The following is a 107,854-nucleotide window of genomic DNA, read 5'->3' as shown; positions in this document are numbered from 1 at the left end:
CAGAGCCGACAGCGAGCCTGCCAAGGAGAAATTTCCATCCGTGGCCGCTTCCAGCGCGCCGAGCGCCAGTGTACAGCAGCTTGGAGACTCGAGTCAGGCCACGACTTCCGGGATCCCCGCCGATAATTACTTCGAGGCTCGTCGACACGAACGTTTAAATAGTCAGCAGCAGCATCAGACTCGTGGACGCAATCACGAGGAAAATCGACGACCCTTGACGTATCGCAGGAGACCGATCCACGGCCTGGACAATGTGCCGAGGGGATTTTCCAAGGATCACGCCGAGAAACAGGCTTTGGCCAAAGGGTATAGAATATAGATGATTCGATTTCCCCCGATGCGTATCGCACGCTTACCTAATACAAGGAATTTCTTTTGTAGGAGCAATCAGGGCGCAGGATCTTTTGTGAACAACGGATTAGCCGACGAGAGCGAGAGGAATAAAAATTTTCCCTTGCCTAGAGAGAATAATAATTACGTGGACAGCAACACCTACAACAACAGACTGAATGCAGCTGACAACGACAACCAAAATAGGAATATCAACGATTTTAACGGTAACAACAACAATAACAGATTCGAAAATTATTACCAGAGTACGGAGCGCTACCCGCTTGTGCCACAAAACAGTAATCGCGTGAACAAAAATTACACCGCCAACAACAACAATAACAATAATAATAATAATAATGCAAACAACAACTACTACAACGGAAATAATGTTAATAACGATGTTCAAAGTAATAATTACTACAATCAGAATAATTTTAATGATAACGATCAAAATAGCAATAATAACTATTACAACAAAAATAACATGAACAGCAACGAATATTATAATCCGGGCAACAATAATATCAAGTACGACAACTACAATCGGAAAGCAGAGAGCGTCGAATCGAGCACTGTTCACAGTTATAGCACCAACTACGATTTCCCCAAAGACCATCAGGCTCAGACCTCCGAACTGTCTACCTCGAGACCTCGCTCGATAAACTCCAGCCCCACAGAGGACGACGTAGATCGCGAACGACAGCGCGAAGTAGACAGCGCTGACCTAAAACGCAAACGTCCTCAGCCTCACCATCAGCAGTCTTATGACAATCAATCCCCGGCGTTTCTCATTCGAGAGGAATTCACACCGAACATCTGGAGGGATGATTTGTCCACGAGCAGTACAGCGTCCCAGAGCCCACCCTACCCTCCAGACAGAGGCTATCTCAGCCCGGGTTCCGATACTTCGACGCTGTCAAGGCCCGTGGAAGTGACGACTCCAGTGGCTTCCACTACTGTAAGCTACCCGAAACCGAAACCGCAAGAGAGGCCGAAGTTCCTAGGCAGGAGGCCAGCCGGCGGGCTGCCGAGCGGAGCGGGTAACGGGCTACCAGGCGCCAACAAAGTTCTCATTGGCTCTGATGCTATCACCAACACTCCGGGAGAAGAGTCGGCTGGTGCCGGTGACAATTCTGAATCCGGTGTAACTGCGAGTGGTGTCAATGGAAATGGGAATGGAGTGAACGGGTGGGGTGACCAGAGTAGCACGTACCTACCCCCACAGACTTACAACGAGTTTGGAGGAGATGGACAGAACAATAACTGGAATAATGCCGGACAGACATGGAATAACGGTAGGCATTACGATGGAAGATATTAAAGTTGGACTACTTCTTGAGATTTTTGACAGTTTTTACGAAGGTATATTAAGTACTACAACTTTTATGTATGAAACATTTCGACTGTTTTACGCACTTATTTAGAGGCTTTCGTATTGTTGTCTTAACTATTGCTATTTTTAACATACCTAATGTAATACCCTGGTAGAAACGTTAACGTCTAATAAGCTAAGTTTTGCGCCACTTAGCTAAGTTGTGGTTAACAATTTAAATAAATAAGAGTTTAAACATTATAAATGCAGAGATATACACATTAACTCAAGATAAAACAGAACATTTGCTTCAAATTTGTCAAATGACTGTTACAATCCAGAAATTATAGAAAAATATCTTGCAATCGTAAAAAATCCAAATATTTGTAATAAAACATGCAAATGTTTTAATGCAAGAAAAAAAGGAAAAAACAATTTTTAACTTAAAAATAATACTGTGTTGGTATAATAGACACGCATCACTAAAATATTAGCAACATTTTGCTTTATTTTTTTACATTCAAATTTGATAATAATGGTCAACTAAACTTAACTTGTTAACGGTTTTCACTCGTTAATTTTCTACTAGGGTAGATGTATAATAATTTTATTCCGAGTTTAAAGGATAATCTGTAATAAGGCTGTACATAATAAGAAGATTAATGCGAAAAATTAATTTCTGCACGATGCCATATAAGGTGTCCGGTACTACTTGAGTGTATTATAGTTTAACTTTAAAGTACTTATATGTTACATAAGTTATAAAACTGCGTAGACAATGTAGTGCTCTACGAATATTCATACTCGTATTTTATAAGTGAGATAAATAGTATTTTTCTTAACACGTGCATGAAAATGACCCGTTTCCATGCCTCTAAAGTGAATGGCAAGCTGCTCATTTCGAGCGTATGGGAGGGAATCATTCCCTCCCGCTACTCATAAACACTCAAAATCACTCAAAAATAATCAAATTTTTGAAAATTTTTGAAAAATATTGATATTTTTTGAAGGAGAGTGGTTTACGACTCAAAATGCGCAACATACCATTCACTTTATATGCATGAAAACGGGTCTTCACAGGCACTTGTCAAAAAAAGAACAGTGTGCAACAAGGGGGGCGGGGAGGGCAATTTCTACCGAAATCGCCCTCCCCCCCCCTAGTTGCACAATATACTATTATTATTATGAGATATATCAAAAAGATGTATGAGAAATTGTTGAATTCAGTATATAGGAATAACGATATAACAAGATAATAATTTTCATAAGTTAAAGCAGTTTGTATGAAATATTTTCGTAGTTATTTACTAAGAGCAGGTAAATGTCATCTAATCTTTTATGTTAAGTTTAGTTAAGTGTTTTTTTTAATTTATTAATAATCCTATTGAAAAATCAATTAAGGTAAAACAATACAAGACAGTTGGAAAATAAAATTATTTTAAATTATTCATTAAATACACCTTCTAAAATGGTGCAAGCAAATAGCCGTAAGTATACAAACTGCGAAGAATAAGGTTCCGAGGAAAATGCAAAGCAATTTGGCTATCCTTTTATACCCTTTATAAATAAATTACCTTTTATTTACACGTTGCGTGATTGATTGCACACCCCAAGTGTCGCTCCTCTTCTGCGAAGGCCAATAAAATCCATGAAAACGCTGTAGCAAGCAATGCAGTCCGAGCCTATCATCGTCGTCGTTTATTATTACGAACGATAACTCCTCGGATAATTGCGCGGTTTATTTTATCCGCGCGAGTAATAAGCACGTTCGGCGTCGAGTCTGGAGCGAAGCGCCAGATCCGATAAATATTCTCGCGGGATTGGCATAGGTATCTTTTTTGTTGTGCGCTAAGTCGATGATTGGAGGAAAATAAACGACGAATCACTGATTAAGCTCGCGGCTCGGAAAAGAAGGCAGAGTCACGAGTGCTGGCGAATGTTAGAATTTTCAGAGACTTTGCTTTGTTTATTGTCGCGGAAATTAACGAGAATCTGGCAAGCAATAATAGAACAATTAGAAAGCTACCTTTAACTTTATGTCGTTTCGTGTTTAGCCGTGCTGGGTGTATAATTCATATCAGAGTACAAAAATTAATCGATAAGTGTAATTTGATTACCGCATCGATGCTTGCTAGAATAAGAATCGCAATTATCTAATAAGAGATTTTTTGAACAGAGACTATGATTTCATGAAATTGTTTAATATTTACGATTGTCACCAATGAAGTTTCAACTGACAAACGGTGTCTAGGTCAAAAGAGTTAACTTTATATAGACAAACGTGATGAATCGTTATCATTCAGGCTTGCCCTTGTGTATACTCGCAATATTGCATTTCGCATTGCGGAGTAACGAAGCCGTCATGTAATTCCACCGCGATCCACATTTTTAAAATTAGTTGGACAACACAATTCTCATATCGTCATAAGAAAATTTAAAGTCAACGTACGATATGGATTCCGGTAACATTCCTTCTAGGAAATCACTCGACTTTTCTATTTTAATTTTAATCATCGATTGCAACGAGCGAAGTCGTTGATCTATTAAGCTAACAGAAGGTCACGTTTTAGAACGTTACAACTGTAAGATCGGCAATTATCAGTCATTGACTTTGTTTCCTTGCACTTGTGTTCCGACGCGAATTGCAAAAAAATGGGAAGCTCGATAAGAAATGCGCGACTAGAAAAGTTCATTGCCAAGCGTTAGTTAAACACTTTAGTTTTTGCATATTTTATCTTTCACTACTCGACTTGTTGATTCGGTTTCTCGTTCGTTAGAAGAGTAATCGCTTGCGCGTTAGATTTTTAGTACGATTATGAAATAGGTAATCCACGTACCTATCCGAATAATAAATCGTATAATTTTTTAGACATTCCAGAATAACGTCGAAGATTTTGATAAAGATCTGATCTTGCCAGTCAAAATATTTTGAATTAGCTCAAAAGAATAAAACCCTGACTCCAGCTACCATGAAACGCTCTCGTATACCGCATTACGTAATGATCTCGCTCTGTCTCTCGAGCAACTAGCCATTCCCCTTACATTCGTCCATACGTTCTTCCGCGCAAAAACATAAGGATGCTACCGTCTTGCATTAGCGATTGCAAGCGTATATATATATATATATAAAGATCGGAACAATGCTCGCCGCTTTTACCTTAAGCAGATATGTCGAAAGCGGATACGTGGCTCTTCTCTCCTGTGTTCTTTGGCTGCAGAGGAGGGAGGCAATACACCGTGCACACGTACACGCGTCTCTGTGTGCACACACAAACGGCTATTAAACGAGAGTTAAATCGTGCATTCTCCTCTCACTCGATCGTCGCTCAAGCGATTCAAGCGGCCGGCCCAGCAGATGTGTATTCTATACACCTTGAGACGAATGAAGAAACGCCGCGCGTAGAAGAAGAGAAGTTTGATTGATGGATAGCCGAGAAAGTTATGGGATATTGGCTGTATCGACGCGAATAATGGACGAGGACTTTGAGATAATGAGCGGGGGAGTGATTTAAGGAGTTGGAAATTTTATGTTTGCCCGGATCGATCTTTCTAATGTCCAGACGTGGATTTATGCGCGAACTCGTGGAAATTGTCTTATGAAGCTAAAATTTATGTTTATGTTTTTACTAGAATGCTACAACTCTGCATACTCGGCATGCAATCGTTAATAAGCGTGAAAATATTCATATGCAAATGACGATTGAAGAAGTGACAATTCAAGTATCATGATTTCCATTACTGATACTGTGTTTATGGACTCCGCGCGGCTACTACCTTGGATAATTGTAAACACTCGAAACATAAATTCATGCCGCTCGAGTATAGTATTGATTTCTCAGAAGCGATGTGCAGTATTTTTAGAATCTGCTCGAAACGCATTTGAAATCGATCTAACTACGAATAAAACACCAATATGCCAGCTCGCGGGTTAATCAATTTCTAATCAGAAAGACAATTTTTGAGCTCCAGGTGTTATCGCGCACGTCGCTGAGGAGGAAGCGGAGACTCAGTTCGCTATAACTGCAGAGCGCAGAGGAAAAATGCATTGGCTAGAAAACTACGATTATCAATATTGACATTGAAGATTACGAGAGTCCTTGCCTCGGACATATGTCTAGTGGATTGCACACGGCCACGTGTCTCTCTCTCTCTCTCTCTCTCTCTCTCTCTCTCTCTCTCGAGCCAATATTGATTAGCGGAAAAATGGTCGGCTCTATCTATGCTTGGTCATTACGTTGACGAATCATTGCATAACTTCCTATTCCTTGAAGCGAGCTGATTGATTCTAACGAAACCAAAACTAGCAAGAGTAATAAAATTCGTCGCCGTCAAAGTCAAAGCATCTCAAATAATTTTCTAACGATGAGTGCTGCGCAAAAGCATTAGTGCGCGAAATGAGTCACGTGAGGCTCCTTATCGCGGCTCGCGATCTGCATAACATTTTGAAAATTGCGTTATCAGCAACTTCATCGTTGTAGTTGTGAGTACGTGCGAAGTTCAACGATCGGCAGACTTGACATTAGACTTATAGTTCAGTCGCTAGTAAGTTCAATGCACCGCGGTAGGCCGATACGTCAGAGGATTTTTAAAGCTCGAATTGCGCAACGGCACGGGTAAATTCCTGCATGCTCGAGAGTCCTCCGAGTTGAGGTGCAGGACGGGGTGGATGAGAGGTGCCGAGGAAAGAGCCAACGCCGCTGACCAGCGTCATCCTCTTCCTGCCACGTGCATGCAGCTAATCGCTCGTCATCGCGGAAAGAAAAAATGTTAGAAGTAGCAGCAGCAGCTGCAGTGGTAGGAGAGATTCATAGTAGAGTAGGAGGACGGAAGCGCAGCAGCGGCGCAATAAAATGTAGCTACTCGCCCAACTCGCGGCAAGATATCGAACTGACGCGTAGTAGGTGCGGCGCGCGGGCTACACAATCGGATGGATTTGCTTGCGGAGCGGCTGCAGCAGCAGCAGCAGCAGCAACGTCGTCGTCGGAATTAATTGTCGCCCCCCTGTGACGCGAGGCGGCATAAAGCGCGGAGCGCCGGTCGCCGGTCGGTCGTCTAGTAGTAGAGCCGCAGCGCCACAGCCGCCGCGAGCAACTATCTCTAGCGACGCGCCGCAGAAAATATGGAGCGACGAAGTGTGTCAGGTACGCGCCAGAGCCTCGACTACTAGCCTGCAGCCGTTCGTTCGTCCGTTCACGTATTTATATATACTCCTCTCTGTCTCTCACTCACTTACTCACTCTCTCTCTCTCTCTCTCTCTCTCTCTCTCTCTCTCTCTCTCTCTCTCTCTCGCTCTCTCTCACTCACTCACTTCTCTTTCAGCTCGCTTTCAGCCAGTTTGCCAGTGTGTGCGACCGCGTAGTACGGCTACACCAAGAGTGAGTCTGCTTGCTTATACACTCGCCGCCGCCGCCGCCGTCGCCGCCGCCGGTGGCCATGCACTTGTCTTCTATTTCTGTTTGCTTGCACTTGCGCTACTTTTTTCCTTCCCGCGTTCAGCTGCTTTATTTGGACTAGCTCAACAAGTTTCAATTAGTCGAGCTGCTTTGGAGAGCCAGTCGAGCCGCGAGTCCTCGCTTTGTCTCGCTTTTCATTTAAATTTTTCAATTTACCTCAATTTTCCGAAATTAATCCGCATGCATAATTAACGCCGCCTCTGCGCGGCAAAAGTCGCTCTCGCTATCTCCTATCCTCATTATCCTAATGCAGTTCGTCACTTCCGTGCAAATCCATATTAGGCGAGCGCTTTCAAAGGATCGCGGCTCATTGAGAAATACGCCAACAATCGCACCGCTTTCATCGTTTTCGAAATTGATATTGCACTCGCTGTAATAAGAAACGCATCAGGGACCCACATCACGCTGCATCGTCAATGCAAGCGCCGAGGATATGAATCATATTTTATTTTCGAATTTATTATTATTGCAGCCCATCTGAATGGAGATAGATCCTTATCGGACGCGTCAAGTGCGCCGGGGTTTCGTAGAAAAAGCCATTGTTCTGCGCGCCGCGGAGCTGAGCAATATTTTATTTTTACGATTGAAACGTCGGTGCGGAGTATCTCAATCAATACGTCGCATTGTGCCGGCCCGTCGAATGCCACCTATCTCGTTGCACTGTGAGCCGCGTAAATTAAATCATAATACCGATTCATTAGTTCGCTGTGTCTAGCATGAAATTTCTACTCAATCATCGGCTTTCATTCACGGTCTCAGTTCGAGATGAAATATGCACAGCATCTTTGTCACCGCGAGCTGACGTTGCGAGCGTTATGTCATCCCGTAATTACTCTAGCTTATTTTCAATGCCTCTTTTTCCTCTAGCGAATTCGCGTCGAAAATCCAATCACACCTTTCTCGCGCCCTTCCATCACCAGCGCGCACATGCTAATCAGCGACACGAGAAGCGCGGAGAGTAATTTTCCTCGATCGATCAAACGAGACGATCTCCGCATCATGATTACGGACACGTGTCGCGAGTCGCGAGGCTGCGCGCACGTGTCTCTCTCTCTCTCTCTCTCTCTTACTCACTCCGCGCGCCATTGTCTCTCGGCGTCGCGCGATCATTTTTGCGGCGCCTCTTGCGCTGATAGTTCGCGGCAAACTAGTGCAGCGCGTCTACGACTAGGCGAGTGCGTTCAATGTCGCGGTGCTCCCGCTATAAATACAGCGAGATACGCGCGCAACCGAGCCGCGGATAACGAATGGCCGAGCGCGAGCGGGCTCGACCTTGCGCGAAACTACCTTCGTTAATGCGCCTCGCGATGCGTCGGAATGGGCTTTTTTCTGGACCTGCGCTGCTGCTGTTTTTGGATCTTTTTTTCTCATCGATTTCCAATGTCGCGCTGGTAATTTAATTCTAGTAGAATCGCCGAGTGAGTAATGTCCATCGTATTTTAGAAAATGACACGTCTCTCAGCGCTCGAATGAACGTTATTGCTCTTGGGCTATATCCGACTGCTTGAAACCCCGCATTTCGCAAATAATTTGAACGCGGCTGCATCCAGTTCGGCACAGAGATGTTTCATTTCAATAGGGTCCGCTACGTTTCGGAACGCGAAAAGTCGGCGATCCTCACTCGACATCTCGAAGCTCCAGCGGCAGTTCCTCCTCATTATAGCGTATCGAGCCGCGTGCATCCACACGTGCGGCACGCGTTACAGTTGGCGCTCTCAAGAGTGGAGGAGGGAGAGTCGCGCGCTCGGAGAGGAGGCCTTGGGCCAGCCGCGCAGTACACTATGTCACTGGGTATTACGGCCATTGCCGGCGGACGCTACGCAGACGCGCGAGCCTCCGCGCGCGCTTATCATACACACCACCTCCTACTATTTTCTTCTCCTCCATTACGCTTGTTAGCTATATACACGTATGCGCCGAGCTGTGTGCTTTGTGCGAAGTGCGTGAGCCGAACGCGGCGATGATGTGAGCTTGTTTGAATTTGCAAACGTATATTTTTAGACCCAAGTGACTTTTTCATTACGAGCGCTTGACGATCTTGCGGATCGTTCTAACGAATTCTGCAACAGGCTTCTTCAATCGGACTGCTGTTATTTTGAGTAGGCATACCAAAGCTGCCACAGTCCAAGCGGCAAACAAAAGCCACGCTTCGATCATCAGATCGTTTATGCTTTGGGAATCCTCCTTCCGCTATGTTCGACAAGATCTGTTTGATTTTGGGCATCAATTCTGATCTGCGATACGTAGATGCGGTTGTTTTTTCTGATCGAATATCTCAAGTAACTCTTCGCTACAATGCATACGACTTTTGGTTCTCTCATAAGCAAGCTAATGCATTTATTGTTATCACTCAGAGTGGTATAATGCTCACGAATATCGTCCGAGCGAAGCATGCTTTTGTAAGTTGAAAGTCCGAAAATTTGTATGTATTTCAATTTTGTCAAATCCTCAAGAGTCTCTATGGATTTTTTTTTCTGTGAGAAACAATGAAAATTGATGTTAAAGTGCTTTGTACGAAAATGCTGATTCCAAAAATTATTAATATTAGAACAAGTATTGCAGTGCTAGTGAACATCCTCAAAAAGTCTAAGGTTGCTTTTGTCGCTGATTGTTTTAACAAGTATTTCAAACAGATGACTGTTAGGAGGGTATTGATGACGAAAACTATCAAACCCTTCAAGGTGAAAAAACCAAGGAATTTGTGTTTCTATTTTGCTGAATCCTTTAACGACACGATGTGTACTGCTTCCGTATAGAAGAGGTACGCTTGGATATTCCAGTAATTACGTATCATGTACAGCACCATGGCAAAGTCAGTCTATCGTACTTGATAGCACGTCTTCGACGAGTCCTAATTCCTGTCCGTAGTCGTCTATGTCGGTGTAAACATCGGCTCGTTTAACGATCGCAGTTGCGTTTAAATGATTGAGAATTATGCGAATCAAACTCGCGGAAATACCAACGAATCTGTCAAACTTATTAATAATATTCGTTCATTAGAGTTGGTTTATATACAGTTTTTATATCATGGCTATTTAAATTTTACATTTTATTGAAGAATAGGTTGGATAAAAGTTCACTATTCATATCATTTGTGGTAATATTCATTGGCCTGTACAGGTGTTGCAATAGTGTCCAGTGTTTTTCTATAGTTTGATTAAGGTAGTTCACCGGAATATTTATTTTCTTAGGATAAACTTCCTCAACAAATCCTCAAACTTTGTTTACATATTCAATTAAGTGTCCTCTATAACGTGGTATTTTTTTACCCCTCAAGCGACATTATTTTTAGAGATATTGAACCTTGAAATTTTGTATTTTAACATGGGAAGCCTATACCGAGTCCGATTTTTGAGGACGTTTAGTTGAATTGAGAAGCAAGTTTTCTTAGAATATTTAAAAAACTAGCTTATGGTGTAAAATAGCAATACAAATCATCGAGAAAAAGTTGGATAAGGCAAACGAGGCTTTTTTTAAGATGCAATTCAAAGTTTTCATCCCATGCTATCAGTATATCTATATAGGTGTGCAGCGTTCCACCTTCTTACAAGTTTTGAGAGTATTTTATACTCTAAACAATTTATATCGCCATTCTAATGTTTGATACTGTGAATTGTAAGGTTTTGACATTAGATAACACTGTATATTATCTTAAGAAAGGAATTTTCTAATAAAAATCCTAATTGAGCACCACTGCAGCTGGTGAACTACCTTAACTTCTAACGCCGTTCAAAAACTTGGAGCTAACTTTGAATATAGAAAAAAGGTGTATACGATGGTATGGTCGGGTGATCTGCTAAACAGATAAATCGCTTAAACGATACTGAAATTCCAAGTTACGTCGAGAATAGAGAGAGAGAGAGAGCTGACTGACAATCTTCATCTTCATTTTGGTTGATTATCACATATCGAGCTGCATGATTCCACCACATTAAATCCTTTAAATCTGCTAACATTGTTTTGTACATTGTGATGAATGAAACTATCATTGCCACGCTTGCTACTGAAATGCTTTTCTTCTCAATGTAAGTTTCATTTGAATTGTCTATCATTGATATAACAAAGTTATGGGTGTCAAAGTTAAAAAAATAATTTTTATGTACGAAATCTCACATTGGCCCACTTCGCACAGCACGATCGGGAGTTCATTTTTACTATCAAGGCATTCTTTCATAATTTCTTTCTGTGAACGTATTATATTAACAAACGTATTCAACCACATACGTTACGATTAAAAGGACATTAAATCCAAAATTATGAAAACTTACGGTGGACGTGAAATCACGAATGGACCCCGATTATTTTGTGAAGTAATAGAGGCACCGATGCAATTTGTTTGCTTAGAAGACAAAATAAAAGCTTTCAAAACAAAGCCGTAAACAAAAAGATTTACTTTGTTTTTCTTAATCTCGATTCAAATGGTTGCACCAAATAGTTGCAGAAATTGCTCAAATTTTTGCATTAAAATCTTCTTGCTTGCAGAATTTCACTTTTATAAATGGTGGGCTGGTATACTGCGACTTGCGTTGAAAAAATTAATTTTTGTTCTGTTTGTTTTTCTTCGAGTGTTAGCCTATACAATTTGCTTGGTATATTTTTCCAATGCTTCATAGACTTTTTTAATTATTATTAAAAGCTTAAAAAAATCAATAAGACAATATCTCCAGTATTATGTATATTAAGTGCAGTTATGACCGCGGCTCTTTTTTGCAGAAATTATCGAACAGTATCAGCCGCTGATAAGGAAGTATGAAAACGACGAAAATCTGGTCATTCTGGATGCTAGAGAGGAACCTGGGACTAAAGCAGGAGAGAACTATATGTCGATAGTACTTAGAACAAAAATCATAGGAAGACGAGGAAATGGAAGTCGTTAGTATCGAAAGATCAGACGTGTTATGTGAATCAGTGAGGCTTTATTTTGCACTATATCTAAGTTTATGGTTGAAATTCTGTTCTTTACAGCTTACAAAAAGTCCTTTATGCGAAAAATGCTGTTGTGCAACATGCAGCTGGCCAAGATCACCCGCAACAGCAACCTTTTTCGCATCGAGTCGTATTTCTATGAAAAGCTCCTTCCGCTACTTGGGCCCTTCGGTCCAGACTGCATTCTAGCACAACCACGCGAGATAATCATGGAGGACTTGGGAGACCGGGATTTCTCCATCTGCGAAAGGCGCAAGCTCCTCGACTTGGAGCACTGTTCAGCAGTCGTACAGGTATAAAAAATGATCTCAGAGAAAATACCAGTTTGTAACGTCGAAGTCAGCCGTGCTCGAATGCCGTAAAAAACTCGAGAGCAAATTTGAATTTCATAGCGAGATTTTCTTTAACGAGAAGTTTAGCCGCGCAAAAGCGTTGGAAATAAATCACGAGATAAAAGCACTAGCGCTGACGCGTCAGTGCATAGGATTTCTAAAAATAAACGTTTATCGTTGTGCCGGGAATGAGGATTTTTGCTCAGTCAGTAGAAATAGACGAACTATGTCAGACGTGTTCGATGAAACTTGCAGACGTTAGCATCGATGCACGCCTCGTCGCTCCACCTAAAGCTCAGCTCGCCGGATCGTTTCGCAGAGCTGGTGGCGCCGCTCTGCGAGAACATCTTCCCCACGGACACCGAGGAGTCGATCGGCTCGTTCTTCGAGAGCGGCGTGGATTTCGCTCTCAAGAGCTTGGAGTCAATCGAACCTCGCACCGGAAGGGTGGAACGCGCCATCGAGTTCCTCCGGAGCTACCAAGACAAGGTGGCCGAGAGTATGAGGCAGCTGCTCAGGCCGAGGCCGGAGGACGAGCAGCGCTTTTGGGTCATCACGCACGGCGACACCTGGAACAATAACATCATGTTTTTGCACGATGCCGAGGGCAAGGTCGTGCGCGTCAAATTCGTCGACTTTCAGGTGGGTGAGCGTTTTGTAAGAGATCGTTAGATACACTTACGATCGAGAAATCGATATTCACTCGATTTAATAGCGGTCCAAAACCCCAAGGTGTTCCCATGTCATGTACTCCTCCGATCAGTCTACCGAAAAAAGTAGGTCAACGAGGATTTAAGTACCCTCCGCAATTACGCTGAAAATCCATAACTCCTTGTCCATTTCGCAACCCATCCGCATACATGGCAGTAACGAAGTATCTCACAGGCATCTATAATTATGAGTGAAAAGAACAAAGACGATTGGCAATAAAACCCGAATGTACGTACACAGGTGGCGAGGCACTCGTCACCGGCGTTCGACTTCACTTACTTCCTGTACTCGTCGGCGAGGTCGGAGGTCCTCGAGCGCGACACGGACGAGCTCATCGGCACGTACGAGCGCTTTCTGCTGCACGACCTTCGCAGGCTCGACGCTCCCGAGCGCGACCTCGGGGCCCTCGCTCGGCCGGGCTGGTTCAAGGACGAGCTCCGACGAAACGGCCTTTTCGGCCTCTTCGGCGCGCTCATGGTGCTGCAGGTCATCTTCATCGACGAGGGTCGAGCCGTCGAGTTGGGTAGGTGCACGGCTTTTACGAGCCATTCTCTCGGTATCCTCTTCTAGCGTAACAACATTTCTCATTCGTTTCCTTTTAATTAGAGATGAACAAAACGAAGGACGAATTCAACACGGAGAAGCTGTACGACTTGACGCCGGAGAAGACAGAGAGGCTATTCACCGTCGTTGACCATTACGTGCGACACTTCAAGAACGACGCTTCTAGCTGAATTCATTATCGCTTTCGTGGATCGAGTGGTGTGGCGTTAGACAAATTTCACTGTCCGACAGTGTGTATTATTTGTTTTTCCCGCGTCTTATATGCCAAAGGAACTCTAGTGCCGATCGATATGCCGATTGCAAAGCCGGTTGCATGTTTTTATAATAAACACGCCGTTATTTTTCTACGCGCGATCGCGAGCGACGCGCATATATGAGATGCGAATATTTTTGTGTGTCGCGATCGATATTGCACATTAGGTACCGAGCTGTAAATATTTTTCTACTGCGAAATTGCACTGCGAAATCGCAGGAGCCCGATTGTGATTACGGTGTGCTTTAAAAGTGTAAACACGCAGTAGTAGATTAGTACAAATTACATTGTAAACTATGATATTTTTCTAAAAAACAAATCGATTTGTCGAGTGAATGTATATTTTTCGAGACATGTAGACACGCAGAGTCGCGACTGGAGCGCGCCTGCGGCGATTCTTTGGAGAGAACCTTCCGCCGTTCACCGTCGGAGTGCGCACGGGTTACCTTTTTCGCTCTCGTGCGAGTATGGATTTCTCAGTGCGTTGGAGAGTAAAACTTCGTACCCGCTGTGAGTCAATTGTTGAAGCGAAATTTTACGCAAAATGTTGTAATAAATTTTGGACGACTGTTCGCCAGCAGCTGCTGTTATTCTCCAGTTGTGGAACCTTTCAATTGCGCCTGACTTTTATTGATTTATTTGTTGACGTTTTGCACGACTCGCTGGAATTATGAATTATGAATATTAGAAATGGACGTTGAAGTCTTCATGAAACTGTTCGCGTGATTGAAACCTATTGTTCTCGATAATGCATGCACGAGTATTTTGTTTACAGGATTTTTAATTTTTCAGCGGATAATTTATAAGTTGTAAATTAATCGAGCGAAGTATTGAACAACGATCTCGGAACCTTTTATTACGCGAGAGAAAGTGTTTGGGATCCAAGCACCGCAGAGCTTGTCGAAAGTAGACAATGTCCAAGTCTCTTGTGCGCTTGTCAGCAATGATAAACGCAAAGAATTGCAAAACTACGATAGCCGTCTGCCAAAATACTGATGTATGCTACTAATTTCTCTCGGAGGAACTTTTAATTTCTTCTCTCTTAGTGAAGCAGAAACCACGCAATCAAGCGCGGAATTGTTTATAATCACAGAGCAATAGTACTCTTCATAGCGCGCATTGAAAATCCCGCATACGGAATTACGCAAACTCGTCGCGCGCGCGGCAAACGAGACACAATTCCATATCGTAAATTATTTAGCGCTAATCTCGTATCTCCAATTGGCCATAAACAGCAGCGAGAGAGGAGAGAGAAAGCCCCAAGGGTAAGTCTCCGCTGCAAGGAATAACACCTGAACTACATAAAGCAGATTTATCATTCCGCGGGAGACTTCTGTATAATTCGTTTCTTTCAGCGACTCATCCTGCACCAGATTTAACGATGAAAATTCTTGTAAAAGGCCTTGCGGACACTCGAGGGTGCAACATCAGCAAAATCCGCGTCGCGCACGTACGGACAATCGAGCGATTAAAACGGCGGCTTTAATGCGCCTGCGTTTCCGCGACTCCCCGAGGGTCCCAAGGAGCAGGCGATTATGGTCGTCCTAATGATCGCCGCCAGGTGCAGATACGAATCAGCGCGCCGCGTGCATACGCTCGATTGTGTCACCGCGAGTCTCTCCACTGCAATAGTTCGCGGGTATTTTTCGGAAAAATAGCATTATTTAATCGCGCGCGTGCATTGTGTGTACGTGACTGGATGAGCTGCGAGCCGTAGATAGCCTGGGACGAAGCTGTTTTAGTTAATGCGTATAGAGCCACGTGCTATGGCGGATTTATCCTCGGAGTGTATACGCTGTCGTGTCGCCCCCGGGTTGATGGGGGGTGTTATGCAAGGATTTTCGGATTTGATCCGCTGGATTTAGAACGACACAATCTCGACGCATCTTGATAAAGTTTCCACGAGTGTGTTAAACGCGTGAGAAAATCCTATATCGAGCTAAGTGGTAACTGGCGAGTACGGCAAGACCGACCGCTTTTCTCTCCCGTAGGTCTGAGAGAATGCATTATATTGTAGCACAAAATAACTACCCGTATTATATACGAGGGCACTTCCGCATCTTCCCCCGTCGCAGCTCCTCATCAGCATCTGCTCTTCTCCTCCGGCGCATCGTAGCAGCAGCGGCGGCAGTAGGAGCGCTTTCACAATCGCATCGCGATAAATCGCGGCTGCAGCCACGCGCCCCTCGGTTGCACGTAACAGTTCGCGCGCGCTCGGCGAAATCTAAATCCTTGGACGGCGCCGGCGCAGCGCACCTGTCGACCGGCCGCCGAGATAACGCTCGTATTTGCCGACGAAGATAGACGGGGCTCGGGGATAACGAGCAGGAGCAAAAATTCTTCGCCGAAGAAGCTTCGGCTTCGTCGTCGCGGCGCGATTTCCGGCAACTGCAGCTCCCCAATGCAGCTCGATCTGGGGAAAGGTTGCCTCTGCGCGACGAAGGGACGATTCGAGGATTCAATTAAGGCTACTTGCTGTCTCTATTTGCATTAGTATGCGAGACCGCCGATCCGTTTCTTCTATTCTCGCGGGCTTAATAGCTGATCACTTTTCACTCGACTGCACAAACTGAAGGGGCAAACAATGGAATTCAAGAAAAAATCAAACGCCACTCGGTTGTCTACACGAAACAATAAGTCGCGCATCGGCTCGGCTCACAACATTACTCATAACATCGCGTCTCCGCAAAACTGTCAACCGTCTCTCCTGTGCGATTCTCACGGTGCGCCGCGCGTGTACGATAGCGTCTTCTTCCCCCGAGCTCGATGAAAATTTCAAATTCAAATGAGCTGCGGCTCGGTAAATCTCGTAACGCCATCGTTGCCACCAACGCCACTCGAGTTTGCCAATATTCGTGCGAATGGCGAACGACCGTCGTGTCCGGCGGAGATGAGGATGATAAGTCTTTTATACGATTTCGATATTAAGACAAGGATACCGCGGGGAAGGTGCTGTCATTCGCCGCTGCAGGTGTCGTTGAGGTATCATGCTCGCTGATGGATTTGCATTTGAGTTAATGTGTCGTGCGTCGCGGCGCTGCAAAAATGATTGATTTATAGTTGTCAGAATCTCGCAGTATACACATCCGTTCATTCGCTCAATCAACTCGATTTTCTTCTAATTTTATAAAGCGCCTGGTGTTGCAAGCTCTCTGCTCTCAATCAGCCTTCTCATTAATAGTAAAATCTCTCCACTGCAGCCTCGCGACTCTGCGCAAGGTAAATAAAAAATCCCTCGACTCATCCTCGATTGGCTGAAATTTATAGCAGGCCTAGATATATCAACCTCCCCCCGCGCGTGCACAGCAGAGCCATTATACGCACTCGATAAATCCTCCGCCAGCAAAAACAATTCAATCAGCCAATCGCTCGCGTCCTTACCACACACCTATCACCTCCGTCTCTCGTCGCGGCAGCTTATAGAAAATAACCCTTAGTCAATTATCGGTGAACGCACTTTGTGAGCGAACGCGGAGCCGCGCGATTATTAACGGCCGCGAGTAATTTATTCTAATGGCTCATTAAGCGACGACTTCCATTATGCACCGCCCGCGCGTATAGCGTCGCGGTTTATGGATGTGTGCAAGAGAGAAGAGGTTTGCGAGCGCGACGCGCGGATTCCAACGGCGATTAATGAAGCCGGCGTTTGCGACGTTTGTCATTCTTGAGTTATACATATTGTGTGGATATTTCTGCAGGGGCGGGAGGAGGCGCGCGAGTCGTGGTCTTTGTCGAGCCGACTAACCCCTTGAGAAATACCGCGAGCGCGGTGATGGAATGAAAATTTATAGAGTTTTTTTCGGAGTGACCGAAATTTTCGCTTTACGGATCGATGTGATTCAGGATAGACGAAGCCACCTTCCATTGGTAGCGGTGGCCCGTTGCGTAAACCATTTTTCAATTATCCACACTTTCTTCTCCCTGTTCTCTCCTTTATTTGCATCGAGACAGACGTCTGTAATATCTGCAAGATTTACCAGCGCATCCATCCGATCCTAATCCAACATGAGAACGATTTTGCCGCACTACACTGCACGAGCAATCCGATCTCGGTTGCACGCATCGACCGCCGGGGTGAGTGCGAGCTTCGCGAATCGATCGCCGGCATGAATGAGGCTCTGCGTAGATGAAGACGATAGCTGCGTCGCGGATAATCTCTTGCGTGCGTTTATGTAATTTCGTTGAGAGATGTTACCGTTATTACGCCGCAGAGAGCTGGGACTTTATGTTTGCAGTCGGCCGTCCTTTGTGACGCCGATTTTTCCGATCTTCCTATCGATATCTAGAGAAAGAGGCACTTTGTTAATTACCGATCTTTGTGTGCGCGAAGATCGACGATAAGATTAGGTCACCGTTTTCGACGATAAATGTGAAAAAAGTCTCTTCTATTTTCAGCGACAACGTTGCAATGCAAGGTATGCTTAATAAGAGATGAGCCGAAGTTAGGGTGGTGCATTCCGGTCTGGCGAGGCAGGACCATATTCTCCGGGACTAATCGGTATCCTTATAACGGATACAGCTGCTAATCCGATCGTCCCGCTTAACTGCAGATTGCGATCTTCCCCTTTGGAATTGTTAGGGCAATTAAGCCGATGAACCGAAATAATTGCCGCGACGGGACTCCATGTAAGCTTAATCACTGGGTGCTAGAGTCGGCATTATCTTGGAATTAATCATGGGCATCGCGTTTTAGGCGACCGTTCGATCCGAACAAGACTTTTCCTCGAAATTCATTTGAAAATTAAATACGCCAAATGCTTTAAAAGAGATCGTGCCGCGCATTCCACCGAACGATGTACATGAGTCATGCTTGAGAAAAACACGTTTATCTTTATGACAGTCCGAGTGAAAAACAAATTTATGGTTTTAACAAATTCGTCGATTTTTCTTTGCGCATACTTGAGCGTTTCTCCCGCGTGATTCACGAGATAAAATAAAACGCATCGAGTCGGCGCATTTCTCTATGCAAATAAATAGGAAATAATTCATCGCAATTGAAAACGATGATCGCATAACGCTCGAATCGGTAAAGATGAATAGTCGCACGCAAATATTTACGGCGCCGGCGATACTTACGCCGCGCAGCGCATCTTCATATACAGCCATAACGATCTCGCGCGAGAGCGCGTATCAGGAAAGGAAAGTGATCCCGCGATCCAATGTCATAAGCACGCGATGATCGGTTGTGCAACGGCCTGTGCTGTACGTTGCGGAATAGCGAAAATTACCGGGGATTTTTTCCCTTTTGTTTTCGAGCTTTTTCTGGTCGCGCGCGCGCTCTAATCGTTTTGACAAGATTGTGCGATGTGCGCGCGATGATTTTTCGGTGCGAATATAATGGAGATAATGAATTTCGAAAAGCGATAGTTGTTAAATTGTTTTGGTTTTTAGCGCGATCGATGATTCAGAGAGCCGAATCAGCCTCGTGTCATTATAATAATTCGAAGTAAATTTTATCATTACAACAGTTGTGTGAATTGCGAAACGTGTGGTCTATCTAGAATTTCTCCCGTTGCGATTTTACCTACACCCAGATAGAAATAGCGATGAACTCGATACCCGACGCTTGTTATTATATAATTTGCTAAAAAAGTTATAGTTTACGGCTAATGTTCGCCGGGCAAACATTAGCATATTGTAATAAACCTGTTATATCGCTCTACGGCTGCGCAATATCAATTTCAGGAGATTTTTTCAGCAAGGGAAGCCGCCTTATCGCAATAGCTGCGTGGATTAAGGATGCATTAGCCGAACCACTGTATCGATCGGAACTTGATTGAGGGCTGGTTGACGTCGCGTTATCCTTAGCTGGAGACTAATTGTCTCGACTGTAGCAACATATTGCCGCGGAATAAGGGAAACTGGTTCGAGCAGCTCTTTGTTGGAAAATTCATGAGCGAGCTTCCGACTCAATTTTCCAGATGTTTGTTTTTTTTTACAGACCTGACATCGATTTGTCGCGCTGCACCTTACGCGCTAATGCAATCGCGTCTTTGGTACCACGCGTCGTAGTGTTATTAACGTTGGGTTGTGCAAAACGCGCAAACAATGGCTCGAATTCAGAGAAATCGCTAATTACCGAGGATGATATCGAAATATCATATTTTTCTGAAAGTCGAGCTCGCGTTATGAGCTCCTTGAGCCAGATACCAAGAGAGAGAGAGAGAGAGAGAGAGAGAGAGAGAGAGAGAGAGAGAGAGAGAGAGAGAGAGAGAGAGAGAGAGAGAGAGAGAGAGAGAGAGAGATGCCTGAGAACGCGTCCCACTAATCCGTTTCCAAAAACCTCGAAAAGCGCGCGCTTGAAGCTATAACAGCATTGACTAACCCACACCCCGTAAAATTACTCGATATTAAAGAACATACGGCGGAAAAAATAACGGCACACCGCCGCAATACAAACAAGCGAGACAAAAGGACCCACGTTACGTCAGAGCAGACATCACTTAGCGAAAGCGTTTTAGGAAGCAGCAGTGACGAATTTAATGCCTCGCGCACGCTTTTACCGACGGGAGCCGGCCAATTAAGGACGATCGGAGTCGCACGCGTGCGGCCACGAGCGTATAAGGAAGTCGTATTTTACGCAAGATGCGTCGCTCCCGCGGAGTGCAAAGTATACATTAGCCGGCGCGGAGGTGACAAATGCCGCGGCCGACGATTGAGCGGTCTAATAAATGGCCGTATTATACAAGTGGCTCACGAGGGATTGGGCTTTTAAGGATATGCCGATGCCGAGGTCGTAGCGCTGTTTATGACGATTGGTTTATTTGGAGCAAAGTGAGCTTGGATTTTATCATTTGTAGTGCTGATGAAATTTTGGCGATCTTTATGTGTAATTCGGTATATTTAATCGTTTCAAACGATTTTACGAGGAAAACCTTTCTTCGCGAAGATGTTGTTAAATTTATATCCCTGCACTTGCTTTACATTTTAATGCTGTACATGTGCAAGACTACTCGATTTTAGTCCAAATTCTGAGTTTTCGGGAGTTTAAAAGGTTGATTTAGATGGTTGGCTGAGAATTAACTTGTTGAAAAAGCAATTTTCCCTATTCAAACCCCATATTGATTTTACGATTCTTTTAGTACGATTCAGTCCATTATTACAATTTTTATCCTCCAGATAGTATAGATTTTCATAACCGCGATAAATTTCTTTTACAAGATGATAACGGGTCATAAATATGCGGGACATCGTTTCGGAATTTTCATGGATGGCGTCAGAATGAATGAAAAAATTTACGACCTCGTAGCCGAGCGTAAAATATTATTAATACACTATTTGACTATACATATATCATGAATAAATAACGTATTTATTAATTTTGTTGAGAAAAATTAAACGCGCGTCTACATTAAGAAGACTTGTTTACGACGAGCTGTAAAACATACGCATAATACAAGTATCGTGCGTCTTATGATAATATATAGGTTCCCGCGGCGAAGAGCGATTGAAATGCCGATTCTTTATCCTAGTTTCCAGTTCTTATCACGTCATCAGACGAGTCCAACAGCTTGACGAGCCTCCTTTTTGAACCAATAACTCCATCAGGAGTACTTATCCCGTATAATCACAACATTAAAAAATCTCCCATTCCAATTCCCGATCAAAGTATGTCCTAAAGCTCAAATTCAAAGGACGCAGCGCTCGCAAAAAACCTTTTCCATTCCCATAGTCGCAATTCGCAGCCAGCGATTTCTCACAAGCTCCATACTCGACCACAAAACGCACACGGAGCGAGTCCAGCAGCAGCAGCAACACCGCGTACAGATCTCCCTCACTAGCGATTATTCGCGCGGCCGGCTATGAAAATGACGCTCTCTCGCAGCTACTCCGCGCGCGGCATCGATTACAAAAGCCAAACGGCCATACGCGCAAGCACAAAAGGAATTAATTTTCCTCTTTAAAGCGGCCGGCTGAATAATATATTCACTCTCCTGGACGATAAACAAGCGCTGCGTGATATTTTCCGTCGTTATTGTGCGTTAGAATTATCGTAGAAGCCATATGTGTATTGCAATACAGCGATTGTGGGAGAATCGCTGTGCGTTGCGCAATCGATAACGCAGCCGATTTGTTTTAGCACCGTACGTACACGCGCTTTTCTGGCTATAATGAAGCTGCGGCTATACGCGCGCGATTGAATAATCGGATGCGCGCAGGGAGTTTATTTAGCTAATTATTTATTCCAATTATAGACTGAACGAGTTCGAGCTGTAATGCGCGTGCGCGAACGGTCTGTTTTCCTATATCAAATAAACACGGGATTTTTTTACCCGCATTCGTTCCTCTCGGTCCACGCAGGAGATTCGAGTGAACAAACACACTCATGCTATCTATCCAACTCATCGCAGCGCCGAAATAATTAATAAGCCGCAATGAGTCGTGTCGAGCGCAACATTTGTTTGCATACATTACGCCGACAAATTCGCAATACTCGCGCGCTGTATTCGCGGCGGAGTTTCCCAACTCGAGCGTCATATGCTGCAGCTGCTCCGGCATTTTCCACAATACACGCGGACATTCTTGCCAAATCGATCGCAACGCTCGAGAAGATGATGTTTCCATCTGCGAGCGAGCGAGCGAACGCGCGACTTTTTTTGTCCGGATCCCTCGCTCTCCGCTCTGAAGAAAAATGCCGCAATAATATACAGCGTTTTCGACACACAGTTTATGACGAGGAATCGGAGAAAAAGCGGCGAAATAAAAACACGAGCGCCAAGCGGATCCGGCGAGCGAAACGGCCGCGGCGGTGGCGGCGGCGCATGCATTAACATGGCATAAATAATTCAGGAACGCGATGATGATGGCAGTGTAAGGTGTATTTACGCAGAGAGAAGCGATGTTCGCCGCAGAGAAAGGGGCAAGAGTGAGCGGGAGAGAGAGAAAGAGAGAGAGAGAGAGAGAGAGAGAGAGAGAGAAAGCGTATGAGACTCGAGCGGATTAAAGAGGATGATTACGAGTGCGATAATGAATTATTGTGTGTTTTTCGTTGCGTTGGAAATCGGGCTCCGATAGATGCAGTGGGAAAACAATTCCTTCAAAATTTCGTTGAACTTGGTATGTGAATTGAAAAGAGGAGTAAATATCTTGCTTGTTTGTTATGCAACTTGTTTAAACCTTTTAATGTTTTATTGTTGAAAAAAAAACAAGATAGTAGTGCTTTTGGAATTCTTGCTTTTTGTGTCACATAGTAGCTATGCAAAACATTAGGTGTTGTTCATATGTTTGTCATCGGAGTGTTGATTTCAGTCGTCATATCGACTGTTCTAGCCGATCACAGAACTGTAACTATTTAAAACTTATCATACACATATAATAATCGAAATCGTTTAAAAACGTTACTAATTATAATATTCTGTTATTTTGTTTAGAGTGCGGATCTTATCGTAAATAGAACCTGATAGTACTCAAGAGTAAGTATATTACAAATTATAATAATACGTGTGTACATTTTAAATGTGTGGTTTCAGGATAAGGAACTCCGCAAGATAAGAATGCAATTCAATCACATCATCAGGCTGTTATATTTTATAAGTACTTTTATCAACATATTTCCAATATATACGTACATTATAACATAATGACGCGCGAAAATTATGAACAAAAGTGCCCCACTATACTACCTCGAAAAAAGGGTATTTTTTGCAAAGTGCGTATATTTTGAATAAACTCACTATACCTCATATCTAGAAGTAAATGTTTCATTCAATTAAAGCATAAAACTTACGGTCTTTGTCTTCAGCAATTCAGCAAGTCGTACGTCTGCAAAAAGCACACTCTCAGAAACGTCAGAAAAGCGGTGACAGCTCTAGAAAAAGACAGTCCAAGTTTTGTCGACGACTGGATTAAAAATCAGGGTACGGATAAAGTTGATGGCGGATAACATTCCACATGTATAATACAGAAACAGAATAAACTTTAATAAAATATATTAAATTAAACTATACTAATAACAAAAGTGTACTTCGCACTGGCTTATACACTTATCTCTGCACACGAGTAGGTGATGCAGCGGCCGTTTGCGTAAAGCGCGTTGCGCCAACTCCGTATAACGAGGCTCCAAAGACAGAGAGCCACGGCGAAGACGCTCAAGTGTAATAATAACGCCGGCATTCTCTATAATAGTTATGAGAATATTATCGCGCGGCACGCAACGGTACTGCACACATCTACACATCACACCGCGAGACGTGTGGTAGATTCCGTATTCCACAGTTATATATACACGACGGCTGACCCTTGAAATATGATACGACATTTTTCATCGCGTACACGGCTCCTTTCTTGACTTATAATCACGTATAGCCGGCAAAAGTTTAGCGAAAAATAAAAACGTTACGGATTATGGCAAAGTAATCGCTCGTAACGACGCGCAGCGTCATAATGATCGTGGAATCGCGCATTACAATATCTCGGGCACTAAACCGAATTTATCGCCGGCGCGCGTTTTCGAGAAAGAGTATAAAGCCAAGTGAGAGACTTTAATGACAGACGAGTGCGATTGCGGCAGCGCGAATTCGCGCGTTAATCCGTGGAAAATCGCGCGCATCAGTCAGCTCGTTAACGACTACCCTAGTACGTAAAAAGTCTTCGTCCTCCCCACTCGATTCACTCGTCCGCCGAGCTCTTATACGTGCGCTAACGTCGCGACCGGAGGATAAGAGTCTGAGAGACTGGGTTTCCTCTCGCATAGTTGACACTAAGCGATACACGTGGGCAATTTATAGTTTCAAAACAAAAGAGTCGCGGCGTCGGTGGCGGCAGTCCGGTGATTGATGGAAAGCCAAAACGTGACGCGAGGTCGCAATGCCGATAATTGCGGAATGCGGCTGATGCGCGCGAGAGGCTCATCGCCGATGTGTATATGTATATGAATGTATATGATCGATGTCGTCGCGAGCTCGGTCTGTCCGCGCGCGACCTATCGCCGACGCCGGTATATTTGATAAATTGGAAAATTCCTCAGACGTAGCTGTTGTCCTGCGCTTTGTGCGACTGCCATGAAGAAGAAAAATCGCGCGACGAGCGCCGAGAAATATCGTTTATTGTTCGCCGCCGCCTCGTTATAATACAGCCTGTAAACAATTGCGAAAGCTCCCACTAACTCACTCGCTGTTCTGCTAATGGGCTAATTTGTTGCAGAGGCTTCGGATTCTGGGTAGACGACGAGTGAGCAATTTCTGGGCCTATGTAGGTCGGGACGACGAGAAGCTTCAGGCAAAAAAAAAAAAAAATAGAGTGTCAAGTTCGTCCGGGGGATTAGTCACGAGCTATTGCTCTTGCGGTACTGCTCGAAGACAAAAAGAGCTGTAAAATCTTTATAGTTGCATAGCCACATCGATTTACGACCATGCGCGTAATCGGGGATCACCGAAAAGGCTGTGTGTGTGGTGCAAAATGGAAATCAATATAAATCAATTAAAATTTTTATTGGCGCTATATATAGGTCATTACGATAATTACTTTTTTCACAAAATTTAATTAAACCGTGCGAAAGTCTGCCTAATATACCCGCTGCTAATAAAAATATTGCCAAACCGCTACCTGCGCGTATTTCGCAGCTTTACAGCGCTTTTTCTGGTCCTATAAATGAAAAAAAACCTGCGCGTGCCTGATTGTATGCAAAACTTTCGATCCGTAATTCACAAATTAATAATACGCTTTACGCGTGTACGTAATCGCTTGGAAAGAGGAGTTCTCGGCCGAAATCGTTGCTGCATATGCGCCGCGCCAATATACGAGTACACGCAATAAATCGTAAATGGCTAATAACGATGAGTTTGAAATCGTTGTTCTGAGAGCTGGTCGACGATGCTTAATTTATTCTTACCAATGGGGCTATGCACTTCCCGATACTGCGAAATAACGTTGCGAAAAAAAACCGCTGGCAATTCATTGGCACTTAGCTTCCTCCAACTAAATTCGTAGTTCCAATAAATAAGATATTGTTTAAATATACACTATGTTAATGATTTTATTATTGTTTTCAAATAAATAATCTACACACGCAAAAACGCTAAAATACAAGTCGAGACGCACAAGGGCAATCGTATGCTCTGCTGTCGCATTCTTCTCTTAAAAAAATGATGGCCTTTGTTGTGAAGCATTTAATAAGTGATTCTGATTGGTTGCTGGTTGGTTGCCTAGGCAACAAGATCAGAACAGCGCTTTAAATTCATAACCCTCAAAACAGTCATAACTCATAATCCTGGTAGAAATGTTTGAGGTGTTTAAAATGAAATGTGGAAACCTTGATAACAGATAAAATATATGTAATATAACTAGCAAGAAATTTTAGTAAAAATTAATCATTACCAAGAGTGTGTAGATGTACAACATGTCTATTGAAAAGTGGCACCCTAACCCTATTTGAAGTAGTAATAAAGTGTGTGAATATTATTTAGTTTTTTTTTTAAATGTCAGTGAGAAGTTCAATTAAAAGAATAAAGAGTTTGAAGATATATAACTGTGTCTCTGTGCCCAAAGTCGCCCTCGGTGAGGTTTGAGAGGTGAATTTAAAGAAAAGTTCAGTATCCGAGCCAGTAAGTTTAGGTCTATCATTATACAATGCTCTTTGAATTGTAAAAAGGCTACTAGACAACTAAAATATGACACTGTCACTTCCTATGCTACCTAGAAAATATGTTTCCTAGAAAACAAAAGATGATTCTGATTTAACTGTTTTCGTTCATATTTTCACATTCAGGGTAATGCGAATTTTTTAATTGAGCAGGTCAAATTTTGCTTGTAGACAGACACAGAAACTACCATCTCTAACACACTGTATTTCTGGTTTCCAGTGTATTTTTACATGAAGAAAGTGATAAGTATTTTAGCATTTTGTCAAGGCATTAATTAGAATTTTGACTTTTAACAGTTGTAAAAGATTTTGAGACCGATACCTATTCTCCATTTTTGCATTTTTTCTCATTCGAAAACTAACAGGTCTAGAAAGCTCATATTTTGCATATAGATTTCTTTTGTGATTGTAGAAAGATATTTAAAGTTGAATCAACGTTAACTGAAATACTTTTGTGTTCGACTACAACACCCATAATAATTATTTAGTCGTATAGCATGAGTTTGCATTCACATCAGTGTCGGAGTCGAAATCAGAAGTTTTTCAGTTAAGGTCGATTCAACTTTAAATATGCTGACATGACAATATATGCTGACAAATTATAGAAAATTAGGACATCTAGATAGTAATGTATGCTGTGCACAAACTTATTAAAAATAATAATTTTTGAATAATTATAAACAATTTATATATAATGTGTATATTAGCATGACAACTGTGCAAAATATCTTGTCCAGCAAAACTGAGCTCAAAATATACTTTTTTTAAATCATTATGACTTGTCGGTAAGATAGAAATTTTGCATTTTGCTTGACATCAGCGATTATGGCCAAAATTAAAGTAAATAAAAATTAAAATATTAGCAGATGTTAGTGTGCCGCCCAACACTTATGGTAGATTTTCTACCAGTGTTATTAGAGAGAGATAGAATCAAGAGCACACGAAGCGCGCCTTTATTCCTAGTATATTATAATAGCGAGGAATAAGCTCAGTGCTCCCCATAGCTATAGATATAGTAGCTGATGTTAAATTCGTCGTTGATTCTTGTTATTCCTCTGAATCTTCCGTTTGTATATACATACATGTAGCTCTTTATTCCCGACTCGCCGGGGATAAGGTACTAACTTTATGCTGGGGTGTGTTAAAAAAGAAGTTTATTCACGGCTTAACTATATAATAGCCATTTTATTCTCTGAAAAGCGGGACTGAAGTAGCTTTTTATTCCCACGTGTATTTTTTGTCCCTCATTTGCGGGAATTAAGTAACTTTATTCTCTCATTTGTGGGAGTAAAATGTTTAATTTTCTGAAAAATTGAAAAAAAAAATTAATTTTAGAAACTTGAAAATTTTTGAAAATTTCATTTGCATTGACTTAAGTCTCATTTTGCAAGGGAATTGTTCGGGTTAGGAGCGGAAGGATGATGTGTGTGTGTGTAGTTTGGCTTAAACTTGGAGTCCGTATATATATAATTTATTTCGGTATATAATAAGTCTCGATACAAGTTTACAACGTTGTCTTCGCAGTGTCGCCTTAACCTAGGTTATCTCTCTACTACTATTGACGAGAGCTGCGAATGAAGTGTCCGTCCGTTAGAATTTTCCGCCGAGCTGGGCCCTGCTCTTCTCCCTCTACAGGGTCGTTTCTCCCTCCTTGTCCTGCTTGGAGGACTGCGCGGGGGTGGTCGTAGCTTCGTGCTAAGAATCTCGTTGCTTGCTCCCCCCCTCTCGCTCCCTAGTCAACGCCGCCCTCCCTACGACCTCCGGACACCACCGGAGCAACGGCACGCCATCTTCGAACTCGCGGCCTATCGCGACGCCATCAGGTGACCTACATTTGGCACCGGGAGCCTTTGCTCCCTCATGAGGTCTAAAGCCTCGTCGGACTCCCGAGCATTAGGCGGACCTGCATTGGGCACCGGGAGCTTAGCTCCCTCGTGAGGTCAACAAGCCTCGTGGAGTTGCCGACGAGCTATTCGGCGCCGCGTCCGCGAGTCAATCGGCTTGCGTCCGTGCTATGTGATAGGGCGCGCTCCGGGGAGAACAGGCTTCTACCTCAGCATTCAATTCTGCAGGCCGACTTATTCATGCGTACATCCATACACGCACGCATAGCCCACACATCCTACGCTTACAAAATTTCCGTAGGTCCTATTCGCTGGCGCGCTACACGTAACATACCTCGTGTAGCACGCAAATCTAAGGCTCTGTCTTCATTGGGATCTCATACACGCGCCCTGACCCCTCGTGGCAAGCCGTTGAAGTACTGTATCCCACAGCTTTGCATTAGCAGCATAGCGATTTGCAAGTTATTTGCATGTTTTTATTAAAAAACTAATTACAATGGAAGTCGGAGAGTTCGCACCACGTCCAAAAAGTTGTAACCGGGATTATTGTGCAGTGAAAGGTTGTGAGAGTAATGCAGCAAAAAATTCAAGTCTTAGTTTTCATCGCTTCCCGAGGCCAAACGGACGCTTCGTAAGCAGCCAGAATATTTTCAACAACTCCGAAAAAATTGATTTGTTCCAAGCCTGGAAAATCATTTTGAAAATTACAAACATAACTGAGAGGAAAACAGTATGTTCAAGGCATTTTCTAAAAAGTGATTACTTTTTCCCAGGTAAGGTATTCTTCTATATCAAAAAGTGAGGTTATCGTCTGCTATCGACATAAATGAGTGTGTACATTTTTTGTTACAGATGCTCACTCATGCAGAAGACGCTTGAAAAAGGACGCAGTCCCTTCTTGTTATTTACCTGGTGATAACAGAAAGAAAGTGAATGAAATAAGAAATAAAGCTAGATGGCAAAGACGAATGCAACGGAGCAATATGAATAAAAATGTAACTACTTCAATCAAGAAATCAGCAAAAGCAAGTGCCTCCATAGCAGCAGTTTTGAAATTCTTGGGTGCAAACGTACTCTGGAATTTTTTCTTCCATTCAACTTCACTTCTCCTTGACTTTGTATATGTAAACAGTCCGTAACATATAGATCCTGTTATCCGGTACTGCCTTTCACGTATCCAATGGGCATAATGATCTTTTGTATTTTCAGATATTGTTTGCAGATTGTGTGAAAGATGATCAATGGTATTCAGGCAACAGTCTTGTAGAACTGGCACTTCAAATTTCTGTATATATTTGCATAGTGTCACTGTCTTGAGCTTCCAAAATTATCTTGATGACTTCTTTTTCAGCTTGGCTGACTTTGCTTTTTTCTTTCAAAACAATTGGATCGTGTCTTACTAATCTACAATTTCAAATAATATTAAAATATGTATGCATCAATAAAGCAATATAATAGAGAAATTACAGTAACTTACTCATGCTTAGCTAAGGCAGACATTGGCAGTTGATTGCGAATGATACATGCAATTTCACTCAGTTTTGACTCCGATACTTCTACTTCTGGTACAGGTTTTCTTTTCTTTTTAACTACAACTGCCTGATCTTGTGACCCAGAAGAACTTTGATTGGATTGTAGAGTATCAATTTCTCCAAGTTCGTTCTCAGCAATCACCTCATATTGTTCAGGTTCTAAGCAACGTTGGATCGAGGATGCATTGACAATTTTCTTTGTTTTTACAGCAGGCTCCGCAAAACAAGAATGTTGCATTAATGGAGCTGCATCATACTCTTCCAAGGCCTTGCTGTGATCTTGATTCCAACCACATTTTTTGTCTGTACAAGACAAAACTTTCAAGTCATCACCTTTTCTGCACAAAATATTTTCTACTTATAAAAATCACATAAACATGAATTTTGGTTAGGTATGTACAAATTACAAACTTACTGGTAAATATACAAAAGAGTGGCTACGATGTGCTTGCATTTTTCGCCTAGACCAGCTTTACAAGTGCATTTGAAATGCAGAATATCGCCGTTTCTTGATATCTCCCCATTTATCTCATGAGGACTTTTACCTTTAACAGCAGTCGTCTGCAAGCAGACAGCTGAGATGCTGGTCGTGCCACTGTCTTCTGATACTGTAGTTTTACCGCATTTTATAATAAATTTTGACTTATAAACCCTTTCACCTTTATAAATTTACGCTGTTCGGGATTAGTTCCAGCGTAATCGTAAATATTCTTCATGCTTATCATTTTTAAGCTTAAGTACTAGCTTCGCGCTATCTAAACACAGCATAACATGTGGGACACTCCCGCCATGTTGGCATACTATATATATTAATCCCACCCATGTGTGAGATCCCAATACTTGTGTCGCGTGTCGCGTGCCGCGTAATACAGTATTTAAAAGTTAATTATCAAGTTTAAATATCAAGTTTAAATATAAAGTTTACAGTATTTAAAAGTTAATTATCAAGTTTAAATATATTTAATTAGCATTTCAAAAAAGTAAAGTGAAATAACAGACTTAAGAACAACTGTAGAAAAACTCCGTAACAGTTTTGTTGTTATAATTCTAACCTATAGGTTACAATCATCAAAGCAAGTTCGATTGACGATATAGAGCAGAAGCGAAATTGCGACGTTGCCAAAATATTCCAGAATACCGAAACGAGTGAACTGACGGCACGCGGCACGCGATACGCAACACGGGTATACCGTGAAGACAGAGCCTAACACGCAAACCCGCACATTGCATATCGCACTTTTGAGCCGCTATGCTCATCGCCATTTTCGGGGTAGCAAGTTTCTGGAAAGATGCTTCGATCTGTTAATACCGTCGTCGTGCGTTGCCGCACGTTCGCATCGAGCGATTTTACTAGCTATCGTCCGAGCGGTCCCGACCAAAAAACCCCAGCGCTGTCTGCGTCGTTTACGCACCATGCTTTCCGAGCGGCTTTTCTTTCGGGACGCGTTTTATGACCGGTCCCTTTTCAATTGCGGGCCTCTGGGTTTTTCCCGGCCCGGACCTTCCATACGGCCGGCCATTAGCGCGCCTCGCCCAGTCGGACAGCCACGCTTAGCGTCACACGCCTCGATCGCCGTATAGCGCTTGGCCCTCATAAAGGCTCCCTTTTTAATCCGGAACATCTTGGCCCTCATAAAAACCCCTTTTTAATCCGAAACATCTCGGCCCTCATAAAAGCCCGTTTTTAACCCGGAACAGGAATGAAGTGGCTACGCAGTTAAGTCGTGAATAAAGTTCTATATGCAACACGGGACTAAAGTCGATTATTCCCTCGGGTGATTTACTGATCGCGGGAATAATCATCGACTTTAGTCCCTTATTGTATAATGTACTATTACGCACGCTCCGCGTGAGTTTAACTACATTTTCCGCCCCCCTGTCTCAAAAAATATCGCTCGATACGCGTGCTTTTTTTTTATTCTATACTCGCGTGATTGTTACCCTCGCTGCGTGTAGAATTAAATTTTGCGCACTAGTATCGAAATAAACTATTGAAGCCTTTGACTACATTTTTTTAGAGATATAAGGAATAAAAAAATTTTCAAAAAAAATTGAAACCTTGATATCTTAAGAAAAAAAGCTGTTCAATGAACTTAGCCAAACCACATAAAATATCTCATTTTTCCCAAAATCTCAAGTGCAATAAGGACTTTTTATGTCCGTAATCGAGGCACAAAAAACTCATTTTTTTTCAGTTTTCCGTTTATTACTGAAAAAATAAGTGGTCAAATCACTTAAAATTAATGGGATATAGTTTGACACGTGACCCATCGACATAATTTTTTTCGTGAGGTTATGATGCTTAGTTTCAGAGATATGGATTTAAAAAAAAATTACCTTTTCCATTTTATCTGAATTGTTTGTAACAATGGGAAGATTGATAAACAACGCAAAATAGTGTTTTTCAAAAATCAAAAAATGGCCATAAAAAAAGTAGTTGAGAAAATAAAAATTAACTATTTTTCCCGAATTTAGAATTTAGAAATAGATATGCATGTCAAATTTTATTGACATTGACGGAGTAGTGCCAGAAATATTACGGTATACATACACACACACACACACCTCCATACGGACATTTTCTAAAAATATTTGATTTTAACCTGTTACAATGCCGCTACCCTAAGCGGGTCTTGGGCGTTGTCGTCCAGATCGGACGGGTGGGTGCCTATCACCACTACACAGCGCGTCCTTAGGTTGCGGATAGAGGAACAGCCCCTGAGAAAGAGGTTAGCTGCGAATAAATTGAATAAGCAGCCGCGGACAGCCGATAGGAACAGGCGTGGGTGTGATGAGCCCACACTGTCGAACGCATTCATCTAGAAACACTACGCAAGCACCACAACAACAAAAACACTTCACATTATCTCTTATCTCTCAATCTATCTCTTTCATCACACATTACAAAAATGGGCCAAAATCCTGCTGCCGAGGAGGATGCGGGAGCGATGACAACTGCCCCGAAAGGGGATGTGTAGAATGATTCGTCACCTGGTCTTACGCGGTAACGATGCCAGCGAAGGCGCGCTGCCTTGCAGGGGGGCGTTAGGATGTGAGAATGAAACCGTAGTGTGTCTGACGACGAATTGACACTGTCCTCGTCAAAGTCGGAAAGCTCTCATACTTAGTTCTAGAGAGGTATGGGGGTTATCACCTCTAGAACGGTGGACTTACCTGCGATCGGAACAGGATCCGAAGCGCGCGGGTTTAACATAACATCATGGCTCAAAAAAATCAAATCCGAACCAAAAGGGACTTAAGGGTCGGAACTTGGAATGTTCGCAGTCTATACAGAGCAGGTGCGTTTAAAGAACTCGTAAAGGAAGCTGATAGGTACAATCTAGATTTGGTAGCAATACAGGAATCGCGGTGGCCAGATGGCGGAGTACTAGCATCGGGTAACTTCACGTACCTGTATGGGGCCGGGAGTGGGGGATCTCTAGGCACCGGATTTCTCGTAAGCAAAAGCATCATACATTCGGTTAAAAGTTTCAAATCCGTCAATGATAGGCTCTCGTACATCATTATCGAAGGTGAATGGTATAGATATGTATTTATTAATGTACACTGTCCTACGGAGGACAAAGAAGAAGCTAAGGATCTCTATTACGAAACTTTAGAGCAGGTAATCGACCAGTTCGCGTCTTACGACACAAGAATAGTATTAGGCGATTTCAATGCTAAAATAGGTAGGGAGGAAATGTTTAGGCCTACTATAGGTAAGGAAAGCCTGCACGAAGCCAGCAATGATAACGGTATTAGGGTCATAAATTTCGCGGCGGCAAAAGATCTTATAATCAAAACTACGTGTTTTAAGCACAAGAACATACACAAGGCAACGTGGACATCGCCGGACGGGGCCACACAGAACCAAATTGATCATTTCCTCATTGAAAAAAGACGTCATACTAATGTTCTTGACGTAAGGGCTTACAGAGGGGCAGATAGCGACTCGGACCACTTCCTAGTAGTAGCCAAATTAAGAGCTAGACTAGTAGCGAATCAAAATAGTAAGCGAGCAAACAAGGTAGAAAGCTTCGATATTGAGAAACTACGAGATAGAACAGAGCGAATTAGGTACCAGATTGAAATTAATAACAGGTTTTAGGCACTTGAAGAAGCAAACACATCGCCGGAGGGGAATGACGAACCGAATAGCTTTTGGGGGGACATCGAAAAAACGGTAAAAGAGGCCGCGAACAAAGTACTGGGTAAAAAGAAAAAGCCAAAGAGCAAACCATGGTTTGACGAAGAGTGCGAACTCTGGGTTGAAAGGCGCAAAAAGGCTAAATTAGATAGCTTACAAAATAGAAGCGATAGGACCGTAGAAGAGTATTCTAACGTAAGGAAATGGACGAGCGCGATCTACAGAAATAAGAAGCGGGAGTATCAAAAGAATCTTATTAGGAGAATAGAAACTAACAGTAAGGAAAATAACCCCCGCGAAATGTACAGAGGGATTAACGCCATCAGAAAGGGTTTTAGGAGTAGAGCGCAATTGATGAAGGACGAAAACGGGGACCTCGTAACAAATAACAACGAATTACTGTCGCTGTGGAAAAATTATTTGGATAAATTATTAAACGTGCACGAAAATAGCGAAGAATTAGGGGTCGAAATTCACACTGCTGAACCCCACGTGGAGGAACCGAGCTACCAAGAAGTAGAGGCCGCGATTAAAAAACTAAAAAACAACAAAGCCGCGGGAAATGACTCTATACCAGCTGAGTTACTCAAATATGGGGGCGTCGAGCTCACTTTCAAAATCTATAAACTAGTATGTGCCATCTGGAAAAATGAAACAATACCCGAAAATTGGAAGGAATCTATCATTATACCGATTTTTAAAAAGGGGGATAAGACAGACTGCAATAACTATAGGGGTATTTCACTTTTAGCAACGTGCTACAAAGTTCTGTCAAAAGTAATACAAGCTAGACTCACTCCATTCGCGGAAGATATAGTAGGAGATTATCAGTGCGGATTTCGGCGCAACAGATCGACGAGCGATCAAATGTTTACCATAAGACAGTTGTTAGAGAAAAAGTGGGAATTTTGCGAAATCATACACCAACTATTTATAGATTTTAAAAAAGCGTACGACTCTATTAAGCGAAGCAAAATGTATCAAATTCTAGTACTTCTCGGTGTACCGAAAAAACTCGTGAGATTAATTCAAATATGTCTGAACGGAAGCACGGGAAAGGTCCGAGTAGGCGGTAATGTATCAGAACCCTTCATGATACGCGATGGTTTAAAACAAGGGGATGGACTCTCTACGGTGCTGTTCAACTTAACGTTAGAGTATGCCGTTAGAAAAATGCAGGTTAGCCAGATGGGCGCAACGCTTAATGGAACAACGCAGATACTAGGCTACGCAGATGATTTGGATATACTGGGGGATTGTAGGGAAACGGTAGCAAGAAACGCGGAAATCCTCATAAAAGCGGTGGAGTATACAGGGTTAGAAGTGAGTGAATCAAAAACAAAGTACATGATTGTGGATAAGCTAGGGATCTGCAGAGGGGAGGAAGATCTCAGAGTTGGGAATTTTACTTTTGAAAAGGTTAGCGAATTCAGGTATCTGGGTACGACCATAAATGATAGAAACGAGATTAATGTCGAAATAAATAAGAGACTCCATTCGGGTAATGCTTGCTTCTACGCCGTGAGTAATTTACTTAAGTCGAGGCTGTTGTCTAAAAACGTTAAAATAAGAATATACAGGACAATAATACTGCCGGTGGTTCTGTACGGGTGCGAAACGTGGGCTCTCACTAAGCAGGCGGACAACCGTTTTAGGGTATTTGAAAATAAAGTCTTGCGAAAAATATACGGGCCGAAGAAAGATGAGGAAACCGGGGAATGGAGGAGACTACACAATGATGAGTTACACAATCTGTACGCGTCACCAAATATTAACAGAATAATAAAATCGCGCAGATTGGGATGGGCAGGGCACGTAGCGAGAATGGGAGACGACCGTACGGCAGCGCGTGTCATGAAGGGCAGGCCGATGGTAACGCGACCTCTAGGTAGACCTAGACGTTGATGGGAGGACAACGTAAAAGCGGATCTAGTAGAAATAGGACGGGTGGGTGTCGATCGGAGAGGTGCATCTTGGGTGGGGTTGACACAAGATAGAGCAGCGTGGAAGGCTTGCGTAGATGAGGCGATGAACTTTCGAGTTCCAAATGCCATGTAAAAAAAAAATTTGATTTTAACTTCTAACACACCAAAAAGTATTTTCTAGAAGTTTTGACAAAACTCAATTTTATTATTACAAAGCTTCCTCTGGGAGGAAGCAATTACTGGAACGAATCCCCTGGTAGAAATCGCAACCAATTTTAACCCAAAAATAAGCATATGAGTGTCGAATTAGCTTATCTAAGCCAAGAATATTGGGTTATAATTGGCTAACAGCGACATCGTTTTAACGCAAGAATAAGGTTATTTTTGCCCATATTGTTTTCAAAGAAGAGATACGTAACCTCAAATGTAAATAATAATGAAGCAAAGCAAAAAAAAAAACGCGATAAATATTGATAGAATATCGAGTCGAAACTCGTTACTCGGGCGTTTTCGAGGTTGATGAACACGAATATAGCGACGGCAACGCTCCCCGAGGTACCTGGTGTCCGGGGTGGGCAGTATCAACGTCGTCTCCTAGAGTTTCACGGAAAATTAACGACATTTTTTGTCGAGACTCGTTGATTGGAGGTTTTTGAGGTCACTGAATACGAGTAAACTAACGATAATGGCTTTCTAGGTACCTGCATGGTGTCCAGGGTAAACAGTATCAACATCATATCCTGGGATTATCTTAAGTATAGCACCATATCCATGCTCAGTGGCCCCATAAATCCGTGAGTAACGTATTTCACTTAATTACTATTAAATTCCCGTAAAAACTCCAGAAGATGACGTTGATACTATTCATCCTGGGCACTAGGTAACTCAAGGAGCGTTGATGTTACGATATTCGTGTTCTGCGATCGCAAAAACTCCCGAGTAACAAGTTTTGGCTGATTATGTTTCAATATCTCTCAAAACTCCAGGAGACGACGTGATACTGTCCATCCTGGGTACCAGGTACCTCAGGGAGCGTTGCCGTCGTTATATTCGTATTCAGCGACCTCGAAAACCCCCAATCAACGAGTCACGACAAAAAAGTTGTTAATTTTCCGTGAAATTCTTGGAGACGACGTGATACTGTCCACCCTATGGGCACCAGGTACCGTGGGGAGCGTTGCCGTCACAATATTCGTGTTCTGCGACCGCAAAAAGCCCCCTAGTAACGAGTTTCGTCTGATTATTTATTAAATTCCCATAAAACTTCAGGAGACGACGTGATACTGTCCACCCTGGGCACCAGGTACCTAGGAGAGCGATGCCGTCACGATATTCGTGTTCTGCGACTGCAAAAATTCCCGAGTAGCAAAACTGGAATTATTTCCGTAAATATTTATGGAGTTCTTATTTATTGTCTCTTTCGCTGCACTTTATATAGGTTGTGCTCGCATTCGACGCGCATATTAACTCATTATAAAGCTTTAAATTGGGTAAAAATTGGGTTATTTTTAACGAAAGAAATAAGGTTATTTTTACTAAGCAAGTCTACGCCTACGCTAATTCTTCTATCAGGATCCTGGTTAATTAGAATATTCATATTATAATTGTTAAACTCACATTCATCTTTCGGCAGCTTGTACGAGAGTGATGAATAAACTTCATCCTCTGAGCTCTTATAAAGTTCTAGCAATTTGTAAAACCAATTTCCCTATAACGTCAGCGTAATTGAAACAAAAGCGCCATAAAAATAGGCTACCGGCCCATATATCTCCTCGACTCCGTGCAGCCGCGCGCACACAACGGCGGCAGCGTCGTCTTCGTCGTTCCTCCGATACGAAGAAAAATCGTCCATTCGCTCGCTGGGTGCACATAGCAGTGAGTGTTTACGTATGTTGTATGTATACGCACCTACACATGCGCGCGAAGTAATCTCTTGCGACGAAGACGACGCTTTAACTCTTCTTCACGGCTTGTGCAACTGCGCAGAGCGATGTTGCGAGCGAATTTTCATGCTTAGATCATCGGCTGATGCCGACTGGAATTCTGCGCCCGCAGATGCGCGGACATGTGTCAAGTCTTAGGTTCATACTTTTTTGGTGGAATTCGGTAGATTGCTTGCTTTGCGAGCGAAGAGAGGCAGCTGTTGCTCAAGAGTATGATTAGTGGAGCTCAAGTTTTCTTAATGCGAAATAAAATTATGGGATGCGTCCTATTTTTTCAAGGATTTCATATATGAAATAGATAATTAATTTTATGTGTCATAAGTTATTTCATACGCATAAGCGTCAAAAATACTGTATAAGCTATTATATATATGTGCACGATTTTGTCACTTGAAACTTAGAACAAACAATTCTTAAGTTTTTCTTTAAATCGGCTCCGAAGGAAAGAAGCAACAGACCTAAACATAACGGTTTCAAAATAGTTCAAAAAATATTATTTTTTAGTGTTATGTGCTTGGTATTAATATTGTCAAATAAAGCAGACTATGTAAGAAAACATTTTATATTCTAATTTTTTTTATTATTTGTTAAATACCCACGTTAAAAACCTATGTATAGATTGTATATATAAGTTATATAAAGAGCTTTATATATAATTTATTTATAGAATTGGAACGTTATATACACTATATATAATGTATATATATTCAAATAAAAAAAGAATTTGATACATGATTTATATATAAATTATATAAAATTTATAATAAAAAATATATTAATATATAATAAAAAAATGTAGGTATATATAGTATATAATTTATATATTTTTAATATTTCGATTAAAAATATTATTTTTATAAACCGTTTTTACATGCAATATTCAAAAATTACGATTTTTTCCCGAATAAATTAGGTGGTATACATACATAGCTATCATAGTACAAGTGCTTTTCGTCAACTTCCTGGTAGAAATTAATCTAGAAACTAGCAAGTTCTTAGGATTTTAACACAAGAACTTGCCAGATTTTAGGTTCATTTCTAGCAGTGCTTCGTTTAATAGTGCGGCAGCCAGCTAGGTCCCCGTAGCCTTTTCAAACGGAATGACACCCAGATTTTTCTAATGTATTTTTGCCTGCTGAATCCGAATTTCGAGGGTGGAGTGTAAAAAAATAGCAGGTTATTTGTTATAAACAATTTTCCGGAAAATTGTTGCAAAATTTTAACTTTTCCGTACTAAAAAATATTTTTTCAGATTCCTTGTAAAATTTTAAGAAGGAATTGTTTTTATACATTTTTCCGTAAAATGCATCGTTTCTCTTTAAAACAAGATTAAAGTTTTGGAAATGCAACGATAATATTGCAATATTTTAATTTGTATAGGCTGTCAGAATATCGGTATGAGAAAGTAGTCAATAAATTTAAAAACAACTTGTTGCTATTTAAAATAATTATACTAAGCATTGATTTCCAAAGTGAAGCTTTACAATACTACGAAGATTATTTGGATTACGCGAATCGCGAAGGTAATTTGTTGTATAACATGAAAACAAAATGTTAATTTTTCTTTGTTTAAATTTAAGAATCATATTACATATGCAAACCACTATGATGCGTGCGACGAAGAAATGCGAAAATTCAAGAATAAGCAATAATAATGCTCGGTAAATTAAAATTCTTTGTGAAAATAAATATGCATTTGTTTTATGTATTTTTGGTATGTACTACAAACACTTGGGTATTTAACAATTTGGAACTGGTTATTTAAAATGTATAGAATACTATTTATAACAATTATGTTTTTTGCTCTCAATGTTAACAAAAATATAAGGAAAACCAAAGGTGGGAGAGTCAACCCTTGAACAAGGGTTGACTCTCCCACCTTTGGTTTTCCTTATATTTTTGAATACTATTTATATTTATTGTTGAAGCCATTAATGAGGGTATCACTGCGGATAATAACGCCAAAAATAGGTTGATAGTAGTATTGTTCAACATATTTAAAATCATCGGTTCCAAATTGTTACACACAAATATTATTGTATTGATATAAATAATTATTGTATTGACCAAAAAACCTATAAATAATAGTAAATATTTAATACTGCTAGAGCTGCAGATCTTTTTTCCCTGTGTACATACACTTGATTTTGTATTCCAATATTAACTTTTGACATGTTCTTTTTTAGATTATTCTCAACGAGTACCTCTGCAAGGGACCTCAAAATCGAGAAACTATTAGAAGAATTATTCGAATAGTCCGGTACATCTATTAATTAAGAATATATATCCATTAAAAATATTTGCATGAGATTTTGATTTATATGAGAATATTTATTCATCAAAATTTGAGCAAACCTTATTGTATGTGATAAAGTCAATGTATATGTTTTGACCAATACCCTGATAGAAAATAACCCAACCAAAATGACTTGGCTACTAATTATTGGGTAACCCCGTAAGCCAACGCTTATCCTTGATATAAGCCAATCGTTAAGAAACAGTAGGAAACTTTTTAAAATTATGTTTTAAAAAATTTTTGAAAAAAATTTTAAGTCATATAGCATGAGTAATAAACATTCTTACTAATTTTTTAAATTAGCCATTTATAAGCCAATGAACCTGATAAATCCATGTCGAAATAAGGTACATTTTTACCCAACCGTTTGTAAAATCGTTGGCCAACGCACTCTAATTGGCTTACTAATGGCAAAGGGCACATTTCTACCAGAGTATAGCGAAATATGATTGAATATATATATTTTTAATATGAACTATACCTATGAAGCTTTTCCCTTTTTAGTTTAACTTTATTATTACTCTAAGCATTATAGTAACCGATTTCTACCTATATATATATGACATTCGTTATAAGAAGAGCTTAAATCTCACTTATTTCTTGAGCTTGAAGTCGATTAAAGACGGTTGTATGTTAGTTAATTAGTTTTATTATTTCTAACAAGGATATTTTCATGAAAAATATAACAGAAAAACAAACATTGTAATAATATTTCATTAAATATTGCGACTATAAGAATTACTGTCGATAATTTATTATAACATTCTCGATTTCGAAGACCGGAATCTGACAACAATCAGCTGCGTTATATGCTCTTCATTTCGCCCTTTAATCCTCGCCGGCTTGCGCGTACAAGTACGTGCTTTACGAAGGATTCTATGCACAGTCAAGTCGAAGGCAAATATACTTGAAACCGTAAACTTTATCGTCTGCTCAACAGCGAGTCGGTCTGGGCGAATAGCCGTTGCATAATTGCAAAGGAGTATGCGTTGAAAACAAGATTTTTTTTGAATGTTCAATATACGAGTGAGAAAGAGCTCGCGTGTTTACTTTACGAACGGATGCGCTTTTTCATGCTGAAGCATATAAATTTGAGGTTTATTCGTTTATTTTCTCTATAACGGGATATTTTATTGTGTCTTGATTTTGAAGCTGTTTTATTATACGCTTTTAAATCAATAAAAATGTTGATGGACTGTCGGAGTAATTTTGAAAGGAACTGCTTATTTCTTAATTCATTAAAAACATTAGTTACATCGTTATTTATCAGCCCAAAGTTATATTTTAGCCAATGACGACATTACTGTCTGATCCCGCAACGACGTTACTAATAGATCTAGCCACCTCAAAAGCTAGTCTCACGCCCTCGGCGAACACACGGTGGCCGACGAAGATCAGCGGGCAGTTCGCGGCGACGGTACTGTACACTTTGGCGATGGTGTTCATGATTACTCCAATACTCTCGACCGGACGATCGCTGTCAAGTGCGAGCTGTACGGCGTCCCTCATTCCGGTGCTGAAGTCCGAGGTGATATTCAGCGCTGCGATGATGTGTTTGCGAGCCTCAGCCAGAGCCTCGGATACTCCGGGAATGTAGGGACCCTGGCCATAACCGATCGACGGTGAAAAGGGAGGGACTTCCACAGTTCGGTTTCCATTATCGGTTGCGTTGCCGCTGTTGGTGCCGTTACGGTTATTTCCGATACCCGGGATTCTGGAAACCAGGTCCTCGATGTTGGGAAAAGGAGACATACCACTCAGCAGTCCACCTCCTGATATCAGGCTGCCCAGGCCCGGGATAGCGTTCAAAAACGGAGTAAAAGGTCCGAACAGAGAGCCGGTGCTGTTGCTAGTGGAGTTGGCTGAGCTGTTGGAGTTGAGCGAGGGTAGGAAAGAAATATTAGGAATTTCGGGAATGCTGGGAATGCTGGAAACGCTGGGAATGCCGGGAATGCTGGGGATTTTGGGAAGGCTTGGTGGTTTTAAGTTGAAGCCACCATTTGCGAATGCCTGCATCATAAATTACAATCGTATCGATTACTTGGTACGTTAATATGCAATAGCAGTGTGAATGAGGTAAAAATTACCTGGAACGGTCCGAGGTCAGCAAAGCCACCAATTGAGGCGGCCGTGGTGCAGGCCACGAGAGTTAGCAGAATGCACAACACCTTTCCTTTCATGTCTGCTGTTTCTGTTGGAAGAACTTGACTCTGGCTACCTCGACCTTTGCCGATGCGTTTTATAGCGACGAAAAACGCACTAACTTGCGACGGTGTTGCAGTGCGCATCTGTGTTAGCATAGCACATGTGGCATCTGGCATTCGCACTGTTGCGTCAATTCGCCAAAGTAATTCATTTTAACGCGGAAGAGTGTCTCGAACAAAGAGTCTTTATTCCACTTTTACATAATCCACCGATCGTTCGTGCGACGTCCCCGGCCAGAAACGTCACCACCTACACCCGCGCTACAAGTTTGCCTCCTTCAATTAAGCCATTCCGCGACAATTTTTTCCATCCAATCCCAGCTCCCCTGAAAGCGAAAATTCCACAAAAATCCCACAGATCAGCCACTCAACTGTTTCAGCATCGGCGACGGCTCGTCAAGCGTCACTTCTCGGAAAGTGTGCAATAAAACACCGCGCTCTCCGTCCCGCGCGCTTTAATTACAACGTAATTAACGATAGGACATTGGCATCTCGGCGCGCGCCAGTATAAATCCAATCTTGCAGTGATTCCGCTCGAGAGCATCGACGTCGCGTAGCCGTCGCTTCATAAATTAACGCCGCGCGCTGCTGCCGGGGAGAACAGGAGGCACGACCACGCGCCGAGAGCTGTGGCGATCAATTACCGATCCTCTATACGGCTCCCCACGGTGACGATGTGCGCTGCCGCACGCCGTGTGCTTACTTTTTTTCCACGAGGGCTCAGCGAAAAAGGCTGAAGTAACCACGCTTGAAATCGATTAGCTGTCGGGAAAGTCATCGCGCTGAGTTTCAGCGAATATTATATCGTACGATAGAGTAAGTCCCACTGGATCTTTGATCGAGAAGTGGATTATGCCGTTGGCAAGCTCATTGCCCATGTTCGCGAGAGAATCATTACCTTTTTCTCTGGGTGTAAAGGTGAGAAATATGCTTTTCGTGATTTATTAGAATTCAAGGCATACTTTCCGAGGCATTTAATATTAATCATGTCTGAAAATTGAATTTATGCGTATTTTAGCAAGATGAAAAAAGAAATGATTTATTTGATTAATATACAATCTGGAGAATATAGTCATATCATAATGTTATTAAAATATTTTGCAGGATTAAGCATCGTTCCAAGAATAGAGCATAAGATTTACGCTAATGCATCGCCTGGAACGTCGTGAGGCAATAACAATGGAAGTATTTGACGGGGTGTTAAAAAGTGTATTACACCGCACCTCTACAAATATAATCTTTCTCTTATCTGGCTTTACAAGTCATTCACTCATCTAACTTAACGATGCTCGGCTCGAAACGAAGTTGAGATGAATAAACCGAGAAGCTTTATGTTTTATCGCGTAATCTGCATGCGTTGAGTTTTTGCAATGTGACTACACTAATGCGCAAAGATTATTCACTTCATCGTATACCTAAATCCTCTCGGCAGAAGATTATCGTGCTTCCATAGAAGGCTCAAATTCATTTTTTCCGATGCAAAGTTTGCACGTCCTGGAGCAAAAACCACGATCAACGCCAAAACGGGATACGTTGTGCCAAAAAGAAAATACACTTCACGAAAATTACTTCTGCATAGCGAAAGAAAAGAAACTACTCCGGCGTTCCTTCACATAGAGAAATCCTCCAATTAAGTCCAATGCCTACCCACCAACCGCGACGCTCCTCTCGCAATATTTTTCGAGTCACGTACATCGATTCCGAAACTCCCATATCTATCTACCCCCGACGATGATCGAGGCACGTCGCATCCAATCTGCAAACATACCTATACCTGGATGTACCGACATCTCATCTCTAGCCGTGCGCTCGAATAACCAAGGAAGAAGGATGAGAGAACAGAGATATCGCATACACACATACACGTGCATATTTACACAGCGTGAGAGAATGCTCGCGCCGACCTTCGCGGAAAATCGGGTGAGAACGAACGTGCGGCGGCGGCGGCGCGATCGGCAATTCGCGACAAAAGTATTTATGCGCGCGGACCCTTTGTCGCCGCGGCTTTTGTCATCGGGTTTGTCAAGTCAAAACAAGGCAACACGACGATCGTGATGCGGGACTTTTTGTAATCGAGGGATGTGCAGCCGAGGAATTAGCCGATGCCGATTCCCACGGGATACGCTCCTATACAATATAGATGATGCTTGGATTTATGAATTTGCCGCTCTTTATCGTGCTACTTTTATATACTGCGCAAGCGATCATGCTCATTTCTATTTTTTTAAAGGCAGCTTATAAAGCTTGAGAAATTATCACATAAATATAGATGTTGGAAAATTGCGCAGATTGAAAGAAACATTGAGACCGTGAAGCAAAGAGCGCGCGCGAACGTCATTATTAAACGTCAACCCGACGCGCGAGCGTCACGTGAATCTGATCTCGACGCGCCGAGAGCCGTGTTCGAGCAGAGAATTATTCAAGATTTCGCATTTCCTGAAAGAATGATTGATCCGCGGCCAACACGTAATATTCGAGTCAGACGGAGAGGCGACCGCCCGAGAAGACTAAGATCCAGTCCGTCATAAATGCGTTGCGCCATCGAGGCAGATCGCCGTTACGAATTTTCCCGCTGTAGAAGTTATTAGCTGCGATGCTTCAGGGTTTCGCTATCGGCTAATCGAATTACGCGTCGCGCCTGGACCGAGATTTTTCTTAGAATTCACTATGATATACATGCTCGTGTAATTACGCCAGAGATTATTGGCGCGTGATGCAATGCAACTATATATGGGGTACATGGATGAGCTGCTTCCGATTATGTGTGGTTCATGTACGCGCGACTCGTGAAGCCTTATTGAAGCGCGACCCGCTTTTTTGCGTTAGGTCTTCTGAAGGAGATTTTTATAGATCGAAGAGTAGACCTTTCATTTTGCGGAGTTTTTTAAACTAACTATTGAATGGATAAGTCATAAATTCATAAATAAAGGACCCAAGAAAAATAAGACGTAAATTACTGGAGAATTGCTACTATATTTTATAATAAGATACAGCAATCACAGTACAATATATCAAATCAAAATAGACATTGAACTCCATACATTTTTAATTCGCCAATTCTTCTAATCGCTATTCATCGTCGGCGAGCTTCATGAGTTTGTCTACTACGACTTTCATCGTATCTAGATTCTGAGGACCTTTACACAAATAATTAGCCAAGATGATCTGAAACATAAAACAAAAAAAACCGTAAGACATTTCATTCCGAACAGAACACGCTTATTGCTACACTAGTGAAAGAGATTATTATTCTCACCCTGCAAGTACTCTTCTTCTTATCCTTAATGTTTCCTTCTTCTCTTTTGCAGAATTCCTCGTGATTTTCGCAAGTTATATGTTTCTAAAATTTCAATGGCGATTAATATTGTTTTTAAATAAACTTCTAGTACATCCTGCCAATGTAAATTATTTCTGTGTTACCTCAACGATTCCCTTATCGACCGCATCTTTGAAATTGTTCAGCTGTTCGTCCTGTAAATAGCACATCATAAAATACTTATTTGCTTAAAACCTATATATTTGATTTTATATCGAATAATCACTTTACATACTGTTAGATTTTCTTCTTCAGATGACGGTCCACTGATTTGCTGTACGCAGATAAATTTATATTTTAATACTTTAAAAAAGAACGTCCTTTGAAAAATCTATTTACTTTATGCTCACTTTTTATGAGAAAACGGCATACGTTCAGTACAAAATGAAAATTTGGCTTTATAGATAACCCAATAAAATACTTTTTGCCGGCGTACTCTTGTTTTAAAAATAATTTGTTAACCTTGTACTTACTTCATCAGCTTTAACGAGAGAAATAAAGACTAAAGACAGGCATGCAAAGAAATAAAGACTCTAGTGTGGGACATCTTGAAGTGCAGCATTCGTTAAGTTCCTATAGTACTACAACAATTGAATTTCTGAAGACTCAGTAGCTCTACTTCGTTTTGGACTCTTTTTATACAACCGTAATATAGATGGCAATATCATTTTTTTTTACTCCGGAATCGTGCAGTCACGAGCTTGCTGATAAGAGCATAAAACGAAAGTAAACTAAACGATTTATTTCTTCAAAGCAAAAAACTAACAAATTTAAAAATATTTAGCTATAATTTACAATTTTGTCTCCAAATTTCAAAAGATGAAAGAAAAACGCTGCCAAGTCCTTGGCACTTAGCTTCCTTCTCATTTGCTTTTTATTAGGCACGATCGCGGTATGAAAGTGCCTTATAGTACGAAAAATGCGTGAGATGCGTTATTTACCTTCTTTACCATATCGACGGTCGAGAAAGAGAAGCAGTTAGTCCAGAAAGCGCTTCAAAAAGCAGCTATACCAGAAAGCACTTCAAAAAGCAGCTAGTCAAGAAAGCGCGTCGGAAAGCAGTACTCCAAAAAGCGCTTTAAAAAGCAGCTAGTTGAGAAAACGTGTCGGAAAGCAGCTACTCGATAAGGACTTTTGGAAAACCATATTCATCTTTCAAGGAGCAAAAACCAGATATTTCGGAGCTAGCTTGAAAAGCAGTCATCTCGGTGCACAAGTTAATAACCAGCAATCCAAGACTCCTCAAAAGTATTCAATTTATCAGGAATTGATAGCGTTCTAGAATTTATCACGTTTTTATGCCCTATATATTTCATGCGAATTTTATAAAATGAAGAGAATATAACAAATTGAATAAATTATAGGTATATTAAATAAATAAAATAACTTGTAAAAATGAGGGATTTACTCACCGTGGGAAGGTGGAAAATCAGTACGTTACATTATTCCATAGTTCACATACTATAGCGTAGATTTATTATCTGTTACAAAATTAATATTTCTTCCTCCTAGAGGAAGCTTTGTAATAGTAAAATTTTGAGTTTCGTCAAAACTTGTAGAAAATACTTTTTGGTATGTTAGAAGTTCAAATCAAGTGTTTTTAGAAAATGTTCGTATGTGTGTGTGTGTGTGTGTGTGTGTGTGTGTGTGGATGTGTGTGTGTATGCCCATTATCCATTATATAAAAATCCTATTCGAGAATCTCGAACTCGATCTCGATCTCGAAACAAATGAGTAGAGTAAGTCGCGCCGAGAAAACATCGCGAATGTATATAAACAAACTGATAGCTGAATTCAAATGCGCTTATGGGGGTAGAATGAACGCATAGGCTCATTTCAGACCGATTGTTTGCTCTGATGTTCAGACCTATTTATATATGTATACACTGAGATTAGATCAGGCGCGAAATGGCGCCAACGTTCTGAATTTTGATCATTATCAAGTGGCGCGGCAGCGCCACGAAGGCGAGTTTGAGAAGCAGACGAAGCCGTGGCGCCCGTGACACTATTTACTTCTATATTGGTGTTCGGATTTTTCATGATACAGAAAAAAATGCTTATTGTTACTGTTCGTAAGATTTTTTGGCTTATTAGTATGTTTTCTGAGCTAAACTATGATTAACAACAAAAATATTAGTGAAAAGGCTGCTTATTTTTATAATATGTGAGTGTATAATCCACAAATGCTAAAATTACGTATTTCTTCTTCAGCCCGAAATGTGAAAGGACCGTTAAGTTAGCCGCAAGAAGTGTTAGGACCGCGAAGTTGGCCGCAAAGCTATATACAGATGAGAATTGCTTTCTCAAGAAAATATAATAATATATTACGATATTTTGAATTAAGAGGTTGCCAGTGCATACGCTGCGTTCCAGAGCTGTAACAGTAACTAGCTTGCCAGGGTAGTCGTTGACAAGGTCTAGGTGGCGCGGTCCGTGGTTTTTTGTGTCTTGGTGTAAAAATCATTGAAGGGCGGCGTCTAGGTGTACAGGATGGCCAATGACAAGGTCTGGGTAGGGGAGATTCCACATGATTGTACTTCCCTACCCCTTACCCTGTAGCCGTACCGCGTCCGACTTTGTCATCGAGTTTTCATCTACATGATTCTGTGGTCATTGGAGAATTCGATCTGTGAACGTGAGAAGCGCATCTATGTAATGTTTGTATTCATATGCCTTGCTCCAGTTCGTTTTGTCGACATCGTTCGTCGTCGTTTCCGTTTTTCTATTTTGCTGTTCAGCTCCGAAATGACTTTGGCGTAGTTAAAAAGCAAATTTCTAAAAACATATAGTTGCTCAACAGCAAAACAGAAAAACGGAAACGACGACGAACGATGTCGACAAAACGAACTGGAGCAAGGAATATGGGATACCCTGGATACCGCTGGATACCGCTGGATACCCTGGGATAAAAGAAAGACAAAACTCGATACAGGTATTGAAGAGGTCAACGACATAACCTACACCAGGGACAAATGGGATGAGACTCTGGCCAAGAAGAGAGAGAGAGAGCTCTACAAGTCCTTCATTGATGATCTTATTGTCATTCCTGGAGAGTCGAACCTGGAGACTGGTAGAGTGGATGTGACCACTGATGATCATTCGTTGAATCTCGATCAAAACAGTAAGTGGCAGACGTTCTTCAAGGACAACAAGGTACTGCTGCAGATCGATAAGGATGTCAGGAGGCTGTGCCCTGATATATCTTTCTTTCAGCTGGGCTGTGAGTATCCTTGTAAAGCCATTATGCACAGCAATGGTTAGAAGAGACTGCATCAGAGAGTTCATCACACTGTGTTGAAGAGTGCGAGTGTGGAGGAAGGGTCTGTGAGTTACCAAGATCGCTGTTTCCGCAAGAAAGGCTGCAGGGGATTACATACCACTGGAGGTTGGCAAGGCCCACTGGGAAGTATTAGAAAGAATGGGAGATTCTGCTTTACGAATCTCATGGAGATCAGAGATTTCTTCATCAAGTCCCTGGATAAAGCCACGTTTGGGATCAATGCCATGATAAGCAAACTCGATACACAGGTATTGAAGAGAATATAAATTTTGTTATTAAACAATAAGTAGATTGATAATAATTGATTTCTTTTTATTTTAGGTGGAGATTCCAAGCAGCAAAGTACTAGAATGCCATGGTCATTATTATGCCAAATTCTGAAGTGTATATCTGTAACATCTACATTAACGTTTATGCTTGCGTCTGTCTTTATGTAATTTAATATCAACATAATGTTAATGATGTACTTTTATATTACTTTAACTTCATTATACAATATTTCAAAACAGTTTCACTTGATTTGATAGAATGTATGTACTAATCAAGAGAATCAATACTGTTTCAACATAATAAACTAGAATAAAATAGTGTACAAGGCAAATCATTTTTTAGTTAACTAACAATTCATTTAAAACTTATTCAATTGACTTAAATTAAAAAATGAATTTTTACAGGCTCTAGTGTGACTATTTTACTTACTAAACTGCCATGGAAAGAAGAGATATGTTTTCGACTATTCTCATCGACAAAGTAGGTTCAACTTATATGCTGTTGTTATTGTTGGAAATAGTGTACCCACAGGAGATAGATCAACATCCAGTATGAAGCTTCGAGCAGCAATCATCAGGTACGTTCCACTGTTATGCAAATCTTCAATATGCACTTATACATGTCAGCTCGAGCAATCTGAATATATACTTTTACATATAGTGTAGTAATAAATGACAAAGTGTAATTTTATTTTTTATTTATTTAATGCATATATCGTGGAAAATTAAACATACAAAACTCAGTAAAATGAGAAAGAACATAAAGCTACATAAAAATATAATTGAAGTTTTTTTATAGTAACTCGCTAATCTTTTTCCAAACGTCTCTGCTTGAGATGCAAGCAGAATGCCACTCTGCCATAATTTCTGTATCCGTAATAACATGGGGAACAGGTGCTCTTAATTTTCTGACAGAAACCATAAAAGCTCTGTAGGGAATGTTTATGACATTCAGTTTTGGCGACCATAAACTGCGATAAAGATGTGTTTGTAATAAACCCCATTTATTTAGAGATGCATTGTTTGTGATCTGGTTGTTATCTTCAATCGTTCCCAGTATAGCACATTCTTCACCTCCTATTATTGATTTCTCTGCTATGAGCTTTTTCAGAATGCTTCTATAATTTACTTTTTTATCATAAATTCTGAAGACTCCTTGATTATTTTTTGAAAACCAGAGACAGTATTTTTCAGAATATTTGTTACCCATGTCTATCTCGACATTTCGAAAAGCAACTGGAATGAAGCGGCGACTATCGATGTTTCTCATAATATATCTCAAATGAAAACTCATTTTTTCATTGAGTCTCTCTTCAGTGAAAGGTCGCGAAGAAAGAATACTTTTCATAACTAAATGGTTGTACATTTTAAGGAGGAACAATTCTAATTTTGAAAGAGAATTTTCGCTGCCGATTTTCCAAGATGCTTGAGTGCAAGAATTTTGATGCTCTTTTGTTTCGACGTAATAGTAACGTCGTGTGTTTAAATATACTCTATACAGAAATGATTATACTATATACCGGAAAGGCAGCCATAATTAACTTAACTACCGCATTTTGTCATTTTGAATTTCAAAACTAAAATATTTCAAATTTTTGCTTCATAAATTCATATAAGTTTAGTCATTACAATAAATACAAATAATAATGTTCGTTTAATTTCAGGTTAGAATTTATAACAATTCTGCAGCTAATTTTTCCATTAATAGAAAAATGTTAATCTAAGTATTTCAATCGTTCATTGGTGTACCATTGCTTCAGCTAGCGATGCGGGTAAGTTTACTTGAAATAGAAACATATGCTACTCATTAATGGACCAACATAATCACCGTTGATTATTTTTGCAGCATATGACTAAAAGGCCTGAAGTCATAGAGAATATTATTTCATCCTCTCCTGGACTGAGCGAAGATGCCGTAGCGATAGCAATATTACATGATTGTTCACTTCAACAATGCTGAAACCATTAGAAAGTAGGATATTCATAACAAGTTTCAAATTTTTGCTCAGAAAATCCAGGTATATAACATTTATCATCAAAATTTTAGAATTGCCAAGTTACACCCTTCTTTTCTGGAGACAGCACAGCACATCGCTTCAGCAGTTCACGACGAAGCTCACAACTTTGCAGCTTCAACAAACTCCCACAACAACTCAGCCGGAGACTCTTCCCAATCCTCGGACTCACCCCAGCCACGGTATGTCATAAAAATCTTACTGAATATGTCTGTCAGTATATACAACACCACCATTTATTTTAAACTCATAATATGATTATGGTATTATATAAAACCTTTATTTTCAAGCTTTTCAATAATACATGTAAATAATTTATTAAGTGTTAATCTTTTCTTGAAATTCAGCAATGTAAGATAATATTTCCCTAGTACATTTATATTTCAATTCTGCAGGTAATTTATCAAATCCAATTTTAATTAATTTCATAAAATTGTCAATAGACTTCTGATTGAGGCTACTAACAGGTTCTTTTGACGTCAAATCATCTATAGATTTCGCTATTTTTGCATTTTGGTCGAGCAATTTCTCAACTGCATCAATGTCAGTTGCATTCCTTTTTTTTCCATATTTTGTACTATTTGATGAATTTGTGTTTGGAGTCACAAGCGGCACATCCTTAAAATTATCACTGCTAAATTGAGGTTCATGCTCTAAGTATGGCTGTAACCATAACATTCCATCGTACAATTCCCAAGAAACTTGTTTTGTATTTGCTGATCCAGAAGCATAAGGAGTTTTGGCTTTTTTCAATTCATCTTTAAATTTTCTGACCAAGTATTGCCATCGTTTCTCAATTTCTTGCTCTAATATATATATATATATATATATTATTTAGTTTTAAAATCAATTATTAATAATAACTTCATTATTTCTGTTAAACTTTACCATTCATATTGACACTATAAATTTTGTAAATTGTTTCTGAAATAGTAGTAAGACATTTTTGCCTTTCATCTCTGAATTGGGAATGGTATGATTCTGTAGATTTATCGTAGAAAAATTTATGTTCCCTTATCATTTCTATGATTATCTCATCAAGAGAAATTATAAACTCAGTATCTTCTGAGTTTTCTTCAGTATCTTCATACTCGCATGAGTTGATATTATCATAATCGTCATTGTCTGTCATTTTTCTGAAAAAATATGCAAATATGCAATGATAATAACTTAAGAATACAACTGTGCAGACTTATAATCTGAACAGTTAAGCTGTCTCCCTAATTTTATTATGTCGAGATTATGGCGCGAAACGCGCGCTGTTCAAACTCTAGTATTATAAAAGCTCCATAACCTATATTTTCACTCATACATACATAGTATCAATAACTTATTTATATCAGCGTTGTTTTGTAAACCAGTAGTAAATAAAATGGCTGAGAATAATACAGATGAGTTAATTAGTAGAAAAATAAGTATTTTGGTTGAACGTAAAAGATGTTTATATGATAAAAAGGACAGATTTTACTATATTCCAAAAGCTAGAGAAAACGCTTTCAAGGCTATTGCTGCAGAAATTAATTCTGAGTTTAATAAACGATTTGATTGTAAGAAATTATTTTAATTTAGATTTACTTAAATGTTCTGATAATTTAAAAAGCGTATAACAATGAAATATATAAAGTGCTCATTAATTTGTTTATAACCTATAAAGTTACAAATATAAATCTTATATTATTTTCTTGTTACAGGGAAAAGTATAAAGACACGTTGGGAAAACATTAGGAAATACTTTGCTAAAAAAATTCATTCACAATTAGGACACTTCTTATCTAAGGAGTTACACTACCTCATTCCTCATTTAAAAAGTAGTCCACCAGTAGCACCAAAGAAAAGACCAGTAGTAACAAATGAAAGACCAGTTAAGACAGTGAATGATGTATTCCATGAAGAGGATGAAGAAACTTTGACACTTGATGATGTTATGAACACGACAAAAAACATCAAGGAAGCTTCAACTTCAACAATGAATTCAACAAGTACTGTACAGTTTCAAACAGAAAATCAGAAGCAGGAACGTATTAAGAAAGTACAAGAGCAGCAGTTCTCTAAGAAGATTATCCCACCAAAAGATATAAATTATATTAAAAATGCAGACAAATTAAACATGTTGGAAAAAAAAGTATGCAAGTTGCTGAGAAAGCCATGGAAGGGATTCAAGGTTTGATTTCCACAACCACTAATAATCAACAATATGATGATTATTTAATTAGTGTACGTCAAAGTCTTATGTATATTCCAGAGAGGAATTTATTACAATGCACAAATGGAATTTTAACTATTATTGACAGTTACATTTCTAAATAAACATGATTTGATAATTTTCCACTCGTTTTATTTTAACATTAGTTTGATTTTATAATTTTCAATAATATGAGTTTTATTAATAAATGTTCAAGATTCAAGAAGTTCTTACAATGATTTTCTTTTATTTTATTTTATTTGTATTATTTAAGGTATTGATTTAATTATTTCTTAAAATCTCTATTGAATTATCAAAATATAAACGGTATATTTTTATAAATTGAATAAAAATCTTTAATTAATCTCTTCATAATTTTTTTATAACATTACTTTATTATTATACAATATGTATACAATATCTTTTCAAATATAATTTCGTTGCCAAGGAACTGTACCTTCGTTGCAGAAATATTCTGCTAAATTGTGTCTAATTAAGACTGGATTACTTCTGTTGTTTCTAGCATTTTGTACTTCTGGTTGTCTGACCTCGCCACCATTGTTACTATGTTGATTTTGTCTATTACTTGTCATGAGAAAGTTATGTAAACATAAGCATGCACTTATGATATATCTACTAGTGATTAGATTGAAACGTAAAGCATTGTTTAATAATTGCCATTTTGAACACAATATTCCAAATGCACACTCTATTGTAAATCTTGCACGACTAAGCCTGTAATTAAATATTTTTTCTCTTTCAGTGCGCAATAATTTTCTATTATATGGTTTCATTAAATTCTTTCCAAGTCCAAATATTTCATCAGAGATAAATACAAATGGTGAAAATCTATCACTACTTGGTAACTGTGTTGGTGCAGGTATATGTAACTCATCATTTGAGAGTTTTTCATTAAAACTGCAATCACTGAAAACGCTGGCATCACTGAATGAACCTAAAAATTTAAGAGATTATTTCATTATTGTACTATTCATTATATCACTTTTATAACTTTATTTTAAAATGAATTAATCTTACCACCATCACCTACTGAAAACCAAATGAATCTACAGTGAGCATCACTTATAGCCATGAGTACTATGCTATGAAACCTTTTATAATTAAAAAAGACGCTACCACCGTGATCTGGTTTCCTGATCCTCATGTGTTTACCATCGAGTGCTCCAATGCAGTTAGGAAATTGCCATTTTTCTTCAAAGTCTTTTGCGATGGACAACCATCCCTCTGTGTTAGGACGTTTTACATACATTGGTGTGAGCACGGTAGCAATGATCTTGCATGTTTCTGCAATAATCTTATAATATGTCGACATCCCTACTCTATAATACAAAGAGTTGAGCGTGATACTTCCTCCATGTCCCAAATAACTGCAAATATAAATACATAAATATGGAATACTTGTACATAACTATCAATTGATTAATTTATTTTTGTATATAATATTTACTGTATAGTCATCGCCAGTCGAATGCATGATGGAATAGGTGATCTTATGACATGTCGCTTCTCTAATCTACATCTAACTAAGTCATATAGTTTTTCAAAATTATCTACTGTCATTTTGAATTGCAATTCAAACACTTCATGATCTCTTAGTTGGAAATTCTGACATACCATTGCGTATGCTCCCACAGCATTTCTTAGTTCTGATAAAAGATGCGGCTTGACCCACCATCTTCTTAATTTTTTCTGCATTTTTCTGATTAACTTTGCATGCATTAATGAACTTAGAGCAATATGCTGCAGTTTTAAAATCTTAACAGCTTTCTGTAAATTTTCTTCGTCCATGTTCACTCCTGTAAACAATGGATAGAAAAGTATAATTAAATAATTTATCAGACTATTTATTTATTAGCACTTTTATTAATGGTAATTAAATATTCCAAATTACTGTTGAGCAACTATATGTTTTTAGAAATTTGCTGTTTAACTACGCCAAAGTCATTTCGGAGCTGAACAGAAAAACACAGAAAAACGGAAACGATGACGAACGATGTCAACAAAACGAATCGGAGCTAGCAACACGAATACAAACATTACATAGATGCGCTTCTCACGTTCACAGATCGAATTCTCCAATGACCACAGAATCATGTAGATGAAAACTCGATGACAAAGTCGGACGCGGTACGGCTACAGGGTAAGGGGTAGGGAAGTACAATCATGTGGAATCTCCCTAGTTTGCACCGTCGTTTTTGGTGTCTAGGTGTAGAAATAATTCGAGGGTGATGTATATTAGAACAATCAGTAATTTCATCTTAGTAATAAAAATGTTACAAAAAAGCTGTGGTCGAATGGTGCTAAAGATGCTTATATTTTATTTTTACGACTTTGAATATGAAATATCTAAACAATTTTAAAAAAAGGATTGAAATCTCTAAAAAAATTAACTCTTAAAAAAATAAAAGGTTAGGCGAGTTTGATATATTCCGCAACAAAATTACAGATAGAAAAGAACTGAGATCAATCGAACAAAGTCAAGTTTATTATATTTAATCGTAATGAAGCAAAGAACAACTCTCAAGATAATTACTACGTATCTTGCCATGTCCGTATCATTTTGTTTATTGGTGAACAACTAAATTTTCTTTTTATATACATTAGAACGTCATACAAACACTATACGTACAATGATAAATATAATAAACTTGACTTTGTTCGATTGATCTCAGTTCTTTTCAATCTGTAATTTTGTTGCGGAATATATCAAACTCGCCTAACCTTTTACTTTTTTAAGAGTTAATTTTTTTAGAGATTTTCTATTTTCTGTAGATTTTGTAAACAGTTTTATTTTTCTTTATTTAATTATTAAATAACTATTACAAAATATATTTTTTCATAAAAAATCAGATCAAATATGGTTAGAACAGGGAAGGTTGATCGGGACAAGCGCTATATAAAAGACCATAATCCAAATTCGAGACATTGGCGCGCTTGCTCGCCTAATCATACCCTAGTATACCATAATATTTCTGGAACTACTTAGTCAATATCAATAAAATTTGACACGCATATATATTTTTAGATTCTGAATTCGGGTAAAATAGTTATTTTTTATTTTCTCAACTGTTTTTTTATGGCCATTTTTCGATTTTCGAGAAACACTATTTTGCGTTTTTTTTTCAATCATCCCATTGTTACAAACAATTCAGCTATAATGCATTTAAATAGAGAATAAAATTACCTCCTTTTTCTTGTTTGGTGCTCGGGATCGACCGCTTTATTCTGCAGATAAAATGGAAAAGGTGATTTATTTTCTAAATTCATATCTCTGAAACTAAACATCATAACCTCGCGAAAAAAATTATGTCGATGGGTCACGTGTCAAACTATATCTCATTAAAATTTCAAGTGATTTGATTACTTATTTTTTCAGTAATAAATCGAAAATTGAAAAAAAATGAGTTTTTTTGTGCCTCGATTACGGACGCAAAAAGCATTGCACTTGAGATTTCGGGAGAAAGTATATATTTTATGTGTTTTCGCTAAGTTCATTGCACAGTTTTCGAACCCCTATGGTTTGTAAGATATCGAAGTTTTATTTCTTTTTTTTTAATTTTTCGAATTCTCATATCTCTAAAACAAAGTAGTCGAATTCTTCAAAATTTTATTTGGTGATTCGCCGTAAAAAAAGCTATATGCTGCTAAAATTTCAAACGAGTTCGTCTAACGGTTTTCAACTAGAGTTTTTTTTTTTTTTTTACATGGCATTTGGAACTCGAAAGTTCATCGCCTCATCTACGCAAGCCTTCCACGCTGCCTTATCTTGTCAACCCCACCCAAGATGCACCTCTCCGATCGACACCCACCCGTCCTATTTCTACTAGATCCGCTTTTACGTTGTCCTCCCATCTACGTCTAGGTCTACCTAGAGGTCGCGTTACCATCGGCCTGCCCTTCATGACACGCGCTGCCGTACGGTCGTCTCCCATTCTCGCTACGTGCCCTGCCCATCCCAATCTGCGCGATTTTATTATTCTGTTAATATTTGGTGACGCGTACAGATTGTGTAACTCATCATTGTGTAGTCTCCTCCATTCCCCGGTTTCCTCATCTTTCTTCGGCCCGTATATTTTTCGCAAGACTTTATTTTCAAATACCCTAAAACGGTTGTCCGCCTGCTTAGTGAGAGCCCACGTTTCGCACCCGTACAGAACCATTGGCAGTATTATTGTCCTGTATATTCTTATTTTAACGTTTTAGACAACAGCCTCGACTTAAGTAAATTACTCACGGCGTAGAAGCAAGCATTACCCGAATGGAGTCTCTTATTTATTTCGACATTAATCTCGTTTCTATCATTTATGGTTGTACCCAGATACCTGAATTCGCTAACCTTTTCAAAAGTAAAATTCCCAACTCTGAGATCTTCCTCCCCTCTGCAGATCCCTAGCTTATCCACAATCATGTACTTTGTTTTTGATTCACTCACTTCTAACCCTGTATACTCCACCGCTTTTATGAGGATTTCCGCGTTTCTTGCTACCGTTTCCCTACAATCCCCCAGTATATCCAAATCATCTGCGTAGCCTAGTATCTGCGTTGTTCCATTAAGCGTTGCGCCCATCTGGCTAACCTGCATTTTTCTAACGGCATACTCTAACGTTAAGTTGAACAGCACCGTAGATAGTCCATCCCCTTGTTTTAAACCATCGCGTATCATGAAGGGTTCTGATACATTACCGCCTACTCGGACCTTTCCCGTGCTTCCGTTCAGACATATTTGAATTAATCTCACGAGTTTTTTCGGTACACCGAGAAGTACTAGAATTTGATACATTTTGCTTCGCTTAATAGAGTCGTACGCTTTTTTAAAATCTATAAATAGTTGGTGTATGGTTTCGCAAAATTCCCAATTTTTCTCTAACAACTGTCTTATGGTAAACATTTGATCGCTCGTCGATCTGTTGCGCCGAAATCCGCACTGATAATCTCCTACTATATCTTCCGCGAATGGAGTGAGTCTAGCTTGTATTACTTTTGACAGAACTTTGTAGCACGTTGCTAAAAGTGAAATACCCCTATAGTTATTGCAGTCTGTCTTATCCCCCTTTTTAAAAATCGGTATAATGATAGATTCCTTTCAATTTTCGGGTATTGTTTCATTTTTCCAGATGGCACATACTAGTTTATAGATTTTGAAAGTGAGCTCGACGCCCCCATATTTGAGTAACTCAGCTGGTATAGAGTCATTTCCCGCGGCTTTGTTGTTTTTTAGTTTTTTAATCGCGACCTCTACTTCTTGGTAGCTCGGTTCCTCCACGTGGGGTTCAGCAGTGTGAATTTCGTCCCCTAATTCTTCGCTATTTTCGTGCACGTTTAATAATTTATCCAAATAATTTTTCCACAGCGACAGTAATTCGTTGTTATTTGTTACGAGGTCCCCGTTTTCGTCCTTCATCAATTGCGCTCTACTCCTAAAACCCTTTCTGATGGCGTTAATCCCTCTGTACATTTCGCGGGGGTTATTTTCCTTACTGTTAGTTTCTATTCTCCTAATAAGATTCTTTTGATACTCCCGCTTCTTATTTCTGTAGATCGCGCTCGTCTGTTTCCTTACGTTAGAATACTCTTCTACGGTCCTATCGCTTCTATTTTGTAAGCTATCTAATTTAGCCTTTTTGCGCCTTTCAAACCAGAGTTCGCACTCTTCGTCAAAACGTGGTTTGCTCTTTGGCTTTTTCTTTTTACTCAGTACTTTGTTCGCGGCCTCTTTTACCGTTTTTTCGATGTCCCCCCATAAGCTATTCGGTTCGTCATTCCCCTCCGGCGATGTGTTTGCTTCAAGTGCCTGAAACCTGTTATTAATTTCTATCTGGTACCTAATTCGCTCTGTTCTATCTCGCAGTTTCTCAATATCGAAGCTTTCTACCTTGTTTGCTCGCTTACTATTTTGATTCGCTACTAGTCTAGCTCTTAATTTGGCTACTACTAGGAAGTGGTCCGAGTTGCTATCTGCCCCTCTGTAAGCCCTTACGTCAAGAACATTAGTATGACGTATTTTTTCAATGAGGAAATGATCAATTTGGTTCTGTGTGGCCCCGTCCGGCGATGTCCACGTTGCCTTGTGTATGTTCTTGTGCTTAAAACACGTAGTTTTGATTATAAGATCTTTTGCCGCCGCGAAATTTATGACCCTAATACCGTTATCATTGCTGGCTTCGTGCAGGCTTTCCTTACCTATAGTAGGCCTAAACATTTCCTCCCTACCTATTTTAGCATTGAAATCGCCTAATACTATTCTTGTGTCGTAAGACGCGAACTGGTCGATTACCTGCTCTAAAGTTTCGTAATAGAGATCCTTAGCTTCTTCTTCTTTGTCCTCCGTAGGACAGTGTACATTAATAAATACATATCTATACCATTCACCTTCGATAATGATGTACGAGAGCCTATCATTGACGGATTTGAAACTTTTAACCGAATGTATGATGCTTTTGCTTACGAGAAATCCGGTGCCTAGAGATCCCCCACTCCCGGCCCCATACAGGTACGTGAAGTTATCCGATGCTAGTACTCCGCCATCTGGCCACCGCGATTCCTGTATTGCTACCAAATCTAGATTGTACCTATCAGCTTCCTTTACGAGTTCTTTAAACGCACCTGCTCTGTATAGACTGCGAACATTCCAAGTTCCGACCCTTAAGTCCCTTTTGGTTCGGATTTGATTTTTTTGAGCCATGATATTATGTTAAACCCGCGCGCTTCGGATCCTGTTCCGATCGCAGACGAGTCCACCGTTCTAGAGGTGATAACCCCCATACCTCTCTAGAACTAAGTATGAGAGCTTTCCGACTTTGACGAGGACAGTGTCAATTCGTCGTCAGACACACTACGGTTTCATTCTCGCATCCTAACGCCCCCCTGCAAGGCAGCGCGCCTTCGCTGGCATCGTTACCGCGTAAGACCAGGTGACGAATCATTCTACACATCCCCTTTCGGGGCAGTTGTCATCGCTCCCGCATCCTCCTCGGCAGCAGGATTTTTGCCCATTTTTGTAATGTGTGATGAAAGAGATAGATTGAGAGATAAGAGATAATGTGAAGTGTTTCTGTTGTTGTGGTGCTTGCGTAGTGTTTATAGATGAATGCGTTCGACAGTGTGGGCTCATCACACCCACGCCTGTTCCTATCGGCTGTCCACGGCTGCTTATTCAATTTATTCGCAGCTAACCTCTTTCTCAGGGGCTGTTCCTCTATCCGCAACCTAAGGACGCGCTGTGTAGTGGTGATAGGCACCCACCCGTCCGATCTGGACGACAACGCCCAAGACCCGCTTAGGGTAGCGGCATTGTAACAGTTCAACTAAAGAGTTAAAATGTAAAAATCGTTTTCTCGAAAATTGCGCGAGCGACCTATCGAATGAATAGCCTGTTGTTTTGATGGTTAGGTTGGTTAGGAACACGTGTAAACATGCGTGAATTTCTGTGAAAAAAAGTGACAACAGTTATCATATTCTATAATAAAAAAACAGAGGGGTCTGCAAACTTTTTAACAATGAACCATCCAAAACCTATATTAAATTATGTATCAAAAACCACCTTATACATTAGCAAGCAGATATATAGATACATTATAACAATATTTTATTTATTAGACCTATAAATTTAGTTGGAGGAAGCTACGTGACAATGAGTTGGCAGTGGTTTTTAAAGTTATTCGTTTGTGAACATAAAATGATAAATGCTGTGTGTATTCATGCATATCACAAGATGTAATTTGCAAATTTGGTTTAGAAGGAACGGATGGCGCAAATATTTATTTGTGCAGATGTGATTTTTTTTTTTAAAGCTTTGTGTTTATAAATATAAAATGAAGTATGCTGTATGTATTTATGTATATCAAAAGATGTAATCTGCAGATTCGGTCTAGATAAAAAGGATGCTGCAAATAATAATGTGTACTGATATAATTGTTTTTTTTTTTAAGTTACTAGCAAGATCAATGCGCGTTCTGCTTTATATTAAACATTTTTATAGGTTAGAAATAAATTATCACGCGCGTCCCGCCATCTATCTCGTAATCTTATAGGTCTATCGACGACAAATCAGAAAACAAATAAAATGACGATTCCTCTCTTTTTTAGAGTAGGATTAGTTTATGAACATGAAATGACGAATGCTGTATGTATCTATGCGTATCACAAGATGTAATCTGCAGATTCGATTCAGATAAAAAGAATGCTGCAAATAATAATTATTTCTGTAGATATGATCTTTTTTTAAAGCTATGTATTTGTGAAAATGAACTGACAAAAATCTTTAAGTAATCATTTTCTTTGTGTAAAGAGTATATTTTATAATCAAATAGATGTCTCAAATGAACATTACAATAAATTATATACTTTTATTTATTTATTTATTCAGAAAAATATATACAAAGCTTGTAGTCCTACAAAGGTAAACGTAGTTACCCGATCGCAGATCTAGGATATAAAACAAAAAATAATGAAAATAACAAAATATAATACAATAACTTATATACTAATACTCACAAACTAAAAAAAAAAATCATAATCTTTCTCTTTATTAACATGCTTATTATAATTTACTGAGATCATTTTACATACTTCTTCTTACTTATATTAATATTATATATACCTAATATAGGTATTCATCTCTTTTTAGCAGTTTATTTTGTCTAATCTGTGCATACTTTTCGAAATTTACATTTTTTAATTCATTCAGTAGTGCATCGAAAACGATAATTGCTTTTTTATAGGAATTCTTGTCGTTAATTTGTTTTTTATTTTTAGGAATTGTAAGGCTTTTGTTTCTAGTGATACTTTTTTGGGCCTAGAAGCCGCTCTCTGAGATCATCATAGTGCGATCTCAGAGCCTCAAAACAGAAAAGTTGTTCCAGATTAAGCGGATTGTCTTGGACTACAAAATTCTTTTTGTTTACTACTTTCAGTATTTTCTTTTGTACCTTTTGTAATATATTCAAATTATTACGATATGCTCCTCCCCAGGCAATAATTCCATAGCTTATTGCACTATGGAAGAAGGCATAATAAACTATTCTCATTGTTTCGACTGACATAGTTTTAGCTATTTTATAGAAAATGTATACAAGGTATTTAGTTTTCTTAACTAAGTATTTTATGTGCTCGTTCCATTTTCGATTATTATCCAAGACTATCCCCAGGTACATGGCACTTTTCACTCTTGCAACTACCTTATCCCCTATATTAATATGAGTTTGAGCTGATACACTATGACTGTAGCTGCCAAACGTCTTACACACTGTTTTACCCACATTTAGAGATAATTTATTTATGGCTAACCACTCGGATACCACTCCCAAGAAATTGTTCATGTTATCTTGGCATCGTCCCAATTTTCTCCTGTTGCAACTATTGCCGTATCATCTGCATAGGCCATAATTGCCTCCATGGGAATCTCATTCAAGATATTATTAATATACAATATAAACAATAGCGGTCCCAGAATAGTACCCCGTGGGACCCCAGTGTTCACTAGTAAGAAATCACTCTCATTAATATCGAATTTGACTTTTTGATATCTGTTTTCTAAGTAGCTTGCAAGCATATCAAGTGCCTGTCCTCTAATATCTGTAATACAAGTTGTCGAGTAATATCCGGTGGTCAACCGTATCAAATGACTTCGCCAAATCTAAGAAATTTACAATCGTTGGAATTCTCAAGCCTAGACAACTTTTTACCTAGACCACCATTTTCAATCCACTAGCCCTCAAATTAAAGCTCTGTTCTGATACTTCGAACCTAGTGATACACATTTGTGGATTGCACCTTCAGACACTGACTGGGTAAAGTTGAACCGTGGCTAATTTTCGTTTATTTTTCGCATGTTAAATTTCCATAAGAGAATTTAAAGTGCCCGGCAAAAAAATAAGTATTTCGTAATCGTGGGAACCCAAGGTTTTTCGGGTTCTGGGTGGCCTAAGGAACCCAAAAAAGTTGGCCTGGGAGGTGTGCTCTCAAATTTCAATTTTGTTCACTCAAACCCCTAAAAGTGTTTTTTCCTGGATTTGCACATATATGCTAAAGGTTCTGTTATGAGATTACCAATAATTTTTATTGTTTTGGTATTTATCTTATTTACGCCACCATTTTTAAATTTCAGTGCTTTAATTATAATTGTATTTTCTAGTGTATTTGTAGGCCTAAGAAAAATCGACTTAGGGTTCATTTCTGGCATTTTTAGCATTCTACTAGTAGGCTTAGCAATACTAGTACCTAATTTATTCCCTATTACACAGAAAAATACATTCATTTTATTCGCTATTTGTACTGTAACCTTATTGTTATCAATTATTATATGATTTATGCGCTCATTAGTATTTGATTTTTTACCCATTTTAGTGTTAGTAATTTCCCATAATCTTTTTTAATTGTAATAATTGGGATTAAGATATAGTCTCAGAATCGATTCATTTTTCTTTTATCGATTTTAATCCGGGTTTTTTAGCAGGGTAATGACTTTATCCAGTATTCTTGCATATAATTTATACTGTGCTTTGAGTTGTTCATTATTTTTTCTATTTGCTATAAATCATACAATAGTTGTTTTTTATTACACGAATTAATTATAGAATCAGTAATCAAATTTTTTCTATCTAGTTGTCTTTTCTTTCTTAATTTAGTTGTAGCCAATTCAATGCAATGCCTTAACTCACATATCAGCTTATTCATAGCATTATTGGGATCTTTGATCGCCATAATACTATGGTATTATTAGTTTTTTCAGTTTTCTATTCTATTATGTGATTAAAGGCGTGTTTTAAAAAGAAAAATCAGTAGAAATCCGAAGATAACTGTTTTGATTAGAAAAAAACTAGTGCATGTAGAAGATAACAATCATAAAATGAAGAAAACTGTTTTAAACCCTGAAAAAACTGTTGTCTTCGCTTATTAATAGTTATTGTCTGTTGTATTCATTTTTTACTCATATACAAAATTGTACAATTTTATACCTGAAAAAAAAACTGAAGCCGACTGAAAAAACTCTAGCAAACTAAATAAAACTGAATACAACAGAAGATTATTGTTGTCTGTGTCTTAGTTCCGACATTTTTTTGCTGCCATCTGCAGTTCGTAACTGTTTTCTTCAGTTGTATCCATTTTTCTTTTCGCTAGGGATTTAAGATATCATTATCATTTAATATAAAAGTAAATATTATATTATGTATTGCATTTTAGTACAGAATATTAATGTTAAGATTGTTATAATCCTACAATTTACATTATATTCTAAATGTGAATAAATAAAAGATGTTAAAATGACTCTATCGGTCTATACGAGCACAATTAATTTTGAAATAATAGGCTATGACACTGTTTATTCTCAAAATTTGAGATCAGGCAAAGCTTTCAAAAATAAAATAAAAATCTCGGCGTTTTGTCCCACCGTCAGATTAGACTCCTCAGTAAAGATCTGACCGCTTCCTTAGACGTCTGCCGCCGTAATTTTAAGCGAGCGATAGTCTCACAATATATATATATATATATATATATATATATATATATATATATATATATATATATATATATATATATATTGTGAGACTATCGCTATATATCGCTACAATATATATATATATATATATATATATATATATATATATATATTTCGTTTATATTTCGTTTATATATATATATATATATATATATATATAAACGAAATATAACAATAACATAATATTAATTGAAATTTTATTTATTCACAATTAATAATATATATATTATTATTAACTCTGAATAAATAAAATTTCAATTAATATTATTTTGTTGTTATATTTTATTAATATAATTAATACTTTTATAAAATAATTACAAAGAGTTTGAAAACATTTTTTAATATTTAAAATTTATTTCCATTTTATTCTATAACTTTAAAACTGGTCTTGTGTACTAGTAGGTACTACTTTTATAAAACATTGGCTGTATTGAATATTTTCACTTGTACTTGGCGGTAGTTAATTCTCTTCGAATGTTTTTGAAATCATGCTTTTGATTAGTTAGTATTTATCGATCCGGCAATCTGATTAGAGCATTTCAAAAACGTTCCACAAGAATTAACTACCATCGAGTGTACAACTGATATTTATTAGTATATTTAATAATGACACGTCAAATAATTAAATATCATTACAATTAATTTGTAAATCGCGAGCGAAGCGAGCGTTCCTTGCCAGTATTAATTAATTCGTTTCAAACAACAATAAGAAAAATGCACTGAAATCTCAGGTAAAAGGCCCTCATAGATACCACATGAGGCAGCTTAGAATTTTTTCAGCTGCGGAACTTAGTTAATTCACGCACTTGGTCAGATGAGATTTATCAACAGGGAAGAGAATGTTACCGTTATAGATACTACGGATATTAATAGTATATTATGACACTGTTGTGGGAGATGGTTGTCTACCTTGCTCGAGGTTTTTCGCACGAGCGAAGCTTGAGCAAAAATTTTGCGAAAATTGAGCAAGGTAGAAAAACACCTCCCACAACAGTCTCATACGATATTTTATAGCACGACAACCTCAAAATCGACAATAAAGTTGTCATTTTGAGGTTAGCGTGCTATAAAAGTATTTATAACACAGTGTGGCTAAAATCCGCTGTTAAGTCACACCTATCTGTGACTAAAGTAGTCCTTTTTTGCACCGTGTTTATCACACTCGCTACGCTCGTGCGCTAACCTCACGGTGCAAATAAGGAATACTTTAGTCACGAATAGGCGAAACTTGCGGACTATAGCTGTCTGCGCTATAAAATTTTATGCGATACTCTTGACGTAAATGGCGAAAAAGAACCATTTAAGTCACACGTATCGTAATGTACTATTGTATTTTCATGAAAGTTCTTCGAAATATGTATATCTTGCCATTACCTAATATGTTACATTACTAATATCTAAAGAGCATTGTATATAGATGAAATATATTTTGTAATAAAAAACATACAAATTTACCAAATACTTATTTAATACTCCTAACTACAAATAAACTTCCTGATACTGGTTTTCTCTCTCTATCAATTAAAATTTTTATTATTATTGTACACTTATTGAAAAGTTATTAAAATCAGCAATTTACAATTTAAAAAAAATATAAATAATAATATAAATAATATTCAAAAAAATTCTATTAATCTTCGCCAACGATAAAATTGATCAGTAAATATTAACAGTATTTTTGAATAATTATTTCGAAATAGCAAACGCGAACAATCTAGCATTATAATTCATTATAATAAAAAAAAAATAATAATAATGTTTAATTATCTGCTAATCAAATATGAAATTAGCACGCTTTTCTCTTGAAAATGGAAATCATCTGATTTTCACTGAAGCTTTTTCAGTAGGGAAAAATCCTTGGAGTTCCCTACAATGGCGAAACATATGGGATGCTTCTTCAAAGACTTTTCAACATTCTTCTAGCATATTATACAACAAAAGAAAGTGAAGAGCGCATAAAACTATTAAATGGTTTTATTTATTTGTTTGAAGACTCGTATACTAGCTGCTCGAAACGCTCCATGAGAGCTTTTACCAAGCACAATGGACGTAATAATTTTTCGAAAATATTTAGCAATGATGCGAGATCAAAGCTCAAATGATTTGAGAGAAAATGGTTATTCTAGAGACTCTTACACAACTACTGCAACAGGAGTGATTCTTTTAGATGTTCTAGCGTTTAATAAAAAGAGTGCTGGAGAGACAGAAAGAGCACTGCTTAGTGATTATCACAATGCAAGAAAAACAGAGGAATCAGATGAATTCTTTAAAAGACTTGCAAATGATTCTAAAATTCGAGCTCAAAAATATAATAGAATGGATATTCGAGGAAAAAAAATAGATGGACAAGGTTCTGCATATATTTCAAGAGAAAACTTAAATGATATTAAATTATTATTATCTTTTAGAAAAAAAGAAATTTCATCAAAGAATGAATATCTGTTTGCGTTGCCAGACAGTGTAGAAAATCAGCACAATAAAGTAAAAGCTTGCGAAGTTATGAGAAAATACACAAATGAATGTAATCTGCATTATAAAAAATTAAACGACCCTATGTTTATAAGAGGAACCAAATTAAGAAAAATAGCAGCTACCAAATTAAGTTTGACGCCTGATGTTCATAATACCCTTGACTAATGACTCGACATTTTGGCCACACTGAAAAAACCCATTAAGGTTATTATAGAAAAACTGTAGATTCAACTGATGTTATGGTTACCACGGTACTGGAAAAGATATGCGAAAGTTATTCTCGAAATAATTCTATTGAATCTAATAATTCAAGTAAAATAGCATCTGTATCATCTAATATTGAATCACCATGCTTATCGGATGAAGATAAGAGTGATCATTTTAAAGAAAACTCAAATGCTAATAATTTTGATAACCACTTGACCACAATTGAAATTTTTAAAAAGAAAAAAAGTAAATCTACAATTATTTAACCAATTATCTATATTAAATTACAATTTCTAATCAATTTTTTTCTTCCAGAACCTCGTGTGCATTGTAAATGGACAACAGAGGAAATTAGTGCTTTTAATGCTGCCTTCAAAAATGCATTAGCAGAAAACAGAAATGCTACAGCAGAACAAATGAGAGCTGCTAAGTTTGCAAAAAATATTGATCTCTTAATTAGTTTGCTTTACAAAGACTGTTTAAAATAGTCATTAGTTTCTATAATGCACAAGATTACTCTTTAAAATAAGTTAATTTGTTGCTTTTTTATTTAATTATTAAACGTAATTACGGATAGTTATTATGCGACTATCGTTTAAAGTATAAATACAAACCAAAAATGAAAGTATTTCCCTATTGTTGAAACCGCGCACAAAACAAGTTAATCGCTAGCGACAGAGATCATTTTTCTTACCATGCAAACGCTCTTTTCCTTATCCTCACTTGCTGGTATAGCAGCGGCCTTCATATTCTTGTTTGAAAATTTTCTCGTCGTTCTCACAAGTTATTTTTTTTCTAAAATTTCAAAGGTAATTTATATTATCTGTAAATGAACAGATAGAATTTTCTGCCTATAGATTCTTTCTGTATTGCCTGAGAGATTTCCTTGTCGAGTTCAGCTTTGAAACTATTTAACACTTCGTCCGGCAAATATCACAGCATAGAACATTTGTTTTATTGACTATTTATACAATATTGTGTCATATCGTTGTACTTACTGACAAACTATTTTCTTCAGATGTTGGTGCACTGCTTTGAGTAGGTGATGGTTGCCCCTACGTATACATATTTTCATTTTATAATGTTAATGTGTACTTTGAATTTTTTAAATAAAAACAACGTTCAATTTAGTTAATACAAAAAAGAATCTACAGTTTATAAAATAAATTAACATTTGGTTCATAGATCGCTCAATATAAGTATAGTTCTACTTAAACAGTTTGTAAAATTTGCGTACTTACTTCATCGGCTTTAACGTGAGAAAGGAAGACTAATGCAAGACATGCAAAGGTAATATAGACTTTGCTCTGAGCCATCTCGAAATGCAGCTTTCGCTAAGTTTTTTTTATTCAATACTAAAAATAAGAATTATGGAGATTCGCTAGCTTCATGCCATTTTTGACTTCTTTTTATAAGCGTTAGTCATGTAGTTTTTGTTTACTTTTGAATCGTGCAGTTGTTTATGTGAGCGTACTGATGAAGGCGCGCATAATCTAGTTGTTCATCGCTTTGTGTGCGCATTTTTCTGTAAACAAAAACATAAAATCACTCGAAAATTGAATTTCGTATTCAAAAGCATACAAATATATCGACAGATTACTAAATTTTGAGACACCAATCCACAATTTTGTCTCCGTTTTTTCTTCAAAATAAAAAAAACCGTCGATGTACCGATACAAAGTCGACCTGGTCAAATTAACCAACGCGCACAAGGCCGCGTGCATAATGCAGCTTGTTGCGCGCATAAATATGCCTGCGAAACTTTTCCGTTCCGAGCACGCGGATCCTCTGACAAGAGATTGGCGGCCAGTAACCTGAGCACGATCGGGAAAGCCGAGGTAAAAATAAAGCAGCCAGTTGCTCTGCTCGCGTTGAGGATAATGTTTTCGACATTCTCCTTTTCGGTAGGAAGATTTTGTACAAGTATACGCGAAGGTGCTTGCTATTTGCCACACTCATAGTAAGACGTACGGCGGGGGCTGTCCCTGACCCGAAGATTCGAAGTTGCGATATATATATTGTAATAACGATGCTGAATCTCGCGTCAGAAGGCGAAACGGCTCCATTTATCGCGATTTGCGCATCCTCTTGCGCGCCGAGATAAGTAGGATAAACAATACGATTTCAGGAGTGAGGATATATGTGTATAATCCGGAAGGTTTTTATTATTTTAAACTTCCTACGATATAAAACGAACTAGCTGCAACTATTTTTGTTGTTGTTGCATGTATAAACAACCACGAATATAAGACAGTTCAAGTTCGCGATATGCAACGTATTTAGTTTAATGATGTAAGCACGTGTAGAAACGATAAAATATGAAAAACGTTAGCTCACATGTTTGAAAATGTTGTATTTATTTGAATATGCGATGCTTCTATTCATTTAAAATCAATTATCGAGAATTGAGCGGCATTTTCATATAAAACGTGAAAACTAGTGATCGTACAAAAGATTACTCATTGAGAGGCTTAGCGCGCTGAAAACATAATTGTCGGTTAATGCTAAGGCGAGGTACGAATCCCTTGAACCTTTACACCGCAAATCGAGGCATTCACTGACACGGACCGTAATACATCTAAATGCCCGGAGATAAAGTATTTATCCGCAAATCATCCCGGGACTGTTTGCTTTATTGCCAAATGCTATCTCCGTGACGGACAAAATTAAAATTATTCAATATTTTTTTTTTTAATATCGGATTTTCGTGTCAATTTTGAAACGTAATTGCTCTAACGGGACCATCCTGTGCTGTAAGGACCTATTAAAAAGATTTTCTCATGGGATTTTATACCTTTTATTGCCTATTCATGATATTTTACGACTTTTTTATTTTTGATTGTGTGTTATGCCTTTGAACAGTATGAGGTGAGCAATAAAAACATTACTAATTTATAATCAACAGATTCTCAATTAAATTATCTAATTACTCTTGCTACTGCATGATTTCATGCGAATCGTATAAAGCCACAGCTGATGGCTGTTATATTGGTTAATAAAACGAGTTTTCAAGTAAATCATTCAATTGAACAATCATCATGATAAGTATTAAATGAGCGCGTCAATTGTTTGCTTCTAAATGGATATAAAATCCATTACTATAGTGATATATTCAAAGATTATAAAATCTGTAACGATTCATTAACTTTTTTTTATTTTAACAAACCTGCATAAGAGCCTCTTTTGTTCTATCGTCATTAAGTGAAAAATGAACGATAAAATTAATGTTACACTTTTCTCCAGTAGGTATCGAGCACGTAAACGTGATAGTCTGAACGATGACTTTTTATGTGACTATTCTACACACGACAACGTGGAGTTAATTTCAAGACGATATACTTTCACGCGATGACTAGACTAGTGCTCACGCGCATGGTTCTTAAGTATAATTAAAATTTTGGTTGTATCCACAATTCGCTAAATTCCTTTCGTACGCCCATAAACGCAAGAAATTCTCGAGTTTCTAGTAAACAGGGCAGGCTGTAATTTTAAATGACGGGAAAGATTTTACGGGCATTCTTCGAATGAGAAAGTGTAATTAGTTGTATTTTTTTCTGTTGTTTTCCAAGAAATTGACATTATTATTATGTTTACTAAAACATTGAATTAAGTAGCTCGCTCAGGAATTCAAGCAATCAGTATTACGTCGCGAGCGAAAAAACCAAGAAAGTTGCATAAGCTCGCAAAGCTGCTCCTTTTTGCATTATTTATCACACACGCTAGCGTTCATAACAGCGTAGGTACATATAGCAGTCTACAACAGCCAGCTGAAACAATATTTTTTAACGCGGAAGAGCCTAGCGTCAAAGTTATCACAATACGGCAAGCAGCGGCGAACAATCCATCAACGCGAAAAGCACATAATAGACCCATCACACACGTGGTTATGCCTCGCGCACGCACCTTTAGTATAAATACTTTCGACTCGAAACTAATCACACCGATTCATCCAAGCCTCCCGAAAAAGTCTCTCGAAAGGGAATAAGCTTTACGTCACGCGCGCACCTACTCCCAGCTCTGAAAACCGAAGCAGTGAGCAACATAACAATTGGTCGAACAAACGCAGAGCCACAATGGAAGCGACGCATGATGCGCATGTGACATCCGACTGTCACTTTTGCCTATACCTCCTCGGCTGCACAAGACAGACGGAGAGAGAAGAGCTTTGACCCGGGCTAGCTGGGCATTGTCGGGATTACGTGATACGGGCGTAATGGAGCTTGCTCAATTCTCATGCTAAAGTTTCTTCGATCAATCATCGAAGCGTTAGAGCCTCCGGGACTTCCGCACGCTGTGCAGCGAGACGCTTCTTTCATTGTTTCGGGAATGAAGGAGGTGAGGATATGTGGTCTTGAATGGAAGCTTTGAGCCGTTCCGAGGTGCAAGCGCGATTTCGAGTTTGCGCATCGATATCTTTGAATAGTAATGAATATTTTGTTTGCATTGCGTACGAATAATCCATTGGATGGAACAATTTCAACATAATAAGACGATTTCACACGGAGTTACCTCTACACGTGTTCATCTAACGGGCATTTTACAAGCGATCGCTTTGTACGTACGATTTCTTTTCGTGTTCACATACGTAATTCCTCGATGGTGATTCCGATAACAGGCTTTATACCGATGTAAATTGCTGATTGATACGGGAACAATGTTGCTTTTTTCATCTCGACTATTTATTTAGCCCACATGCGCGAGCACAACGCGCGTACAGGTACATCCGTCGGGCGTCGAGTGAGAATTTGGATTTATAGTAGACGTGTGCAAACTTCATCGGAGGCTGAATGGCAACGTTGTGTGTTATACCGACAATCGAGGGAACATCGCGTATACGACTGAATCGGGCGATTGTCGGCTATATAGGAGCTGAAACGAGAATTTAAAAAGCTTGATCATGCGAACGATATCGATATATTTGATGCCTAGATTTCGTGATATCGTAATGAGATTTTTTGCTCTAACTCGAGCCATTAATACGCTCGCACTGAAAACTTTCTTATTGAATTTTTAGTCGGCGTTATTTCGTGTGAAACGCTTGATTTCTCACCCTATACGGAGCGCCGGGCTTCAGCTTGAGCACACGCGAACGTAATCGAGAATAAATTATGTAACAAGTGAGTATATTTAGGCAATTGTGCCAAAAAACTATAAAATCAATGCAAGAGTAATAAAATTGTTGAAGTATATGTATTATTATATGAAAAAATCGGAGCCACACACAAAACCGCTGGGAAAAATTTAATAGACCTCCCGCAGCTCGTTATCCGGCAACGCTTAGGTATAATAAAGAGCCGCGCGTGAATCGAGAGGGAAATTCAAATTCATCAAGTGAGTACACAGTAACCCTCTGTGCGAACGATCAAATTAAACAAGGAACACTTTGAGCTTACGTAAAGGCAAAAAGTAGTGACGTTCATTGAAAGCATAGTATAGTATAATGACGAGGAAAATTCGTTGGATAGCGGATTTGGTAGAAAAAAGCAAATAATACGTGTAATACAACGCTCGTTCGGCTCTTAATTTCGGGTATTTAGCGTGTGCCGTACAAATGAGCAATAAATTATCCTCTAATAAGGCTCCCAAAAGAAAGTTCTGCTTTTTTGCAAGTAGAATCTGCGCAGACCCCAAGTGAGAACGCAAGAAAAGTCGTCAAGCCTTTTTGTTCAACTAGAATAATTTGTCTCATAATTGAACGAAAACTAATTCCTCGCATTACGCTATAACAATATTAAAAAATCATAACGTTATGTATCCATCGAAAACGGGCTTATTTCGCAGTCGGGACAACATCTCCTCTTTTCTCCGCAACAATTTCACGTGTATCCTTTTAATCGAATCGCAGAGAGAGAGAGAGAGAGAGAGAGAGAGAGAGAGAGAGAGAGAGAGAGAGAGAGAGACTCGGCAGGCTCGCGGCCTTTCCCATAAGTGGCGAGAAAAGATAGCTGGGACGCGAGCGCACGAGCACACGCTATGTATAGGTACTCTCTCGGCGCGCGCGAAAGAAGAAGCGCGCTCGCGAGATAGTAATAAGAGTATTACATAAAGCGACTTGTGTGTCTTTGTCCGGGGCGACGAAGACGCGACGCCGAGAATACGGTTATGATGAGGCAACTGCGAGAGAAGTGCTGGACGTCACGATGCATGTGATTGTTGTGGGAACTTTGGCGCAGCGATATGTGTTTAAACACTTTTCGAAAATTTTCTGCAGTGTACTGAATGCTGGTAAAACGATTGGTTTGATTGCTGCATCGAAGCGTCCGCGATGAAAAAGTACATCAAGTAGCGTCTATTAATTAAAAGTAAATCGGCCCATTAATTCAAAAACTCGCGACTGACAGCGGTAGCGTAAGTATTACTAAATCAAACGCTCTCGAGTGTCTTCAAACGATCCTCAACGCGACCAACTGCGGCAGATTAAGTCATACACTCGAATTCAAAAGTTCCATCGAAAAAGGACGAGAAACGAATCTCCCGAGTCACACAGCGCAGACAATGATGTCAGGCTCGTCCTTGCCAACAAGCGCCGAGCGTCGAAAAATCTCTGCGCATGACGAAACAAGCGCAGCTTAGAAACTGTAAATTGAATAACACGTCTCCGTAATATTTTGACGTCTGGTACACACGCACTTGTCTCTATCGCTCGGCTCGATCAAACAAGCGGTAGAAGGGAAGAGAGAAGCACCGCAGCTCTTGCGAATCTTCTCAATCACACGCTGCCGGCGCTGTTGCTCTTCCCTCTTTCACGTATTGTCCACTCGAGAGCTGATGCGCCGCGTGCGAGTGAAACTCGGCTTCGATTTTTCGAATAGCGCTCGTCATCGTCGCACAGAGATGCCTATCGCAATTAAAAGGGAGCTCTCTCTCTCTCTCTCTCTCTCTCTCTCTCTCTCTCTCTCTCTCTCTCTCTCTCGTAGGTATTTATTTTTCTTTTCCAGCGCTCGAACTTTTGTAAGAATGGGGGCACGTAGGGAGAGGGAGAGAGAGGGGGGGGGGGCTTGAACTTCGGCACCTTGCGTCGTTGGATACAATGAATGACTAATTGTTTCTATAACTCTCGGGAGTGGGCTTTCACCGCGCGTCAACCCTTCTGACGGGCGCTCTGAGCTTACGCAATTCCCGACAGATACTTACGCGCGGGCCTTGTTGGGAAAATCTCATTGCGACGTTGCTCCTCTGGAATTTTTCACGCGAGTGAGAGCTGTATTATTCGACTCGAGTGAAGAGTTCAAAATTGAAAAATGGAGAATCTCCGAGATCGCAATGCAGCGATCCCATATTCCTGCACAATTGCCGCGGTGACGAACAAGCGAGTACGGCAGCAGCACACGACTCTCGTCAAGATCTTTCGAGCAGAGCGCCGTTGTAGAGTAGGCTACGTGTGGGAGTTGAGCAAGTTCCTGAGGAACCAAAGCAGCGTCTCTGAGCGCGCGCAAGGTGCCGGCGTTATAAATCTCCCGGTTGCTCGTCCGTGTAGCTGCTGCTGTTGGTGCGAGGATTTCGTCGCGCTGGTGGCGCGCGTGACTGACCGCGATATCGTACCGCTCTCGCGGCGTCTCATTAATGAATCCGTTTCGCCACAGTCGCGCCGCCGACGACGATAGCCATCGATCTGGTGATGGGACGCTGTCGGCGGCATCTCTCTGCGATGTATCCGTAGGCTGCTGCGGCTGCTACTGCTTCTGACGTACGGAGGAGATGCGCCGCTGCTACCGCAAATGCAGCTAATATAGCCGCGGAGGTGTCATAAATTTGTCGCCGGTTTTGTAAGGGCTTGCTCGAGAAAGAGATCAGCGCTTGATGAAATTTTCATTCAGAGATGCAGCTTACACTCGCTCTCGATCGTGCAATATTCAATGCCATTGAATTGATGGGACAAGTTTTGACACATATGTTCTCTGCCTATTTTCATTGAAAACGCAAGAGACGCGCGCTGTACGGAGAATCCGTGTAAATTGCCTCTTTCACAAGCATCGCTCTGCGAGGTCGCGCAGAAAAATGAATTAATTACGGTGCATACACAGACAACAAAGTCGAGCGTGTTACAGCGCCGCCGTCTTCCCTATACAGCAGCAGCTCTCGCGAAATCTCATATAACTCAGCTAGTCCCCCGGGAAAAGTCTCTCGCTGCTACCGTACGCGTTTTTTTGCGCGCGGTCGAACTAAAAATATAAGCCTCCTCGAAAAATGGGAAACGATGGCACAGCGTCGTCGTACGTTATTGTGTGTCTGTACCAACGAGGTGGAGGAGACCGAGCTGTCGCCGTCGGAAGATTGGATGCTTTCGAATGACCGATCGCGGAGGATGATAACGCGACGGGCATATAATCTGAGGCGTGTGCCTGTTGCGAGTGGGATGCTGTGTAATTTGTATATCCTGACGGACAAGATTGCTCTATAAATATTTTTACTTGTCGTGATTTGTTTTAGAGTTCTAAAGCCGAGCGATAAAATCGAGAGAACACACGCGCTACGTCTCCAGTAGTAACGGCTCGGCTATACTCAGACGCGCATACAACCAGTAGTAAATAAAAATACTCGGTAGATAAAAATCTCAAGCCTGATAAAAATAAAAATGTAGATTACACCATCGCGTGAGCGCGCATTGTGCTCGACGAGAGCATTTAGCTCCTGTATACAGTCTTCTTTATTGTATGCAATACAGCATATAAGATTGCGAGCGAGCAGCGCAAAAGCGGTTTCGTTGTACCCTGGGGGGACTGGGCTTTTGCGTATTATTCTCCTCGCTCTATGAGAATTACGAGAATTCGCGAGAGGCAAGATTGATTGATGGTTTTTCTCTCTTTTCGAGCGTCGCTTCTTTTTTCTACTCCACTCCGCTCGAAGTGTCAAGGGAGATACTTTGCACGGGAAGGATTTTGCGAAATGTATTCAAGCTGCAGCCCTGTTTCGTTCGCTTAGCTTCGGGCGGTTCTTTTCATCGCGTTTACGCGGAAAAAAATTGTTAGTTGTGATAACCAAGTACTTGGTTGGGATAACCAAATTGCTTGAGAAAATACGCACCAACTATTTTGTTGGTATCATTAACCAAGTGGACTTAGTTAAGAAAAATTGGTAACTATAATCAACTATATGGTTGTATGCAGACGCGAGGTGACAAACACTATTTAATCTTGGTTATCTTAATCAATATATTGGTTTGTAATACAAACAAAATATATCGAAAATGATAATTAATCTGTCAGTACAACCAAGATAATTGTTGGTTCAAGAAATAATTTAGTTCTGATCTCTCTAAATCTGTTCGAGTGATTTTTTCACTCTAAAAAAGAGTAATTCATAGAATGACTCTCCTTTGAGTAAAAACTATGAAGTCCATATATAGGTTACTCGTTGTAGAGTGATTTCTATTGTATTTGTTCGATCACTCTTTAAAGAGTAAGTCACTTGATAACGAGCTCTTTCTTTGTCAACACGTGCTTCGTTAGAAAATGTGCAAAAATGTTGCAGTATTTTTAACCACCATAGAATGTCGACAATCATATCAAAGTTGCCTGACGTGAGATAAAAATATATATTTACGGTTTGTATGTACATACATATGTGTATACGTATGCAATGTGCATGCATAGGTGCATACATATAAAGAGGTTAGGTTAGGACATTAACAATAATAAAAAATACTTTATGTTTTTAGGAAATTTTAGATGTGTGTGATGCTCTAGTCTCCAACATTTTTTATCATCTTGAATGTAATTGCAATATCTAACCTCAACCATAACCTGCAAATCTAAAATCACCCCACCCATGGCAAAGAGTGAAAATATCACTCTTTCCAAAAGTTAGGAATCATTCAAAGCCGAATGACTCAATTTTGGCAGAAGGCTTAGAGTGATTTATCACTGGTTTGGAGTGACTTTTCACTCTAAGAGATTTAGAGAGAAGTTTTTACTTTTTTTATATTATTTATTGTTTATTTATTTATTATTAATTATTATTATTTATTTACACATGCAGATTTATTTTATAGACCCGTTTACAAGTGTGCTATTATTTTTTACATTTAATTTACATGTTTACAATTTTATAATACAATTAATATATCTGAAAAAAATGTCTCCCTCACTGGGGATCGACGAACTCGGGTCCTTCAAGTCCAAAGGCGGAGACTCTGTCGTCGCGCTAGCGATGCAGTTAGTAAATAAGAAAATTTTTGAAAATATAAGCTGCGACTCGGATTTCAACTAATATCTTGATAATTACAACAAAAATGTTGGTTGACCCACTATGAAAACAGTGATGTACCAGAAAAATTGTTGTCCTTACCAAGTAAATTGGTTAGTAACCTATAAAGTCGACTTTTTCTTTGTAAAAAAGTCGACTTGGTTAAATTAACCAGACACTTAGTTCTCATAACCAATTTTTGATTAACCAATTATCACTTGGTTATCACAACCAACCATTTCTTTCCGTGCAGCTCTTCAATCCTATCTCCTTCTATCCAGCCGTCGTCGACAGCAGTGGCAGCGAGTGTAGGCTGCTGTGTCGGCTTGAAACGAGAAAAAAGCCAATAATGAGAGAATAAGCGACAAGGTGTGCTCGCGTACAGGTCAAAAGTCACGCGGGAGATTATTGACGAACAGCAGTGGCGGCGGCGGAAGAAAAGAAAGCCGCTGCCTCCGTGCGCGACACCTACTTTGTTTCCGCTACCGCCTGATGTGGGCGACGTATCCGCGGCTTATGTAAGTGCGACGACAGTTGCGCAAACTTTTGCCTGATGGACGCCGACCGGCCATTGTGATTTGCGACACATTCTTCGGATGCGGCGCGCTGGATGATAAGAGACGCTGAGTGTATTATACAGCGACGGCTTTCTCGGCTAGCCGCTTTTGTGCCCGATGACTGCGGGAAAGTTTTTTGGTGATGTATCGGCGGGCGGAAGGATGTATGCTTAAGTGGAGCGGCGAGAGTTGATTTTAGAAGTGTCGCTGAGACGCTGTTACGTACTGGAGTCGAGAGTGATAAGTGCCACTCGGATGCCACTTACGAGCATACATTCTAAATCACGCTTTCTTTAAATTACTTGCAAACACGAATGACAACCCGATCCCTGGCTAAAAGACTCGACGTGCGACTCGGTTCGATTCTATACTGTAATATAAATAAGCCCGACACCTCGAAACCAATCAATATCAATAATCGCGTCGATTCGCGAGAAGTCGCGTAACATCTCTGCTCGTACGTGAATCTCCGACGCATACTGCATCATAACCGCCTCTCACGTGTATGTGTACTATAATATACTACGCGTGTACACACGCAGTCCTTGCGCATATCTGCGCGTGAAAATCCCGAATCGATGAGATCGGCGCGCGTGTGTATGGCTCGCGAAACTCATCCCATTATACTGTCAATACGCGGCTATTCACACCCCCGAACGTTTTTCGCGCAGATATCAGCGTTGCGCGAGGCACCTTGCGCAGTCGCGTGATATATTTATCGCGTATTCGTAAAATATTATCGCGAAATTAATGAATGGAGAGGTAGGTTGGTCCTCCGTTGTTATCCTGCTTACGAGTGTGATCTTGCTGACACGAGTATACCACGATATACGAGAATCTCCGCGATCTGAATATCAATTTCGCGTTTTAAATCGACCATTATTATGTGGTGGGATAATGAGATTATTGCATGAAATCGATTACGCGCCGTCGACAACCCCAAAACTTTTCCGCTTTTCGCAAAGCCCTTACCTCGCAACCGCAACTGAAATCCCGTCGTGCGAAATGCCAATTGCTGAATTTTCCAGACACACTGCGCTTTGCATAAAACTCATTTCTCCAGCTTTAATTAGGATAATTAAGAGCAGCTTGCTATTCTCGATTCCGATCTCCCTTTCTCGCGCGTATAAGCTCGTTTAGCAATGCATACACGCATACACAAGACAAGAGCCTGTCGCTGGGAAATCAAGGGCAGGGTTTCGTCGGCCCGGGCTTTTCGTGGAAAAGAAAATCGACGTTCTCGCGTGCCGGAAGCTCGTTACGATACCGGCTGACTATGCTCTATTTGCAGCTGCGCGAGAAACACCGGCTGATGTGCAAGAACGTCGCGGGTATGTAGTTCGAGTATAGAGTATCATACCAGATCGTTGCGTTGTAACGTCACTGCTATTACGCAAGAAATTTAAATTCTTTCTAGGCTTGATGACAGTGCTGTAATTGGCGCGGCTTATCACGTGCGCCAGTACGTATGCGCAATCGTAAGTAGTGAAATGGGAGTTAAAGCGATCGTTAAAAGCGTTTTACTGGGAGACTCTTCTTTTGTGCCGGTTTATACTCGTGTACTGGAATGCAATAAAGCGCTCTGCGTTATTGCCATAATGCATTATGATTAGTTTTATAAACAAATGCATAAATTTCTAATCAACGAATTCCACATTTCTATAACAATCAAATTTTTGCATTACGCCTATCAATAGCCATTGTTGTACCCAAATAAATTTGCATTCCTTTCGTAAAGTATCGCATGCGTATAAGCGATATAAATTATCACCCTCTGCTTACACGCTGTTATTATCCCTTTTTATCCGGCTAATGACTGAAAATATTTCGATCGCTCGTAAAAATCCTATCCCGACAAAGTGAAACCACACCCGAGCGCGTGTATACGATCCTCAAAACGCAAATGACGTCGTGCATTGTATGATAATCAAAAATTTTGAAACTGCTCCAGTTTGTAAGGAAAAACCTCCTTACATGCCGCGTCTTTTCTCCTTTCTTCGCGCGGGCTTTCCTCTTCGTGCTTACTCACTGTATTGCCTCCGAGCCGGTGTGTATAACGTATCGAGATACGACGCAATCGCATGAATAATCCAACGACATGAGGCCGCGCGGCGCGTCTATGCTCGCGGTGAAAACAATCGAAAGGCGTAAACGTCGTGAGTTCGTCATCAGAAGTGACTACTCTTTCTCCTCTTTGACGGAGATGTTCTCTCCTTACGCGGCAGTCGAGGCGTCTCAATTGAGAGCCGGGCGTTATAAATAATTTATCAAAAATTTTGAAACTGCTGTCGCATTTTTGCTGCGTTTCATGCGCGCCTATGAATCATGCTTTTGCAACGAAGGAGCAGATAACGTCCTCTCTCTCTCTCTCTCTCTCTCTCTCTCTCTCTCTCTCTCTCTCTCTCTCTCTCTCTCTCTCTCGATTCATTCTTGAAAAACATTCGAAATACGTGTGTGCTCGCGCTGATTAATTGCTACATACGTGTGCCGTTAAAGTCGTGCTCTCTCTCTCTCTCTCTCTCTCTCTCTCTCTCTCTCTCTCGCGGGAGAGTTTGACGGGCAATATAACAGCCGGACTTTATTATCTCCGGGGAAAAACAGCACAATGATATAGATTAGCCAAGGAAAACGTGTGCCTTATACGCGAGATCGTAAGCAGCTGTCTGCATATAGGTATAATATGCGCGGCTACGTATATTCGCGCAATAACTCAGCTAAAAAAGCTCGGAACTAAATGTGACGAGCGAACCGTGCACGTACAAAAAGCTCGATACCTCTCAGCCGGCGACCGCAGAGTGGATGTAAATCATAATACGCAAGTCGAGCCGCTCATTAGATACGCGGCTCGTAACGCAGCGCTGCTGATATGTCTGAAGTTGAGAGCTTCCATTATAATGCGGCGGAATATTCGAGGGGCTGCTTCCGTCAGAGCGTGCACTCCATCAGCTTACAGTCACGATGAGTGATGCGAGTGCGAGCTGATGCGCTTTCGGCGATTCCACTTCCTTCATTCCAGTGGGTTACGGCTACTGTATCTGCTGTAACATTATAATATATCATTATGTTGACTTTTTTAGCTCACGATCAACATTTACGTATATATAAAATTGTAGGACAAACGAATATGTTAACAAGCGAAACATTAGCTGCAGCATGGATTTTTCTGCACACAAGCGCGGAAATAATCACCGTATTCCTATATCTCCGCACAAATTCTTTTGATCTCACGCTGCGAGTGCACGGCTGTGCATATAGCTACACCGAATGCATACGCGGCACGATGGCGGCGGCATAATCGGCGGACGATCTAGCCGCGGCTTTCTTCTTCGCGGCTAACCCGCCATCGTCTCGTCGTCGCTGCAGTTGCGCAGCTATCTCAGAAGTTTTTAAGACCTCTTCCGCGCAGTTCCACTGTGCTTTTCAAACGGTATAATTGCTGCCTGTGCCGTACACTAGCCGCGGTGTACAAGATCGTTTTTAGAGCCATTTTTACCAGCTCTCTCGTTCGGGAGCGATGCGTCTTCGAAAGCATTCAATTACCTGCGGGTAAGCGATACGTTCTGACCCCCAAGATAATAACTCACCCTAGCTCCGAGCGAACCAAGTGCATTTTTGCTTCGCAAGATTTACAAGCAATCCCGATGTTCGGCAGATAATGCAGCGCCGCGAGGAGGATGACAGCAGGAGGAGAGGACAAAAGAAATAAGCTACCCCGAGGATAGTGCAGGGCGCTGCAAGTGCGATGAAAACGACGGAATTCCGAAATAGACGGTAAGGGAAATTGATTGCCCGCGGAGATAACTGCTGCGATGGATAACTCGGCTACACGGTATTAAATTCGGAAAAAGAACGACGATACAAGCGGAGTATCCGTCAGTATAAGACAATTGCTTTGTTATTATGCATTCGTATTTTATATTGCCGTCTTTTGACATAATCCTTTTACTCCGGTGACTCATGTTTCTGCGTATAGCCTCTCAGCTCTCAATCTCCGTAGAACGGTATTACAACACTAGCCATAATCCCCAAAATTTTTTACCGCACTCCCTCGCACAAGCCTCGTGCTATGCAAATCCGTCCTTTCATGCTACGATTTCGCACGAGAGCCTCACCCCCCCGAAAAAAAGCCGCAAAAAACTTTCCGTATACAGAGGGCATTACGAAAGTTCTCCGTCGGTTTTTGTTTTCGACTACGACGACGTGCTCGATGCGCGCGGCCTCATTGACGATTTTCCACCGAAGTGGAGTCGTAAATCTGCGGATCGACGAGAGAAAACTCGTTATACGTGAGCGCGAATAGACTCCTCGAACAACTCATACGCGAGAGAAATTTTTCATTGGAGAACGCGCGCGCAGCCGAGTTTGGAATAGGAGCGAAATGGACTTTCTGGAGTGCTTTGCGCAATAGCTTTCGGCTTTTATTCCGACTATTTAAATCGCGAGCACAAGTCGTTGAAAAATGTTCAATACGAGATATCTCAATTAAGAATAAGGCCCATTATTTTCCTTCCAATGCAGAGCGAAGAAACTGGGGCTTATACTAGTGCGCCGAGGAGTTACATCAGGATGCTCGGCGCGGAGCAACCAGGTAAGTCGATCGCCTAATGCCCCGTAAATCACAAGGCGCTCTCGACGGACTTCCCGTAATTTCGCGCCCGCGCCTGCTGCTCCGATGAGATCGGGATTGAATTATTCGGCGTCGATCGAATCGGTGCAAAGTGCAACTCGCTGTCTCTCGAGATCGAGGGGGAGATTCTTGATTTTACTGCCTTTTTTGTATTTCCACGAGATTTTTGGACCGAGATTCGGAGACGATCGAGCCTTCCCGATAAAACTGAAAATTGAATCGAGGTCACGATCGCTATCGGCACTTATCCCTAGAAACGTGTATAATTACAGAGGATGTATCCGCTCTATAATCAAAATACGAGTGGCCGTAATTTTTTCGCAACGAATTCGATGCAAAAACGTCTCATTGTCTTGCAGGCCATCAGTCAAACTGGAAGTAAAAAAAGAAGGATCCTCGCTTGATAGCCCACGAAAATTCGGAAACACCATTGTTTCCGGCCTCTTTCTTCTGACGCCTCGTGAATCAGTTTCACGCCACGCGCATTGTCCTTTCCACTCGGGCGTCGACGAAAAGTGTAATAACGAAAACGACCTTAGCGCGAATGTACTTTTGCGCGAGCTATACAGTTCTGGTACGCACACAAAAAACAAAACGGAGAATAAGAAGGGGCCGGCCTTCCACTCGCGCTCTCCTTTTCCTTTGTGCGCGCTCCGCAGATGCGATGTCTAGCGCTCGTTTGGCTAATTAATGTGCGCATCAAACGAGACGGGCAGCTTTTTATAATAAAGACTCGCGCGCGCGGCAAGTGTCGAGTCGCGCGTTTTAACACCTTGGCACGGACAAGTGCGTGCGCGGAGTGTAACGAGGCTCGCTGCAGTTGCTTAAACTTGAGCTGTCTTTTGTTCCTTGAGAATTGGAATTTTTATCGTTAAATTAACATTCGACTGCATCGTCGGAACTGCAGAGATTACGCGTTCTCGGTGGAAAACGAATTTTTAAACGCGCAGGGCAGATCTCGTGAATAAGCTTATTATATACATCTGAACTGTAAATTTGAAAAATCCAAATCACGCAACCGCGCTCTCATTGAAATCGATTGAATTAGCGGTGCAGCGAAACTCCAAAGAGGAATAGGAAGTAACCCCGCTGCTGCTCTATATATGAGCCCCCGCGAACATATCTCGAATCGAATGATCGATCTAGCGCAGCTTAATGCACTCATTGTGTTTCGAGGATGGCACGCGCTGCTCTATCGGATTATACAAGGTTGTATGAGCACGGCATAAGTAGATCCCGATCATTTCCTCCTTCCCCGCACTGTACACAGATTAAGCTTTCTTCTCCTCTCCGCTCTGCGCGACTTCTTTCTTATCTCTAATTTATTGCCTTTTTCCTTCGTTACTTAATGGCCGCTCTTCTGCCTCGATAAGTGCAGCATATCGAGAAAGTTTGCTGTGAATGCTAAACAAACGTAACGATTCAACTCGTGTAATGTACGGAACTTCAGTTCAGCGAGGAGGCAATTAACGCGTGTGTTATTGTATACACAAATCAAAACGTATTATACACGTTTTTGCGTTAGTTCGGCGCATAATCGCGCGGTCCGATTCTTGGCCAACAATGCTCCGCAGTCTCGTTCTCACACAGAGCGATGTGCGCATCAAAAAGACAAAATAAACAGTCTCGCGTGAAATTTATGCAAATCCTCGGCGGGAGTTTTCGAAAACTGGTGGTAATCTTGTATATGGGCACAGACTGATGAAAGATCTCACCAGTAGAAAGAGTTCCAATGTCGCACATACATAATGGACCTTTCGCTAATCTCGCATCGCACGGTAACTCGTCTGCCTGTGCAGTGTGCTTTCGGAAAAGAGAGAGAATTGCACCTTGGATCGTACGTGCTAGCGCGCTTATTACAACATCGAGCGTGAGAAAAATGCAACGCGATACTTCCTTATTCCTACATGGAAATGAAAAATTCAGCGACGGTTATTCTGTTTTCGCTTTCAAACTCTCCTTTCTACTCTTGCATTCCTTATATTGAACAATTAAAAACCTCGCAGTGCGGAGTGATGCCGTCGCTTCAAAGTCATTACCAAAAGCTAGCTATATGCACGCGTATAGGACGGCAGCGGAAAGATGTAGTCTGGAATTTTCAGGGTAACGTAACCGAGTGATCTCAGCAGGTACACAGTGGGCGCGTAATGCGAGCACGATCAGGGGAATGTTCTCTCGTTGTCTCTCTTTCTCCTTGATCTCCTCTGTTCAGAGCGGCTTGGCGGTATAATTACACGAGGCAGAGAGAGGGAACACGTCAAGCTGTTCCTGGGCTCAAATAATTGGCGCCCAAGCGAGAAAGAGATGCGCCTCGGGTAGCACATCCGCAGCAAGCTCTCGTGAAATTTCCTAATCCGTGGGTGAAAATGGAGCAGAAACTGCTTCCATAATGCCGCGGTCGTGAGTGCAAGTGCAAGGGTTTTTCAGCTTTACGAACGACTGACGTTGATTCTAATTGTCGATAATGTTCTTTCTCTCTCTCGGATGACTCGTTGAATAATCCTCTCGGCTCATAATTTCCTATTTTCCCTTTTCGGCTCCTCTTGATTAGCCTGTAGCTTTAAGATAGTTAGAAAATTCATTAATACATCGTTATGATCATCAATACATTGCATGACGCTTCACCCTCCGCCGGCTCCTCTCATCCTTCACTCGCGCGGCAAATTACGCACGCAACGTGTGTGTGCATTAGAATATTACCGCGAGCGAATTGCATAATCCGAAGAAAATTAGCAAAAGGAAGTTTCAGGAAGGACCGATTCGCTTATGCATTACACGATGTCGATCACGACTCGGCGCATTGTTGGATAGGTCGCGCGCACAATTACATTGTCCGCCTTGGTGTTAATTTCGCATGAAACATTAGTTGACGGCTCTCCTTCTCCCTCTGACTCTGATGCTTATTCAATTAGCGACAGTCACACGATGTAATTTTCATTGTTCCAGGAACTTTTATTCGTGTCGCTGTCTGCAGAGGTAGGCGAGCTCGTACAGCGAGGGGAAATTGATTGGAGCGAGTGCGGCGCGAGCTGTTTTCGGATAATGGGCTGGCGTGTCGCGGATTTGAATTTGCATGAATCGAATTAATTGTGGCGAGGATAATTATTTAATGACTGTGCCTTTATGCATGGATACGCAAAAATGATCACGTTAAATTACGAAACTCGCGTGTGTGGGATAAAATATGAGATGATTAATAAACGCCAACTATTTGTCCGACGCGAAATGTAGAATTATTAATTTATGACTTAATCAACCGGATCCTATATTATGATGAATTAGAAAAATTTCTGCAACAATAGTTCAGCGAACGGCTGCGAATCACCTCGATTAATAATCCTTTTACAATATATAAAGTGCTAACCTTCGCGAGCTTCTAAAATACAATTAGCCTACAATGCCCTGAGCTCAGGGGCATTTCACGTAAAGAGCGAGAAAAAAACACGAGCCCAGCAGCTCGCGCCTCCCCCACACAACGACGCGATGAAAAACACAAAAGCCAATCAGCTAAAGCAGCTGAATAATTAATAACCACACGTCTGGAGCGCGGTGTACCGAGAACAGGCTCTGCTCTAAGCAAATATCCTCGACTGTCCCTTTTTCCAGAGCGTCAAGATCCTCCCTGCAGTATCAGCTCGCGTGACGTAATTTGATTTATAATCGATTGTCTCCTCCTCTATTGCAGCGATGACGACGTCTTGTCGAGTTTCTCTCCTCTACACAAGATGCAGTCCGCGCTTGTATGGGCTTGTGCAGACGTATGTAATGGTAATGATCGAGAGCGGATTAGCACGCGGCGTAATATGTCATTTTCCCTGTCTCGCGAGTTACGTCTTCCCGGCTCTTTACGAGCGCGTGCGCGCGCGAGAGATGCATGCAATCAGCCGCGGGGCATATTACGGGAAAGGCTATGAGGAGAGAGAGAGAGAGAGAGAGAGAGAGAGAGAGAGAGAGAGAGAGAGAGAGAGAGAGAGAAGTACGTGTAGGTTTTTGAATCATTTCGCGCCGCAGATGTGACTGCTTGATACGTGCGGCTGCTGATGAGTGACGAATGCTTATACTCGCACACACTACTGGAGCGTGCCGAGGAGCTCGGCACTTGTGCGATGGATGACGGGTATAATAGATTTCGAGGACGATGACAGCGGATGTGACGCCGATTCTGCGGAGGCGGGGAGACAGCAATCGTTTCAGTTTTCACTGGGATCAGATCTGCATAGTTGATGATTGCACACTAATATCGCAGATCAAATACCGGTCGAAACTTGGTTCACGAAGAAAATTCGATCAAAGTCACTCACAGACAGCCTAATTCATCATAGCCATCGTTCAATCTACTTACCTATACCTATACAACGAAGACCCGTCCGTCCAGTACTGTCCGAACGAGCCACAAAGAGCAGAGCCGCAGAATCCCCTGAATCACTGTGAACCCCATCATATCCAGCGATGCTAAATAGAGACGTAATCTTCTTAAGCAAGCCCACGCGCGTATCGCCCGATCCCCCGAGAGCTGTGAATAATAGGCATGTCTTAAAATTTTGGTATCTTTCTCTCCGACTACTCTGTACACGCGTGTCGACGTTTAACACGCGGCCGACGGCCAAGAGCTCGCGCGCACGACTTTCGCCCTGAGAGAATAGAGGGACATAAGGAAGGAGAACGCGCGCATGACGACGATGAGTGTGCGACACTCTATGCTCCTGTGACGTATGGCTTTCCACTTTGTTTATGGGGAATGTACGAGAGAGACGCCGCGCTTTCGTTAGGCGTCGCCGGTTTATATTGTTCTTGCGCTCGCGGCTTCGATCGTAATTCAGACTGTATTATACACATTCGGTGATGTAATTGACGGAATTACACGGGCTTTTCTGCAAAGTTGAGCGACGAGTGTAAACAGAAAAATACTATCAAGTTGCAAAGAAGCGCGCATTATGCAAACCGTTAAATTATCGGCTAGTTCTCGGACGCGGAAGATCGCGTATTAAACTCGTGAATGTTGAAATACGATGCATAATCCGAGCAAAGCGGGACATTTTTGAAAAAAGAGTCTTGAGCATCTTGCAAAATGCCATTATTACGGATATCAGAAATTAGCTTTCCCCCGTCTCTTCTGGATATTTCTCAAAAGCGGCGATGATCGTTCGACAGCCATAATGTGTCGCAAAACGTATCCAGTCTCGCATCTTATGGTCGCGCGTGCAATCGTAATAAATAATAAGACACATGTATAGCTGCCCGTAATCCAGAGAGTAGCTATACCACGTACTATCCTCGCCGGGATCAATCGCGCTCATCCTTTTATCCAACTCGGCAACGCCGGCGACGGCGGCAAGAGAGAGCTCCTCTGATTTATAGGCAGCGGAAGGGCAGACGCGCGACGAATCTCGAGGAGCCGTGAGCGTAATTGATAGTAAAGTTATATGCGCGCGCTCGCGGATCTCTCTCCGAAAACATTGCGTAAGAGCTTGCAGCGCTTTCTGAATGTGCGAGGGAAGAGCGAGTAGGCCGCGAGATTCAATTTTTTCCCACTGGTAGAGGAGGATGTTATACGCGTGCGACTGGAAAGTTAACGCTTTTGACGGACATTTGAAACAAAGGCGTTCCACGCTAAACCTGAAATTCCACTCCATTTTTTCACCGTTGTTGTCGCGGCCATCTGCGATGTCCATTTATTCACCGTCAGCATCAGCATCTGAAAATGAAAATTCGCTTCCAACTGCTAGCTCGCACGCGTACACGCGAAATCGCATTAACGAGCCATCAGAAAAATCCCGCACAAAGCGATGCTTCGAGGTAGAAGCTACTCGTTTTAATACCCCTTGCAACCGCACGGAAAACGAACATATTTCACGTTGGCCTATACACACACACACACACATTTTAACGGTCGGCCGCATCACGATGCTTCCAGCTGATTTGCGCCGCTTGATGTCTCCATTTTGACGCGAGCGCGCACTCGCGGAGGTGTGTTTGATCATCGCGTGATTTTTTGATTGACGCGCTGCCGCGTGCTATACATACGGAATTTCAAATGAGCTTCAGCGCATAGGCTCGCGGTGAGAAGAAAAATTTCAAGCGAGCCAGCCTTTTTGCAATGGATTTGAGCAACAGCTTTTACACGCATGTTGCGGAGGGTAATATAATATACGATTGGCGGCTGTGTATCTAATCAAGGCGGGGGAAATTAACTTGGCTAATTGGCGTCTGGTGTGTTGTTGCGTCGTCTGTGCCGATTTTTGGGGGCTGCTGCTCGCGCAAAACTTTTACCGGGAAAATCCGAAGAATTCGAGGTGATTCGAGAGCGTGAGGTACGACATACGTCGCTCGAAAACGCTGGAATCTTCCTTTTCGAAGATGCAACGAACATCGCGGAAGCCCGTGCCGCGAATATCTCTCGCCTCGGGTCCGATCATGCAGCTGCCGACGAAGGTCGTCGCCGTCCTGCAAATTACCCGAAGTCAATGACTGTATCGCTGCAGAATCCGAGACGTATGGAGTCGACGACTGTCGCTTTTTTGGGATGTAAGCGAAGATAAAACGATTATCCTTTCGGTCGCGTGACACGTGGCGTAACTGTAGGATTTTTTAGCCTCTTTCTCCTTGTAGGAACGTATTGCATTAGACCCACTTACCGGCGCTTGGTATCAGAGTTGCGCAAGATCGGAGGATGTACAAGGATATGGGTGTACATCACTGCTTTTTGCCGATGTATATGAAACGGACAACAATGGTTTTGCAAAAGCAGCCTTCGCTTCTATTTAATTTTTCGAGTCGTATTAGACCTGGACATCGACGACATTAAAAATCTGCATCGATCGCAAGAAAGCTCCACCTGAGTACTATCCGATCGATCAGCGGCTGGTCTCCGATGTACATGAGCAAGTGAGCCGTCTTCCTATACGCGGCCGGTCTGTTATCTCGGCGGGCCGCGACTCCCGCGCGCGCAGCCGAGAAGAGAAGACGTTACTCCACTTGCGCCGCGTATTTCACTTTCACTGTACTCGCCGCCGCCGCCGCTGCCTCCCACAAGCTGCTCATCTCCCGCGAGACTCTCCCCCTTCTTCTGCTGCTGCTTGAGAGCCGTCAACGGGTCACTTACTTCGCCGCAGCCGTAAGGTCGTTCCTCGTGAGTTGTTCTCCTCTCCCCTCCGGTCTCTCTGCTATATGCCGCTTCTTTCTTTCCTTTAGTCAAGGTGGATCGAGGCTCGGCTCTCGTTGCTTTTTTTTCTGACGATGTCGAATTCAGGGGCAGGATTGAACTTGGCTGGGGTAGGTTGTGACAAGAGCTTTCGTTTAGTCAAGCACACCTCGCATTTTAAAAATTATGGTTATGCCAAAAAAATCTGTTGAAAATTCGAGATACGATTTGCAGCAGTCTGGATTACGATATAACGCATTAATCGAAGGGATGACAACACTGAAGTCAGCTGAAAAGCTCGTAAACTCTGCGTCCCCGCAATCGTTAGCACGAACACGTTCCCCTCGAAATTGATCAATCCGTAATTAATCCCTATGTAGGCCCAATTAATAGCGCAGCAAATAACGAGCCTATCGGAGAGAGACACACTCACACATACGCGTGCACACTTCTCTCCATTTGTCCACCTCCCCTCTCTGGTGGGTATTCAAGACACATCCCACCATCCTGTGCACCAACACACGCGCCTCTTCCACCTCTATGGGCATTGTGTGCTTGAAAACGCGCCGCTTCTCGCGTAGGAGTAGGGGCTGCTGCTGCTTCTTAAGAGAAAAAAGACGGGAGGAAAGGAGGGAAGCTGTACACAGCCGAGAGAGGAGTAGGAAGGCTTCTCGCTCTTTCTCTCTGGCGGAGGACGAAGGACGAGCTGAGAAAGAGCAAAGAGCATAGAAGCTAGAGAGAGAGAGGGAGAAGTGAGCATCATCATCATCCCCGGCGACAATGACACGGCTATAAACCAGCGCGTGTGTGTGTGTGTATGGAGGGGGAGCTCGGAGGCAAGAAAGGCAAACGAAGAGGCGCTCGAGCGCGGGGTGAAGCGCTCGCTAACCAGGGAGCCTATATATGATCGGGAGGACACCTCCACCATCAGTCAACTGTCTGACTTGGCCGCCACAAGTTCGTTTGTTCGTTAGTACACGTTCTCGTTCGTTCGTTTCTGCGACGAGAGCCCGACAAAAGCCCGCTCGGGGATCGGCTGGGTGAGTGTGCAGATTTCGCCGTCGCTACTGCTACTGCTACGCGAGAGCTTGCGCCTACGTGGTATCTGTGCTCCCTGCTCCGTACCACTTCAGCGGATCGCTGGATGACCATTATACGAGTGCTCATAACCGCGATATCTGTGACTCTTGAATTTTTCTTTTTTTTTTCCTAACACGGAGTGACTTTGTTTTTCTTCAACTGTTTCGCGGCTCTCTCGCTCTATCGCTGTCGTAAGTAGAGGCATTTTTTCTTCTTGCAAGAGCTGTGTGGCGAGACGCAAAAATTTATCCGTCTACAAACTGGTAGACGTTTCGAAATCCCGAGACGACGTTTGTGTAAATTATTTCGAAGCTTATGGCAAAGCTTGTCAATGTTATTTTTTATATTTGCAAGCCATTTTTCACGTGCGCCGAGTATACTTTCTATTTTGAATACACGCGTCTTCGCATTAATAAAGTCAACGTTCGGCGCTGAGAGTAAAGTCAATCGATAAAACTTACGTAATGCCGCACACGATTCTACAAATACCTTTATGCAATATTTTCTCTCTACGCGATTACGCCGATCAACAATGCGACGACGCGCTTGCATGCAAAAGTATAAATCGAGCAAAATAAAAGCGAGCTCGGAGTGTATAATATAGTAGACGCCGCGGTGTGAACGAGGAAACGATCGGGAGATCGTTGAACGCTCGCGCGCGCGCTCGGCGTCAAAGAGAAACGGATCCGATTGGAATTCCCGACTCGCCGCCGCAATGTCAGGCGGCGCGCCGTATCATTGTCGTGTCGAGATTACAGCTTTTCTCTCGCGGAAGAAATGTACGCGATAAGACTAATACGCCGGGGCCACGGGTGCACAAGCTCCGACTGTCATTGTCATCGCGGTTATTGTCTCTACGGAACCGATCGATCATTATCTCCTACGCTACGCGCGGAGGGAATGCTGCAGAGAGAGAAAATTGTAAAAACGAACCTTGTTCTTCTTCTTCTATTGCAGACCTGAACTTCGAGGAAGGCAGCAGCGACAACAAACATGAGGCTGTGTTTGTTGTGGATAGGTAAATCATTGTTTCATTGTACCTTGTTTTTTTTCCTTCGAAGAAAGTGAAGGTATAATAAAGTTTGGGTTTACTGACACTCGGGGACCATTACGGTTGACAGTAAAACAAATTGCCAGAGTGCTGGAAAAAAAAGACGATTCATTCGCGAACATTATACAGCTTTGACAGTGACCCCAATAGCAGCTAACCGTATTACAATCGTCGTGTAATTACTTAATCGCCGTCTTGGCCGTGCCATTTTTTACCGAGAAAGAAAAACCACACTCGCGATCACGAGACTGACGCCACAAAGGAATGCAGCCGTACACGTCATAATGACCCTCTCTTTCTCTCTCTCTCTCTCTCTCTCTCTCTTGCTCTATACGCGTATCGGACAGCTCCCGAGACTATATCGGAAACAGAAACAAGCATTTTGTACTAGATTTTAGCAATGCAAATTGCATCGCAACTCCTACCACAGACTCGATCGAGAGATAAGCAGCCCGCGTCCTTCTTCATTACCGCTCATGTAGTCTCGAGGGAGCAGCGGGCGATGCGGCATTTTTTGTACACCGCCGCCGTTTAAACGATTATACCTCCTTTCCTCCTAGACATGTATGGTATACCTTTTTTATTTACCTCTCGGGCGCGAAGCCTACAGCCTTCGACGCGGTAGTTGCACTTCTCCGTCAGATAAAGGAGAAAAGCTCTCGCGCATAGGTACGCATTGTGAAATAATTGCGCGCCTCAATATATTGTTCTCAGTTATTTACGTGACTAGCCGTTCCTATCGATTGCGGATGGATATAATCGGGACGCGATATCGATCTTCAGCGAGACGACTGATTCGAAGATTCTAAAAAGTTGTAACTTTATTGCGCTTTGAAATTTCTACTTGGAGCATATTACAAGTGGGTGACTCGACTGAAAACAAGGAAGACTGTTTAGCTTTTTATGGATTGTCGAGCACGCCACCGCAGTATAGTAAATGTAAAATTTTCCAAAAGAGTTAAACAATTGCTAAACTTTTGCAAAATAAACCGAATCTTCGACTCGCCGCAGTTTCTCGAACGTTCTTATAGCTTTCCATGTTATTATGATAGTTTAGAAGATATACAGCGTGTATAGCGCCGAGAAGTCTTCTCCCATCGTAATTGGAAGCAATTATGAAACTGCTTAACAATGCCTGTATCGTAGCAAGAGGTTCTCTCGGAGAATTTCATTTCACTTTCCTATTCGGTAATTTCGTGTGTGTAGCTTAGAAAAATTGTGAACTATATAAAAAGAGTCAAAATTACATAATTGGGAAATTACAGTCTGGGAGCCGGTCTCGATTCTAAAATCTATTTGAAGCCGTGCGAGAATAATTCTCGATAAAACGCGCTTTATGGGAGATTAAAAAATTGTTGTGCGAACAGCTAATACATAATAACTCGTAATTTAGCGTGCGCGCGTGTTATGCAAAAGGCGCAAATAAAACCAGTTTTATTATAAAAATTTAAAAATCTCGGTGTATAAATAATGATCGCTTCTTCGGATAATTCTCAACACGCGTATGAATCACGTGCGTTGCAAGACACGTGGAACGGCAATTGACGAAATAAAGAACGAAGCATCGCTGACCGAGGATTAGCATACCTATCGCGGAAAGGACGTGAAAATCCAGAGAGCCGAAAAAATCCTTCCAAATAACAATGAACAGATTCTATAACGAGATTCCGCCTTCCTCGCATTCATTAATCGCGTGAAAAAAAGCGGGACAGAACGGAGGCGAAAAAATGCGCGCATAAAGCACACGCTATAGCAGCTGTTTGCGCAACCGCGCAGACGAGCACACGCAGATGCGTGTATACAGACGCGAGGGCAATCGCGCAGACCGAAATTTTCGTGGACCCCCATAGCTCGCGCGGCGCTAATCAGCGTGCTGTAACTTTTCGTAACTTCCTCCTTAATTAAAATAAGTCGGAGATAAGTTCCTCGTACAGAGAGGCGCGCAAGCATTGTTCGGGCTTTTTTTCGGCTCGGTTGCCCCTCTCCGGCGACTGGAGGCGACCGAGGAGCGCGAGCGTGAGTCGAGGGCCGGCGGCGGAGCGCAGCCCAAAAGGATGATCGCGCGACTGGAAATAAAGGTCAAGTGTATGCAGAGAAGAGCTGGACTTGGGCCTCGCCGCGCCGCCGCTGTGACGCAATTGTTTCGGTCCGTCTCTACTGGCTTCCTTACCCTCGTTACTGATTTACGGCTCCGCTGCACAGGTTTGCCCTACCGATTCTTCGTCCGATTTTTCTCTCCCGATTTTCGCCGTTGGGAAATTTCGTTGTGGCCTTTCCTTCATTATTGGAAAGTTTCTTTAGGAGCCCCGATGCGGAAGATCTTGATCGGTTTTCGATACTGATTTCCCAAGCTCGAACAAGGTGATGACCTACTAAAATTATGACTCGTTGCGCAAATTCGACGCAACCAAATATGGCTGGGGAGTAAATTAACCTCATAACGCGTGCCAATTAGAAAATAAAATAGTCTCGACTTACTCGTAAATCACTCGACTTTAACCCACACTCTCTCGCTTCCGAGCAAACAATCCGACGAGCCGAGAATCGCTCCAGAAAAAAGTTGGCAAAAAACGCGCGCGAACACACAGACGAGTAAGCGTAATACAGATATTATGCGCCGCGGGAAAAAGGCAAGAGGCGCGCGTTCGCGCGTGCGAACTTCTCGCGCCTCTGAAATAATTTGAAAAATTTCTGACATAACTTCCCGGCTAATTAATTAGGGGCAAACTCGTGCATTGTCGAACGCCCATCGTTCTCACATATGACGTTGCAGACGGGGACCGAATTTTGCGGGACCATCTTTGTGTCTTTCTCGCTCTCTCCCCGAATCTTTCGCAAGTTACCCACTACACGCAGACTTATCTTTTCGTTTTTTTTTCTTTTGTTTCAGCTGTGCTGGCTATCTCCCGCACATCATTGGTAAGTTTTATGTTTTCTTCACGAATATGCGCTTTGATCGTTAAGCTACGCGGGCTGCCGTAATGCGCGTCTCTTAAGTTTGCTGAGGCCGGGCATTACCGTCGTTTTAGGGGCAATTAAGCATTGTGCCAAGTTTTACTGGATGCCGTGGTTCGAATAGACAATAACGTTTAAATTTAAGACTCTTTTTGTCTGCCTATTCTTGCGGAAACCAGGATGGTATTATTTACGTGCTGATTGCGATAAGGACGGAATCAAGATTCGCTGTAAATATTGTTGGACATTGCTTGTCTCTTTGTAAAACCTTGCGTGTTTGATAAGTTCCAAAAAAATTAATTGCAAAAACGTTAAGCTGAGATAATGAAAATCATGGTACGATTTTAATCAATCGTATTTCTTAAAAAAAAGATATTTCGCTTAAAAACTCCACATAAATTTCTCCGAGATAATCGCATGGACAATCGGCCGAGTTTACTAGGTCAAATCGACGTTTACAATACGTGCTTTGTAAAGATGCTCGAGCCGACAAAAGTGTCCTCTTCCTTAGTATCGTCTTCACTATGTTGTGAGACGTTGCGCAATCGCTCGCGAGCACGTTGAACGGCGTGCATCGATCGCGCGCGCGAGACTCGCGATCGGCTGCAGCATCAGCAGCAGTCGCATGATGTAATCTCCCGCAAATCGGTGACCAGAATACGTTGAATAGAGCATCGCGTGCTCGCTCTTCTCACTCTCTCCCGTGTACTTTCTCGAGAGCTCCAGAGAAAAGCGGCGTTCCGCGTCATTTGCATAAGCGATCCACGGATAAAGGGAGTTTATAGTTATACGTACGGAGGAGCACATGTGTATACACATACGGCACGTGCGAACTTTTGCCAAACAAAAGTGTTGTGTGTTGCTTTCGCAGCCTCGTGCTGCTTCGTTTTGCGAAATATTATGCTCGGATTAATGTGCGCAGATAAAAAATTCCCATTTTGTTCGTTTGCTTAAGTCTTTAAATTAGATTGCACACTATTTTGAGGCAATGTTATTACTTTAGAATATTTATAATTGTCCACGTAACATAGAAAATGTTTTCATTCTAAGGCTCAAGAGGGCTATGACTATCCCCGACCTAGTAATCCCCTGATTCCGGGAAGACCGGCGCCAGGAGGAGGCTCAACGAGACCCGGAGGTCCTGGGGGTGGTTTCCCAACAACCCCGTCGGACGAGTATCCCTCCGGTACACCATCTCCCACTACAGGAATCAAACCAACAGGAGGTTATCCGTCGGGTGGACCAGGAGGATTCCCCAGTGGTCCAGGCTCTCCTGGTGGTAATGGTTACCCTTCAGGTGGTCCATCCAGTGGTGGTCAAAGACCTTCTGGTGGAACCGGATATCCGTTGGGTGGACCAAGTGGACAGCGACCCTCTAGTGGCAACGGATATCCTTCTGGTGGACCAAGTGCTGGTGGCCAAAGACCTTCCGGTGGAAATGGATATCCCTCTGGTGGACCTTCTGCTGGTGGTCAGAGACCTTCCGGCGGAGGTGGCTTCCCATCTGGAAGACCAGGCGCTGGTGGGCAGAGACCGACTGACGATGAAGGTTACCCAAGTGATAGACCATCTATTCCGTTCCCACTTCCAAATGAAAATCAGCCTCAAGGACCAGGTGGACGTCCAGGAGGTGGATTCCCCTCGACTCCAGGCGCTGGAAGACCCACGCAACAGCCCGGCGGACAGTTTCCTACCGGTGGCAATGACAGATATCCAAGCGGTAGACCTAGTGGTGGACAAGGTTCATCGGGAGGATATCCCAGCGGAGGTCAGAGACCCGAACCTGGTAATCAAGGACCGTCAACCGGTGGATACCCAGGTAAAATATCAGACAGTAGAAAATGAAAAAATTATTATTAATTTCTTTAAATAAGAGTTCATTTTTCAAAATTTTGAACCTTTGATAAATTAGTATGAGCGACATGCGAAAAGTTAATTTTTTGAACATTGAACTGTGATGCACGAAACTTTTGGCCTTAGAAAACAAAATCATACAAAACAAATGAATATTATTAAGGGGGCCGACCGAGCGATGATTTTCCCAGTAGTGGTCAAAGACCCGGAAGCCAACAGCCACCCTCTGGCTCGTATCCAAGTGGAGGACCGAGTGGGGGATATCCCGGCTCTAATCAAATACCTGGTGCTGGACAAGGTTCTCAGAGACCATCAATTGGTAGTACGGTAGGACCAAGTGGGGGACAGAGGCCATCCGCAGGCGGATACCCCAGTGATCGTCCCTCTGTCCCCTTCCCAAGCGAAGATGAACCACCGCGACCTGGTGGCGATCGCCCAACTGGCGGCTTCCCGTCGACTCCGTCCGGAGGTGGCTTTCCCTCAACACCATCTGGTGGTGGCTTTCCGTCCACCCCATCAAGACCAAGACCTCCTAATGGGTTGTACCCTACACCCGATACTGGATCGAGGCCTGGAACACCTGGCCCATCCAGACCGTCAACACCGTCGGGTTTCCCAAGTGGAGGACAGCGACCTAGTCCAGGGGGACAAAGGCCTTCTACTGGTGGTTATCCATTAATGATTATGCAATTTATTAGTACAAAACATAATAAATATTTTAGTTAGAAATTTTTACATGAGAGTCTAAATTTAATAATTAAAAGGTGGACCAACTACCGACGATGAATACCCTGGACCAGCTCCACCTCAGGGTCCTTCAGGAGGATACCCTAGCGGAAGACCAGATGTAGGCAGTCAACGTCCATCCACTGGTGGTTATCCAGGTACTTCGGCATTTTATAACAAAATTATATTAAAAATTAAAAAAAAAATAACTGCATTGTGATGATACAAGTTAAATAGATAATGAAAAATAAAATGAATATTTCATCGAGAACCATGGATTATTTTTATTTTTTAGGGGGTGGAGAAAGCGATGAGCTTCCCAGTCAAATACCGGGTGGATCTAGACCAGGTAGTCAAGGACCTTCTACTGGAGGATATCCGAGTGGACGGCCTGGTGGTGGCTTCCCAAGTGGTCCAGGGCAGCGACCTGGACAAGGACCAAGTGGTGGGCAGGGGCCATCCGGAGGATACCCTAGTGGGGGTCAAAGTCCTTCTCCTGGGTTTCCCAGTGGAGGCCAAGGTCTTTCTGGAGGATATCCTAGTGGAGGACAAGGACCATCAGGCGGATATCCAAGTGGTCGACCAGGTCCTTCTCCCGGATTTCCGAGCGGTGGACAAGGTCCTTCTAGTGGACAGGGGCCATCTGGCGGATATCCAAGCGGCCGACCAGGTCCTACTCCTGGATTTCCCAGTGGCGGACAAGGTCCTTCTGGTGGACAAGGACTGTCGGGTGGCTATCCTAGTGGAGGACAAGGATCTTCAAGTGGACAGGGACCATCGGGTGGCTATCCGAGTGGAGGGCAAGGACCCTCTGGAGGTCAAGGACCCTCAGGTGGATTCCCTAGTGGTGGACAAGGGCCATCTGGAGGTCAAGGCCCGTCTAGTGGTTTTCCAAGTGGCGGACAGGGCCCATCTGGTGGCTTCCCTAGTGGCGGACAAGGTCCTTCTGGCGGATTCCCTAGTGGTGGACGAGGGCCATCTAGCGGCGATAACGATGACGGTTCTTACAACGACGGTGATTACTCTGCTATTCCGGGAGAGCCTGGACAAGATTACCCTATCTACTCTGAAATTCCAGAAACAAGCTTTAGATGCGATGCGCAACAATTCCCCGGTTACTATGCGGATGTTGAAGCCCAGTGTCAAGTATTCCACATTTGCGCTAACAATCAGACCTACGATTTCCTTTGCCCGAATGGCACAATTTTCCATCAGCAGTACTTCGTTTGTGTATGGTGGAATCAGTTCGATTGCAGTTCAGCGCCGAACTTGTATTACCTGAATGAAAATCTCTATGACTACACGATAATGGGAAGTCAGCAACCTGGAGGCTCAGGTCCCGGAGGATTCCCGCAAGGTCCGCAAGGTCCACAAGGGCCTCAAGGGCCTCAAGGACCGCAGGGACCTCAAGGACCTGGATCATTCCCTGGATCCCAACAGCCCGGAGGACCAGGAGGATTTCCTGGTGGTCCTGGAGGCTCTCAACCTGGTGGACCGGGCGCTCCTCAACCAGGAGGTCCTGGAGGTTATCCTGGCTCCCAACCATCGGGTCCTGGAGGATTCCCTGGTTCTCCACCATCGAGCCCTGGTGGATTTCCTGGCTCACAGCCGTCGGGTTCTAATGGATTCCCCGGTTCCCAACCGTCAGGACCAGGCGGATACCCAAGTGGCAGACCGCAGCCAGGTCAACAACCTGGACAACAACCAGGTGGATATCCAAGCAGTGACAATCAGTTCCCAGGATCTCAACCATCTCGTCCGGGAGGTTCCGGTAGACCCGGTGGTTTCCCAGGAGGTTCAAGTGGACACGGTGGTCAGCAACCAGGTGGTCCTGGTGGATTCCCAAGCGGAGGAAGGCCTCAAGGACCATCGCAGCAGCCAGGTGGTGGTTCTGAAGGTTACCCAAGTGGAAGACCGAGCGGCCCTGCTTTTCCCAGTGGACCTTTGGGTCCTGGTAGCTTCCCCGGTGGAAGACCTGGACAATCCGACTCACCTTTCCCATCTCAAGGCCCTTCGCAGCCCGATCGTGAATATCTGCCGCCACGTGCAGGTTAACAGAAACGTCATCATTGAAGAAGCGACTGGTTTTAACAAGCAAGACGCTGATTTCGGTGCTAAAATATAATAACTGTAAATACAAGCATTTTCTTACCTATTAAGTTAAGTGATGTGCGATTCAAATGTAATGCGCCTGCATTGATAGGAATCCATATATATATATATATATATATATATATATATATATATATATATATATATATATATATATATATATATATATATATATATATATATATATATATATATATATATATATAAGAAACAATACGACAAATGATATTATGCCCCATGACAAACAATGCATTTATTGTACGAGAATACTAGAGATGTAGAAAGCGTTGCATGAGTAAATTCATCAAAATTATAGCAGCTGTTAGCAGTGATCGCAATGCAATTGTTTACAGCTTTTTGGTTTTTTTTTAGGTCTAGTGAAAAGCTATTAAGCACAATATTAAATTGCATAGTGAACTTGTAGGAGCTTTGTCATACGTTTTTCGTACGTGATAAAGGCTCTTCAATTTCTAGCTGCCTATGAGTATTATTAATACGTATTTATTTATTCTGTTTAAATAGAATCCAAGTTACCATACAAAAGTTACCATCAATGTTTTTAGTTGAAAGATAGAACGAGATATCGCTATGATTTCTCGCTGAGCTTTATTAAAAGAGAAGATTGTATATAATGAATATTACATTTTGACATGGACAAAATGTTGGAAAAGTATGCGCTTTTATAAATCTACTATGGTCATTTTCACGATTAAATGTCCGTCGCGTGTCGATCCAAGCAATAGCTCGTTCTCGCTCAAGAGTATCATCAGTTCAGATTTAGTCAGTATATGACATATTTTTAACGATTTTATATGATGTATTTTTTATAACAGTGGTTTGAGACTCCTACGTGGGATGCCATTATGTATATTTTATACGCGAAATAAAGGAAACACCTCTGCAAGTCATGTGCCATTCTATTCTGCAGCCTGAATTAGTTAAACCTTTAAGACACGTCCCCGTTCTTTCCCTTCACACTCATTGTTGTAAACGTCAACCATAGTAACACACACAGATCACACGTACATATGAATCTCAATCAAACTCAGCGAACAATCATACAACACGGCTCGATTTCTCTTGATGCAACCTCTTCTCCACTAGCTTTTCGTAAACTCAAGTCTCTCTCGCAACCCGCCTTATTGTGCATCGAATAAATGTAGACTTTTTGAAACTAACTTAAACCTGGCTTTGTTATTTACGGCTAAAATACTGCCACCTATTTCTCGCTTTCGAATCTTAACAAATATCGTTGAAATCACGTGGCTAAACGGCAGTCACGCTGGCGTAAAATTGCAGTAGCTGCGCATCTCATTTCCAGCAGTAACAGCATAAGTCGACACGCAATGTCACGACTATAGGCGCGCGATGTGCGCATTCCTCCGACCGCATAATACGTGCGCGAGTGCGCACGATGGTTTTTAGCCTCGCCGATTTTGTAATTGTCCATTTCGAGAGTGGTGTGTATAAACTCGCAATCGCAAATTGCCCTACGGAGCTCGGATCGCATGACGACTCGGAGGGCTGATAATGCACGCACGCGGAATTGTTAAGTAATAGGCGATTAGCTCTAGCGAAGGAGAGAAGAAACGTGATGAAGGAGCCGCGCTTTGCGAATCGAACTTTCCACGATTATCAGAAGGGAGAAAACACAGCCGTCCATCATCCGCCGTCGTCGAACTATGGACGTGTAATTTACGACAGAATTGCGATACAGGTACCATGCAGGCGGGAAGATGTTCAACCCGCCGTTTGAACTGCAGCTTCTTATGACGCGCGGTGCGAAGGTTCGCACGCTCCATATCTCCTGCTCTGCGAATCTGAAAGGTCGCGCGTTGATCAACAGCTTTTTAATTAATTATCTTTTTGCTCGATTGATGCAATTTTCGCTTTGATTTTCGATGTAAAGCCTTGTGGAGTGGCAGTTGAAATTGCATGCTTTGAAAGTCTCACGTAAAGTGCCATTTTATAGCATGAACTAACTGGCTGTGTTTATATCTAGAATATCGGTAACCATAAACAAGTATTAATAGCCTAATATAATGCAGTGGACGAACTCAAAACATCCATTCATTAGTAATCCGATCTCCACACGTAATCTCCCCCGAAAGACAATCACGCAAACGAGCATGAGCCTGCAATAATAAAAGATTTATTACAACAATTTCTTGGGGAATTAGGAAAGTGGGTCGCGTCGGAACCTGCAAAGACCGTGAAAGTGTCAGCATCGTCAGCATCGACCACAATCACATCAGCAACTCTCTTGACATCGTCGTTGCGACAGTCGACAGTTTGTTTCCTGATATAGGGCTCCACACTTGTCGTTATTGAAATCCTTCGATTTCACGCGTCATATACACGTATCTAGCGGCATCTACAGGCTACTGGCTAATTTTGACGGAGCGCCGTGACGCGCGTGCATTTTCGCAGATCAGAGAGACGACGAGAGACATCACCGCTCGCGCGCGCGATAGAAGACGTGGGAATGGATGCAATTACGTTACGTTTGATATATGCGCTCATCATCGCGTGAGCAAGAAAGAGAAGAAGATAGGATCGGAGTGCAAGCCTACATAATGCAGCAGATGCAGATAGACAGGGGTAAGAATTGCCCAAATGAGAAACTTTTCAGTCTTTGCATTGTTATTTAGATTTTCGTTGGTTCTATAAGGAGGTATACTTGGTGTACTACATTCTCGTGTTCTCTATTAAAATGAGATGCTTCCTATTAATTATCGCCTTGTTGAGAAAATTCAGATATGTCGAAATCCTACTATACATAGATGTTTCAGATCCACATGTAACATGGATGAGTATTTCAGCATTTTTCTAAAAACGCTCATCCACAGTGATCCTCCTACAATAATTTTGCACTTTCTAATTATATGACGAGTTGATTGTAACTGCTAGTTCCATACTACGTAAACGAGTATTAAGTTTGGACATTAACACGTGAAGAATTCCTTTTGCAACTAGCTTATCAACAGCATCGAAAATGAATTTCTGCTTTCGAAACCGCTCGTTAAAGAAAAAATATCAGCGATCCTTAAAGTGTGGAATGTAGAAGTATTCAATATCAGCCCCCCTCCCCCACCCCGTATATGTAGCTGTGTATACTGTGAGTCTACGACTTTTTTTTAACTAGTTAATCTCTAGTCGCAAATCCTAAATAATTATATCATAATATAATGGTACATCCAACGCGACGAACTCATTGTATTCGTACTTTAGCATTTTACTAGCGATTATCTATCCAAGTATGATACTGCATTCGGTTTCAAATAATAAAATTAAGCATAAAAAAATCCATATCTTTAGCTTATAATCAGTGTTGTATACGGTGTGTAGACAACGATTGAATCAGTTTAATAGGACACGCTCTATTCATCGCCCACTTCAACGTAATGAACATAACGCGAGGATCTCGCATAAAAAACTCTTTGATTCTCTTTCAGTCTCACAACTACCTCGAATTATTGTTTTTAAACGCTTTTTCTGCCTTTTTGCAGGTGCCACACACAATTCCAGATTTGCCTTATTATCCCTCGGCCTGAATTCAGACCTGCGAGAGAGAGAGAGAGAGAGAGACGTAACGCGGTCAAGTATGTATGCGCGTGTACTGTAGCTTATTGCAATCTCTGGCCCATAATCGGTGCTTGAGTCTCGCGAGAGAGTTTTCTGGTGCATCTCTCTTTCTTTTCTCGCTGGAGCGAGCGACCTCGGTTCGTCTTCGTGGTCGTTGATTTATAACGCACGCATAAACGCAGAATGTGCAGCTTCCAGCTGGTCAGTTCGCGTCGACTATACTGAGTCCCGTGTGCAGTATACAGCAGAAGTAGAGAGACACACACGGCCTTCTGCGTCCTCTGGGAGCCGTTGTTATTATGCGTGTTTAAAATTCCGACGTGCGGCGGTGACATGTCAATTTTCCGTGGTATTGCTTAATGCTGAATCATGCTGCGATTTCGTTGGTATTGAAGGAACGTTTTTACCGATGCAGGAGATTAACCAAGCAATGTGCCACAAACGTTTACGCATCGTGTGTAAGTAGAAAAGGTTGAACGTAACAAGATGTCATCGCTATGGTTTAATGAGAAATCAACTTATAACAACAATGTTCTGCTACATAATTGTATTTAATTATACAACGCGTGCATTGTTACGCAAGTTCCCTTTTCCGTAATCCGAGTACTTGATATTACTTTACACGCATTATCAGCTACGTGTATCTCTTTATAAAAAGGACACGGGAAATAGCAGTGTCTTAATTACCTACTCCTAAACAGCTCATACTCCAACATCACTCTCTAATATGCCTGCTAGACCACTGCCGCTCTTATCAGAAAATTATTATCTCCGCGCGTACGTTTTTGTGTTCGTTCGTCAACCGCTTAATTTCCTAACTTGAAATTTGCCATAAGATTGCGAGTATCGTTGCACAATTTTGAGACGATGCGCCAGAGACTTCCGTCTTCCAATGTTGGATTCGAAGAGGAATTTGAGTTGCGCTTGGTAAGAAAATGTCCTTGCTACATACTTGGATGTATACCAAAGTCAAAAATCTGTGCGGCAAATCTTTTTTGCTTGTGTAGGAACGCTGCACATCTCTTGTGTTTATGTAATTGAAGCGGCCATATTTTGATTGATCGTTTGTATGCGAGACTTCTCTAAGTACGTAAGGCAAGTAACTGCAAAGTTAGCGACTGCATAAAATACTGGTATGCGCTATTCAACTGAAAATCTTTTTTGCACCTATAGAAACTTTAAATAAGATATAATTAAACAAGATTGTATAATTAATATATAATATATTAATTATACAATTTATATTAATTCTATAATTTATTAAGATTAATAACAAGATTTAATTTCTAAGTTATAGCATGCATGCGTTAATCTTTACACCAAAAATTCTTCCAAGATGAGAAGCTACGAGCGGTGCTTCAAATTTTATAGTTTCTTTTCGTTTAACTACACAGAAGGACTACAAACATCGTTTAACTGTACTAATTGTAATGAATTAATGGTTATTAGAGATCAGGCAAAAACTAAACTTATGCAAATAACGTAGCTTACATGGAAACATACCAAAAGAAAATTTCAGATTTCCTACTAATTTCGATCCCTCTATCTTGAAGTTTTATCCATTTTTTTTTGATTCCTCCTAGAGAAAGCTTTATACTAGTAAAATTTTTCAACTTTATCAAAAACGGGTTAGAAATCTATTCTAAGGATTTTGGAGTTCGAATCACGTGTTTTTAGAAAACGTCCGTATGAATGTCTGTGTGAGTGTATGTATACCGCAATATTTTTGAATCCAGGCTGTGAATGTAAATAAAATTTGACGTGTATTTTTGGATTCTAAATTTGGGAAAAGAAATTAATTCTAATTTTGCCACCTAGTTTTCATTTCTTTGCAGTTTTAAAAATGTTTCAAAGCTATTTTTGTCGCTTTTGTATATCGTTACAAATAATTCAGCTCTAATACATTTAAAAGAAAACAATATTGTCTATTTTCCCCGCTGGCCCTCGATCGGCCACATTGTTCGACAGCAAAATCAGAAAAGCTGATTTTCTCTAACCAACCCTGTAGAAAATTTGCCCCATGTCTGCACAGAATCTGGCGAATTTTATGCTGGGTGGCCAGAATATCTCGGAGAATATGGGCAGAATCTACTCCTAGTGGCGACGGTACTCGGCCGAAATCTGGTGGCGAGCCAAATAATAGTAAGGATTTTGAGGTTATACATTAATTAAAACGAGTTTTCTCTTGAAGTTTCGATATAATTTAGAACATGATTATAGTAGAAACTCGTTACTCGGGGGTTTTTGAGGTCGCTGAACCCGCATATAATGACGGCAACACTCTCCGAGGTACCTGGCGCCCAGGGTGGGCAGTATCAACGTCGCCTCCTAGAGTTTCACAGAAAATTAACAAGATATTTCGTCGAGGCTCTTTACTCGGGGGTTTTCGAGGTCGCAGAACACGAATATCGTAACGGCAACGCTCCCCGAGGGTGCCCTGTATGGCTAGCACCAATGTCGCCTCCTAGAGTATCACGGAAAATTAACAACATATTTGGTTGAGACTCGTTACTCGGGGGTGTTTGAGGTTGCTGAACACAAATATAGCAACGACTGGATAGACAGTATCAACGTCGTCTCCTAGAATTATCTTAAGAAGAACACCATATCCATGTTTCGTGGCCCGAGAAATCCCTGTGTAACGTATTTAACACAATTACTATCAAATTCCCACAAAACTCCAGGAGACGACGTTGATACTGGCCACCCTGTGCACCAGGTAACTAGGGGAGTGTTGACGTCGCGATATCCGTGTTCAGCGACCTCGAAAACCCCCGAGTAACAAAATTCGACTAATGTTACAAATTCTAACAAAACCCCAGGTGACGACATTAATACTGTCTACCCTGGGCACCAGGTACTTCTGAGAGTATTTCCGTCGCGATATTCGTGTTCAGCGATCCCAAAAAACCTCTGAATAACAAAACTGGACTCATTTCCATCCATATTTACGAAGTTCTTATTTATTGTAGGATGTACACTTTTATAATTTAAGGTTAGGAGCTCTTTTTAAAATTAACTTCCCGGCCAGATTCTGGCCAAATCTGCCAAAATCTGCGCAGATTCTTCGAAAATTTCTGCGCAGAAAATGTTTTTAGAACTGTCCAAAAGATAGTTTCGTGGCCAGATCATCCAGCCAATTTTCTACCAGGGAAGCCATATCCCCGGTAGAAAATACGCCATAATGTATGTCCGGTCGACTAACTAAATTTGTTTTAAAGGAATATATATTTTATAATAATTTACGTTTAAAAGAAGCGTTTTACAATAAACTCTTAGAATAAAAGGTATGAGTTAATAGTAGTAACCTAATGTTGTACATTAATACATAAAAATTTAGATATGATCACACACAATACTCACTGCCATAATATTTTGCAAGTATGATCTTAAGGTGGGTGTAGCTCGCAAATCGAGCAATGCGCACGAGATAATTAATCAAGACTGATAAGGAAATAAAACTTTATTGAAAAAGATTGATTATAATGAATGTTATACAAGTAAGTGCTTTTTCGCTCAAGCTTGGCACTCGACTCACTCGAGCCATCCCGCCGCTCTCCAGCAACCCTATCTTTTTTTTCTAAACAATTTTGTTTTTGTGCATCCGCTTGCCCGGCAACCGCAGTTCGCTCCCTTGACAATTGAAACGCGGCTTTCCGTCCGCGAGAAAACCTTTTGTTTCCTCGCCACGTGCCCTTCTATTTCCGATCTTTGATCGAGGAAGGGGAAAAACGACCCCGAACAATCCATGATTGTCATGCACGCAGCCAAATTCGCATTCCAAAACAACGTGAATGCATATGATCCATTTTTATTTTTATTTTAGGCTAAACCCAGTAACCGAACAAGCAGCTTTTTGGCAATGCTCGAGACCATAACAGTGTGCTCTACCAAACATTTTGACGTTTTCAACTTTTCTATTTAATTTTAATACTTTCTCGAATTTTGCACTCATACTTGGTATAAAAAAAGAGGAAGTTACCTAGATTTTGAGCAATTTTCAGAAATGTTATAATGAAATATCGTAAAAAAAAAAATTAAATAATGATGTTCCATGCAAAAATCTCTTGCGCACTAGGTATCTATATTGAAGCTAAAAAATTAATGGTGAATGTTTTTATTTCCGCCAAATCGTCACTACAGAGCTGGATTCGAACATTCTTTGAAATTAAGATCTAAGTCGTTCTTCGCGCTCGAGACGGCCGACCACGAAATAACTCGTTTATTCTGCGCCGGGGTACCGCGGCCCAATAGAAGGTTATGCGCTACGGTTCTATTTTTATTGTCGCGATAACTCTCGAGCCAGTTTTCTTTCGATCTCATCGGCGCCAGAGACACTATTTCTCTTTGTGCACGAGGCGACTGG

At 41.1% G+C, this 107,854-nt stretch overlaps 9 protein-coding genes across 18 annotated transcripts in view; 5 read left to right on the top strand and 4 right to left on the bottom strand.

Annotated features, from left to right (window-relative positions):
* LOC100114681 (homeobox protein 2-like) overlaps positions 1 to 1,908 on the top strand; it is a 7,180-nt gene extending 5,272 nt beyond the window's left edge. Inside the window, exons 6-7 of the mRNA XM_008216229.3 lie at positions 4 to 306; positions 382 to 1,908. Of these exons, the coding sequence (XP_008214451.1) occupies positions 4 to 306; positions 382 to 1,654 (1,576 nt within the window). The 3' untranslated portion in view covers positions 1,655 to 1,908. The remainder of the gene's footprint in view (positions 1 to 3; positions 307 to 381) is intronic.
* A 4,551-nt stretch (positions 1,909 to 6,459) lies between these two features.
* On the top strand, positions 6,460 to 14,499 carry LOC100678478. Of its 5 annotated transcripts, XM_016989656.3 has the most exons (7): positions 6,706 to 6,829; positions 6,966 to 7,021; positions 11,813 to 11,971; positions 12,065 to 12,318; positions 12,613 to 12,999; positions 13,309 to 13,591; positions 13,675 to 14,499. In XM_016989656.3, exons 3-7 carry the CDS (start codon positions 11,920 to 11,922, stop codon positions 13,800 to 13,802), a joined length of 1,104 nt encoding a protein of 367 aa, XP_016845145.1. In that variant the 5' UTR covers positions 6,706 to 6,829; positions 6,966 to 7,021; positions 11,813 to 11,919; the 3' UTR covers positions 13,803 to 14,499. The 5 variants fall into 5 exon arrangements, with proteins under 5 accessions (XP_003428059.1, XP_031782082.1, XP_031782081.1 ...); XM_003428011.5 differs by lacking the exon at positions 6,966 to 7,021 and having other exon boundaries at positions 6,460 to 6,786; XM_031926222.2 differs by lacking the exon at positions 6,966 to 7,021 and having other exon boundaries at positions 6,513 to 6,839.
* A 13,468-nt stretch (positions 14,500 to 27,967) lies between these two features.
* LOC116416784 lies at positions 27,968 to 29,781 on the top strand. Of its 2 annotated transcripts, none has more exons than XM_032598509.1 (3): positions 27,968 to 29,082; positions 29,162 to 29,433; positions 29,519 to 29,781. In XM_032598509.1, the coding sequence occupies exons 1-3, from the start codon at positions 28,806 to 28,808 to the stop codon at positions 29,624 to 29,626; spliced, it is 657 nt and encodes a 218-aa protein (XP_032454400.1). In that variant the 5' UTR covers positions 27,968 to 28,805; the 3' UTR covers positions 29,627 to 29,781. The 2 variants fall into 2 exon arrangements, with proteins under 2 accessions (XP_032454400.1, XP_031782283.1); XM_031926423.1 differs by having other exon boundaries at positions 27,971 to 29,082; positions 29,162 to 29,440.
* LOC103317666 lies at positions 29,313 to 30,276 on the bottom strand. The gene is made up of 2 exons (XM_032598510.1): positions 29,787 to 30,276; positions 29,313 to 29,713 (listed from the first exon to the last, which is right to left on the bottom strand). Exons 1-2 carry the CDS (start codon positions 30,077 to 30,079, stop codon positions 29,587 to 29,589), a joined length of 420 nt encoding a protein of 139 aa, XP_032454401.1. The 5' UTR covers positions 30,080 to 30,276; the 3' UTR covers positions 29,313 to 29,586.
* A 10,507-nt stretch (positions 30,277 to 40,783) lies between these two features.
* LOC100679631 lies at positions 40,784 to 42,610 on the bottom strand. Its single transcript, XM_003427316.4, has 2 exons — positions 42,240 to 42,610; positions 40,784 to 42,162 (listed from the first exon to the last, which is right to left on the bottom strand). The coding sequence occupies exons 1-2, from the start codon at positions 42,471 to 42,473 to the stop codon at positions 41,437 to 41,439; spliced, it is 960 nt and encodes a 319-aa protein (XP_003427364.3). The 5' UTR covers positions 42,474 to 42,610; the 3' UTR covers positions 40,784 to 41,436.
* A 2,699-nt stretch (positions 42,611 to 45,309) lies between these two features.
* Positions 45,310 to 46,625, bottom strand: LOC100680379. The gene is made up of 6 exons (XM_008212489.2): positions 46,614 to 46,625; positions 46,146 to 46,205; positions 45,908 to 45,946; positions 45,777 to 45,827; positions 45,613 to 45,696; positions 45,310 to 45,521 (listed from the first exon to the last, which is right to left on the bottom strand). The coding sequence occupies exons 1-6, from the start codon at positions 46,623 to 46,625 to the stop codon at positions 45,426 to 45,428; spliced, it is 342 nt and encodes a 113-aa protein (XP_008210711.1). The 3' UTR covers positions 45,310 to 45,425.
* A 1,543-nt stretch (positions 46,626 to 48,168) lies between these two features.
* LOC100679499 lies at positions 48,169 to 53,559 on the top strand. Of its 5 annotated transcripts, none has more exons than XM_016981405.2 (8): positions 48,169 to 48,793; positions 48,886 to 49,200; positions 49,274 to 49,385; positions 49,627 to 49,799; positions 50,986 to 50,993; positions 51,068 to 51,239; positions 51,300 to 51,418; positions 52,928 to 53,559. In XM_016981405.2, the coding sequence occupies exons 6-8, from the start codon at positions 51,175 to 51,177 to the stop codon at positions 53,401 to 53,403; spliced, it is 660 nt and encodes a 219-aa protein (XP_016836894.2). In that variant the 5' UTR covers positions 48,169 to 48,793; positions 48,886 to 49,200; positions 49,274 to 49,385; positions 49,627 to 49,799; positions 50,986 to 50,993; positions 51,068 to 51,174; the 3' UTR covers positions 53,404 to 53,559. The 5 variants fall into 5 exon arrangements, with proteins under 5 accessions (XP_016836894.2, XP_016836893.2, XP_016836896.2 ...); XM_016981404.2 differs by having other exon boundaries at positions 50,982 to 50,993; XM_016981407.2 differs by having other exon boundaries at positions 50,886 to 50,993; positions 51,068 to 51,193; positions 51,269 to 51,418.
* A 224-nt stretch (positions 53,560 to 53,783) lies between these two features.
* LOC116416780 lies at positions 53,784 to 55,777 on the bottom strand. Its single transcript, XM_031926381.2, has 4 exons — positions 55,331 to 55,777; positions 54,887 to 55,235; positions 54,457 to 54,806; positions 53,784 to 54,373 (listed from the first exon to the last, which is right to left on the bottom strand). Exons 2-4 carry the CDS (start codon positions 55,225 to 55,227, stop codon positions 53,844 to 53,846), a joined length of 1,221 nt encoding a protein of 406 aa, XP_031782241.1. The 5' UTR covers positions 55,228 to 55,235; positions 55,331 to 55,777; the 3' UTR covers positions 53,784 to 53,843.
* Positions 55,778 to 91,029: 35,252 nt separating this feature from the next.
* LOC103316812 (pro-resilin) lies at positions 91,030 to 99,976 on the top strand. The gene is made up of 7 exons (XM_008212480.2): positions 91,030 to 91,165; positions 92,163 to 92,223; positions 95,147 to 95,175; positions 96,262 to 97,030; positions 97,229 to 97,729; positions 97,830 to 97,949; positions 98,087 to 99,976. Exons 2-7 carry the CDS (start codon positions 92,199 to 92,201, stop codon positions 99,844 to 99,846), a joined length of 3,204 nt encoding a protein of 1,067 aa, XP_008210702.1. The 5' UTR covers positions 91,030 to 91,165; positions 92,163 to 92,198; the 3' UTR covers positions 99,847 to 99,976.
* The last annotated feature ends 7,878 nt before the right edge of the window (positions 99,977 to 107,854 follow it).

Source organism: Nasonia vitripennis, chromosome 3 (genome assembly GCF_009193385.2).
Source record: "Nasonia vitripennis strain AsymCx chromosome 3, Nvit_psr_1.1, whole genome shotgun sequence".
In the NCBI taxonomy this organism is placed as follows: domain Eukaryota; kingdom Metazoa; phylum Arthropoda; class Insecta; order Hymenoptera; family Pteromalidae; genus Nasonia; species Nasonia vitripennis.
Note: the sequence above shows the minus strand (reverse complement) of the source record. Positions and strands in the feature narration are given on the sequence as shown.

Excerpts from the sequence above, each read along its gene's own strand:
- LOC100678478 (XM_003428011.5), top strand. The coding sequence starts at position 6,765 with ATGGAGCGACGAAGTGTGTCAG. Across the intron at positions 12,319-12,612 it reads ACTGTTCAGCAGTCGTACAG|ACGTTAGCATCGATGCACGC; the intron begins GTATAAAAAATG and ends TGAAACTTGCAG. Across the intron at positions 13,000-13,308 it reads TCAAATTCGTCGACTTTCAG|GTGGCGAGGCACTCGTCACC; the intron begins GTGGGTGAGCGT and ends GTACGTACACAG.
- LOC116416784 (XM_032598509.1), top strand. The coding sequence starts at position 28,806 with ATGGAAGTCGGAGAGTTCGCACCACGTCCAAAAAGTTGTAACCGGGAT. Across the intron at positions 29,083-29,161 it reads AAGTGATTACTTTTTCCCAG|ATGCTCACTCATGCAGAAGA; the intron begins GTAAGGTATTCT and ends TTTTTGTTACAG. Across the intron at positions 29,434-29,518 it reads TTCTCCTTGACTTTGTATAT|ATATTGTTTGCAGATTGTGT; the intron begins GTAAACAGTCCG and ends TTGTATTTTCAG.
- LOC103317666 (XM_032598510.1), bottom strand. The coding sequence starts at position 30,079 with ATGCAACATTCTTGTTTTGCGGAGCCTGCTGTAAAAACAAAGAAAATT. Across the intron at positions 29,714-29,786 it reads TCTGCCTTAGCTAAGCATGA|ATTAGTAAGACACGATCCAA; the intron begins GTAAGTTACTGT and ends TTGAAATTGTAG.
- LOC100679631 (XM_003427316.4), bottom strand. The coding sequence starts at position 42,473 with ATGCCAGATGCCACATGTGCTATGCTAACACAGATGCGCACTGCAACA. Across the intron at positions 42,163-42,239 it reads CTGACCTCGGACCGTTCCAG|GCATTCGCAAATGGTGGCTT; the intron begins GTAATTTTTACC and ends TTTATGATGCAG.
- LOC100680379 (XM_008212489.2), bottom strand. Across the intron at positions 45,947-46,145 it reads CTCTCGTTAAAGCTGATGAA|CAAATCAGTGGACCGTCATC; the intron begins GTAAGTACAAGG and ends ATCTGCGTACAG. Across the intron at positions 45,522-45,612 it reads AGAAGAAGAGTACTTGCAGG|ATCATCTTGGCTAATTATTT; the intron begins GTGAGAATAATA and ends TTTATGTTTCAG.
- LOC100679499 (XM_016981405.2), top strand. The coding sequence starts at position 51,175 with ATGCTGAAACCATTAGAAAGTAGGATATTCATAACAAGTTTCAAATTT. Across the intron at positions 51,240-51,299 it reads TTTTTGCTCAGAAAATCCAG|ACAGCACAGCACATCGCTTC; the intron begins GTATATAACATT and ends TCTTTTCTGGAG. Across the intron at positions 51,419-52,927 it reads TCGGACTCACCCCAGCCACG|GGAAAAGTATAAAGACACGT; the intron begins GTATGTCATAAA and ends TTCTTGTTACAG.
- LOC116416780 (XM_031926381.2), bottom strand. The coding sequence starts at position 55,227 with ATGGACGAAGAAAATTTACAGAAAGCTGTTAAGATTTTAAAACTGCAG. Across the intron at positions 54,807-54,886 it reads CGACTGGCGATGACTATACA|TTATTTGGGACATGGAGGAA; the intron begins GTAAATATTATA and ends TTATATTTGCAG. Across the intron at positions 54,374-54,456 it reads GTTTTCAGTAGGTGATGGTG|GTTCATTCAGTGATGCCAGC; the intron begins GTAAGATTAATT and ends TTAAATTTTTAG.
- LOC103316812 (XM_008212480.2), top strand. The coding sequence starts at position 92,199 with ATGAGGCTGTGTTTGTTGTGGATAG. Across the intron at positions 97,031-97,228 it reads GTCAACCGGTGGATACCCAG|GGGGCCGACCGAGCGATGAT; the intron begins GTAAAATATCAG and ends AATATTATTAAG. Across the intron at positions 97,730-97,829 it reads GGGACAAAGGCCTTCTACTG|GTGGACCAACTACCGACGAT; the intron begins GTGGTTATCCAT and ends AATAATTAAAAG.